The 144,179-nt window shown below is 37.8% G+C and overlaps 1 protein-coding gene and 1 pseudogene across 2 annotated transcripts; both read right to left on the minus strand.

Moving 5' to 3' along the window:
- Positions 1 to 1,539: 1,539 nt before the first annotated feature.
- Positions 1,540 to 111,205, minus strand: LOC131064020 (probable low-specificity L-threonine aldolase 2). 2 transcript variants are annotated; one of them, XM_057998046.2, is made up of 10 exons: positions 110,583 to 111,205; positions 105,142 to 105,362; positions 7,075 to 7,183; positions 6,720 to 6,770; positions 6,373 to 6,444; positions 6,057 to 6,189; positions 3,675 to 3,733; positions 3,388 to 3,488; positions 2,270 to 2,336; positions 1,540 to 1,886 (listed from the first exon to the last, which is right to left on the minus strand). In XM_057998046.2, exons 1-10 carry the CDS (start codon positions 110,859 to 110,861, stop codon positions 1,845 to 1,847), a joined length of 1,134 nt encoding a protein of 377 aa, XP_057854029.2. In that variant the 5' UTR covers positions 110,862 to 111,205; the 3' UTR covers positions 1,540 to 1,844. The 2 variants fall into 2 exon arrangements, with proteins under 2 accessions (XP_057854029.2, XP_057854028.2); XM_057998045.2 differs by having other exon boundaries at positions 7,075 to 7,186; positions 110,583 to 111,204.
- Positions 47,070 to 48,671, minus strand: LOC131037550 (uncharacterized; annotated as a pseudogene).
- Positions 111,206 to 144,179: the final 32,974 nt, after the last annotated feature.

Here is a 144,179-nt window from a genome sequence, read left to right on the forward strand (position 1 = left end):
TATAGGTACTACTTCAATGTCATTCACTATACCCCATAAACTTTTGCTCATCGTTTGCATTTGTATTTTCACCTTCCATGTATGAAAATTATGACCATTATATTTTTCTATAGGTACAGCCATTTTCAGATACTTATATGATGAACAACAACAAAATACCTTTGTGAATATTGCACAGCAGAAAGATTTGTAGTAGCAGCAGATTTATACCCTCACACACTGGCAGCATCTTCTTCTCTAAAGTTTGTGTTATTCTTCTTATATTCTTCACATCGATCTGTGCTCTTGCTTCTGCATTCTCCTCAGCAGAACAAACACGGAGCTTCTTGCTGTTGAAATTCCATCCACACTAAAAAAAATATATAGAAACTTCTTAACGAAACACAGAGAAGACAGAGTAGTACATAGGCTCTAATACCAAATTATAATAAAAACCTGCAGAGAAAAAGATATAAAACAGGAGAATAAAATAGAGGAGACAGCATCGCTTAAGTACTCTGCATTTTTATTGATTAAGTAATTCTTATTTATACAAAGAAGTAGAGAACCAATTTTCCTATAAACCTACTAAACAAGCTGACAACTAACTGCTGAATAATGACAGCTAACTGGAGAAAAGAGGACAACAGACTGAAGGTGTTTGAAATCAAATTGAACACCTCAGCTGTTATTGACAACTATTATAGACATGTCTAGTTTCATTACTCAGTTGGAGCAATATATTCCAACACTAACACCTATGAAAGGAGGAATGCTTGGAAAGTGGCAGAAGCTCTGCCACTCAACTTATGCTATCATTGGGGTTTTATAAATATATAAAATAGGACCACTACACAACTGTCACCTCAAAAAGTAAAAAACAGGACCATTACACTAGTGACTACTGTCATCTCTCATTATAAACATCATTCATCTTCGTGAAGGTTCCCACCAATATAACAAATGGATAGTTTAGCTCTGCAACCCTTGCTTCTAATGTATCCCTTCAGGCTTCATTGGGATCATTGCCAAAGTCTGCATTGGCTGAAAATTAATCTTCAACTTCTGTCCATTTCCTTGCCCTAATTTCAGCTCACCTTGTTTCCACATTCCATTCTGAGTAAACTATAATAATTCACCTTGCAATATAAAATAGGACCATTACAGAATTGTCACCTCTCAACGTGGAACACAATAAATCTTGGTCATTGTTGCAACCAATCTAACAAGGAGTCTTTAACTAACAATATTCTATTATGTGAAAATGCAGATTGCCCTGTATTGACTGGAACAATGACATGATCATAGACACTTAAGACAACATGTGACATAATTTCAGGATATGTGTTGTATAGTAGTTCATTATTTTTCAGATTTCTCAGAATCTTTTGTATGCTGTTCTACAGTGAAAAACAGAAGTCCTATCAACGTTGTTCAAAGTTAGAGAAAAATGCATTATATTCTAGAGTCCAGTCTACTTATTCTAGGTAATTAACAATTGTAGTGATCTTGAATCATCTAACTAAGCATTAGGGATTGCACCTCTTCCAACAACTTGAGTAAAACGGATTTCACATATAAAGATTTTTCCAAAAATGCATTTCAGTAAAATAGCTTAAGACTTTCATCAGACACTTAAGCACCATAATTTTTATTTATAGGGAACCAATCACATTGAAAGTATGCAACTCCATGTTTTATGTCTAACAACAATGTTTTCTACAGGCTATGACAAAGGTACTCATGGTGCCATGAATTTGTCATGTAATTTTGCGTTAACTCCATGTTTTGTCTAAAAACAAGTTTTGTCTAAAAACAAGTTTTGCTACATGCCATCACAAAATACTCATGGTCCCATGAATTTGTCATGTAATCTTGCGTCTTGTTTGTAAGCGTACAGAAATATCCTGTAAAATAAGAAGATTCCAAAGTCACAAGTTATTAGCATTTGTTGCAAAACCAGCTCATAAGTGGAAAAATAAGAGCAATATTAAAGGACCTAAAATTAAGACAATATGTAAGGTTCTACAACAGAATATCTCAGATGGCAGTCTCGAATGTTATAACACTGCATATGTTCTAATCAAATTCAATCAAGATGTAATCCTTGAAATGAAGAGTGTCAACGAATATAATGTGTCATAAATTACTTGATATTCAGCTAGAAAATTTTAGGTAATTAACTCAGCTAGACGTAAAAACAAGCTCAGTGAAAAATATCACTATAAAGTAATGATGCACATATAGATAAATATCAAACTGGGAAAAAAACGATAGCAATAAGAGGTACCCGAAAACATGCTATTGCATATCGAACATCATCCTCTGAGATCTGGTGATGTGTGACAAGTCTGAATCTGCAAGAATGAATCAATGGTAAAAGTCATGCTATTCATCTACTGAGATTGAAATTTTAAGTTGTTCCAAAATTCTGAATGTATCATATGTTGAAATTATATAACAAATGAATTGCCAAAGGCCATCTTTCTACTAAGAACAGAAAAATATGATGAAGGTGAAACTTCAAAAGTTGTTCCTTCAGATTTTTATATAACATTATTTATTTCCAAAAGGCATTCTACAAGCAGAGTTACATGCAATGTTCTTGAGGTTGTCCTTATACATTAGTAGACAAGACAACAATATCCAATTTCACTACCACATATTTATCAAATTTGTCTTGTTCTCTTAGTCTAGTTTCAATCTGAGTGTTGAACTTTCCACTGCAGAAGGATGAAAGAAGATAACAAAATTCAAGGAGCACTTGTGCCATTGTTCATAGGATTACTAAAGGGATAGACTTAATGCCGATGAGAACTATGATGTTAGATTCTTAATTTTAACATGCCCTTTTTGTGGGTACCTACATAACCAACAGTAGGTAACTTCCTAGGCGAAGGCCTGTACCCTAACAGAAGTTGAAAAATCCGAACCTGATTTGTAGGAGGAAAACAGATTTCCTCCAAGAGAGAAAATATATTTAGTTCTTTACAACATGGGAATCACAATGCAGGCAAATTCAAATGCCAATTGAACAACAGAGAGTTTCTGTTAAGGAATATTCCAATCCAAGCAAACATACTGGTTTGGATATCAATCATGACATCTGGTGCTTAGCATGCATCAAGTACTCGATCCCTCTCCTTGCCAATTTGTTCTTATACTTCAAAATAATTTGGAGTAGGAGTAGAAAAAAATTAAGTAATATAATAACAATTAAAATTTGCTACAACACATATTTATCGAAGCTTCTAATTTACCTAAGAGATTGTTTCTCAGAGTATGTCATTATTTCCAAGGAAGCTTAAGTTGCATCAAACTGCTCGCTAGCCATTTTTTCCCCTTTAACTAGAAAAAAATACAGAGCATATGCATAACCTATAATCTCCTAAACAAATTCATACCAACCTCATATGACCCACTGGCATAAAAAGAATGCCTTTCTCCTTCATGGCTTCACAAAGCTCTTCTGCCCCAAAGGCTGAATCTACTGAAAGATCGACAAAAACCTGATTCAAGAAACAAATACTAAGTTATGTCAAAAGCATTTGTAGGAAATACAATCTCTTGCATGGTTTCTTCCTAACAGTAAGAACTGGAAATTGGATGTCAAATAAGACAAAAGAGTAAATGCAAATGAAACAACCACCTTACTTAAAGCCATCAAATATTTTATCAGAATTAAGTATACTTACAATATTTGTCTCAACTGCATCCAATCTTACATGGAAACCATCAATGGCATTTAAACTTTCTGCAAGGGGAAAAACAAATAGGTTCCATAGAGCGTTTTTTGATATATAAAGTTTAACTATAAATTATAAATTATTATTAATTGAAGACAACAATACGTACTTTTAATGCTCACTTCAAATGGTTCATGTAGAATTGCTACATCAAGAAACATAACAAAAAGTGCTTGAAAAATGAAATGCAGAAAACCAGAAACTGAAGAAAAAGCTTTGGAATTAAGATTTTAGTTGTAGAAAAGTTGATTGTATAGATAAATGCGTTGCTGACACAACAGCCATTTATGAAATGCATATGATACAGATTTTTCTTATTCCAAGCAAGTGCATACAAAAACAAATGCTGGCATTTAACCTTTGTAATTAAATGCTATATTTTTATGAAGGTTAAGTTTTATACTACACATTTGTTTGTAATATTTAACCATTGCTGAAAAGGTTTCTGCTGATGACATTAGCTACAAAAGAAACTACACAAAAACCCATCTAAACATTAACAGAGAAACAGGACAGAGATTGACCTATTTAATACTAGATAACATATTGAATGGAACATATTAAATGAACAGCGTCACATAACTAAAAAAAAAAATTATATATAGACCCCATTGATCAAGACTAGGAATTCAAAAGAAACAGATCAGAGAGAGAAATAGTGTCACACTTCTTGAAGCTTCAACATAAAGTGTGATGTATATGAGTGTTAAATTGGGAAACATCAATAGGAATTAATGAAGCCATGCCACTTTATAAAATATAGGATAGCATGATCATTATAAGTTTAATGAATTCTAACGTAAAAAATTAATGTAAGGAAAACAATAGGTTTCCAGCAGAAATGTTTTATATACCATGCAATTCATTTAAGGATTACAAACAAAACTATTTTGCACTAAATTATGGTTTTAACACAAAATAAAAAGAATGAAACCAAACCTACAATAGAATCCGTCATGAAATTATATACGGGACTAACAACAAACCCAGAACAAGCAATACACATATCCATTCATTTATGAAGACATGAACAAATTTTCTGCCAGTGAAAGTATCCAAATCAATTCCTTTATTTCCCAAACCAAAAACATATATGAAGGTTCTGACATGAGATTTCTGACAAAATGAGTACAAATTTCCATAATCAAGTTGGATCCAATTCATGTAGTGAGAATAAAAGAAATTTTAGATAGAAGTACAAGGATGTTATAAATTACTCGATACATTAAAATCTATATGTGAAATGCCATTATGAACCTAGTGCACATCTTCACAATCAGTTCAAATTTTGTACATCGATTTGTCAATCTCAGGAAATAAATTTGGGCTTCAATAACTGGAATTCAATTTAGAGGCTATGAATGCTAGTGGGTGCAAAAGGTGTGTGTCTACTTAGGTGTGATTGGACTGGGACTATTCAAAATGGAAGAACTAAGAATTTTTTTTCATATTTTCTGTGTAAAGAGTAAAGTTAACAATGGATGTTCTATTTTAAAATAATGTTGCATATTTGTAAATATTTTTGGCAAAAACATTAAGTATAAGTTCGTTGGCAAGGAAATAGCTTATCGGCCAATTACTTTGGTGCAACTATACAATAGAGAATATATTGGCAGCAAGCTGATAAGTTAACTTTGACAGATCTCCTCCTCCTTTCATTAAGTTTTCATTGAGTTCTATAAGTTTCCATCAGATGTATCTACATACTTTATGTATACACACAGTTATATATAATTTCACTATCTATGTGCTATATAGATACAAAATTATTATTTACACAATGCACGGATAGTACTCTTCTACATTCAGTTTGAAAATAGCATAACATGATCCTGTGACCCTTGTATTCAAAGAAATGCACAAGGCTACTGCTGGAAAAATGCAGGTTGCGTCTTTGAATCACACCCAATCAAGGAGGTGCCACAGGCAGTCTGTTGAATAGGACGACCTTCCCAAAGGGTGTGTTGCTTATGGTCAGTGATCCAAAAGAAGGAATACAGACAATAAGAAAGGGCCTTCATGAAGGGAAATAAAAGTTTTCATAAATAATCATGGAAGATGTGCTAAGCTAAAACAATTAACTTTTTTTATAAAGAATTCAAACGGCAATGAACAAGGAGATGTGCAACAGTTTTAAATACCTCTTACTAGCCTTAACCAACTTAAGTAATGACCATCAAAATAAAACCTGTAAATTATTTTCTGAATATCTCAAAAAAGTTTAGCTGTTTTTTATTGTGCCAATCAATAACATTTTCATAGAAATTCCAAAGAAGATAGCACAGCCACCATGCATGCAGACCTTAAAAATTAAAGTTATTTCAACATTACCAGCTAAAATTCTACAATTTTTGTGATCCTCTCTTAGCCGACCAACCATATCATTCAATGCAATGAGTCCTGCAGCACATAATACTCCAACCTGTCTCATGCCTCCACCTAAGGTCTTCCTAAGCTTCTTTGCCTGCATATAAGTTTGTTAAAATAAATTTACAATAGTCTTCCCTTGTTATACTAAATGTTAATATTTTGACTTCTAAACTAATTAAGAACAAGAATAACTCCTAGTTGTTCTCATTAAAACAGCCTGCACTAGAAGTCAGTGATGGCTTTTTAAACCTCAATATCTCAAAAAGAAAACGCAAACCTTTGCAATAAATTCATGTGAACCCACAATGACAGTTCCAACTGGAGCTCCCAAACCCTTTGACAAGCAAACCTGCATTCAAACATTGAGAAATCAAATTGTTGAGGTAATTAAGAATCCAAAAATTTCAATGCAACCATAGCATCTTCAAGCATCAAGAAGTTATTACAAAGGACCAAGAGGTTGCATAGGAAAACATAATATATCAAAGGTGACAGATGGTATCTTTACACTAGAGAAAACACATCAATTTATGCCAATTTAATAAACACATCAAAAAGGTTCACAGATCAATTATAAAAATATGAAAATCAATAGACCAAGAAAACTATTTAACCATGGTGTACCGAAACAGAATCAGCAGCTTGAACAAGTCTATCCACAGGTACCCCCAATGCCTGAACATTAGCATCAAACAGTATTAGGAGAAAAGACATTTATGCACATAATGTAAAGGAAATAAATTATTGCTACTGCAGCTATCCAACGTTATCAAGTAGAGAAAACTCACAGACTTTACTTATGACTACACGATTCAGTTTCATGGTGTATGATAACTGATGGATCCGGCAATATGACTTTCAACTTAGAATATGTTAACATCCACTTTGCATTATCTAAACAAGTTACCAATGTCCTAAGATGATCTAGACATTCTAGCTAAAGGATTTATCGTCATGAGGATGAAAATGAAGTTCTTACTGTGGAAGCATTAAATATCCGGGCTCCATCCACATGCAGTTTCAAACCATGGTGTTTTGCTAACTCTCCTATCTTGTCTGTGTATTCTGCAGTAATACATCTACCTCCACTGCTGCATAGTGACAAAATAAATAAACAATCACTATAATGTTAGCAAATCCTTCCATGAAGAATTGATTTTCTTGGTCCTAACGTTAGATTAACCTGATAAATTTTTTAATTTTCCCCAAGGACAAGTTCATTTCAAATTCTACTCGATTAAAAAATTGGTAATAAAGTTCATCTCTGTGGATAGGACTTTTTACTGATAATCTATTCAAAATTTGACTGTCTTCTAGATGAAAGCATAGGTATAGTTCGTTTTGACCATCATCATATCACAAGTGATGAATATAAGCCACAAAAGGGGACAACACTTAAGCTATTTTAAGATATTGTAAAATTTATAAGACATAAGCTAAGTTCGTAACTATGTTACCAGAACAAAAAGTGCAAAGCATTGGCAAGGAAATGTGACAAGAAACTAGTATGTGAAGTTTATGCATAAGAAACACATTTTTCCTTTGTATATTACTTATACAAATTTTAAAGAGTTTCATAGATTTACAAATTAAACAGATTGCTAGTGGCATAGTTTGCAGACTTGGACTTGAAGAGAACTCAGCAAGCCCAAAATTTTCAACTTGGCAAATACTTGCAAACTTATGAAGTACTAAAAATTAAAATTTCTTAAAGAAACATATTTTTTTTCGCAAAATTCAATTACAAATGTACTAAATGAAAAATTGACATCTCAAAAGAGAAAATGCATGGTTTCATAGCAAAAACAATGTGTGAAAAATTTGTTTCAACCAGCATTTTACTCACATTGGCACTTTTACCCGTGTTTTTCCTACATCTGTAAAAACTTGCCTAACAAAAAAAAGACAGAGTACTCGACAACTTGAAGGGTACTCACAGAGTTTGCAAACTATGGCTAGTGGTATAAACATCGACAGTTTTATAAACTTTGATTCTGAAATATGGACAATGTACCCAACAAGTTGTCACATCGCTTGAAGTCACTCGATCTCAACTTGATGTAAATAGGTGCACCGTGCACTAATTAATTCATTGAAGAAAAGGTTCAAGATGATGCAGGTTCAGCCATTTGTTTGGGGAGAGTTCTTAATGCCAACTTCATGTCAAGCTGTTTGAGTGTATATCTGGTCAAAACTAAGGGTTTGACCAATGACTTGTGCATTTATCATGGATTAGATCTAAGTGTTTTCAGTGCCTACATCAAAAATATCTGCAAGAGAATGAGAATTTTCAATGCCTACATCAGAAATATCTGCAACGTTGTTCCTAGAGTTATGTATGCTCCTTCACAATTACTTTCCTATAATAATATTTAATTCTGAACTACCACATGTGCAGCTGAAAAGAATTAATCTAGGTTGTTTTATGCTTATAAGTTATAAATATGAAATATAGGTTCTAACTCAATTTGTCATTCTGCAATACTATAAAAACGAAGGCTGATGCTGTTTCAACTTTTAAGTATGTCCCATCTTGCATGGAAAATTGGTCCTCATGTCTTTTGGAGTTAGTAGTTTCTAGCTAAAAACCCTAACATTTGCACTTACACTAATTATTATTTGAACAAAAATGAAAAAGGAAATTTTGTTCGGTGTTGGTATTGATAGAAAGAGGATGGATGTATATTTAAATTTTAAACATAAGACTCCTAGAAATATTATCTATGTATATGTATATCTATATCTGTTTAAAATCTTTAGATGCATATAAATCAGAGAAATGAAAATCGCCAGAAATCGCCCAAACTTGGCGAGTTCGAGTCCGAGTCACCCCCCACGAGTCCAACAAACTCGGACTCGGACTCGACTGAGTTTGGGGTCCAAACTCGCCTGGACTGGGCCAGACTCGGCTAGACTCGGCTAGACTCGGCCAGACTCAGCCAGACATAGACTCGGGTCCAAAATCTTTAAAAACCTCTAAATTTCTTGAGTTTTTCACTTTCCTGAGTCCAGCCGAGTCTGAAGCCAAGTCTGACTTTGAATCCCAAGTCCGAGTCCGAGTCGGCCTTGCCGAGTCCGAGCCAAGTCCGAGTCCCGTTTCTTTGATATAAATCCTTATCTAATCATACTAAGATTGGGGTTTTCCCACTACTCTTATGCATGCTTTTAATTTTCATTTGAGACATTTTATCATTTAGTTCATTTGCCCTATACAAGCTTATATTTCTTTCAGATTTTGGCTACATAGTTTTTGTACCATGTGCATGCTTCTGTATTTCTTGGGGCATTTTTGTCAAGTAGATCATGTGCCTCAAGTATTTTTACCATTTTGTATACATGCCTACCACAACCACTGTACTATAACTATTGACAGATTTCCTCTATCCATAATACATTAATGAGTGTCCTTAACCTGTTTTGATCTCCCATTCCAATGCAAGCTGAGAGGATGTTGGTTAATGTAATCTTCCCTTTTCCAATACCCTAGGTTTTGCCCTAGATCTTAATCCCAAGTAAAATAAGAACTGAAAAAGAGATATCATTTACCAATTAGATCCTAACTTAGACCGCTCGATCATGTTAGATATAAAATTGATCTTTCCTACTAGGGTTAGGAACATTATCATAATCATCATTACAATTTACATAATGTACATGTGAGATTCCCTTAAGGCTCTTCCCAATAGCCCATCCGCATTATGAAACACCATGGGAGATAATACAAGGCACCTCGAGCCTATCCACCAAGCCTAGGAGCATGGAATTACACTCGCCATTAGGCCTCCCAGCCCCACTCAAGGTTACTCAACTCAAATGAACCCTTATGCTACTTGCATTCCTTATATGCACATTCTCCCCTGCATAATGGAACGACAGATTGGCTGAAGCTTTAAAGGAATATTCATCATCATTAATTCTGCATATATATATTAGAAGCAATAGATTATTTACATATATTCCTACTTGCTATCAAACGGAAGACAAGATAATAGCTCAGTCAGATCAGAATGCACTATGCATCATACCAATGACTAGAACAATTATAAGTCTAGAGTCCAGTTTTATTAATTATGAAACTCAAGGTTTCTTCTTGGTCGATTGCTTTCTTTCTGCTGTTTGATACTCCCCTTGGAGTAATCCAATCTATAGCATATATATCTTCCCATCGACATTGGAGGGTCATGTCTTCCCCGTAATGTCTCTTTCTAAAAGGGATGTCTCTTTTAATAATAACCGTTGCCTCTTGCTGACTAAACAGCTCTTGTTATCTTAATTGAGATCACTCCTTAACGCCTGCACCTCCTCACTAACAATTGGCTTTATGTCAGATATCTCCTTTGCAACTTAGAATTGCATCTCTTCAATATGTGACTTTTCCTTAACAAATCGCATTTTGCTCCTTAGCCCAATTTGCCTTTCTTATTATGCAATCACTGCCTAAACAGATGGAATCCATCTTTTAATGAAATCTTTGTCATGTTAACTGCAAAGCAAATCCATTTGTTAGAAAACAAATTGCTGCAATATATAGAATAGTTGCTAATCACTAGGTTAATCAAGTCGCACTCTTTTAGAAGCCGGCATTTATTAAGATATTTTCTTTAAGTTACTATTACTTATGAATGGAGTTGGCTCATCAAGGATGTAATACTAACACAGGTCTGTTTCTTCTTATTTGATGCCTGGTCAACTAGCATTATTCCCTCAGCATGATTACTTACGAAGTCACGGCATTATCAAGCGGATTACTCTCATCTTGGTAAAGTTCGGGTTAGCATAAGTGATCAAACCTTTGCTAAGTAATCCAATCAACACCCTACTATTCTAGACATGGATTACTTGCTCTATGGTGGATGTAACTTGCTGCTGGCATCTTCTCTTGAGAGAAAATCGTGAAGTCTTATAAATAAGACGATTTTCTGAATTAACTATATCTGAACTCATCCTAAGGATGGTGTGGAAGATGTAACTAAGGCGGGAACGTGACATTTCGCCCTTCCCAAAACTGCTTGTCCTCAAGCAATGTCAATTTTATCCAATCTTTCAATGTGCAGATCAAAAATAACCCTGTCATGTCCTGTCATGAAGAAAAGACATCATAGTAGAGAGAATGGTCTTATTCATAAGACTCCACGATTTTTGCAAAAATGACTATGAGAAGACAAAGACTTCAGAGGCTAGCATTTTACATCGAGGCATAACCCTAATGAATCTTGCAATAAGAGGAAAGGATGCGTATATATTAACTAATGAAAAGGTGCAATTACAACCACAGAAATAGTTAATTGTTAGTTAAGAGGTACGGGTGTTAAAGTGTAATCTTGGTTAAGATAACATGAGCAGTGTAATCAGCAAAAGGCAACGGACATCCTTGAAGAGACATCACTTTGAGGAGATTTTACTGGGAAGAAATGACTCTCCAATATTGATGGATATATATATATATATATATATATATATATATATATATATATATATATTTATGCTGTAGATCAGGTCACTCCAGGGAATGAAGAGGAATTAATCTAAGAGAAGATGAGAACGAGTATATCCAGCTTGTACTTCGAACAAGCCTGAAATCCAATCTATATAGTGGAAATAATAGTTATTGTGGTATACAGCATGGAGTAGATTTCAGTATGATTACTCATATATGTTTGATATGTGTGCCTATGGTATTATGATCTGATAAAGGACACTATCATGTCCCACCATAAGGAAGACCACAATGAGTGAAGAGTGCTTGGGGGTCGGTTTAGAGAAGGCAGCAATACTAGGTTCATACTCATACATGCTTATTAATCAGCAAAAAAGGATGACTACACTTAGACAACAATTTCAATAAGATAAAACAGCATCAGTCTATTAAGTAAAGTCAATAGGCAGATGTGCCTTTTGGAAGGGTTGTTATCAGGTTATAGGCATAGCCCTTTGCTCTGTCTTGAGACATATATAAGTCAAAGCATTGAATCATCAAACAGGAGAATCAACAATCATCGAACATCATCAGCGATCAGAAAACAAATCTTCAGATTCCAGTATCATCAGCAATCAACAAGATATGCCTTCAGAAAATATCAATATCAAACACCCTCATTCATCATCTATCATTCCCAAATACTTCTGCAAAACTATAAGAATCAGATTAACAAAATCAGCTAGCAATAAGCATTCTGATCCCCAAACGGCAGATTGCACTTCCAGCATAGCATCAAACACCAACAGGGATATCAGATCAGTCCATCAATCAATAGCAGTTAAGGGATGGCAATCTAATAGTACATTCAACATCTTGGTAAAATTAATGCTCAAATCATATTTGTCAATTCTTTAGGTGTATATGTATGCATCTTTATATGTGAGATTTATGCTTATGTGTATGCCTCCACATTAGGGAATAGATATGCATACTATCTGAAATACACCTTGTGAGAGGAAGGGCCTGAGGTGTAAGAGAAGGGTGGTGAGCGGGCTCGTAAGTAGGCCGGCCTAGAAGGACCACTGCAGCCTAGGACAAAGAGGGCACTTACAAAGTCAAGTAACCCCTTACAATCTCCACCCAACTCGACAAGATGGCAATTGACCGTAGGGAGACGAGACATGGTTGGGGAAAGCAAGTACAAGCTGCCAAGCAAGAGGGCTGTGGTATACATCCACTCTTAGGCTTGGTCTAGAAATGGCTTTGGGCAGACCCATCATGTCTCTTTTCCCCAATGTGTTTATATCTTATTATGATGCAGCTTGGCTATGTATGTATGTATGTATGTATGTATGTATGTATATTGCATATGTCATTCATGTTGTGATTGCAAGATCGAAATTCAGGATCGTATTATTGAGGAAAGATTTATTTGGTACTATGTAACCCTTACCCTAATTTGTTGCAATTGTGAATTTAGGGAAAATTCTAGGGCAAATTAGGAAGGGGACATTACAAACCCTTGGAGATTTGTCATCCTGAAATCCTTCTTGTAGTATAATTAGCTTCTATAACCTTGATGTTACTTTAAGTTGCAATTTCAAACCTAAACTTGTAACAGCATAATATTGAGGGGGAGATAATTTTCTATCACCCTCATTTCACATCACTATGTAAATAGATGGCACAATATCATAGATATCTCTCTACATTAACATAAGACCTTATATATTAAGATAAGGATTAGAAGCATGGCACACATCTATGACCTTCAATGCAATGTTCTCTCCTAAATAAATTCATAGCTTTTTGGTTCTCTAGCTATCCTCATATTCTAGATCAACCAAAAATAGAAATCTCATGATGATAGGAATATATTTACAATAATCATGACTTATGGAGTAGACATAGGAAACCCATCAGCTATGAAACAAACATGGAGCATACACATAAAAGCGCAAGGAATACACATGGATATATGCACATATACACAAATACACATATTGCTAGATTCCTTCTCATTGACTAGAATAATTCATTGATTCATCTTTACCCTACAGGATGGCAGGATCAAAGCTTTGATACCATTTGTAATCTTCCCCTTTCCAATACCTTAGTTTTTGCCCTAGATCTAAATCCCATGTAAAATAAGTGAAATAGAGATATCACCTACCATTTAGATCCTGATTTAGACCCCTCAATCATGTTATATATAAAATTGATCTTTCCTACTAGGGTTAGGAACATTATCTTAATTATCATTATAATTTACATAATGTACATGTGGGATTTCCTTAAGGCTCTTCCCAATAACCCATCCACATTATGAAGCACCATGGGAGATCATACAAGGTGCCTCGAGCCTATCCATCAAGTCCAAGAGCATGGAATGATACCCAACATTTGGCTTCTCCGCCCCAATCAGGTTTACTCAACTCAAATGGACCCTTATTCTACTTGCATTCCTTACATGCACATTATGCCCTCCATAATGGAATGATAGAATGGCTGAAGCTTTAAAGGAATCTTCATCATCATTAATTATGCATATATATATTAGAAGAATAGATTATCTGCATATATTCCTTCTTCCTATCAAACGGAAGACAAGATAATAAATCAGTTAGATCAGAATGCATTATGCATCATACCAATGACTTAAACAATTTAAAAGTCTGCAGTCTAGTTTTATAAATTATGAAACTCAAGGTTTCTTCTTGATTGAATGCTTTCTTTCTGCTGTTCAATGCTCCCTTGGAGTAACTCGATCTGTAGTATATATATCTTCCCATGGACATTGGAGGGTCATGTCTTCTCCAAAGAGTCTCTTTTTGAAAGGGATGTCTCTTTTAATAATAGTCGTTGCCTCTTGCTGACTAAACAGCTCTTGCTATCTTAATTGAGATCACTCCTTAACACCCACACCTCCTCATTAACAATTGGCTTTATGCCAAATATCTCCTTTGTAACTTAAAATCGCATCTCTTCATTATGTGACTTTTCCTTAACAAATTGTATCTTGCTTCTAAGCCAAATTTGCCTTGCTTATTATGCAATCACTGCCTAAACAGATGGAATCCATCCTTTAAGGAAATTGCTGCCATGTTAATTGGAAAATCAAATCCATCTGCTGGAAAACAAACTGCTGCAATACATAATATAGTTGCTAATCACTAGGTTAATCAAATTGCACTCTTTTAGAAGTTGGCCTTTATTAACATATTTGCTTTAAATTACTATTACTTATGAATGGTGTCAGCTCATCAAGGAGTGTAATACTAAGGCAGGTCTGTTTCTTCTTATTTGATGCCTGGCAACCAGCAGTATTCCCTCAGCATGATTACTTATGAAGTCGCATATTATCAAGCAGATTACTCTCATCTTATTAAGTTCAGGTTAGCATAAGTGATCATATTCTTTGCTAAGGATATCCAGTCAAAACCCTGCTATTCTGGACATGGATTATTGCTCTATGGTGGATGTAACTTGCTGCCGGCATCTTCTCTTGAATGAAAATCGTTAAGTCTTATAAATATGACAATTTTCTAAGTTAACTTTATCCAAACTCATCCTAAGGACAGTGTGGAAGATATAACTAAGGCGGGGACATGACAGTTAGGTATTGTTCTAGCTGTTAATGTTATTTGTGTTGTGGAATGACATTCCTGAATGATAATACTTAGGAGATGTTGATTACATGTTTAGAGGTGGGAATGATCATGACACTTATATACGATAGGGAAAAGATTTTGGAATTATTTATACTTCTTACCCTGAGCAATTTGCAAATTAGGTAGTTGATTCTGCAATTAACTCCTGGTTCATTAAGAGGATGGTGATGCCAACAAGGTGATTGTGATTTTAACCATACATCATGTCAATAAGACTAAATTATAGAAATGTTTATTCTATTACATTACATGAGGGATGAGCTGTAAATTTCACCCTATCTTCTTACCTTCACGTTTGCATTTTATTATTGGAGCACAACATTTCATTAACTTGGTTCCTTGTATTCTGTTTTCCTTTTTAGGCCTTGATAAGACCTTTGTACTATGGTGGATTGCTAGGTCAACCTCGTAACATGCCCAAGGTTGGCATATCCACTACTTTCATGAATATATAAGTGGTGAATCATAGTATTTCAATTGTCAAAGAAAAGTGTAACCCTATGATATTCTTTCTAATAGGAACTGCACTCTTAGGAAAGGTGTCTCAACCTTGCATCCTAATGTTAAGAACACAAAAAAATGCAATTTTTGGGCTACAAAATAGAAAAATTCAGTTTCTAATCTATAGAGGTCATTTTTGGCCCTAAAAAATGTTAAAATATGCCATTAATGGTAAGCTAATTATGGGGACTCAAGATCTAAAATTTAAAATAGATGAGGTCAATTAGCTTCTTGGATCAAAAGTTATGGACTCTAGAAGTTGGGCCTCCAACATCAGAAATGTAAGAACATGTATGACACAAGATATCTGTAAGAAAGAATTGCACTTGTTGACCAACTTATGACACATGTTATGACATGTTTGTCATGTCCCCTTTTCTTTTTGAGGCCAACCTCAGCACCAAAAAGTGTTTTTCAACACTTATTATTATTTTATTTTTAAAACAAAAGGCCGCAGCCTATAATATATTAGATATAATATGAAAAGATTACATAATGTATACAAAAAAGAAAAGCAACTATCCCTTGAATCTTCTATAACCTCCTAGGAACATAATCTAGATGACCAACCTTCATTTTTGGATGACCACATTATCTTGGTAATGAAGGTATACAAAATAATAGTGTGACCAGCTGATATATGTTAATGTATCCTTGCCCACCTAGAACAGAAAATACAAATTTTTACATATGAGCAAGCTAAGCAAAAAAAAATCTATCTTTGTAGTTGACATTCTCACTACTACACTTCTTGTATCGACAAACAAAACAAAGAAAGAACCCGATCCATAGGGGTTCATTTAGCATTTCCTGATTCTTGGGAGGAGGCATCATCCATTGGAAGCGAAAAAGAAGACTGAAACCCATGCAGGTCTACCAAGGCATGACCACAAAGCTCCCATACTGCAGTGAATTTTGCCACTGCTATTGAAACTAGTGGCTCTCCAATTTGAGAAGCATGTTGTTGAACCCATTGGAGAAAGGCTTGAGGAGATGTGTAACCCGGACCATGAATGGAGAGAAAGACCGATCTTGGTGCTGTGTCATACATGAAATAGTCCCTGTTAAAAAAACCACCCCACCAAATGTCGCCTACAAATAGGTCATAGTTGTCCAACTAACTATTCAATTCCTCCCAGGTGAACAAAGCTGAATGCACAAAAGCACCCATTATCATCTTTGTGTAATCCTTTGACTGTGTAAGATCCATCACCATGGATGCTAGCCAAGAGGCAACCATGATTGGGGTAGCCATCGGGTTAGCAACTATCAATTCTTCACCAAGAATTGTCCTCGCTGCCCACTCAATCTCTGCACACAACACTACAATAGCCTCAGACAGTCACAAAGGATGGACATTTGCATTCGGTCCTCAACCATGAAAACCCCCTCTGCAGTTGGATACAAAGAGCCATATTCGCTGCTTGAAGAAAGAGTACTAAAATTTGTGAGAAGAAAACCAAACACAAAACCCTAGGAAAACATTCTTGAAATTGCAAATTTATTAAACCCATTCGGGGAAGGAAAGCAATATCTTTCCTACAACTCGTCTAACACATCTTTGTTAATATGATTTCCATGTCCTATGCCTTCCACGTTAGAACGCCTGCAAGAACCTTTAACAGAGCTCATTTAATACTTGAAATGATTTAAAGTCTGTCAATTGTGCAATTATCCCTGTGGGAAGAGATATACCTTGTGTTTGATATCCTTCGCAAAAACAAGTAGACTAATTTTTGAACAAAGGAAGGCCATGTGGCATATTGTTTCAATCTCAAAATCCTGCGGTACCTCATATTTTCCCAGAAAGATGAATTCTCGGCATTTCCCCATGTGAGAGAATTTTGAAGTTCTATAAGAAGCGTGTGAGCTTTCTGATAAGAGCAGGATGACCTCATTCCCTACTCGCTAACCATCATTTGATTGTGAGGTCTAGGTGTACCCCCTCCCTTCCTACTGGAGTGTCATGACAAGTTGGATGGGATTTCGTAATTCGATCAATGACTTGGCTCACGCTCTACATTTATCTAAATGAATAATTTCATTTCCTGCACTCACAAAATGAAACCATTAATGATACAAAATTTTAAACTCTGGCCCTATCCTCTTCCAGTTGTTTCTTCAACTTTATGTGTTCATATATCTCCCTTGATGATAAAATTATGCTTCCTGACTCATGATCACACCCCATATTAGACAAAATGTCTACCATGGAGTTAGCTTCTCTATAACAGTGATCGATCTGATAAGAGATCAAAAGGGTTAGCAATTCTCTAGCTTCCTGAATGATGTAGTCAATCTGCCAGCTAAGGGTTTGGGGTTTAATTAGAGTAGAGATTATATTTTGTGAATCCCCTTCTATGATAAGATTCTTAACTTTCAACTTAATCGCTAAATTGATATCAAATAAAAGGGCCCTTGCCTCTACCAAATTGTTAGTACCATTTGGGAGCCTTTCATATCCTGCTATCATTGCATGCCCTTCCTGGTCTCAGATTACACTCCCAATCCCTGATATTCCCAGGTTCCCCCGTGCTGCTCCATCAAAATTTAGTTTCAGGAAATTCTCTTTGGGATGTTTCCATCTTATTTCTTTTCTATCAATCCTTTTATCTGCTTTCCACATCAAACTTCACTTAAATGGGAGCTTTATATACTTCCACTTGATTAGTATGTTATCATCCCATGATGAGGAGGAGTTTAATCTTTTTTTCCTTGCTGTATAAGCATTGACTGATTCTGAAATTGTCATCTCTATTATGTTCAAGATGACCATAGACTTACTATGCTCTCTTCTGAAAATGTGTTTGTTCCTTTCCCATCAAATATTCCATATGAGCACTGTTGGAGCCACCTCCCAAATGATTGCAAAAAAGGATTCTTTGAAATTCCTAGTCCAAGCTTCAAATACTTCAGAGATGGAAGACTGAAGGGGCGGTGACCACTCTAGTTTCTGCAATAACCAATGCCAACATTCTTGAGCCACCAAATAGCCTAACAACAGATGATATGAAGTTTCCATTTCTTGGTTCCATAAGATACATTTGAAAGGTTGAGCGATTCTGAGTAGAGCTAGCCTATCATTGGTCAGTATTCTCCCTTTAAGGGCCAGCCATGCAAAAGCACCTGCCTTTTGTAACCCACAGTCTTTCCAGCAGAAGGAGAATTTCCTTGAAGAATAGGAGGAATCCTGGTTAGATAACTCTTTGAATCCTTCCTTAACTATGTAGGCTCCTGATTTTGAGGGATTCCATATGATCCTGTCTTTAGTGTCTTTGTAGTAAAACATTCTTTGCTTTAGTTCTACCTCTAGTTTCTTTATCTGCTGTTGCAGGGCAGGGAGATGTGAAAAGTCCTTCCATTGAGCTTGGCATTTACCATTTATGTGAATGATAGTGAAGTACTCACTGACTGTATAGCCCCAAACAAATTGCATTATAGTTTTTATGTCTTCTAGTCCCGTAATATTATCTAATGGTGGATAGCTATTCCAGGAATCTTCCCAAAATCTTGTTGATCTTCCATCATGTAGGACCCAAGATAATTTTGGTAGCACAAATGCTCTACATCTTATAAGGAAATTTCACGTCTTGGAGCCATTGGGAGGGTCTAACATTGAGAAGATTCTTTAAAGTTCATGTGAATGTAGATACTTATCTCTAATAATGGAATCCTAAACCAAGGATGTGTCCTCGTATAGTTTCCATACCAACTTAGTTCCCAAGGCAATATTTCTATCTTCAAATTTTGGTATACCCTCTCCCCCATACATCTTAGGAAAGCAAACCTTTTCCCAAGCAAGCAGATGAATTTTGTTTTTTGGATCTTTGTTCCCCTTCCAGAGAAATTTCTTAAGATGGGATTCAAGCTCATCTCTAATCTTGAAAGGCATGGGAAGAACCAACATGATATAGTTGGGAATGGAAGTCAATACAGTTTTGATCAACAAGATTCTTCCAGCTAATGACAGCCAATTGTTTTTCCAGGAGTCCATCTTATTTTTTATGATCGAAAGGATTGAATCCCAATATTGACCCCTATTCACCCCAAATAACATAGGGATACCCAAATATTTACAAGGAAGCTTTGCTGATTTGTAACCAAGGGTACTAGTCGGGTTGTTTGAAAGTAATGGAGAAAAATGAAAAAATAAAACTTTTGACTTGACTTCACTCACTTTTTGGCCAAAAACCGTTGTGTAAGATTGCAAGACTCTATTGATTGCCTTTGCTTCTCTAACTGATGCTTCCGCAAATAGAATTGTGTCATCTGCAAACAAGCAATGTGTGACCACTACTTGTGTTTGAGGGATTAGAATCCCCTTCCAAACCAAATCATCCCTCCTTGCAGCTATCAATCTGCTCAAAGCTTCTGCCATAATGATAAAGAGAGATGGAGATAGGGGATCTCCTTGTCTCACCCCCTGAGAAGAAGAAAAAAAACCTATTGAGTTTCCATTCAAAAGGACTGAGAACTTTGCCCCTGAAATGCATGAGAGAATCCAATTACTCCATAGTTTGGAGAATCCAAACCTAATGAGAACTTGTTGTAAGAAATTCCAATTTACCCTATCATATGCCTTCAACATATCAAGTTTAATCATCATTGCTTCAAGTTTGTGAGTCATGATTGAATGTATCACTTCGTGAACCACTAATTCTCCCTCAGTTGTTTCTCTACCTGGGACAAAGCCTCCCTGTTGTTTGGAAATAATCTTTGGAATAATGTGGGCCAGTCTAATTGAAATGGCCTTTGATATTATCTTATAGATTGTGTTACATAATGAGATAGGCCTGAAATCTATAAAAGATAGGGGATTGGACATCTTAGGGATCAAGACAATTAAAGTCCTAAAAAATTGGCTTGCTGTTAGACGAACCCCAATTATCGAACAAAGCCCCTTACCTTATCCTATCAATTTTTCCTTTCAAATTACATTTTCAGATCTGATATTTCCATTTTAACCTAGCACAAGTTATAGGAATCTAATCGTCATTTTGGGATTACTAGGAGATTTTGCTAGTTACTTTTTGACTCAACATTCTAATTCCAAGGTCAAAATCATTGAGTAGAATACATCAAGGTTTGAGCAAGCTTGGAGGTGTAAAAAACCTAGATCGCTATTGTTAGGGTTCTTAATAAACTTCTTGATCTGTTTTTTAGGCACATGCGAACACATAATAAAATACCATAAGTATCTTATCCTCTCTTGAACAAAATCTCTCAAATGCTGAAGATTAGCTTAAGGATCATTTGAGAAGACTCCAAGGTTCATGAATGTAGGATCACTACGTGTGGACAAGCTTTGTTGGTCGTTGTGATTGTTGTTTCATCAAGGGGCATTTATGGTTACGAAATATTTCATGAAGTGTTTATTGAATGATATGAGATGAAGTTCCTTCCTAAAACTACTGAATAATTGACAAAAAAATGGCAAAAGACAAGGGTTTTGAGAAGTTCTAAGCTATCCTAAGAATGAATGGATGAAGAACGACATAAGCGAAACTCAACTAGTTATAGCATCACCATACACGAAAAACTCTACTAGAACTAGTGTGATCTTCTAAGGATGTTTGGAGATTTTCAAATCACTACTAATCATAGACACCATCAGTTGAATGCATATCAATGATTGACCAATAATCGAACTTAAGCAATTTCAAAGGTTCCAATTGACCATACAAGGCACACTTACAATCAGCAAAAGGCTAGTGGTATGGATAATAAGTTTCACAATACATCAAACGCAACATTCTATCATTCAATCCAAATGCTTAAAATAATACCAAAGATTGACTTGAGAAGATAAAGAACCATGCAATAGACTTCAAGAATTGAATAGAAACACCATAACTTCAATGTTTTATTGATCCAATAGCCAAACAATAACAATCCTTCAAGTCTTTCTCTTGTCACTTAAAATCTCTATCTCTATATTCTAGCACTATTATTCTATTCTCTCTTCTATTTTATTCTTATTCCTATTAACCATTACAAATGAAATGAGTGGAGTTTATATAGGACTCCCAAATACAATGAAGGGTCGAGATTGAATGAAGATCAAGGACCAAGATCGAATGAAGATCAAGGGCCAAGATTTCGCCACCTAAACCCTAATTAGGGTTTGATACAAATGAAAACCCTATCTAGATAATCATCATCAAGAAACAATCAATGAGAAAATAACATGTGCTAGCATGAAAATTGAGGAAGCATCCTCTAATAGGAAAATAGAATGCCAAGTGGGATCATAACAAACTATCTTCTAGAATCTAGTTCCCTTTCTCACGTTCCTTTCTGGCATATTCGATGAATCTAGTCACCATGTCATCTATCTCAGTCATCGGGATCTCAGGCAAAGACTTCAACTGCTCCTCCATGTGCATGACTCCTTCGAAAGCTTTGATGATAGCATTATCCCATTCAGGTTTGTTACATCCCACTTGTGCCCTAGTTGATTTTGTGCAGTATTTATGCCCTGATACGTGTTAACCCTAGTGCATATTTGATATACTTGTAGATATTTAATGTGCCCTAGTTTCATGCTTTAATTGATGGATATGTTCAGATGACTATGCATATGTGAATGATGATAATTATGCTTTCTATGATGATTTGATGGACTTTGATTGATCAATTGATGAATTTATAGATGACGATATGATATAATGTTTTATTTTTGTCATGAATTATAATTGTCAAAACTGGGCAAGATTTGGATCTAACTGATTCCGTTGGCCAAGTGTGTGCAGGATACCGTCGTCCTCCACAAAGGGAGGGAAAGTATCATCAAGTCAGGAGGTGAGAGGAAAGAAAGGAACTCAATGTCATTTGAAAACCATAACCTAAGCCAAGTAAACTTATGTTGACCTTGTCAGACCCTATTAGCCAATGCGTCGGGTAACCTAGAGGGTCAGTGCAGAGAATTTAGGGTTCATAACCCTAGGGTTTGTCTCTTCTCGAGGTAATTATTAATTATTATAATTTAATTAATTATTAATCTAGTTAGCTGTGGCTAATGTTATTTTTATTATATAAATATATATTTATGTATATGTATATATATGTTACATATATATCCTATGTGAATACTGGGGTACGGGAGTACGTAAACATGGTCGTATACGTACTTCTGTAGTCAGGTATACATAGGATGTATGGGTCGCATATATATAAGTATGTATATTTAAATCAATTAATAATTTGCATGACAAGGTTTATTTTAATTAAATAAATTAATATTTTTGCCAACTTTAATTGGCAACTCAATTATGCAAGTGAAGGTTATGTGAGGGGGAGATATGAAATTAATCTCTCCTATAGTTGCTAGTTAATTGGCTTGGAATATTTTAATAATGCTAAGAGGGAAATAAGTTTTTAATAAATAATTTTGCATCGCTCCACCTTACCTTATGATTTTATTGGGCATGAAGGAGGTATTAATTAAAAAAAAGTAAAGGAGATTAAAACCATTTTATTTCTGAACCTTGATATACTTTTTATCGAGCATTTTGGGAGGAATATGGATTTAATATATATTTTTCCAAACTTCATAACATAGGGAGGGAAAAGATATTTTATCTTCTTCGGGCATTTTTGGCATGAGGAGTCGAAGCTTCTCTTGGAAGCCAAAATGCAGATCACGTGAGGGAATAAGCATGCCCTGAGTGACTCCTTGGGTGGTTTAAGAATCCCGCCTAGTATTAGGGCATAGGAATGAGGATAAACGTGTTTGGGGGAGGAATACATAGGGATGAGGGAAGAGAAACGATTCATTCTTGCTGGTGGGCAGCCGTAGAAACAAGGATTTTTTTGGCTCTGTGAAATTGGTTTTCTTCTTGCGTTTTCTGATTAAGGGTTTTGAGTAAAGAACGACTTAGGGAGGGCATTCTTCAAGAGTTTTTCTTTTGAAAACATTCAGGCCATGTATTATTTCAAAACCCAGCTGGTAGTTTTTGTTCTACTTCATTTAGAATCAAACGTTTTGATTCGAATTGTGTGCAAGTGCGAAATGATTAAGTCTTAAGCTTTGTCATAGGGTTTGGGGATGTTGGATTCCTATTTTTTTTTTTTTTAAAAAGAAGAAAAGAATACAAATGCGTTTAATTTCTGCTTCCCATATTATGAAAGGAAGAGTAATGTCTGGAAATTCTGTATTACTAGTTAGGGAAGATTATTAAGTCTGAACCAGTTTATATATTTATGAAATTAGACATATCTCTGACTTATATACAAATTTACGTATATACATACAGGTTTATCAATGTACCCACAAGATATAAATGTATGTGTATGTATATGTATGATTGAAGGTCATATGGGTGAATAATTGTATGTATTTAATTGCATTTTTATTAAAAAAAAAGACATGCCAGACGGTTCCAGAATATTGTGGTTTCTCCCAAAATACAGTAGGGTTAAGCTGTAATTATTGTTTAGCTCTCATTTTCTGTTAAGGAAAATATGCCACGTAGCCTTAGCTAAGAGTATGAGAAAGTTTGAAACCACATACCCGCATGTAGCCATACGTGTATGTATATATACATCAGGTTATGTAAGTTCTTATGCATATATTGAAAAATACCTTTCTCCATAAGTATGAGAGAATGGGTTATAGTTGGGAGGAAATTTGAGTGTGGTACCACTCAGAAATAGCGATGAATCATCCAAGATGCATAGCTGTTATAGTAACCTTTAACAAATTGGGTAATAATCCTTCAAGGGACTGCCAAACTGATTTTGAAGTAAAACAAGAACAAAGGGCATGAATAGTCTCGTAGTACTATTATAACACCGTTGTCATATGCAAAACAAATAAACAGTTGGAAGGTTCTTAGACGACTGAAATCTAAAATTGACAAACCTGATATTTATTGCAGCAGAGTCAACTTTAATGCATCATTCGTATTTACATAATCACCCGTATATATATGTATGTATATATGAGGTATATATATATATGTATATATACAGGTGTGATATAAAGATTGGAAGAAAGTTGAGCGCAATTGTTAAATCATGCCGAAAGATAACCCTCAGATTAGACGGGGTGCATAGACTTGTAATAGGATATTTTACCTCTTGAATAAACTATCTCAGATTTGTCGAAGTCTAGAAATCTTAACAGCAGAACCTTGGTTTCTTCATTAAAAAATTTGTAGTCAAAATTATAATTATCTGTGGTCTTTAATAGAACCATTGGTTCTGTGATATATCAATCTCTGGTTATAAGATTTATATTCTCTCTGTTATGAAACCTTAACTGTGGCAGCGACCTTTGTGAAACTTAAGAACTTTATTACAAACCTCTACAAACGATCTGGCAGTTACGTTTGCTTAGGAAAATTGAGCCTAAACCTAAAGAATCTGATAATACTTAAGTGTATGTGAAGTTTTTTGTACTAGTGTGTCCGTGTATACATACTTTATCATGCACTGGTAAGCTTTTATTAGCATAGAGGTGCGGACATATACCACTCAATGAAAGGGTGTTCATACTCGAGTCTGCTTTATGAAGAATTTGACCTCTTATTCAAGTTATTTCAGAACTTTCTAAGACTAGAAAGTCAAGACAGCACTAAGGTAAAATTATCCGATTGGGATTACCTTCTCTAGATTAAGAAATCAACTTATATGCTAGCCTAGGAAGGCAGTGGGTAGAAGAGCACCATTGTACTTCGATGCAGATAGCATCACTATGGAGAGGTTACTCTCAAGAAGCCAAGACAACAGAGACATGTCCGGCAAAGTTATATTCCATACTTAGGAACTGTGCGTACAATCTGGCAGCTCTTATGCTCCCGACTTTCCCATGCCAAGGATTTAATTGAACCATCTCAAATTATTGCAATCTTAATGAGACAAAATTAACATTAACTTTTATGAGTACTAGAGTGGATAACAAATGAATGTTAAGCAATTACGTGACCAATAGTTGCCATGTGAGCGCAAACATGGTCAACTGTAAATTAAAACTCTCTTGTTCTAGACCTATGCCCTAGAACCCTTAAATTGCAGTCATGAGGGAGTAATTATGAATTTGCTCTCAAGTGCAATCACTCATTTTTGGAAATCTTTGGGACAAAGGAGTCCCCATATTAGAGCGTCAATCAAGATAGTGAAGTTATCTTCAGCTTGGTAAGAAAGTCTGACTAGAGTAGTACTTCAAAACTCATTCATGCGGATGGGCATAATAATAATATAATGGGAGCACTTAGACTTTTAGTAAATATCACCTCAGTGAGAAAGGGATTGATAGGCAAGGGAGCTTATAATGCTTTTAAAGCTAATAGTCCTATGTATAGAAATACATAGCTTCTCAGCCCTTAATGCAGTTGACAATCAAGCAAAATAAATATTTTTCTAAACAATATAGTAGCAGCACAGATGCTCCAAATACATGCAAACATAGAAGCTAATGTTGATGGGGGTGATAGCAGTTTGTCGTCTATCTCATCTTTCCCTCACTAAGTTAAGTAATTCAGTTTTAACCATGCTTCAATGAAATTAGAAGGAAGCAAATTTTATCTAAGTAAAATAAGGCCTTTAACCTCAGGATGAGGTAGAGTACAAGCCGATACAATCAAATATGCCAATCTGTGGTGAACTAATGACGATTGAGATTAATGTAACCTTCATGTGTAAAAAAGGCATCGTTTGTTAATCAATTGTAACTTAATGGCGGATGCGAGTTAATAAAGGCCAAGTATGGGCTACCTTCCTTGTGTAGGATTATCTTCAGTTCAGATGGCATTGAGTTCCTTTTTGCCGTTACCTCCCTATGAAGGGTCGGGCCAATCCAGTTGGATATGGCACGGGGGTCTAGATAGTTTGTAGTTGGGCAAAAAAGCGACCTAATGATACTTTCCCTCCTCACCAGTATCATGATAGAGTTTTGAAGTTCAAAACTTAGCATCAGTTGAAAAGTACTCTCTAAACCCTTTCTCTCTTTTATTTCATGCAATGTTATTTAATTCTTTATCTTACATATATGTTTGATTTGAGTTCAATGAAGTTACTTTTAGTAATCATTATCCTTGTTTTAGAAAAAATAATAAAATTCTCTTCCTTTATGTTACTTTGCAATGATTTTGTTAACAGCTATATTTACAACGGTTACATTCGTTTCAGTTAGTTACATTTATGAATAAATGTTTCCTTTAAATTTTTAACATGTTACAAGATTCGAGTTCTTGAGTTTTACTTGCTAGAATCACGGACTCAAACATATCATTCAGCTACTCCTTGGTGACCATTCCATCAGTTCCATGGAAGATGACTCTTATCCTTTCCTCCAAATCTCTAGCTTCTATGATTGTTCCCGTATCAATCTTTCTCTCCAAAACAATCTATGCTACTTCCACTATCTTGTCATGGATTCAGTGCATATCATCTTGAACTTGACTACATCCGTTTCCACTTTCTTCAAAGATGATCTTCTTCGTGCGAAGTAGGCTGCTCCATCGTAGAAAGCTAGATGTAGATCCCTCTTTTGTTATCTTTTCTCTTGACAAAAGTTCCCGGGATGTTTTCCTTATTACTTGAAGCATTGGAATGATGACATCTCTAGCATGAGAAAATGCTTCAAAGGCTTTGATGAGGACATGAGTTCTCGCAAGGACCTTTATAACTGTATCAAGTGTGTTCATTGTGCCCTTCATGAACTTGCTGACTCTAGTATATGAATTCTCTATCCATGTATCCATCAATTGTGCCGAATTCCTCATCTTTTCCATATGATCAATTGATTCTGGGGGAAGCAAAGGTGGTGGCGTAGCTATTGGGCTTTGATGTCCCAATGGCTGTTGAAATTGCTGAACATAGTTCCTCCATGCACTTATTTCCCTTTCTAGTCTTCTATTCTTCTCTACTTCAGCTCTCAACATGTCATTGACTACCTTCAACGAATCAGTCGCATCACCAATAGCTTGCTCGGAGGTGAGTGGACCCAGATCAATGGTCTCCATGTCATACTCATTTGTTGTGGTCTCTCCTTCAAACTTGTCAACCCTCGAAATAGCTATTTGCAATTTCCTTGATCCTGAATCATCTCTAATCACCTTTGACATCTTCGTAGCTTTCCTCTTCTTGGTGACTTCTCAAGTTTGGCTTAGGAGACTCGCTATATCATATGTTTGCTCTTCTTCAACTACTATTACTTCTTGAGCTAGTCTTTCTTTTAGCCAATCCGGAATGGAAGATCTTCCTTCTTGAATTTGTGCTTCCTCATGTATTTGCTCATCTCTCGGTGGTGAGGTAGTCTCATCATTATCCTCTTCTTCACCTCCTTCGATCTCTTGAATGAGATGAGTGAGATCTTCTTGTTCTTGAGATGCCTTTTCCTTGCCTTTATCATTATGGATTGTGGAATCCACTGATTCATTGGCTCCTTGACTTAACTCCTTTTCTACCCTTAGTTTTTCTTGTTTGGAGGAAGGATGACTCGCACTTGCTTTATGCTTCTTCCTCGATGGTTCCTTTTCACCATGATACTCTTTTCTCTTTGATCCCCTTGAATGAGATGGTTGAGGTGTGCTCCCACTTACACTAGCTTCAACTTCATCGTCTTCTTTTTCTTCTAAGTGGAATGTCGGTGCTATATTCTGCTCTTTCAACTTCTGGTGTTGTACATCTATCCATGTGCGAGCGTACTCCAAAACTAGTTTCATTAACTCCTTCAAATCATCAATCTCCATATCTGCCCATTTGAATTTGACCTCTGTGTCTTCCTTAGCGTAAGCTGCTTGGAGATATTTGCTGCTATCTTGAACTTGATCCGCAACATGAAACAACTTGCCTTTCCTGATGAAATCGAGAGATAGCTTGGAATACATCTTCTTTTTCACCTCCACATCATTTTGAACGTTCATCCAATAATCTTCAAGATGCCACCGATGTCTATGCTTTCTTCCCAAAACTTCTTTTACTTTGCCATATGGATCGAAGCAATCTCTAGTTGTGAATGGATTGAGTGAATGTAATGCTAATTCTTGCTCGACATCTTATGTTGCATGAATGGATGGGCATACTTCAATGGAATCTCTAAGTATGATAGGGAAGAAAATAACGGCTCCATGCTTATGCCTATATGCTTTGATATATGCCAATAATTGTCTCACCACCTCAAGTAGCACCACTCTATTTGTTGGGTAGCGCAGCAACATGTAGGGAGGAACTGGAGATCCTTGAACTCTAATATATGTGAACCTCAGAAATTGCATGAACCACGCACCATGCTGTTCTACCAAGGCTTGTGCTTCTGGAAAGAGTCTTTGTTGCAAGCCACCTCGAAGTGTCCTCGTGATGTGCATAGTGAATGCATCATTCACTCTCATGTAATGTTGTTTTGATGGATGCTTAAGTTGTGGATAACAATCATACACCTTAATCTCTCCAAGTCTTCTTCCAACTACGCTCATGTACATGAGTCCATGATACTCGTAGTTTCTTGCAATGGAGTATATGACATAGGAGCTCATATAGAATGTTCCAGTATGCATTAGCCTCTTCAACTGTATATCAATTCTATTGCTAATGAGCCTCGCCCAATTGATTGCCTTTTTGTCATGAGTGATAGTCTCGATGAAGTAGAATATCCAATCCTCAAAGTATGAAGCCTCAGGTGCACCAACCAATCGATGGAGTAAGGTGATGAAGTCTCTAAATTCATCATTGAAATCTATCCTATGCAGTCTATCGGGCCATTTGCTTCTACCACCTCTACTCTTCTTTAACCAAAACTTGTCAATGATTTTTGCACAAGCATCTGGATCATCATCATATGCAGATTTAGCTCCTTCTATGCTTATGTAGATCATGTCTTTGGGCTCGGGTAGATGAAATGTCTCGCATATTGCCGTCTCTGAAAGATATACAAGCATCGTCCCATCCTTTGCCACAATTCTCCTAGAGGAAGAGTCATAGTGTTGAGCAAATTCTACAATGAGCTCGTAGCATTGCACCGCGTGAGGAAAGCTAGCTGCATTTATGATCCCACTTTCGATCTCTTCTTGGTTGTAGTTGTAGGTTCATTGATGTATGATGGGTGGCGGAACTTCTTGGTGTCGAACTTCCCAAGATTAGTGTCTCCTACTTTGCTCCAATGCGACGTGATCCTTCTTTTGAATGCACTTCCCTTCAAATCTTCCTTGATGAGCGTTTGGTGGGAGAGGGTCTTGTTTGGTTTGGAAGCCGCCATCTTTCACCTATGAGAGATATATAAGTTAGAGTAGTGGTGATGCAACGAAGCCTATTTACTTAACTATGAAATGAGTCTTGCACCTTAATTATGAAATCAATTGCTAAATAAGACTGATTTGCTCATTATATGCATTAAGAATGTCTAATTTGCCTTAACAAAATGACTATTAATCCCAAATTATAAATGATATTCCAATTTATGTTCAAATCTAAGTTGTAGGAGTTTAGAAATTCTTTTACTGTTTTATTGATTGTTGCTTCTTATTTGCAGGTTGTTGTAGATGATATTAATTAATTTCGATGATGCTACAGCGTTTCACATGGCATATACTTATATGTAATGCCTACCGATCAAGGCATGCCTTGACTAGACATGTCTCTTGACATGTCCGATCAAGACATGTCTTGATCGGTTCATAGGCATCGCTTCATTAAAGCACTTTACTGATAACTATCGGGTCAAGACAAATGCCATTTAATATTAACAACCGATAACACATCGGGTCAAGTCAAATGCTATTTAATATTAACAACCGATAATAAATCGGTATGATGCGAGATTAATACAATAACTATAGTTATCATAAATCCGATCTGTTCTATTACAACCACAACATATGAAATATGGTCACAGCACGATCGATTACATTTGATAATGATGTCCAAGTGTCGAACTGTGCAATCTGATGTTTGGATTGTGAAATGCATATAAGGATGATTATAACAAGTTTATTCATTCAATCATGAAGTCTACCATTAGCTTGTAGTTACATCGATAAGGTAGATGATTGAATGAGAGATAAATGAAGTCTCTCATTCAATCATTTATCTTACCAAAGCAACACTCCCTCTTAGCTAGGGAAGATAATTGGAGACCTATGCAAACATTGAAATAAGCATCACATTTCTCATAATGGAATGTATTACATGACCTCGTAATACAAAGGATCATATCACATATGCTTGTGACATGATGTATCACATAATAAGTGACACAGGAATATATCACATCATCTCGTGATATAGATACCGCATAACACGTGATATCACTATCGCATAACATGCAATACCTTGGATATAAAATACTTGAGAATGTTGAATTCCCTTATATCCAAGTTATGGTATGTGCACTGACATTACGTCACATAATGTCTACCATAACATATCATGGCACATCCATGAGTCAGAATGATATCAAGTCAGCATGATATCAACATTACAAGATCGTCACCTTGTAATGTTTAATACAAGTGTTCATTGTCTAAAAGATCGTCACCTTTTAGAAATGTACACAGGGGGTGGAGCCCATAAAGTCATAACACGACAAAAAGAAGTTTACACATTAAACATCTCATATATTAGTACAGATTACAAAACTAATTATAACTCAATCATACCAAGACCTTTCCTAAAGTGTTCAACTTTCACTCTGGATAGAGGTTTGGTAAGTATGTCTGTTGTCTGGTCTCCTGTACTGATATACTGTAACTGAATTACATTCCTGTCTACCATATCTCTCACATAGTGATAAGGAATCTCTATGTGTTTGGATCTATCATGAAATACAGGATTCACAGAGAGTTTTATACAACTCTGATTATCACAATGAACTATGGTAGGTTTTAGTGGCTTACTGAATAATCCCACAAGCAGTTTCCGAAGCCATACTGCTTCTCTTGCAGCCATGGAGGCTGTGATATATTCAACTTCTGTAGAACTCTGAGCTACTGATGACTGCTTCCTGCTAATCCAAGATATCATGGTTGAACCCAAACTGAAGTAGCACCCTGAGGTGCTTTTCCTGTTAGTCACACTTCCAGCCCAATCCGAATTAGTGAACCCATGAAGATCCAAATCAACTTTCTCATACTTGAGTCCATAGTTGAGAGCACCTTGAAGGTATCTCATAATGTGTTTCGCAGCCATAAAATGTATCTCCTTAGGTTCACACATGAACTGGCTCAAGGCATTTACTGGATAACACATGTCAGGTCTAGTATTGACTAAGTACATCAACGATCCAATCATCTGTCTGTAGAGAGTAGGATCTACCAATGGGGAGTCTGCTGCTGCCTCCTTTAGTTTGTCAAGATTTGTTTCCATAGGGGAAGTCACGGGTCTGCAGTTCATCATACCAAATCTCTTCAATATGTCTAAGGTGTACTTTCCTTAATTAAGTACAATATTATCAAAGTTTTGCCAAACTTCCAATCCAAGGAAGTAATGTAGAAGGCCTAAATCCTTCATATCAAACTCCTTCTCAAGATCTTTCTTACATTGGCCAATAAGGTGATCTTCTCCTGTAATTATAAGATCATCAACATACAAGATCAATATCAACATATCACCTTTGACTTGCTTGAAGTATAGATTTGGATTTGTATCATTTTTTGAGAATCTCAATCCCATGAGATGACTGTCAATTCTTTCATACTAGGCCTTGGGGGATTGTTTTAGTCCATATAGGGCTTTCTTTAACCTGCACACATGTGATTCTGCATTGTGGATCTCAAACCCTTCTGGTTATACTAAGTAGACTTCCTCCTCAATTTTCCCATTCAGAAAAGCAGTTTTTAGATCCATCTGATGGACTTTCCAACCTTTGGCTGCTGCAGTGGCCAGTACTACTCTGACTGAGGTGTATCTAGCAACTGGAGCAAATGTCTCATCATAGTCTATTCCCTCTTTCTGTGAGAACCCCCTAGCTACAAATCTTGCTTTATGTTTTTCTATGCTACCATCTGCAGCATGTTTGATTTTGAATAGCCACTTGGATGAAACAACGGATTTCCCTTTTGGCCTAGGAACAATTTCCCACACATCATTGTTTAGGATGGATTTATATTCTTCAGACATGGCATCTTTCCAAACTTGATGTTTAAGAGCTTCTAGTACATTAGAGGGTTCTCATTTGGAGAGATCATTCATTAGGGCTACATAGCTAGTGAATCTTCAAGGCCTCTTACTTTCTCTAAAAGTCCTTGAAGGAGCTACAAAGTCCCTTGCATCTTCCATTGTTTTGTGAACCCATAGAGGTCTTTTCTTTGGGATTTCTTGGGGAGGAATTTGTACTTCATTTTCTTCTGAACACTCCCTCTGAATCTCAGGAGTGGGATCCTCTTCTAGGTCTAAAGATGAAGCATAGATTTCTGACTCAATAGAGTATTTAGCCCTTTTGAAGGCTATGACTTCTTCAAATATTACATCTCTACTAAGTTCAATATTGCTATGTCCAGGCACAAATATTTTGTAGGCTTTAGAGGTTTCACTATATCCAACAAAGATTCCTTTTCTTCCAGAGGGTTCTAGTTTTGTTCTTTTCTCTTTAGGTATATGAAAGTAGACAGGGCATCCAAATATCCTAAAGTGAGTAATATCGGGCTTTATCCTTGTGAAAACTTCTTCAGGAGTCTTATCTTCAATGTGGGAGTGAGGACATCTATTTTGTATGTATACAGCAGTGTTGAAGGTTTCTGCCCAAAGATGAGTTTCTAAGTTTTGATCAAGAAGCATGGCTTTGGCTGCTTCTACAATGGTTCTATTTTTCCTCTCAGCAACCCCATTTTGTTGGGGGTTGTAAGGGACAGTGAACTCCCTCTTAATCCCATCTTCTTTACAAAATTCCCTAAAAATGTTTGAGATATATTCCCTCCCATTATCAGTCCTTAGGATTTTTATTTTCTTTCCGAAAGAGTTTTCAGAGAGAGATTTGAATTCCTTAAATCTCTTGAGGATCTCTTCAGATTCTTTACGTTTAAGAAAGTAGGTCAAAGTCTTCCTGGAGAAGTCATCAATGAACATTACATAATAAAGGAACCCTCCTAATGATGGTACAGACATTGGCCCATATAGGTCAGAGTGAACTCTAGTATTTTTGCCTAGGGCACACCCCTTACATGTACTAGAATGGTATTGTTTTAACTTAGGCACCCCAATTACTAATTTTTCCATTGAACATAAAGCACGAAAGTTTAAATGACCTAATCTTCTATTCCAAATTTCATTAGAATCTGCAATCTCATGTAGTAGGGCTAGGTTAGATTCAGTACATACCTCGTACAAATAGCCTTTTCTATTCCCTAGGGTTATAGCCTTCTTGATGGAAGGGTTTTGTGGCCATACTAGAACTTTACCATTCATGAAGGTTATTCTATACCCATCATCTTCAAGTGCAGATACGGAGATTAAGTTCCTCTTGATGCTAGGAACGAATAGGACTCCGATGAGTTGGAGAGACATGCATGTCTTCAGCTTAAAGGTGCAGGTACCGACACCTTTAACTGGATGTGCAGAGTCATCACCAATGGTTACTTCTTCATCAATTTCTTCTAACATGGAATCCAATAATTCTCTATACCCAGTGATGTGTCTTGAAGACCCACTATCAATGATCCAGGTGTTGGATTTATTGGATGCTTGGCTAGAGAGGGCAAAGTAGAATACATGCTTATTGGAGTCATATTCTTCCCTTTTCACTTTTGCAAATGTAGCTTGTTGGTTGATTCTATCAAAACATTTTGCTGCATAGTGTCCATATTGATCACACCTAAAGCATTGAATGTGAGAGTTGTCTTTCTTAGATGACCGTTTCTCATGTCGGTTCTTTCTCTTCTTGAAATGTATCTTCTTGCTTTTCTTGTTGGAGTTGGTATTTAGAACATGGAGATCTTCATCTATGTTCTTTTGCTTGATCCCCTTCTTATTTAACCTTGAGTCATCTTGAAGACAATCTACTCTTAGCCTTTCAAATTTCGGATATTTAGCCCTTGCACTAATGCCTTGAATGAATGTTTCCCATGTACTAGGCAACCCATCTAGAGCAATGAGCGTTAGCTCTTTGCTTTGGATCTCATATCCAAGCGTTGCCAGTTCATCCCTTAGGGCTGATATCCGCATAAAGTATGCATTGATTGACTCTCCTTTGTCCATACTTATATGATTTATTTCCCTTTTTAGAGCCAGGGTTCTACTTGCATTGTTTATCTCGAATGCACTTTCAAGCGCTTTGAACATATCGTAGGCAGTCTCATGCTTTGTTATTATTGGCATAATGTGATTTCTCACTCCATCGACTATGATCTTCATGGCTTTTTCATTTCCTTCAATCCATGTCGATTTGTCAGGTTCATTCTCTGGTTCTTTAGATTCAACTCTTACAAATGATTCAACTTTATTCTCTTTAAGAATCATCTTAATTCTAAATTTCCATGCTGAGAAATTATCGCCTCCTTCAAGTCTATCCTCAAATCTGATAGCATTAGCCATGGAAAATATGATGTTTATATCTTCGATTTGAACTTCTCAAATTTGAATGCCTTAGATTCGATCAACGTGACTCTAATACCATGTAAATGATATTCAAATTTATGTTCAAATCTAAGTTGTAGGAGTTTAGAAATTCTTTTACTGTTTTATTGACTGTTGCTTCTTATTTGCAGGTTGCTGTAGATGACATTAATTAATTTCGATGATGCTACAACATTTCACACGGCATATACTTATATGTAATGCCTACCGATCAAGGCATGCCTTGACCGGACATGTCTCTTGACATGTCCGATCAAGACATGTCTTGATCGGTTCATAGGCATCGCTTCATTAAAGCGCTTTACCGATAACTATCGTCTCAAGACACATGCCATTTAATATTAACAACTGATAACACATCGGGTCAAGTCAAATGCTATTTAATATTAACAACCGATAACAAATTGGTATGATGCAAGATTAATACGATAACTATAGTTATCATAAATCCGATCTGTTCTATTACAACAACAACATATGAAATATGGTCATAGCACGATTGATTACATTTGATAATGATGTCCAAGTGTCGAACTGTGCAATCTGATGTTTGGATTGTGAAATGCATATAAGGATGATTATAACAAGTTTATTCATTCAATCATAAAGTCTACCATTAGCTTGTAGTTACATTGATAAGGTAGATGATTGAATGAGAGATAAATGAAGTCTCTCATTCAATCATTTATCTTACCAAAGCTACTTAGTTTCAACACAAATCAGACCTACTCCTGACTTTACATCATTCTGAATAATGCACTTATTTCTGATTTCTGAACTTTAACTTCAAAATTTAATTAATGATGTGGCTGCTAATGCTCAAGGGTTCGTTGCCTTCTTAATCCTTTGCTGCTGAAGGATGGAATTCGCTCTCCAATCTGCCTAAATTCGCCCTTGTGAGGATGCTGTTGCTGATCTTTTGCTGTTGACAATGTTTGAATTCACCCTTTCCTAATGAGTTTCGCTGATCTGCACTTTGAAATTTGCTGACTGCTGATGAAGTTCGCTACAGATTGCTGGCTGCTGATGAAGTGCATTTTGTGTGAAATTCGCTTCATTTTGTCAACTCATGAAGTTCGTTTTTACATGAAATTCGCTCCATTTCCTTGATTCATGAAGTTCGCTCTCAACCTCTAACTCATGAAATTCATACTTGGATTCGCTTTTCCACCTTTGATCATGAATTTCACTCCAAATTGTTAACTCATGAGGTGATGTTGAAAGTCGTTGATGCAAGCTTAAATATGAAAGTTTCTTTAATGGCGTGTGCTCATGAAGCTTGCTTCTCTTACCTAGCTAATTCGCTTGCCTTTTTTTTAACTCATGAGGTTGGTTTAAGTGAAATTTGCTCCAAATCATTAACTCATGAAGTCGCTTTAATTTCGAAACTCATGAAGTACACTTGTATGAACTTCGCTCCATTTCCTTGATTCATGAAATTCGCTCATAACCTCCAACTCATGAAGTTCATTTTTGCATAAAGTTCGCTCCATTTCATTGATTCATGAAGTATACTTGTAAAGTTCGCTCCAAATGTCTCAAACATGAAATTCACTCCAACTTGTCAACTCATGAAGTTCACTTGAAATCATCAACTCATGAAGTTGGTCTTGATCATCAACTCATGAAGTTCGTTTGAAATTGAATCCATTCAAGGAAAGTGTTATCAATCATCCTTCATTTCCTTTTCAACTTCGCTCATGTAGGCTCACTTATGTATGCTAATTGATGAAGTTCACTCCAAAAGGTGAAGTCATGAAGTTCGCTCCAAGAGGCTAAGTCATGAAGTTCGCTCCAAGATGGCAAGTCATGAAGTTCGCTCCAAGATGGCAAGTCATGAAGTTCACTTCCAAGGTGTCAAGTCATGAAGTTCGCTCCAAGATGTCAAGTCATGAAGTTCGCTCCAAGATGCCAAGTCATGAAGTTCGCTCCAAGAGGCTAAGTCATGAAGTTCGCTCCAAGAGGCTAAGTCATGAAGTTCGCTTGCGAATGCTTGAACGTGAAGTAAGTGGTCCCAAATTTCCTTCATTTCTTTATCTTCCATTTCACTCATGAAGCTTTGAAGGTGAAATTCGCTCCAATATCCGAACTCATGAAGTTCGCTCCAAAAGTGCAATGAAAGATCCCTAAATGGATTCTTTGCTGCCCTGGATAAGTTTTAATTAATAAACTATCTTTCAGAGCCTTTTGGTGTTCTTAGAGACTAGACAGAAGATGCAGAAAGTGTTGTTTATTTTTTGGTGATGGGGATTACAACCATTAACCAATAATAACATAGATTCAACTCAAAATAAGATATCAGCTTCTGATTTTATTTATGACAGCAGATTACATTCAAGTAGGAGTGAAGATACATTCACCAAAACAATTAGAAACATACCACGGATCCAGTGCTGGGGTTTGTTGCTGATTTGCTATCCAGAAATGGATACAGGCATGAGTTGAAGGTACAAGGGCAGTCCAGATGTACCAATACACTTATACTACCTCCAAATGAATTACCAATAACAAATTGGGCCAATAACCCAATTACCAGCTGCCAGGCAAAATTATACAATTTTAGCCTTAAATCCTCACTGTTTTGCTCACCCTGATCTCAATTCAAGCCTGATGACTGTGATTTCTTCTACACAGTCCTTGCTGATCCTAACAATGAAGTTAAGAACAAGAAATGGAGTTAAAACCCTCCATTTTATTTATTATCACTCCACAGCCATCTGTAATTGTACGACCCCCTTGGGAAATAGTACAACTGCCAAAAGAAATAAGTAATGCACTGAAATTGAATGTATTCTTGCTCAGATCTGATGTAATGACCTTTCTGCTAATGATTACTGAGTTTTCTTGTTGAAATGACCCTCAATATGCCTGAAACAAGCTTCTGATGTGTTCCACGTGCCTCTTGTAGAAGGGATTCCGTCCTCCTGAAGACCAAATCTGAGGTTTCCGTCTCAAACCTGCTTGCTGTTGTAAATTGCATACCTGCAACTTCCAAGTTCTTCACAAAATAATATATCATGAATCAAGAATACCTCTAAGGCTGAATACATGCATTCCTTACATTCCACGTGGGATGTACCTGCTGCAAATGGCGGCCCTAAGGCTGCAAGGATCACGCCCAAGCTGAAGAATCAATCTGCCATGCTAAAACCCTTACTCTGCAACCTGAATCCACAATGAAGAATGGCGTACTCAATCTTTGTCAACTATGCACTCTTCCTGAAGAATCCAATGCCAATAATTGCTGAGGGCTACGTCCCAGCCAGTCCAGATCTTGGGGTTTGCGTCCCAGATGAAGAATCACTCACTCAAAGCAAATTCACAAAATAAGTTTGATTGTGTAAAAAGATAATTGATAATTAGGTTACCATCTCCTTATAACTCCTTCCCTCTAGCTCGAACCCTAAAAGTGTATGAAAAGTGCGCTTAGGCTTATAAAGTCTTATTTCTCATTTTTTAGTCGCCAAGTATAGAGAAAATGCCACTTTTTTAATATAAAAGAATTCCGTTCATCAAAAGGGTCCCTGACAAATGGGAAACATTTAGAAAAGTTCAAGACCTTTCCATCGAGCTATAACACATGGGCATATGCATCCAGATGAAGCCAAAAACCCCTTATTACTCCAAAATGGCTATAAACATAGCCTTATTTAATTAATTAAACGCTAACTTAGGAAATATTTAAATATATTAAAAACATAACCCAAATAGTTGTAGAAGGCTCAATGACTCCAAAAGCCTGAAACAAAACCTACCACCTATCTGTGACTGAAGTCGGAAATCATGGATCCACTGGCAGTCTTATCCCTAAAATCTAGGGATGCTCCTAGAAACTAGGAAACATACCCAAATCTTCTGAAACTGAAACCAAGGAATAGTCTCATGGAAACCCAACCCTGGATACTGTCATAACCTCCTAAATAGTAGGAATAGCCTCCACAAATGTAGGAACTGCCTTCTAAAATTAAGGAATTGCTCCAAACTGGTCTACTACTGCCAGAACACCAAATCTCAAACACTGAATATCCTCACTGAGTCTCTATCCACCACTGTCAGCTCCAATATGGAAACTGCCACAACCTCCTAAAAAGTAGGTAATCTCCCTAAAAAGTAGGAAGCTCTCTCCAAACACCTATAACTGCTCAAAAGGATCCTGCTCTACTCCTTGGTCCCCCAGGTGGTCATTCAGTCAACTGCCAGTCCTCCCTAAAAAATAGGAGACCACGTCTGAAGGTCTGAAATGGCTCACAGAACCCCCGCAAAGCTCCGTGACCCTCAGAATGAGTCCCCTAACCATGTCGTTGACCTACGGGAACTCGAATGGTAGGTCAACCCCTGCTCATCTCATGTCACCTAAAAAAAGGGGCCATTACATGCAACTCATGAAGTTCGCTCCAAAAGTGTAACTCATGAAGTTCGAACCTAGAAAAGACTTAGAGATGAAGTGGATCACAAATAAGCTTGTCAAACATTTCATTGCACATGAATTCAACCCTTGGAACAACTCATTCAAACGCTCGACTCATACTTACACCTATTCTCAAAAAATGCATTCAAGAGAGAATTTGCTCATCCACCACTCAACATGAAGTGCAGTTTACTTAGGCTCAATCATGAAGTGATTCGAAATCTAAAATTTCCTATTTGCACATCGCTTTGATTCATTCTCTCTTTTCAAGCTTGCAAGATGAGGCCTCTTTGAAACAACCTCAACCAAAGGTATCTAAAGCAATTGCGGTCTACCTTCAACCTTGAACTCTTGGATTATCACTACTAGCAACTTCTTTAGACTTTTTAGCTAGACTCCTGATTAACTGACATGACATCTAAACCCTATAAACTTACTCATTTCACCTGTGAAAAGGAGAGAGACTAGACAAAAGGCTAGGATGTCTAGGACTAGAAAAAAAGGAGGGTCTCCATTTTGATGGGGTGATGTGTGAAATAGTCACAACAAAACCCAAGTGCCAAGAGTGGGAAGGTTTTATCAACATTCCTAAACATTTTCTGGCATTGTGCCTAGGGTTTTCTAATTTGTACAACATTTTCTAGAGTTATGCCTAGGGTTTGTTTGTCTAGACAACATTTCTGGAGCTGCACCTATGGTTATCTGATTGTCCAAGGAATAGGGCAGTTTCGTTGACTAGAGTTAGTGGTGCCATATTCCTACGAAGAGACCTATACAACTCAACACTGACAACACTCAAATGCCCTTCACAAGAGTTTTTTGCAGGTCATAATAGACCCTCATAGGCCTGAATTAACCCCACTTTAGTTGCCCTTGTCAGTGTAACCATCTAGCAACGATGTCAATCTTCAACAACAAATAAAATGTATCCAATGGCTTGCAAACCTCACAAAATGTTTGTCAGTCCTTCAATGTAATTCAATAAAGAAAAATAATGTTATAAAATTTAAATTGGCAAATTTATTGTGCACTTTTTCTCTAATTTCAGAACTACACACTGTAGAGTTTGTAAATCTAGATTTTTTTATTCACTGGTATCAATTACCAATAACTAGGGGGTGCTTAGTAGAGTAATACACCATAAATAACAATTCATCTGTTTGTTTATAGACCCATACTTCCATTAAAATTGTCATATCCCAATCCAGACACTAAGCAAAAAACCCAAATCGCATAGGAAATTGTCTTACAGAGGTAAGGACCTACTGCAATCGAGTGATGACAACAGTCAGGGTATTATGGGACAAGGGCAATGAAAGCTACTACTTGAACTCAGCGATTTCATCAAATCAATAATGGTGATTCCCTCTAGAACTAAGCGATTTTATCTAATGAATGATTAGTTAGAGAATAATTAAAGGGGCACACAAGTATGAAAAGGCATCAGGTATATACGAGATCATTTCCAACATCCAAGAAAAGGCATCAAATAAGATTTTGGTGTTCATAAGAAATCAAAATATACAACAGTTTGATTCAATATTGTATGTTTGGTATGAGTTTCCTATACTTGGCCTAGTGAATATTATATATATATATATATATATATATATATATATATATATGCACACTGTTGAATAATAATGTATTATTGTTTATGACTGTTAACATAGCATAATGAATATTATTGGTATCTTCTCATTACTAATTAACGATATGCTACTGTTTGTCTGATTATTATATGTAGATTATAGGCATAATATTGAATTCTTTATACGTTGTGACTGATAATTAATTTCAGCCATGGTAGGGCTAATGAGGGGAATACAAGGAGGGGAACGGTGATGGTGTATTCTTCTAGGTACGCCACCTCACGTTGGTGATTGAATGGTCCAATGAGGCCAAGGGGGTACAAGGGGTACTGCCTTTTGGCTTAGAAGAGATGGGTTTCAGGGGCAACCTATTGTGAATACACCTCAGCCATCTATCATGGTGGATTAATACACCAAGAAGTCAAATCATAGGAAGTGAGAAATGGATGTCAAGATGAGGGGGAATGGGTATATGACAACTCACTAGGTACACCACCTCATATGGATGGCACGGGCCACATGAGGCCAAGAGGGAGGGATGGTATATCTGCTCTTGGGCCTAGGGAAGAGGATCTCTAGGACACCTCACTAGGTACACCACCTCATATGGATGGCATGGGCCACATGAGGCCAAGAGGGAGGGATGGTATATCTGCTCCTAGGCCTAGGGTAGAGGATCTCTAGGACACCCTATCGAGTCACCTTGTCCTAGCTCTCCTATGGTTGAGATTCCTCAAACATATTTAAGATATCTTATGATTAAATTGATATTTCTGCTATGTCCTTTAATGGCTCCTAACAAAGAAGATCCATTTTATGAATTATTGTTGTAAATGATTTCTAACTTGTTTTGTAGGGCCTCAGTTAGGTGAAAGATATCTATAAACCTTCTCTTGCTCATTTGAGAGTTGTGATTTAGGGCTAAATTAGGGCATTTGCAAATAGGGGACATTACAAAAATTTAATTACGTTAACTAGAAGCTACATATCCAAGGGAAGAGAACTTTGCATTGGTATCAGAGACAATTTTTTGCCAATATGTAGGGTTGTATGTGATGCAAATTCATGAAAAAAAGTGATCAAAAAATTAGGAACTAATGAAGGGAAAAGAGAAAGGAAGAGGCCTTGCGTAATAGAAATGAGGAAACCGACATCTAAGAAGTCATTAGGAACGAAAAAAAGGAGCTAGCTAGGGAATATAGTCCACCATTAGAGAGTCTATGGCAGAGATTATGAGTTATAGTCCACCATGAGAGAGTCTATGGTAGAGATTATGAGGACTTTGAGAGAAATGAATCAACAATGGAGTGCTAGAAGTTCTAATCCAAATGGTGCAGAAGGAAGTCACTAAGCTACTAATGGAGTCTCAATCAATCCACCAACCAAGACTTTGAAAGCCATATTATTGCAAAGAGAAAAAGAGGAACCATTTGAAGAGTAGCATGTGCCACCAAGACCCAGAGTATAGTGCTCTAAATCTAGCCATCCCGATGACACATGAAGTATTATGATATGAAAACAAGTAATATCACTCACCATACTCACATATGATGGATCCAATGGGGTTACAAGTAGATTTTGGTTTCCAAAATTGAATACCTAGTGCTCCCTGAACCCCATGTATGAGGAGGACACAATCAAGTTTGCAACCCTTGGCCTAGAGAGTGTGGCTCATGAGTGGTTGTACCATGGCATGGTGAGCCAAGAACGTGGCTCAATTACTACCCCAAAGGAGCTCAGCTAGTGATTGATGGAGAGGTTTGATGGAAAGGATCTAGAGATATAATTTAGAAAGCTAGCATAGCTGAAGCAAGAAGGCACAATTGAGCATTATGTGGTAGAATTTTAGAGGCTACCAGTGATGGTTCCAAATGTGATAGAGAGGAGACTCATAGTTCTTTTTGTCTAGGGTCTAACCAAACCACTAAGGATTTGAGTTCCTTGCAAGAGGCCATCAAGAGAGCTTTGAATTTGGAGGAAACAATAAACAAAAACAAATTCTACTCCAAGAATGCATTGATGGTTCAACATAAGAGTTTCTCTCAATCTAAGGAGCTACCACTGAAACCAAACAAGGTTAAGGAATCCAAGAACGAACTTCAAAGGAAAAAGCTATGCTTTACTTGTATAGAGATAGGGTAGCTAGGTCATAAGTTTTTGGGAAAAGGGTAGATACACTATATAGTGGTAGTCATTGATGAGGATTTTGAGGTAGAAGAGTCTAAACTCAAGGATGTTGTCAATGTGGTTGAGCATGAGGAACAGGGAGGAGAGCATTGAAGTGGAACACTTCAGGCACTTTCAAAAGCACCTAGTAATCACCCTCTTCAAGTTAGAGGAGTCTTACAGGCATGTAGGGTGAGAGTTCTGATTGAGAGTGGGGCCATCCACAACTTCATTGATGAGGGCTTAGTAGCTAATATGGGCTTGAGGATAGAATATTTTGAGTGATTTATTGTTACAATGCCTAATGGGCTCACTATTCCATGCAACCAAAGAAATTAGTTCCTTGAGATGAAGTTAGGAGAGCATAAGATATAAGATGATTTCTATGTGATTAGTACTAGTGAGATAGATATGGTTTTGGGAGTTACAATGGTTGCATTCACTTGACTAGTACTCACAAAATTACCAGACTTTGGAGTTCAAATTCAAATACTGATAGGAAGGAGGTAGTTCTTTGTAGCCTATCTAATTGGGGTCACATGATTGTTTCAACTAAGAGAATAAAGAGGGCTTATCACAAAGACTAGGTAGCTTGGGCAGAAACTTGTTTGATTATAGATATAGGTCCATCCAAAGATGGGAGGTCTTATCTTGTTGATATCCAATCCATCCTAGATAAACATGGAAAGGTGTTTAGCGAAATTCCTCTAGGTTTACCATCACATAGGGGCTTTTAGCATGTGATTGAGCTAGAGGAAGGAGAAAAACCCATCATCAATACACATAAGAATAAGTTTTTGAGAATTGACAATGGTGGGAAATCTTGTCCAATAGATTTTGATAGATTTTATAAGGAGAATGAGGTAGACAAACATAAGGCAAATTTGTATACCCCTTAGTAGAATGAGTTGCAGAGAGGATAAGAAAGATACTAATGGAGAGGACTAGGAATATGCTTAGTGGAGTTAGCTTGGAACAAAATTTTTGGACAAAAACAATTGCTACAATTTATCCAATTAATATGTTTCCTACATTAGCTCTTGTAGATAAGACTCTTATGGAGGCTTGGTCAAACAACATCCCTCATTACAACATCTTTGTCTTTTTGGTTGTGAGGCATATGCTCATGTGCTTAAGGAGTGGTAGTTAAAATTGGAGAACAACGAAGTATATCTTCATTGACTATGGTGTTGGTGTGAAATGATGCAAACTTTGGGATCATATGGTTAAGAGAGTTTGATATAACAAAATAATTTTTTTTAAAGAGATTATGCCTTCTCCTATAGCTTTGTAGCCAAAAGTGTTGAAAATAAAGAGCCAGTTCGGATTATACTTGATTAAATTTTAATGTTGCCTAGTGGCAATTAAAATTTAAATATATATTGTAATAACTTAAAGCGATTACAATAATGTAACTGTTATCACTTGGACCTTCACCCCTGTTTGCTAAGCTATCAACTCAGCAGGCCTGTGACACATGGGAACCCTCCTAGGCCTGTGGGTTGCCTAAAAAATGGAGTGAACCTCCAGAGTAAGCTGGTTCTTTTCAGATTCTGCACCTAAACTAACAATTTCTTCAGGGAAAAGAGTGAGGAGGAGATAATACAAAAAAACTAAAACCTGAAACTAAGGTGATTGCACCAGATGGTATTCTTTTTTGGAATCTATCTAAGCAAAAGACACACAGTACAGCAATGATAATGAACCCTTTTTCACACTGACCAACAACTCATAACCCTTGCATCAATGCTTCATAAACAGGCTGGATAATCACAGTCCTAAGAGGGAAAAAATCCTTTTTTCACAACCTAAGACCATTAATCATTAAAACACAGCTTATGACCTGCAAGTAGTACATGTATTTCTGCATAAGGCATCAAAAGGAGATGTAAATTTTAAGGGGGGCAAAAGCCAACCACCAAAGAACTGACTAACCCTGAAGATGCAGTAACAAAGAAGGATGAGAAGTAGAGCAGCAAAACAAGCTATTATCCTTGCCAAACAGGTATCACCAAGCTTCATAAATCCTGAAAATGTGTTACAAAGACATCCATTCTTGCAGAGACAACCAAAAATTACAGTCTGCTCCAAGATGAATGAATCAGAACCCTTACAAAAAGGAAGGCTGTCAGTATATATGTCTTTTTTCAAACATATCAAGAAGACTCCACCTCCTCCTTTTAGGTCGAGCAAACTCAAAAACCCTAACTTTTGGGTCTCAAAAATATCTCAAAAGGGATAAACCTGAGCCAAAAGGCTAAGTCATCCATTCTGCAAACATAAAACCTCATAAATGCAACATAAATGCTTCTGAAATGCCTCTGACAGGCCTGCAAGCCCTCATAAATGCAAAAATATCCCTCCCTTTGCCCAAACAAAAATATCTAATAAAGTGATTTTTTCAAAAAAAAGATTTATTATTTTTTGGTCAGACATTTGTTTGACTTTATTTTTATTTATATTTAAAAAGCTTTAATAATATAAAAGTAATAAAATTGTTTTATTTAAAGCGATAAAATAAATAAATCACTTAAATAATACAATTCTATTATTTTTATTTATTAAATAATAATAAAGTGTAATAAAAAATATATTTAATAAAAGTGTTTTATTAACACTTTAATAAATAAAATTTTTTATTATAATTTATTATTTTTTACAAATTAAATAAGAAATAAAATAAACAAATGTTTAATCAAAAAATAATAAAAATTTTTTAATAAAAAGAAAAACTTTAGAAAAACATTTGCCATAGGCTTGAGGGCGTATTTTTGAGACTTTACAAAAAAAATTGCTAAGGATAATAGCAAGAGGGGACAAAGTGATAAAAATCACTTAGGAAGCCAAATGATTTTACAAAGATTTTAAAGTGATTAGAATCACTTGGAGGCATAAGCGAAACTCAACATGTCCACCATGCGTATCGCGTGGCATAAGAAGGAAAAGAAATGATTTTTTAAATGAAGACGTTTTTAGGGAAACATAACCCTAAAAACCTTCATTCGCCTCTTTACTTTTGCTCTCGATGATTCTGGAAACGGCTCTGCACTGGGCGTCGCTTAGGGTTCGAAGGGAAAAAAGTCATGCATCCTTCATTTCTGGGCGCATCTTTGAGCGCTGGGCCCTGTTTTTGCTACGGCCGGCTCTTCTTTCTTGGTATTTGCTGGTTTTGGGCTCATTTTGGAGCCGCTGTGGAAGACATTTTGCGTTTCTGAATACTTCCTGGGTGTTTGGAGCTCGGCCTCCTTGCTGGGCGCGGTCTTATCGCTTTTGCATCCATTATTCTGCACAGGGCCGCCATTTTTATCGACTCAGGAAGGAAAAATGCACAGGTCCGCCATTTTTTTTTTTGATTCTGGAAAGAAAGAAAAGCTTTTTAATGTAACATGTTGGCTTTCCTCTCTACGTTTTTTGAAAATTTTCAAGTATTTGAACCTGTTCGGCATTTGCTTGCATTTTTGCAAAAATTCATTCATGTCTTTTGCTGTATTTTCTGGAAACTATTTTCCCTGGGCTGTATACAACATCTTCATTAAAAATATAAACCCCACTGTAGAAAACATTCTATGTCTGCTTGTGTCTGCAAAAATTAACTTAAGTGATCTGTCGTTTTTGCTGGAAGCTACTTTCCTTGGTATGCACTTGTTATTTTTCCCTTTCTATATAATAAAAATACAGAAAAACAGTTCGAAAAACTGTGCTTTTTGAAAATTTTCATGCATCTGAACCTGTTCGGCATTTGCATTCAGTCTCCCAACTATTTTCCTTTCTTTGGGTTCATATATCTTCTTTTAGTATAAGCCAGGAAAGTGACGGCATGGCAGTTACTTTATCAATGAATATGAAGCTCTTTTTCCATCAAATTGCAGCCCAAATTCCTGAATACTTTCCCTGTTGCTTATTCATTATGCATACTGCCCAACTGAAGAAGCAAGATGATGTCCTATTATGATATGTATTTCAATACAAGCATGTACTCTTTTTGGATAACTACCTAAAAGTACAAAATATTATCCAGGACTCCAATGGTATGCTTATGACACTTCTTTTTGCTAAAAAGGTTATGACGCGAAGAATCTTGGTGAACTAATTTGGAATGCTCAAATACTATAGTAGTCCACTGTTTCTTCTCTGAGCATTTTGTCTGTACTGGCCCTTATCACTCTTACCTGGTCATCTATAATTTCTAGCACCTCTGAAACTGCACCTAGAACTCCACTTGACATCCCAACATCAATGCGCCATATTCTGCTGTTACATTTACAGTTTGCACTAGTTGTTTGGGGAGTATGACCGACTACCATGCCTGCTTTTCGACGAGCATCTGCTACAGCTTCAGGGACTACCTCATAGCCATAGACATACTTAACCCTTTTGGCTAGTGTAAGACCAATAGTACCAGTTCCACGAAACAAAACCAGAAATATTTCTGAACTGTCACCTCTTATACTTGCTGCTGCTTCTACCAGTGAGTATAGCCCATCTGCCCGTTGAGTATTGGTTTGAAAGAAAGAGTTAGCTGATATTTCAAAAGTAAGCCCTCTTAAAGTCTCCGTTATGCTATTATTACCATGCAATACATATTCCTTTTCACCAATTATGTGTTTCCAACAGAAGTATTAACACTATTTAGAATGCCCACCACTTCTGGAATGGTATCAACAATTTTCTTCACAAAAGGCTGAAGCAATGTGGGCTTGTAACAGGATGTCACTAAATTGACCATGATCTGTAATGATCCTGTGTCATAATCTCTGCCTGTTCTTATAGTGAGATGTTTGAGGAATCCATTGTGTTTATAAACATCATAAGCAGATAGATTTGACATTGGATCCTGCCAACACTCTTGCACAATTGTAAGTACATGATTCGCTACTTTGTGTTGTAACAAACAATTTTTTATAGGGAGAATCTTATCAAAGCACCCTGGCACATGAAGTCCTAAGGCGGGTTTGTTCATTTCTCTGCCATCTTTTCCATTTATTGTACCTTCAGGTAACCAACTTTTCGTTCCAAGTGAAAACTCCATCCTGTTACGGTAGTGAAACTGCAGATCACATGGTACAATAGGCCTCATATAGTCTTTATGTCCTTGGATAGGAAACCTTCCTATATGAACCATTAATTCACGGACCTGCTACTCTTTTGCCTTGACCTGAGCCTCATATGCAAGATTCTGTGTCTTACAGCCTCCACAAACTATTGCATGCTCACAAGGAGCTATCACACAATTGTTATGAGGAGATAGGGTCTTTAGTTTTTTAACCTCCATGACACTTTGGGTGATTCATAACTAATGGCTGCAATCGAAGTGCTATGATGGTATGCTGCCACTGTGAATGTCTTATGATCTTTGAAATCACCTTTATGCTGCTCTGAAATTCCTTCTTTCATCTGATGTCGATCAATCAGCTCTTCATCTTCCTTTATCTCAACCTCATTAATTTTAGCACCCAAATCCTCATCATATTTGGCCCTCCAAACAGGTTTGTTTTCAGAACCTTTCTCCACATTATCTGTATTAGATTGTAGTCTTCTAGTTTAGGTGCAGTGCCATTGGCATCCTCTATTTCAAACTGTTCTGTTTTTTCCTCCATATACATACATTTATCACTTCTGTTCAGCAAGTATTTATGAAAAACAGTTTCATTGTTCTGCATATCAAGTGGGATTGATTTCTTTGAGAGTTCTACTTCATGACTCCCTCTATTATCTAGATTATGCATACATTTGGTTATCTCTCTCCGAAATTTCAAATTCCAATGAATTTGCTGGAATCATATCATCACTAATTGGCATCCTTGACTGTTTGAAATCTGCAATAACCATTGGAAACTCACTTTCTGTACCTTCACTAGACATTTCCATACTGAATCCATCTCCAACCTCTATAGGAATTAGTGAACGCCTATCAATGATACATCTAGTTTAACAGAAAGTCCAAACTCTTCCTGCAAAGCAGCTTTGCATTCAGCCCTGGAAGATCCTCTGTCTACCAATGTATAGTGGCTCGTGCATAATCTCAATGCCTAAACTTCATATTCAAACTTTGTATTTCTCACATGAGTTGGGCTCAACCCTTGTGGGAGCTGCATTCGTCTCCACTCATCTTATTGAATTTCATAAACAGCAAGCTGTTCTTTTTCCTTTTCCTGCACATGAAACAAACCTGTTAGCAAAATTGCATATTTATGGTGGCTTTCCTTTGATCTGATTTTGCCTTTTTGGAGATTCCTTTGTACTTGCGAGCTATATGCATTCGATGTATGTAGGGATCATATATACATATGCGTGCATTAGTACATATGTCAGAAATGCAGCCAGCTATTGCTTAGAACAAAAAGTTCTAACGCATTGTTTGTTTCAACCTTTTTTGCAGATCAGAAGGAAAACATCAACGGACCGGGGGGGAGCAACAAGACAAAGGCTACGACGAGCATCTCCAACTGTTCTAGTCATTCAGGCAATGACTGGTTCCACTTCTGACATGCCTTATTTTTCTTTGTACTTGCATACATATGTGTATATTTCTCTTCTGCATTGAATATACGTAGCTAGTCCCACGGCTCCTGTGTGGGACGCATTTTGAAAATGAATAAAAAAAACTTTTCTTTTGCAAATGAGATGTTTTTTTCTTTGCTGTTACAGAATAAAGTACTTAGAAACATCATTTTTAAAACACAAAATAGAGAAAGAGTATACACTAGCTTTCTTTTGTTCATGCTTAGCATCTCTCAACCTATTTTTCAGCCAGGAGCGAAAAATAGGTAACAGTAACTTGTAATCATATGAGACTGGTCCTATTTGGGTGTAATGTGCTAAGGCAAATGCAACATGTAACTTGTAAAGGCATGATAGGTCAAGACCTATTCATGTAACTTGTAAATAGAATTTGAATTTATTGTATTTTGGTGCCAAGTTCATTATAGCTGACTAAGGCAAACAAGTTACTTGTGTCTCCTATATAAACAAGGCAATGTAATCCATCCTATATACCATTCATGCATTCATCCAATTCAGCGATCTGATCTGCAAGCAATTCAAGACAGCGAATTCTTCCAAGAATCACCAAATATATATTGAAGGCCTGCCATTATACTCTGAGGTCAGTGAACTCACTTTGGAGAATAGCGAATTCATTCTAGCTGAGTGAATCCAGTCAAGGGTGGCGATTATCATCAAATTGAAGGAAAGTCAAATTCTGATCAGAATTCAAGATTCAGATAAGTCAGTTTGTTCATGCCCTAAGTGGGCGAATTTGTACTTGGCTATCCCTTTACATTAATATAATCTGATCTGAATCTTTTTGTTGGGTTTTTCCTCCAAGAGGGAGGTTTTCCCAGAGTACTGTTGTGTTGTTCTTGTGTTGTTTTGTACTGTTATGTGTTGCATTTTCAGTTTTAGTTATTTACCTTCACTCTAATTACTAAAATCAACATGGTATTAGAGCTTGGTTCGTAAATAGTTGTGATCAGATTTATCAATCTTTTATTGTCTGTCAGCCTAACCTACTGTTCAAAGCTTAGACTACATGGCTTCTTCTCTTAGGGCTGAAGACAAGTTGGAAGGTTCGTATGATGATGGCCTTGAATGATCTTGTTGAATACGTTAGCAAGGATGTTGAAGAACCTACTGATGAAAAAGAAAAGGAAGAACAGAAGGACTTTCAAGCTCGAAGGTTGATCATTGATTCTGCCAAAGACAATATTGTGTCATCTAACTCCAAGATGAAGTCCACTAGAGAGATGTCCAACACATTGGAGAAGATGTATTAAGTCAACAACACTAGCCGCATTCTTGCTTAAGGAATCAACTCTCCCACATCCGATTGGAGAAAGGGGAATCTATCACTTCCTACTTCATGAGAATGACTGATTTAAATGATCAATTTTCAACAATAGGGAAGGAAGTTGAAGACAACAATCTTACCTTAACTGCCCTCAATGGTCTTCCTCCAGCTTGGGAACCATTCATTCAACGAATCAGTGCGAGGATTGAGCTTCCCAAGTTTGAACGATTAGGGGAGATTGCATCCAAGAAGAATCTCGGCTGGCTGCTTAGGGGGCAATTAGGAACTCTCATGGAAGAGACCATCACATGCTTGCAGCCCAATCAATCAAGAAGAAAAGTGGAAATTGGAAGAAGGGTAACTTCAAGAGGAATAGAGATTTCAGACCTTCAGCAAGTCATGATTCAAGGAAGAAGCCAAGAGATATCGCACGCATTCGTTGCTTCAAATGTGACAAGTTTGGTCACTATGCAAAGGAATGTCAAAATCAGCTCAAGCAAAGAGAAGCGAATCTCAATGAAGTTGCAGAACATAAGAACAATGAAGACTTCCTCTTCATCTCTGCCTTGTCAAGAAATATACCGACTGACTACAACACATGGCTGATCGACAGCGACACATCTAGACACATCACAGGCTATCGAGAGCATCTTTCAGACTTGATAGAGAAAGAATCCAATCTTCATTTGGTAATTGGTGATGATGCTCGATATTCGGTAAGAGGTTTCGGTACTACTTCATTAAATTTAGATTCTGGTATCTCTCTACATCTCAATGATATTTTATTTGTGACTAGAATTGAAAGGAATCTTATCTCCATTTCTACACTAGAAAATAAGGGTTATCAATTAGCATTTTCTGAGGGTAGAGTACTTGCGTGGCCTAAGAAATCTAATTTTAAATCTGCTCGTGTCATTGGTAATAGATATGATAGCTTATACAAGCTTTTAGCCAAACCTGTTCAAGCTCACATTCATGAGGGTCCTGAGATCAGTGAGCTATGGCACAGGAGGCTTGGTCATTTACACTTCCAAGCACTTCCCTCACTTGAGAAGATGGTCAAAAGTATGCCTAAATTTAGTCAATTTCATGATGATACTTGCAAAGGATGTGCTTTAGGTAAGAACACTAAAAGTCCATTTTATAAAAGTGAAAGTAGAGCTAAAGAAAAATTAGCACTTGTTCATTCTGATATATGTGGACCCATGTTTGTTGCTTCACCTAGTGGATTCCTATACTATGTTATATTCATAGATGATTTCTCTAGAAAGATTGGATTTACTTTCTGAAAACTAAAGAATCTGATGAAGTATTAAGTAGGTTCAAAGAATTTAAGGCTTTAGTTGAAAATCTATCTGGAAAAAGAATTAAAGTGTTAGGATCTGATAATGGAGGTGAATACACCTCAAGTAGCTTTCATGACTTTTGTGTAGAGATAGGAATTAAGAGGGAGTTATGTGTTCCCTACAATCCTTGGCAAAATGGGGTGGCTAAAAGAAAGAATAGATCCATTGTTGAAGCAGCTAAAGCTATGATTCATGATCAAGATCTACAAACCTTCTTGTGGGCTGAGGCATCTAAGACTGTAGTATATGTTCAGAATAGATGCCCTCATTGAGTGTTGAAGAACATGACTCCTGAAGAAGCCTTCACTAGAGTCAAACCTGATATTAGCCACCTAAGGATCTTTGGAAGCCCTGTCTATGTTCATGTACCAAAGGAAAAGAGAACTAAGCTAGAGCCATCCGGAAAGAAGGGCATCCTTGTTGGATACAGTGAATCTTCCAAAGCATTACGAGTCTACATCCCAAGACAAAGGTACATTGAGGTAAGTAGAGATGTAACTTTTGAAGAAAATATTGTTCATAAGAAATCTAAAGGTTCCTTGGTTGATGATAAAGAACTTAATGGAAATCAAGATATGGATGTTGATACCAACCCTAAGATTCAAAGGGAGTCTATTGAGCCTTCAAAATATATTGAGCCTTGTGATCCTTCTAAGCCTCTGGATCCAACTAATGGACCCAGAGACATTGCAGTTAATAAGAAGAGACCACTTTGGGTTAGGAACACCATCCAAGAAGTCGAAAAGTTTGCAGCTACCCAAGGAACATTCAGAGAAAGCAAGAGACCTCAGAAGCTCTCCAACTATGTTGAAATGATGTGCAACATTATTGAGACTAAACCATCAAATGTAGAAGAAGAACTGGCTAAGGGCACTCACTGCATAACAAATATCTGGTCTAGTGTTAACTAGATACATCAAGGATCCAATCAGCTGTCTGTACTTCGATGGATCTACAAAATCAGAGTTAGCTGCATATAAACTCAATTTCTTCAAGTTAGTTTCCATAGGAGTAGACATAGGTTTGTAGTCCATCATTCCAACCTTTTCAATATATCAATAGTATATTTTCCTTGACTAAGGATGATTTCATTAGATCTTTGCCATACTTCTAAACCTAGAAAGTAGTGCATTAGGCCTAGATCCTTCATTTCAAATTTTGCAGCTAATTCTTTCTTACATCTAATGATGAGACTATCTTCATTGGTTAGAAATAAATCATCCACATACAAAATCAAAATTAGCATTTTACCATCAAATACTTCAAAGTAAAGGTTAGAATCAACATCATTCTTACAAAATCCTAAACTAACCAAATACTTATCAATTCTTTCATACCAAGCTTGAGGAGCTTGCTTGAGGTCGTAAAGAGCTTTCTTCAATCTGCACACATGAGATTCTTTATTATGAATCTCATATCCTTCTGGTTGCTCAATATAGGCTTCTTCTTCAATGACACCATTAAGGAAAGCAGTTTTTACATCCATCTAATGTAACTTCCATCCCTTAGCTGCAGCAATAGCTATAATAGTTCTAATAGAAGTATATCTAGCAACATGTGCAAATGTTTCCTCATGATCTATGCCTTCCTTTTGAGAAAAACCACGAGCTACAAATCTATCTTTATATTTCTCAATACTTCCATTAGCAGTATGTTTAATTTTAAAGAACCATTTAAAGGATACAATAGACTTACCTTTAGGTCTAGGCACAATATCCTAGACATCATTCTTGATTATGGATTGATATTTTTCGTCCATGACTAACTTCCACACTTGCTAGTTCATGGGAACAAACCAAAGCATGTTCATCTTGTTGCGGCCAAGCATATTCTGAGATATTTGCGAGGCACAGTTGGTTACGGGTTGAAGTATCCAATCAGCATTATCATCACCTTGGAAGGCTACTCTGATTCTGATTGGGCAGGAAGTGTAACCAATAGAAAGAGCACTTTAAGAATTTGTTTCAGTTTGGGTTTTGTTGTTATCTCCTGGGCCAGCAGGAAACCGTCCTCAGTTGCATTAAGTATTGCAGAAGCTGAGTACATTGCGTCAAGTGTGGCGTCAAGAGAAGCAGTGTGGCTTCACAAGCTTCTTGCTGGGTTGTTCGGACAACCTTGGGAACCCACTATCATTCATTGTGACAATCAGAGTTGTATTAAGATGCCTTCTAATCCTGTGTTTCATGACAGGTCAAAACATGTGAAAACTCATTATCACTATATTCATGATATGGTATAGAGAGGTGTCATTCAGCTGAAATATGTCAACATTGATGAGCAGATTGCAGATGTTCTCACCAAGCCTCTAGCTCGTGTGAAGTTTGAATACTTCAGAGAGAGACTTGGAGTTGTTGAGAACACAGCTTTGGCTGAGAGGGAGTCTCAGTCCCAGTGATGCACTAAGTTGCATCTTCCACTCTTTGCGGGCAATGCAAGGTGGCATTGGATCCTTCTCAGGGAGAAGGTTGAGGTGAAAGACCTCCTCCACCCTCTACGGGCAATGCAAGGTGGATCCATCCTCTACAGGCAATGCAAGATGGATACAATGAAAAGATCCATGATGTGTTATTACAATATGATAATCCTCCCTAACTTAGAGGGAGTGTTGAAAATAAATAGCCAGTTCGGATTATACTTGATTAAATTTAAATGTTGCCTAGTGGCAATTAAAATTTAAATACATATTGTAATAACTTAAAGCGATTACAATAATGTAACTTGTAATCATATGAGACTAGTCCTATTTGGGTGTAACGTGCTAAGGCAAATGCAACATGTAACTTGTGATGACTTGATAGGTCAAGACGTATTCATGTAACTTGTAAATAGAATTCAAATTTATTGTATTTTGGCGCCAAGTTCATTATAGCCGACTAAGGCAAATAAGTTACTTGTATCTCCTATATAAACAAGGCGATGTAATCCATCCTATACACCATTCATAAATTCATCCAATTCAGCGATCTGATCTGCAAGCACTTCAAAACACAATGAATTCTTCCAAGACTCAGCAAATATACATTGAAGGCTTGCCATTATACTCCGAGGTCAGCGAACTCACTTTGGAGAATAGCGAATTCATTCTAGCTGAGTGAATCCAGTCAAGGGTGGCGATTATCATCAGATTGAAGGACAGGTCAAAGTCTGATCAGAATTCAAGATTCTGATAAGTCAGTTTGTTCATTCCCTAAGTGGGTGAATCTGTACTTGGCTATTCCTTGACATTAATATAATCTAATCTCAATCTTGTTGTTGGGTTTTTCCTCCAAGAGGGAGGTTTTCTCAGGGTATTGTTGTGTTGTTCTTGTGTTGTTTTGTACTGTTATGTGTTGCATTTTCAGTTTTAGCTATTTACCTTCAGTCTAATTACTAAAATCAACAAAAAGAGGATAAGAAATATGTGGTTCAACCACTCCCTAAGAGAGAGAAAGTTGAACTAGAATCTTGTGAAGGACTTAAATAAGAGGAGAGCTCAAATACTTTAGATAGTACCAATAAGATGGTAGAACATCCACCTTGGATCTTGAGGTCAACTTGGCATAGATCACAACTAGACAAGTATACTCCTCCTGATTGGAGATGTATTTTTGCTTTCATTATTAATAGAAATGAGCCTAGAAATGTGGAGGTATTAGGTATGGATGATTATAAGTTCTACATGGTGGCTATGGATAAAGGAATAGATGGATTAGAGAAAAATAAAACATAGGACTTAATACCTTTGTGTAATGATCAAAACAAATTTGGTTGTAAATTAGTGTTAAAAATAAAAATTGGTTTTGATGGCATTGTTGAGAAGTACAAGACTAGACTAGTTGGAAAATGGATATTCCTAATTTAAGGGAATTTAGTATGGTGAGATTTTTTCTTTAGTTGCTAACCCAACATATATTCAAACCTTATTATATATTGCAACAACATTTAATCTTGAGATTGAGAAAATGGATGTGAAGACAATTTTCCTACATGGTGATTTGGAGGAAGAGATCCACATGACATAGCCAAAGTGCCATGTAGAAAGTAAAGAATGCTTGGTTTTCTTTGTATGGTCTCAAATAGTCTCATAGGATCTGGTACTACAATGTGATTACATTGAGTTGAATTTGGGATTTTTGAGATCAAATTATATCATTGCATTTATTATAAGATAGATTCAACTTAAACGTTCAATTGGTTCCAGCTTGCTTCCTTTTTTTCGCAAGTCCAACTGACGACCTAGTGATCACCTTCCTTCTCCGTATCACTTCCGTCGAGTGTTTGAGAAAAGGCTTTCCACTGATCTTCCTTGGATTCAAGAGTTCGCATTCGCTGTCAAGCACTCCTAATTCAATTCTGTCAAGCGTGGAGGAGGGTAAAAAGCTCTAGATATTTTTTCTAAATATGAATTGATAAGTTCCACTGATCGCGGCTTGAAAATGATCACCCCTCCCTCTAGCACCAATTCTATTGAGTGCGGGAGGAGGGACAAAAGCCCTGGATAACTCCTTGCAAATTAGGATCTCGATTTCATCTACTCATGGCATGATAATGCTCAGCCCTCCTTCTAGTGCCAATTCTATTGAGCGTGGGAGGAGGGTGAAAAAAAGTCTTTAAGATTACTCCTGCAAAGATAAATTGATAGAATCTGAAGTCTAGCTGCTTAGGCATTCATCGCGATCATGCCCTCCTTCTAGCGCCAATTCTGTTGATGCGTATTTTGTACACGACCAAACACAGAATAAAATACCAAAAGGTACCTTATCCTCTCTTGAATAAAGCTCCCAAATGCTGAAGATATCGCAGAAGGATCAATTGGAGAAGCTTCAAGGTTCCTATTATGTAGGATCTCTACTCGTGGATAAGCTCTTTGTGGTATTATGTGATTTTGCTAGAATCACAAGGGGACTTACACTCAATGACCTGAACGTCTGATTTGCTGGAATCACAAGATTTCACTTGCCTAGATTTTGGAAAAAAAAGAAAAAGGATGAGGGCGAAGAAAGGATCTAATTCTGACACTAAGAATGTAGGAGCAATAAATAACCTTAGGTGAAATTCTAACTAAGTCTTGTTTTAACATCCCAGGACCATCTCCACAAGGTTAGTGCGATCTTCAGAGGAAAGCTTTATGATGTTCAGATCATCGCTATAAGCATAGACACCATCAGGTTGATGCATATCAGTGAAGAAGCGACAATTGAAGTTAAGCTTAAGCTAAATGATTCCAGTTGACTACACAAGGCAAGTTTGCAATCAACAAACTACTAGTAGTATGGATATACAAATTTCACCATCAATCAAACACATTTCTTCCACTCATCTAATAACATGAAATCAAATCTGAGAAGTATAAAGACCATGCAAATTCTTGAATCGACCCATAGATTTCACCATTTCTTCAATGAAGTTTTACAAAGTCTTTTACAACATCTTGGCAACAATCTTTGCCTTCTCTTGCTATTCTACTCTAATTGCTATTCTATCAATTGACTATTCACTATTAGCTAACCATTCACCTACTATCAACTATTGACTAACTATTAGCCTTTAAAAATGAGGAGCCAAGGCTTATATAGCGCCCTCAATACAATTCAATGGCTCGGATCAATTTGAGATCAATGGCCGATATTTTACAATGAAAACCCTAATTAGGGTTTGTTACAACCAACTCAATTCTGGCCAATGAAATAATTACATTATTTGGACACATGTCTTCTCTGGAATATTCGACCAATGGATAACCGAGGTAGGTACATCGAAGTTAGTGCCATCTTTGATGAGTCAGGTACATTGAATCTAGACACGCTGAGGTGGACCAATCCGACTGGAGGAGTGATGACTGGGATGCCACCTTGTCTGACACTTGCAACTTGGTAGATATTCAATTTGATGATGCTAAGAAGCTAACTTTAGTTAACTCTTCTGAAACTGTCTGCTTCTCCAACGGACCCTTGCTCTGACCTCTTTTGTCTTTGATGTGCAGGGTGGATGGTGTACCTTTCCTTGGAATGCTGGACTGGAAGATGTCATCCTTGATGATGCTGGACTGGAGAAGGTTGTCCTTGTTGATGCCGGATTGGAGGAGGTCGTCCTTGTTGATTTTGGATTGGAGGAGGTCGTCCTTGTTGATACCGGATTGGAAAAGGTTGTCCTTGTCCTGGCCTGGTCTTCTTTCATCTGCAAGACAAACCAAAAGATGATTAAGGACACATAATATATTTATTCTAACATAGCATTTTATACCTTAAATCAAGAACAAGAAGACACCAAAATGAAGTTTGTTCAAGATTCTTTCCAGGGACAGGCCCTATAAGAATTTCGCCCTGGACCCTCTGGAAGGGTCAAGAGCGAAATTTGCATTTTAGCCCAAAATTCACACTTTTGATGGTCAAACATCTTTCCAAGGCATTCCAAATAGTTTTTCTCACCCTAGTCTAGGCCTAACTTAGCACAAAATTTGGAGAAAAGGATGGTTTTAGTGTTTTTCGCTCTGGACCCTTTGGAAGGGTCAGGAGCGATTTTCAAGTTTTGAGCATGTTCCTCCATCCTTTCAACTTAAATTCACCTCCAAGACTAAGGACACATTGCCTCACTCCTATCTAGGCTATAGAAATCAAAATTATAACTTGTCTTGCAAAGAAAGTAGGCGATCCTAGGATTTTCGTTCTGGACCCTTTGGAAGGGTCAGGAGCAAAATCCTTGGTTTGGGCTAATTTCCATCATTTTTCAACATCAATTAACTTCAAAAAGGCAAGAACATGCCCCCTCGCACCCATCCAAGCCATGAAAACCTAACATTTGACTAGACTTGCAAGGAAAATAGGTGATTTTAAGATTTTTGCTCTGGATCCTTTGGAAGGGTCAAGAGCGAATTTCTTCCTCTAGCCCAAAATCATCATTTTTGGAGACAAAAATCCATTCAAAGATAATCTCAAGGGCTTCTATCATCTTTGTCTAGGCCTGGCTTGGCACAAATGTGAGAGGAAAAGGTGGATTTTAGAATTTCGCTCTGGACCCTTTGGAAGGGTCAGGAGCGAAATTCTTGATTTGGCTCAATTCCTTCAGTTTCAATGTTTCCTAGCAACTTGAAGTTACTCCTAAAGACTTCTTCCATCCCAATTCACTTTAGTTTGCAATTGTCATGTCACAAATTTGGAAAAAAGGTGGTTTTGGTGAAAATTCACCCTAGACCCTCTGGAAGGGTCAAGAGCGAATTTCTTAATTTAGGCTCATTCTTCCATCATTTCAAGTTGAATTTACATCAAAAGGCTAGAAAACACTTCCCCTCTCACATCCAACCCAAGTTTGACTTGATTTTGCAAGGGAAAATAGGTGGTTGAAGAATTTTCGCCGTGGACCCTTTGGAAGGGTTAGGAGCGATTTTCATCATTTGGCTTAATTCCTTCGAACTTGATAATTATTGACCATTCAAGGGCATGCCTAAAGACACCTCTAATCTTGACCCACACTAGACTTGGCATAAATTTGAGGGAAAAGATAGGTTTTGTAGAATTTCGCTCTGGACCCTTTGGAAGGTTCAGGAGCAAAATTCACTTTTTAGACCAAAATCATCATTCTTTCAAACCCAATCTTCATTGCAAGGTAAAATCTCATCTCTCTTCGCCCTAGGAACAAGGTTTTAAGCTCAAGCAAGGTAAAAAATATAGGCTTGTACGGAATTTCGTTCTAGACCCTTTGGAAGGGTCAGGAGCGAAATTTCCTTCCTTGGCTAAAACACTCATTCCTCAACTCTTTCAAACATCCTTAAGGGTTTCAATATGCCCATTCTCTCTTTCAACATACCTTGGACATCAAAATTTGGCCAAATAAGGAAAGAAATGAGGTCTAGGAGGATTTTCGCTCTGGACCCTTTGGAAGGGTCAGGAGCGAAAATCTCATTCTTGACTTGATCCTTCATCTTTTCAACTCCAATCTTCTCTGGAAGGTAACAAAAATCATTCTTCACCCAAGAGACAAGGTTTGTGGTCTAAGCAAGGTCAAAAAGGTAGGCTTGCAAGGAATTTCGCTCTGGACCCTTTGGAAGGGTCAGGAGCGAAATTCACCTTCTTAGCTAGAATCCTTCATTTTTTCAAGCCTTTCAAACATTTCCAAAGTCCAAACATGTCCACACTTCCCTTCAAGATGTCTTGCAACTCAAAATTTGGTCAAACTAGGGAGGAAATGAGCTTTAGGAAGATTTTCGCTCTGGACCCTTTGGAAGGGTCAGGAGCAAAAATCTCATTCTAGGCTAGATTACTCACTTTTCAAACTTCAAACCACTTCAAGAAGCAAACTTAGATCATTTTCCACCTGAGGAAGAAGGTTTCAAGGTCAACCAAGGTAGTAAATGAAGTTTATGATGAATTTCGCTCTGGACCCTTTGGAAGGGTCAGGAGCGAAAATCATGATTTGACCTTGATTCTTGCTTTTTTCAACTCTAATTTTCTTTGAGAGGCAAACATAGATCCTTTCTCTTGCATCTCCACCAAGATCCTGACTTTGGCTAGAGGGAAAATGAGTGCTTTCAAGAATTTCGCTCTGGACCCTTTGGAAGGGTCAGGAGCGAAATTCACTTTTTAGGCTCAATTCACCTTTAAACTGACTTGACTTTGTCTTAGACTCGATCCTAGATCCATTTCCTTCCATATCCTTGCAAACTTGCTTGACCACTCTTTGACTTAGGCGAGATCTTGAGTCTTTGGTGAATTTTCGCTCTAGACCCTTTGGAAGGGTCAGGAGCGAATTTTGACATTTTAGCCTCCTCGTCAGAATTATTTTATGGAATATAACATTTAAGTATAAGTGACATCTTATACTTTAAGTTATATTCCATATATACTTCCAGGATGTTTGAGAGTGGTTTCGGACCTCCAGGAGTTATATTGCAAAATCTAGTTTTTGGAGGATTCTTCAGTTTTCCAGACTTAGTCAAATTTCAGGATCAGGACATTTAAAGACTAGGATGACATTCCAGACTTTATCACTCACCAACTTGACCTAGCTCGGACCTTCAAGAATGATACTCACTCACCAAGCAAGACACAATTAGTAACAAGAGCAAAACCAGGCCCTAAGGAAGACTCCTAAAGAAACCCTAATTCTGGGGCCCTATGGACTCACCCTGGCTCAAGCAAAGCTTGCAATCCAACGATCCCCTCGATAGCACTCATCCTACAAAGGCTAATAGACAAAACCCTAAAAGACCTAGAAAACAAACCCTAGAAAGCAAAAAGCAGGGGTCCCCATTTGCAATGGGGTGATGTGTGAATACGTCACAACACTAAGCAAGCTTAGGAAATGTTTCTTAAAATGAAGAAAATAAAAAACCTACACTAATACCCCCCTTAAGAATAGCTTAGGTGGGTAAAAACATGGGCCTTGAAAATCGAAGCCATGTTAGTTACCCATGTAAATAGAGATTCATCCCAAAGAAGATGTGATGTCCCCGATATAATTAAATAATAAATTTAAATACTTTATTGTAAGGCCCCAAATTTAATAACAAATCTTTCGGGCCCTTTATTTAATTAGATTAGTCAAGTTTTGGTTTGGTCGTGTCGGCCCATTTGTAACCCTTTGGGAAATTTCCTGGAGCCCATATTTATGGTTGAGTCTTGTTGACATGTTTTTTATGACTGCGTCTAACACAGAATAAAGTCACCAACAGTCATCTTATCCTCTCTTGATCAAGATTAGTCCGTATACTAGGCTTATTTAAAGTTCAAACGGCTAATTTCCAAGGTTCCTTCAGTGCGTGGACATGACTCAGTTGTTTGATGGGTTTGCTGATAACCCAAGGGGCCTTACATATGTCGAAGAAAACTTATGCAAGCTCAAAGATTTTTGTACGGATGATTTGCAATGAAAGCTCCAATTTTGAATCTTTTGGATTTTGAATTATGCAGAAAGTAAATAGGAGTAGGGTAGAGGAAAACTAGGCTAAGGCTAACTTAATCCTAAGAACAGGAGACGGGATTACGTATGCAAAATCAAACCACTCTTCGCTTCGCCAACAGAGCACAACTATACGAAGGCAGTGCAATCTTTAAAGGGTGCGTGGAGGCTTTTCAAATCATCAATACAGACCATCGGATCGAACAATCTTTACTGACAACCGAAGTTAAACACATACACATCAACGAGCTCAGGCTAACTTTGCACGGCGTACAACAATCAGCTGCACACCAAAAGTATGAGCTCAGATTCTACAACAAGTTCTCCTATCAAATCCAGTTCTTCTAACAACATATAAGCAAATCTAATCTAATTGAAGAGAGCAAGACCATGCAGATTGCCAAAGTAGAATGAGAATACACCATCAAATTGAACAATGCATTAAGTTTGCTACTTCACAATCTTGATGCAACAATCTCAAACAAAATAATCTCTCTCCCCCCTTTACAAATGAGGGGGTCACCCCCTTATATAGGGCTCAAGCCATGATTACATGCAAAACCCTAATTAGGGTTTTCCCTAAAGATTCCCCACTCAAGGTGCAACAAGGTGGGAATCGGCAATTAATAACCCATTATGCCCATGTACAATTAATTTAAAGAGCCTAAAATAGTGCCCACTAGCACATTAAATGTGCCCCATGATGTTGATTATGCCCAGAATATAACCTCCACCCTCATAAATGCCCATCATTCTCCAAGTGACGACGACATGCACGAAGAATCTATCATAAAACCATAATGAGAAGGCGACATGCAAGAAGATTCCTTATCTAATGGTGACATGCATTGACTGGACCCACGTCTAGTCAATATTCCTTCAACAATAAGTATGCCACTACTATTCAACCAAAAGACTTTCGTCCAAAAATGGAGGACCATTATCTCGTTCATTTATGGCGTATGCAATGAATCTGCCGACGACAGCTTCCAGTTCTCCGATGGAGAACTTGGCACATTTTCAATGTTAAACTCCATCAAGGCTATTTCTTCTTCGCTCCTAGAAAAGAAGCTTTTCCACTCTATCATGACTTCCTGCGTCTTCTTCATTATACCGGAGAATGAAGAAACATTTGCAAAATGTTCCTTAGGGAACAAACCTACAAAGAAGTCATGCAACTGGGATTTCAGGGAGTTCACCGTTATTCCTCCATCACTGAATTTCCTCACAAACAAAGCTTCCATTGCACTAAGGATTTCTTCCTGTATCCCTCTGATAGATTCCTTCAAAGTGACAGAGTCAGTGCTGAATTTGTCAAAGGTGTTTTTTCTTGAACAGATGGTGTAGAACCATCGAGGAAAGTCATAAGCTTCATTTTCTTGGATCACTTTCCCGTCCACCAGAGTTTGCCTTGGAGTCTTCGTCAAAGCCCTGAGTCGTGAAATGGTTAAGTCTTGGTAAACATCTACACCCTCACATAGTCCTTCTACTATCTCTAATCTGTTTAGGAAAGCCACGAACTTCGAATGAAGCTGAGCTAGATCCTCAATAAATTTTCCTGCCTCAGCATAAACATCCTCTACCCATTCCAGGGAACTTTGCGCCATTGCTCTAATAAGTTCTGCATCATCAATCACTTCCTTGGGAAGGGAGGGAGGAGTGAATGAAGGACCTGCTTCCCTGAGGGGTCTTTTGAAACTCATGACGTATTCACATAGGACTCTATTTTCTTCCCTCAGTCGCTTACATTTTGCCTTTGATTGCAGCACCTTCTACTTTATGGCTAAGGAGGAATCTTCAAAGTCTCCCACTACTTTACCGGTGGAAGCATGGCCAAGATCAACTTGTCTGATGACGTAATCCTCCTGTCTAATCTCACTCCTATCTTTATCCATTGTAGGTTCAACAATGTGCAAAGTCCGGGATCCAGATACTTGCCTGAGCACCTTGGAAAACTTCCGGGGAGCCTTTCTTTCCGTTGGCCGATCCATCCTCTTCAATAATTCTTCTAACTTTTGAGCAGGATTGGTTCCTCCTTCTGCTTCATTCCCCAGCTTTCCTATCAACCAGTCTGGAGCAGGGATGGAATGGCTATGATCTTCTACATGCTCCAATTCTTGAGATTCTTCCTCCATTTCACCAGGGATAGTCTCCATGAAGCTATCCTAGCGAGCCTCTTACTTGTGCTGGAGACTTTCTTGCCTCTGACTTCTCGGTCGACGATGGCCTTGTGAAGCATTGATGCTGAGTATATCGGGTGTGGAACATTCCCTGGAAGTGGACCTGTGGAATGTGGAAACATCTCCACTTCTCGTATGCTCGAGGAACTAACTGGTGAATGCTCCCTTTCTGTCCTTGATTTCTTTTGTGGAGGTTCCTCTTGCTGGGCTTCCTGTTGAACCTCGTGTGGGATTTCCTGCTGGATATCCTTCTTCTTTGTTGCCCTTGGCCTCTTTGGGGCAATTTTCCCTTTGTCCACCTGGGCTTCCCTTCCTGCCTGAACCTGTGAAGAGCTTTCAGTTGCCTCACTGTGGGAACCCAGATTTCCCATTAGCTGGTATGTTAGATAAATGTTCTCTTCCACCAATTTTTTTGTTTGCCTGTCAATCCAGTGCTTAGTGAATTTCAGCACTTGTCTAGCTAGGATATTCAAATCATCTACCTCAGGCTCTGACCAATCTGGCAACTGGATAGGTTGATCCTTTACTTTCTCGAATTCAGGTTGTGTCAAATCTGAATCTTCCTTCACCTGATCTAGCACCTAATAAATTTCACTTATTCTGATGGTGTCGAGGGGCAATCTGGAATGCATTCTTCTTCGGACCTCAAGGTCATCTTCAGCACTTGCCCAGTAATCCTCCAAGTGAAACCTGTGTATGAATTTGACGCCGACAACCTTCCTAATCTGGCTATAAGGACCATATTGGGTCCTGGATGTGTAAAATGGCAAGCGATAGAATGCCAATTCCCCTATTGCACTTTCAACGGCCTCCAAACCTGGGTATATCTCCATGAAGTCCCCCAAGACAACTAGAAATTCAATTGATTGTTTCTTCTTCTTCTTCTGCAGCTGATCATAGGCAGTTAACTGCCTCATGAGCTCAAGCAATAAAAGCTTGTCTGACGGATATCTGGGCAATTTGTATGACTAAAAGGAGAAACCCTGCATCCTGATGTAGGTGAGCTTAGGAAATTGCAAGAACGCAGCTCCATATCTCTGGACCAAGGCACTTGCTTGTGGTGACAACCTCTCGTGCAACTTATTCTGCATAAGCCGTGTCAAGTACATGGTGAAGGTGTCATTCGCCAACCTGTAAGAACTAACATTGGAGAGATGCAGCTGGGAATAACACTCATGCACTTTTAACTGAGCTGGTCCACAGCCCATGATTCCTCTTGCTGGCAGCCCATCGAATCCTCCCCTTCGTGCAAGCATATAAAACAAGTAGGAGCTCATAAAAAAGGACTGGGACCTTTTCTCTTTTAGGTTCTTCAATTGTTCATGCAAGTAGTGACTGATCAATCTAGCCCAGTCGATCAGCATATTAGAATTCATGATCTCGCCTATGTAGAAGAACATCCAGGTCTCAAAGTTCACCGAATGTGGGCATCCCATTACTCTGCTTAGCATCTTTATCAGGTCCACATACTCTTGTTTGAACTCGAAGATTGTGAGAGTTTTGGGCATCTTGGAGCGTGCACTCTTGGCTTTAGCAACCACTGCTTATTGATCAAATCAGCAAACCTGGCAGGGCCTGCTTCATATACTGCCTGAGCTCCACTGCTGGTCCTGTACGTCATGGAATAATGTGAAGGAATTCCAAAAGCCTCACCAATTGACTCCGAAGTCAATGTTGCCAGCAACTTGCCATCTGGCATTGAGATTGTTTTCTGCTCCAGATTGTAATGTGTTGCACATTCCAAGACCAGGTCTGGGCACTGAATAGCAGGAGGAAAACTAGCTGCCGAAACAATTCCACTTTTCACAATTCTAATAGTTGTTGGGGATGGATTGTGCCCTGTTGTTCCGAACATTTGGATCTTGAATGCAAGCAAGTTGAATGTGCCTAAATTAGTATCGTTAATTTCATCCCATCTTGAATTCAACCGAGAATGAGGAAGAAAACTCTTCATCTCCGCCTTGATCAATGCCTGCCTGGAGATAGTAGCTGCCTTGCTTGATTCCACCATCTTGGAAGCACCTCGAAAATGATGATAAAAAAGACTAAGTATGGCTATTCTTCACTCTTCCACTTCTTCTTTCATAAATCTTGCACGTGAGAAATGAAATGCCTTTCCAAACTTATATAGAATTCTTAAGAGGCATTGATTTAGCCATTGCATTCATGATGCGTCATACTTTCTCCAATCACTACGCCATGCAAAGGTAACTTCCCATGCAAATGAGTTCAAATTTAGAATTTTCCTTAAATGCTCCAAGTCATGCATCATACTTGGAAGATTCTCTTTGCCAACTCGTTGATTTTCATTCTTTCCAATTTTGGAGGGAATTCGAAGGATTTTCTCAAGATTTGCTCGATTCCATTCTAACTTGTCGCCTCTTGCTTTTGAAGGAATTTTCACATCTCTTCTCAATATCCCTATTTTTTAGGGATCTTCCTAAAATTTAGGGGTCAGGTTTATTGGATGGGGAATTTCATCCCGAATCCGAATCTATAAAATTTTCCACACTTCGTCGAGATTTGGTGTCTAAAAATAGCAAATTCAAAAATTTGCCCGAGGGGAATTTTGCTTTTTATTCCTCTTTGACTCTTTGAATTCCATGCCTTGGGCAAAATTTCAACCTTTAGCTCGGGCGGAATTTTCACAATGCCAAGGATTCATGGATTTTTCTTTTGTCCTTGCCTTCTCCAGTTTGGCGCCTGACTGCATACTTGGGCGCAATTTTTCTCTGGCCAGGGATTCATGGATTTTTCTTCTGTCCTTGCCTTCTCCAGTTTGGTGCCTGACTGCATACTTGGGGGCAATTTTGCTTTGGCCAAGGATTCATGGATTTTTCCATCTGTCCTTAGCTTCTCCATTCTGGTGCCTGACTGCATACTTTGGCGGAATTTTGCTAATGTGAAGGATTCATGCATTTTATCCATCCATCCCTGACCTCCCCTGTTCAGCGCCCAACTGCATAGTTGGGTAGAATTTTCACCCGGAGAAGGATTCATGGAATTCTTTGTGAATCCCTGGGATCTTCATTTTGGCGCCCAAGCTCATACCTGGGCGCAATTTTGACTAGGAGAAGGATTCATGGAAATTTCCTTCTCTCCTTGCTTCTCCCATTTTGGCGCCCAATTCCACATTTGGGCGGATTTTTGCTTATGCTATGGATTCATGGATTTTTCCATCTTTCCCTGCCTAACCCATTTTGGCGCCCAACTACATCCTTGGGTGCAATTTTCCTCTGGCCATGGATTCATGGATTTTTCATCATTTAATCTCCTAGACTTTGAATATTTTGACCTCCTGTGATTTTGAAGTGTTTTTCCGAGCTTTCCATTTTAGGCATAGATTTCCAGCACTTGACCCATTTCTGGCTTTCTTTGTCTGCTATCTGACTTTCCGAAATTAGAAATGTCTGCGAACGTCTGATCCTCGTTGCCTTGTCTAACTGACCCTGCCAGTAATGATTTTCCAAAAATAGAAACCTTCAAGGTGTCAGCGTTAGATCCCTAGACAGTGTGCAAGAATGACTTACTATAAATAGAAACTTATTAAAAATAGAAATTACTAAAAATAGTAAGTTTGATTTTTGACAAAATGATGACATTCCAAGACTCGGAAAAATCCCTAAAAAATAGGGACTTTCTAAAAATAGAAAATTGTTCCGTTTGGGCTCAAATTTTACTGGGAGGTCCCTTTAAGGGTCCTGATTCCAGTCATATGTTCATTTTTCCCCGAAACCCTAACAGGAACCCCTAAAATCTAGGACAAAAGGCAGAAACCCTAAAAAAGAACAAAATGGGCCTTAGACTTCATAGAATTCGCTCGACAAAGAAGCAGATTAAATCTAGCTGACTTCCGAACATCCGCAAAGCCTGCAAAGCGAAGAGATTGAAGAGATTGCTACCAACACACAAAAAACCAAGACCAAACAACCGAAAGGGCCTAAAAGCTAGGGGGTCCCTATCTGGGATGGGATGGGGGGTCCCTATCTGGGATGGGATCACTCCTTCCTCACACCACCGTACGACCACTCCATCCCCACACCACCGTACAACCAATCCATCCCACTCCACCATACAGCCACTCCATCCTCACACCACCGTACGACCTCTTCACCGTATGGCAACTCCCTCTGCTTCACACCATATGCCCTTGCCATTACACTACCGTATGGTCAGGAACATTTCACACCATGCGAATTTGCCAGTACATTACCATACGGTTTGGGAACATTACAGTGGTGTTGTGATCTAATCACACATCACCCCATCCCAGATAGGGACCCCCTAGCTTTTAGGCCCTTTTGGTCGTTTGGTCTTGGTTTTTTGTGTGTTGGTAGCAATCTCTCCGCTTTGTGGATGTTTGGAGGTCAGTTAGGTTTAATCTGCTTCTTTGTCAAGCGAATTCTATGAAGTCTAGGGCCCGTTTTGTCCTTTTTTAGGGTTTCTTCCTTTTGTCCTAGATTTTAGGGGTTCCTGTTAGGGTTTCAGGAAAACTGAACATACGACTAGTATTAGGACCCTTCAAGGGACCTCCCAATAAAATTTGAGCCCAAACGGAGCAACTTTCTATTTTTAGAAATCCCCTATTTTTTAGGGATTTTTCCAAGTCCCAGAATGTCGTCATTTTGCCAAAAATCAAACTTACTATTTTTAGTAAGTATCTATTTATAGTAAGTCATTCCTGTACCCTGTCTAGGGATCTAACGCTGACACCTTGAAGATTTCTATTTTTGGAAAGTCATTACTGGCAGGGTCAGTCAGACAAGGCGACGAGGATCAGACGTTCGCAGACATTTCTAATTCCGGAAAGTCAAACAATAGACAAAGAGAGCCAGAAATGGGTCAAGTGCTGGAAATCCATTCCTAAAATGGAAAGCTCGGGAAAACACTTCAAAATCTCAGAAGGTCAAAATATTCTAAGTCTGGGAGATTAAATGATGAAGCCAAGGACAGAAGGAAAATCCGTGAATCCATGGCCAAAGCGAAAATCCACCAAAATGCGGAATTGGGTGCCAAAATGGGATTCCCAAGAACAGAAGGAAAATCCGTGAATCCATGGCCAAGGCAAAAATCCGCCCAAATGTGGAATTGGGCGCCAAAATGGGATTCCCAAGGACAGAAGGAAAATCCATGAATCCATGGCATAAGCAAAAGTCTGCCCAAACGTGGAGTCAAGCGCCAAACTGGGAGAAGCAAGGAGAGAAGGAAAATTCCATGAAACCTTCTCCTGGTGAAAATTTTGCCCAAGTAAGGTGAAGGGCGCCAAAACAGGATGTCTAAGGATAACAAAGAAAAAATGAAATTCCTTGGCCAAGTGTGATTTGTGCCAGGACATGCAGTTGGGCACTGAACAGAGGAGGTCAGGGACAGAAGGAAAATCCGTGAATCCTTCACACTAGCAAAATTCCGCCCAGCTATGCAATCAGGTGCCAAACTGGAGGAGGCAAGGACAGATGGAAAAATCCATGAATCCCTAGCATTAGCAAAATTCAGCCCAAGTTTGCAGTCAGGCACCAAACTGGAGGAGGCAGGGACAGAGGGAAAAATCCATGAATCCCTGGCATTAACAAAATTCCACCCAAGTCTGTAGTCAGGCGCCAAAATGAAGAAGCCAAGGACAGAAGAAAAATCCATGAATCCTTGGCATGGTGAAAATTCTGCCCAAGCTAAAAGTTGAAATTTTGCCTAAGGCATGGAATCCAAGGAATCAAGGAGCAATAAAAAGCAAAATTCCCCTCAGGCGAATTTTCAAAATTGCTATTTTTAGACACCAAATCTCGACGAAGTGTGGAAAATTTTATAGATTCAGAATCGGGATGAAATTCCCCATCCAATGAACCTGACTCCTAAATTTTAGGAAGATCCCTAAAAAATAGGGATGTTGAGAAGAGACGTGAAAATTCCTTCGAAAGCAGGAGGCAACAAGTTAGAATGGAATCGAGCAAATCCTGAGAAAATCCTTCGAATTCCCTCCAAAATTGGAAAGAAAGAAAATCAACGAGTTGGCAAAGAGAATCTTCCAAGTATGACGCATGACTTGGAGCATTTAAGGAAAATTCTAAATTTGAACTCATTCGCATGGGAAGTTGCCTTTGCATGGCATAATGATTGGGGAAAGTATGACGCATCATGAATGCAATTGCTAAATCAATGCCTCTTAAGAATTCTATATAAGTTTGGAAAGGCATTTCATTTTTCACGTGCAAGATTCAGGAAAGAAGAAGTGGAAGAGTGAAGAATAGTCATAATTAGTCCTTTTTTTCATCATTTTCGAGGTGCTTCTAGGATGGCGGAATCAAGCAAGGTAGCTACTATCTTCAGGCAGGCATTGATCAAGGCGGAGATGAAGAGTTTTCTTCCTCATTCTCGATTGAATTCAAGATGGGATGAAATCAGCGATACTAATTTAGGCACATTCAACTTGGTTGCATTCAAGATCCGAATGTTCAGAACAGTAGGGCACAATCCATCCTCGACAGCTGTCAGAATTGTGAAAAGTGGAATTGTTGTGGCAGCTGGTTTTCCTCCTGCTATTCAGTGCCCAGACTTGGTCTTGGAATGTGCAACACATTACAATCTGAAGCGGAAAACAATCTCAATGCCAGATGGCAAGCTGCTGGCAACATTGACTCCGGAGTCAATTGGTGAGGCTTTCGGAATACCTTCACATTATTTCATGACGTACAAGACCAGCAGCGGAGCTCAAGCAGTATATGAAGTAGGTCCTGCCAAGTGTGCTGATTTGATTAGTTCGCAGTGGTTGCTGAAGCCTAGAGTGCACGCTTCCAAGATGCCCAAAACTCTCACAATCTTTGAGTTCAAGCAAGAGTATGTGGACCTGATAAAGATGCTAAGCAAAGTAATGGGATGCCCTCATTCGGTGAACTTTGAGACCTGGATGTTCTTCTACATAGGCGAGATCATGAATTCTAATATGCTGATCGACTGGGCTAGATTAATCAGTCACTACTTGCATGAACAATTGAAGAACCTAAAAGAGAAAAGGTCCCAGTCCTTTTTCATGAGCTCCTACCTGTTCTATATGCTTGCACGAAGGGGAGGATTCGATGGGCTGCCAGCAAGAGGAATCATGGAATGCGGACCAGCTCAGTTAAAAGTGCATGAGTGTTATCCCCAGCTACATCCCTCCAATGTTAGTTCTTACAGGTTGGCGAATGACACCTTCACCATGTACTTGACATGGCTTATGCAGAATAAGTTGCACGTGAGGTTGTCACCACAAGCAAGTGCCTTGGTCCAGAGGTATGGAGTTGCATTCTTGCAATTTCCTAAATTCACCTACATCAGGACGCAGGGATTCTCCTTCCAGTCATACAAATTGCCCAGATATTCATCAGACAAGCTTGTATTGCTTGAGCTCATGAGGCAGTTAACTGCCTATGATCAGCTGCAGAAGAAGAAGAAGAAACAATCAATTGGATTTCCAGTTGTCTTGGGAGACTTCATAGAGATATGCCTAGGTTTAGAGGCCGCTAAAAGTGCAGCAGGGGAATTGGCATTCTACCGCCTACCATTTTGCACATCCAAGGCCCAATATGATCCTTATAGCCAAATTAGGAAGGTTGTCGGCATCAAATTCATACACAAGTTTCACTTGGAGGATTACTAGGCAAGTGTCGAGGATCACCTTGAGGTTTGAAGAAGAATGCATTCCAGATTGCCCCTTGACACCATCAGAACAAGTGAAATTTATCAGGTGCCAGATCAGGTGAAGGAAGATTCAGATTTGATACAACCTAAATTCGAGAAAGTAAAGGATCAACCTACCCAGTTGCCAGATTGGTCAGAGCCTGAGGTAGATGATTTGAATATCTTAGCTAGACCAGTGCTGAAATTCACTAAGCACTGGATTGATAGGCAGACAAGGAAATTGATGGAGGAAAACATTCATCTAACATACCAGCTAATGGGAAATCTGGGTTCCCACAGTGAGGCAACTGAAAGCTCTTCACAGGTTCAGGCAGGAAGGGAAGCCCGTGTGGACAAAGGGAAAATTGCCCCAAAGAGGCCAAGGGCAACAAAGAAGAATGATATCTAGCAGGAAATCCCACACGAGGTTCAACAAGAAGCCCAACAAGAGGAACCTCCACAAAAGAAATCAAGGACAGAAAGGGAGTATTCACCAGTTAGTTCCTCGAGCATACGGGAAGTGGAGATGTTTCCACATTCCACAGGTCCACTTCCAGGGAACGTTCCAGCACCCGATATACTCAGCATCAATGCTTCACAAGGCCACCGTCGACCAAGAAGTCAGAGGCAAGAAAGTCCCCGGCACCAGTAAGAGGCTTGCCAGGATAGCTTCGTGGAGACTATCCCTGGTGAAATGGAGGAAGAATCTCAAGAACTGGAGCATGTAGAAGATCATAGCCATTCCATCCCCGCTCCAGACTGGTTGATAGGAAGGCTAGGGAATGAAGCAGAAGGAGGAACCAATCCTGCTCAAAAGTTAGAAGAATCATTGAAGAGGATGGATTGGCCAACGGAAAGAAAGGCTCCCCGGAAGTTTTCCAAGGTGGTCAAGGAAGAATCTAGATCCCGGACCTTGCACATTGTTGAACCTACAGTTGATAAAGATAAGAGTGAGATTAGACAGGAGGATTACGTCATCAGACAAGTTGATCTTGGCCATGCTTCCATCGATCAAGTAGTGGGAGACTTTGAGGATTCCTCCTTAGCCATAAAGGAGAAGTTGCTGAAATCAAAGGCAAAATGTAAGCGGCAGAGGGAAGAAAATAGAGTCCTATGTGAATACGTCAGGAGTTTCAAAAGGCCCCTCAGGGAAGCAGGTCATTCATTCTCTCCTCCTCCCTCTCTTCCCAAGGAAGTGGTTGATGATGCAGAACTTATTAGAGCAATGGAGCAAAATTCCCGGGAATGGGTAGAGGATGTTTATGCTAAGGTGGGAAAATTCATTGAGGATCTAGCTCAGCTTCATTCAAAGTTCATGGCCCTCCTAAACAGATTAGAGACAGCAGAACGACTATGGGAGGATGTAGACATTTACCAAGATTTAACCATTTCATAACTCAGGGCTCTGACGAAGACTCCAAGGCAAACTCTGGTGGACGGGAAAGTGATCCAATAAAATGAAGCTTATGACTTTCCCTGATGGTTCTATGCCATCTGTTTAGGAAAGAACACCTTTGACAAATTCAGCACTGACTCTGTCACCTTGAAGGAGTCTATCAAAGGGATACAGGAAGAAATCCTTAGTGCAATGGAAGCTTTGTTTGGGAGGAAACTCAATGACGGAGGAATAACGGTGAACTCCCTGAAATCCCAGTTGCACGACTTCTTCTTCGTAGGTTCGTTCCCTAAGGAACATTTTGCAAATGTTTCTTCATTCTCCGGTATAATGAAGAAGACGCAGGAGGTCATGGTAGAGTGGGAAAGCTTCTTTTCTAGGAGCGAAGAAGAAATTGCCTTGATGGAGTTTAACATTGAAAATGTGCGAAGTGTCTCCATCGGAGAACTAGAAGCGGTTGTCGGCAGATTCATTGCATACGCCATAAATGAACGAGATAATGGTCGTCCATTTTTGGACGAAAGTCTTTTGGTTGAATAGTAGTGGCGTACTTATTGCTGAAGGAATATTGACTAGGCGTGGGTCCAGTCAATGCATGTCACCATCAGATAGGGAATCTTCTTGCATGTTGCCTTCTCATTATGGTTTTATGACAGATTCTTCGTGCATGTCGCCGTCACTTGGAGAATGATGGGCATTTATAAGGGTGGCGGTTATATTCTGTGCATAATCAACATCATGGGGCACATTTAATGTGCTAGTGGGTGCTATTTTAGGCTCTTTAAATTAATTGTACATGGGCATAATGGGTTATTAATTTCCAATTCCCACCTTGTTGCATCTTGGGTGGGGAATCTTTAGGGCAAACCCTATGTAGGGTTTTGCATGTAATCATGGCTTGAGGCCTATATAAGGGGATGACCCCCTCATTTGTAAAAGAGGAGAGACTATCGTGAGAGATTGTTGCTAAGAGTTTTTTGAAGCAAACACTTAATACATTGTTCCATGGTTGGTGTGTTCTTGTGCTGTTTTGGAGCTCGCATGGTCTCATTCTCTTCAATTAAATTAGATTTGCTTGTATGTTGTTAGAAGAACTAGATTTCATAGGAGAACTTGTTGCAGAATCCAAGCTCGTACTTTTAGTGTGCAGCTGATTGTGTACGTCGTGCAAAGTTAGCCTGAGCCTGTTGATGTGTATGTGTTTAACTTCGGTTGTCAATAAAGATTGTTCGATCTGATGGTTTGTATTGATGATCTGAAAAGCCCCCCCACACACCCTTTGAAGATTGCATCGCCTTTGTGTAGTTGTGCTCTGCTGGCGAAGCGAAGAGTGGTTTGATTTTGCATAAGTAATCTCGTCTCCTGTTCTTAGGATTAAGTTAGCCTTAGCCTAGTTTTCCTCTACCCTATTCTTATTTACTTTCTGCACAATTTAAAATCCAAAAGATTCAAAATTAGAACTTTCACTGCAAAATCATCTGTACAAAGAATCTTTGAGCTTGCATAAGTTTTCTTCAACATACATAAGGCCCCTTGGGTTATCGGAAAACCCATCAAACAACTAAGTCACGTCCACGCACTGAAGGAACCTTGGAAATTAGTCGTTTTAACTTTAAGTAATCCTAGCATACAGACTAATCTTGATCAAGAGAGGATAAGGTGACCGTTGGTGACTTTATTCTATGTTAGAAGTGGTCATAAAAAACACGTCAACAAGTGGTATCAGAGTTGGTGATCTTGTCAGCCTGTCGTGTAGTGGATGCAAGTGTACACTAGAAGGAGGACCATTCAGCCAATCGAATGGGGGAGCCACAGGATCCTGCAAGAGAAGTCATGGCACTATTAAGGGAGCTAACCAAAAGCCAAGCTCAGCTCAACGACACCATAACCAAAGGGGAGCAACGACAACAAATCATGGAGGAAACCTTACGACAATTGGCCTTCGGAAAAACGAATGGAGAATAGAATGGGCAAGGCGATGATTCAGTCACTGGAAGGTCAAACGTCCAACGCTCACATTCACGGCCGCTGATGCCGACTTTGCCTCAGAAATCGGAAGCGCTGCACGGGGAGCAAGAACCCACCTTTAAGGAGATGCAAGCATAGTTGAACCAAGATTGGAGGGATGCAAATCTTGAGGGGGACATATCCTTCAAGGATTATGCTGAGCTCCAAATGAAATACTTGGGCGGCAAAAGTCAGGGCTATTATGGACACTATAACAATGACATCAAGCGGAAGGTTGGTAAGATCTACCTATCATCCTTTGATGGGACTGGAGCAACCTTGGCATGAGCTTGGGTTCAAAAAGTAGATACCTACTTCCAACTCAACCCGATGCCTGGAGATGAAGCTATCAAGTTTGCAGCACTTCATCTGGAAGGAGTCGCTCATGAATGGTGGCATCATGGAATGGTCACTCTCGGCCATGACCAGATAACTTCCTATGCTGACTTCACGGAGAGGCTCATAGATTGATTTGACAGGAAGGATTCAGAACTCAATTTCAAGGAGCTAGCACAACTAAAACAGTCGGGACCTGTGGACAGTTACATCACAGAGTTCCAGAGGCTATCCGTGTTGGTAATAGACATCTCAGAGCGGAGTTTGGTAGTCTTCTTCATGGACGGATTAATGGAACCACTAAAAGGTTGGGTGAAAGGGTTCAACCCCAGCACGCTCACGGAAGCAATCAAAAAGGCCCATAACATGGCAACATCTTCCTATTCCATAAATTTTGCACATACCAAACCACCTTTCATTCCAAAGGAGAAGGATAATAAACCCTTTCCGAAGAGGTCATTGCTCGATGAAGCCACAAAACAGGAACTCAAAAGGAAGAAGCTTTGTTTCACCTACAAGGAGCCATGGGAACTAGGACACCAATGTTTGGGCAAAGGAAAGATTCACTATATTGAGGTGATATCCAATGGAGAAGAAGAGCATGAGGAAAGTGAACCACCAGGGGAAGAATCTACCAAAGAAACCAGCTTGCGGGAGAGAATCTCCACATTGGTATGGAGGGGAGGCGTTATTGTCACACTGGCGAGTACCCCAAGGTGTAGTGTATTTAGGGTACGTGGTACACTTCAAGGGCAACAAGTTCTTGCTATGCTGGACAGTGGAGCCTCGCTCAACTTCATAAACTCATCACTCGTCACCTGAAGGGGTTTGTGTACAAAGGAGCATGAAGGGTTCGATGTCAAGGTGGTAGGAGGCAATCTCCTATCATGCACTCACCCGGTTCCACAACTGAGCATCACCATGGGAAATTACAGGGTGACTGATGATTTCTTTGTAGTAGATCTGGATGACACGGATGTCATATTGGGCATTCAATGGATGGAGACCCTTGACCAATACACGCAGAGCTTCAAAAGGATGGAGTTCTCATTCGAGGTGGATGGCAGGAAGGTGGTTCTCAGAGGAATGTCGAATGGCAGCCTGAGGGAGATTTCCACCAAATGGATGGAAGCCATCTTCAAACATGATGAAGTAGTCTAGGTAGCACATTGCTTGATCTCGACAAAACCTATGAAAGGGGAACCAACTTACTACCAGGATGAGGAACTTCAGGCGGTTTTGGATAAGCATAGTTTGGTCTTCACTGATATTCCACCTAGTATACCCCCACACCGAGGGTTTGAGCACACCATCGAGTTGGAGGAAGGAGCAAAACCTGTTATCACTACACCCTATCGCCACCCAAAGAAGTTCAAAGAAGAGATAGAGAAAACGATCCAGGAACTCCTCGATAAAGGATGGATTCGGCCCAGCTCTAGCCCCTTTGCGTTCTCGGTGGTACTGGTGAAGAAGAAGGACGGAACTCTCAGAATGTGTGTTGACTATCGTGCACTAAATAAGAAGACATCAAGAATAGATACCCCACTCCCAAGATCGATGAGCTGCTGGACGAACTACATGGCACAGTCTATTTCTCCAAAATTGATCTCCGCTTCGGCTACCATCAGATCCGTATGAGGGAGCAAGATGTGGAAAAGACAGCCTTTCGTTGCCATTACGGACATTATGAGTTCTTGGTCATGCTATTTGGATTAACCAATGCTCCGGCCACTTTTTAGTCCTGCATGAACCACATCTTCAACAAACAACTGCATAAGTTCCTACTGGTATTCTTCGATGGCATATTCATCTACAACAAGACCTAGGAGGAACATCTTGGACATTTGGATGAAGTATTGTGGATTATGAAATCGCAATCATTGTATGCCAAAAGGTCCAAATGTGAGTTTGGAATGACTGAGGTCCTATACTTGGGTCACGTCATCAGTGCCCGGGGGGTACAAGTTCACCAGGAGAAGATTCAAGCAATTTTGGATTGGCCTCCACCCAAGACTCTCTTGGAGCTGCCTAGATTTTTTGGATTGTGCAGTTATTATAGAAGGTTTGTGAAAGGATTTTCACAACTTGGTGCACCACTGACAGATCTAACAAAGAAAGGATCATTCCATTGGAATGCGCAGGCACAACACACCTTCGACAAATTAAAATAAGTTATGAGTACGTGTCCAGTTTTAGCACTACCAGACTTCAATCGCCCTTTCATCTTGGAGTGTGATGCCTCAGGAGAAGGCATTTGAGCGGCGTTGATGCAAGACCATCATCCCATTGCATTCAAGAGTCGGAAGCTCTCGGGAGCGGAGCGGTTGTACTCCATCTATGACAAGGAGATGCTCGCCATCATGCACGCACTGACGAAGTTTCGGCAGTACCTCGTCGGGGCAAAGTTTGTCATATGGACAAACCACAACAGCTTGCGATATTTCTTGGAGCAGAGGGATCTAAACAAACGACAACAAAAGTGGGTGAGCAAATTCCAAGCATTTGATTTCGACATTGAGTATGTGAAGGGCAAGAATAACGTGGTAGCCGATGCCCTGTCAAGAAGGCCCGCCATATGTTCTCTATCACAGATTTTGGCGGATTGGAAGGAACATCTATTGGTTGAATATTCCAAGAATACTTTTGCCTGCGAACTGATGGATGGTCAAGTGCAGGATGACCGATACAAGGTGGTTGACGACATCATTTACTACAAGGATAGAATTTATCTGGTACCCAAGTCCAAGATGAAGGAAAAGATTCTGAAGGAAATGCACGATTCTCCCTTGGCCGAACACCTGGGATACTTGAAAACCTACAGACAGATCCGAGAAAGGTTTTCCTAGAAGGGACTTAAGAACGACATCCTACAGTATGTGCGGGAATGCTCCACCTGTCAGTAGAACAAATCTGAGCACACCTTACCAGTCGGACTGCTGCAACCACTGCCAATCCCTGACCAGAAATGGGATAGCATCTCGATGGATTTCATTACTGGGCTCCCCAGAGTGCAAGGAAAGGATTGCATTTTCGTCGTAGTAGACCACCTGACCAAGTATGCCCATTTTTTGGCATCCCCATAGGATACCAAGCAATTCAAGTGGCCAAGTTGTTCTTCCGTGAGGTATTCCACTTACATGGTCTACCGTGAAACATAGTCAGTGACAGGGATAGCCATTTTCTGAGTACCTTCTGGATGGAGTTATTTCGGTTGGCAGGAATCGAGTGGTCGCCTAGTGTTGACGTGTATTTTATACACAATCATACATAGAATAAAATACCAATAGGCATCTTATCCTCTCTTGAGAAAATAGTCTCTAACTGCTGAAGATCTGCAAAAAGGATCAGTTAGGTAGACTCCAAGGTTCTTTTAGTGGGGTCTCCACGTGTGGACAAGCTTTTTTAGTGGTATGATTGGATTTGCTGTTTCCTCCAAGGGGTCTTACGTATTCAAAGCTCGAAGATTTTACTATACTAAAAGGAACTTTCAAAAAAAAAAAAAAAAGCAAAAGGATAGGGTTTAAGAGGTCTAATCTAGCCTAACCCTATGAATGACTTAGCATGGACGAGATTTGGCAAGACTCAACCAACTTCAATTTTGCCATAAGATAACAACTCAATTGAAATTAGTGCGATCTTCTAAGGTAATATAATGATGTTCAATGCATCAAAGACCAAGGACACTACTATGAAGGTACATATCCAAGACACAATGATAATTGAAGATTAAGGACTCAAAGTGTTCTCCAGTCGACCACGCAAGGCGTTCCTACAATCAGCAAGAAGCTAGTGGTTTGGATTGCGAATCCTACCAAATATCAAATCTCACACTTAGTCTTTCAAATTAACAATCTACTTCGATTGAGCATGATTCAAGTACATCAAACAACCATGAAGATAACTCAAGAAATTTGCAACAAAACACCATAACTTCAATATTTTATTGATTTCCAAGTCATCATGTACAACAATTGCTTGAATTTCTCTCTTCAAGACTCAACCTTGCTACAAAAATAAAATTGCTTCTAACTCTAATCTCAACTATTTCCCAAGTTGAGGAGGTGATCAATCCGATCCAGGACAGAGTATTTGAGGTACTTCGTACCATTCTTGGCAGAAGGATCGAGGTCGAGACAGATGTGGATATGCAAGAATTTGAGGATAGAATCAAGATCATCTTTCGCAAGGACGCAGATGTTACAGATGAACAGTATGATCAGATGTATGCCACCATGCTCCTGATTGATAGGTTTGTTACAAATGACCTCCTTTTTACTGAACAATATTAAATACATAGCCAAATATTAAATTCGACACAAAAACCTAGGAGGTATCAACCAATGAGAAATAAGATGTCATGTCATCTGTAACAACCTTTCATCTAGAATCTTATTCCCTTTCCAATTCTCTTTCTTAGCATATGCAATGAATTTTGTCACGATTCCTTCGATTTCTGTGTTTGGAATCTCGGGAAGATTCTTAATACTCTCTTCTAAGTGGATGACCTGATCGAATGCATCCAGAAGAGCTGCGTCCCAAGTAGGTTCAAGTTCCTTCGTTCTATCAATCAGGAGCATGGTGGCATACATCTGATCATACTGTTCATCTGTAACATCTGCGTCCTTGCGAAAGATGATCTTGATTCTATCCTCAAATTCTTGCATATCCACATCTGTCTCGACCTCGATCCTTCTGCCAAGAATGGTACGAAGTACCTCAAATACTCTGTCCTGGATCGGATTGATCACCTCCTCAACTTGGCCACATCTAACACTGATGTCCTCGAAGAGAACACTCTTTATATGGAGTAAGGTTGACCACTGAAACAAACTGTGAGAATCACCTTCTAAGATCCTCTCCTGCGCTAAAATTCTTCTGGATGTGTGTCTTATAACTTTCAAGACAGGGATGGTAACGTCCTTGGTATGGGCAAATGCAGCTACTGTTACCATCAATCTGTGGATTATCTCAAGAATTTGGATAGCCTGATGAGTGATCTTCGACATCCTCCAATCACTCCTCTGTGAGGTAGTCCTGCGTACTCAACGCTCCTGATTAAGGCATAGATGACGTATGAACTCATGTAGAAGGACTTAGTAGCCCTGAGTCTCCTCAACTGTACGTCTAAGCAATGGCTAATTATCCTAGCCCAATGTATTGTACCCTTTCCTTGAACAATCACCTGGATGAAGTAGAACATCCACTTCTCAAAATAGAAGGCATGAGGTGCTCCTGTAACTCTGTTGAGCATGGTAATCAAATCTCTGTACTCCTCCTGGAAATCAATCCTGTGCGGTGTGTTCGGTACCTTGCTTAGACGGGGACGACTCTTAAGTAGCCAGTTCTTATTGATTATGCTTAGGCAAGCATCTGGATCATCATCGTACACTGATCTGGCTCCTTCAATGCTCTTGTATATCATGTCCCTGTGCTCTGGAAGATGGAAGGCTTCACTTATGGCTTCCTCTGAAAGGTACGCCAAAGTGTTTCCCTCATTGGACACAATTGTCCTGGACTGTGGATTGTAGTGACGGGCACACTCGATCATCAACTCGTGGCACTGAATAGCTGGAGGAAAACCGGCCGCCTTGATGATGCCACTCTCTATTATTCTCCGGGCGACAGGTGATGGCTTGCCGATGTAAGGGACCTCTCGGAACTTCTTCGTGCTAAAGTTCCCCAAGTTGGTATCTCCAATGTTGCTCCACTTTGACACGATCTTGGTCTCCACTTCTTCGGTCTTCTGATCTTCTTTCATGAGAGCTGAGCGGCTGGTGGATGCTCCCGCCTTCGGGGTCGCCATACCTACACAACATTTCATTATAAGAACTCGATTTTGCAATGAATAACGTAGATTAGAGAGAGAGTTTTTTAGGAAACGTCATGACAAGTCTCTAGAGTTATCATTTCCTAAAAAACAACGATTGAGCTAAGAGATTCAAAATTCAAAACTTCAAAATTTGAAATATGACGATGAATGAATGAAACAATAAAAATTAAATCGCCATACCTCAATAGAGAGCTAACTCTAGAATGCAAAAAGGAAAAGATCGCCTAGGCAAAATTGAAGTATAAATGATCTTCAATATTATCTCCTCAAAAAATCAATTTAGCCACCTTTGGATCTCAACGTGATCTTCAAGTCCTTAGCAAGTTCGCTCAAATGGATCCTCAAGTTCGTACAAACAAATCTTCCAAGTCTCGCACCTTTGTCGTGGTCTCCAATCTTTGGCAAATTCGCTCCAATGAAGTCTTCAAATATCGCACCACCCTTTAATAGACTTAGCGCCACCTTTGGTTTAAATTCGCACCACACACATGAAACACTTCGCACTATCTTCGCTTTTCCTTAATTCGCATGTAGAGGGCAAAAATGATTATGTGAAAATGATATCTCTCACCCTCCATATATAGCGCTTGTATCCATTTATCCCTTAGGCCGACTTGGAGATAAAACCACCTTTTAAAATGATTTTTAAATTAAAATGACAAGGCCGACCTCCCTTTGTAGCGCTTCAAATTCGATTTTTATTAATTAATTAATTAATTATTAATGCCTTACGTTTTTTTATTTGCAAATTTCGATTTTAATAAAGGCAAAAATAATTAATAAAAGATCAACGCCATATTAAATGCTAATTAAATTAGATTTTCAATTTTATCGAACTTAGCATTTAAGGAAATTTGAATTGTTTATTTGGCGCCAAAACTATGAAAACAAAGGGGGCGTACCTCATCGCTCTGGTCCCTTGGAGAGGGACAGGAGCGATTCATTATTTTGTCTTGATTTTTGCATTTTCTACGTTCAACTCCTTCGTCTCCGTGTTCAACATTGATCATTTTGATGTTCCTTCGAATTTGATTGCCTTGTGTGCGTTCATGGGTCCCTTTTGGATGTTCATCGCCCTGGTCCTTGTCCAAAGGACAGGAGCGATCTTCAAATTTCCACGTTTGATTTGCATCTTTGCTCCTCGATCTTTCATTGTTGGCGAATAACATCCTTTGCTCGTGCCTTTTGCGCTTATTCCATTTGCTCGCATGAAGTGTTTGGTCGTATTAAAGGGATCATCGCCCTTGTCCCTTGGAGAGGGACAGGAGCGATCCAAGTTTTCTCCTTGACCTTGGCAACTTTAAACCTTGATCTTCGTTGTGATGTCCTTCAAACATCGTCCCTTGCCTCGCTTAACCTCGCCTTGTTTCGATTTTGGAGGAATATGAGCGCTTTTGATAGGATCGCCCTGGTCCTTGTCCAAAGGACAGGAGCGATATGAGCTTTTACCTTGATTAGCAATATTTGGACGTTCAAAACTCTTGTATGTTATCTTCAAACGATGCCTTAGACCATGCATTACCTTATGACGTCTTGACTTAGCTTGAACTTAAAGCAAAACGAAGGATCCAAAGCAAATCGCCCTGGTCCCTTGGAGAGGGACAGGAGCGATATGGTCTCCATGCTCAAAATGATGATCATTTTACGTTCACAACCCTTGTGTATCATCTTTTTATCATTCCATGGACCTTCTAAGACGTTGCAAAATCTTGACCTTACGTAAAACTTGCATGAAATGGCCAATATACTTGACATCGCTCTGGTCCCTTCCTGAGGGACAGGAGCGATCTAGGTCTTAGTGTGCAAATCTCCTCATTGTGATAACCTTTAAGCGCTTGTGCTTGATGAAGACGCCTTGAAATGTCCTTCGCCACCTTGTCTTGACTTGGATCGATCTTGAACTTTGGAGGAACGACCTTGAATTTGCACAGGAAGCAACATCACCATTGTATCGCCCTGGTCCTTTGGAGAGGGACAGGAGCGAACTACCTCTTGTGGCTCTTATTTCACTTTGTCAGGTTCCAAGTTTATATTCAACGGACTCGTCATGCTCTACTCCATTCGTCCATGCCTTGACATTGTCTGCAACTTGGCCAGAAAATCATTTATACCAAAAATCGCTCTGGTCCCTTCCTGAGGGACAGGAGCGAACTGGGTCTTAGCACTCTTGTGGACGTCTAAAAAATCTTCAATTTGTATTCAACGCGTTCATCTCATGTTTTCCCTTGCCTTTGTACGTAAACTTGCCTTGATTTTAGCTCGGATCTTGCCTAATGAAGGAAATCGCTCTGGTTCCTAGGAGAGGGACGAGAGCTACAAGGTACCTCGCCCTGGTCCCTTGGAGAGGGACAGGAGCGATTTGGTCATTCTAGGTCATTCTCCTTCATTTTTGCATCTCAAATTATATTCATTTGGTAAAGCATCTTCCTTTGGACCCTTTCAAATTATTAAGTCATCGAAATCTCGCAAGGACAAGGCGAAATTCGATTTATAGCTCCGGTCCTTCACTGAGGGACAGGAGCGATTTTTCTCCTGGAGGCATTTCTGTGCTCATGAAAATCTTCAATTTATATTCAATGGAAAGATATCGCCGTTCTCCATCACTTCCAACTCGAAATTTGTCCGGACTCTGCAGGAGTAGTGAGATATTTGAAAATGAACTCCCGTCCTTCACTGAGGGACAGGAGCGATTTTGCTCCTACAGGCCAAAATAACATGATTTTTCACATTTTATCACTTCACAAGGCGAAAACAAATCAATTCCAATGCCCAGGATCAAAATCAAAAAGGTCAAAATTTGGTCAAAATATTCAATCAGACAAAAAATTCACATTTCACTTTCAATACTTAGACAAATTTAAGCTCTGCATCAACATTCCAATCGAAAATTAGACCATTTTGACGAATTCATTACATTCAAAATTTGCATCCTAGAAAAGGAAGCTCAAAAGCTCTCAAAAACGACTGGATTCTGGCCTGAAAAGACAAAATTTAAAACCCTAAGGCTTGACCCTAAATCCAGACGACTAACTGACTAACAAAATCCTAAAAACGAAAGCGAAAACGAACGAAAGACAAGCAAAAAGAGAGGGCCCCCATTTGCGATGGGACGATGTGTGAAATGGTCACAACACCTAGCACGAGCTACCATCTGCAGGCAGATGGACATACCAAGATTGTGAACAAATGGCCGAAGGGTTATCTCAAGAACTACGTCTCAGCTCAACAGAAGGCTTGGGTTCTTGTTGTTACCTTTTCACACATCGCCCCATTGATAACGGGGACCCCCTCTTTTCTTGCTTTCTACGTTGTTAGGTTAGGGTTTTGGTTGCTTAGTGGGCAATTTTGCGTTTCCCATGCCCGAGTCTCAGAGTTTTGATCATGCCTAGTGCCGTCTAGGGTTTTTGAGGTTATAGGATCAAGTTGCGAATGTTGATATTTTAATGATCCTAAATTTTGTCTAAGTGTTGACCTTTTGAGTGTTAACGTGTTTTTAAACACGCGCATCAGTGATTTTAAAGTGCCAAGGTATTCCCAGACCTTTTGGAGTTGTTTTCTCGCTCCTAAGGTATTATTTAAATTGATTTTGCACTTTATTCCAATAATTTCCTAGCGTTTTGCTCATATTTTTGGAAAATTTTCCTAAGTCCAGTCTAATTTTGAAGTTTTTAAGTGATTTTGAGTGGTTAAAATGATAAATTCCTAAGGGAAATCCATATTCCAAGGGTTAGAGGGTCAAATTCCATGCTAGAGGTGCTTTTCCCCTCACATTCCAGACCACCCACCCTTTTCCCCCACTCAAAATCAAAACTACACATGGGTTTCCCCTGAAATCCATACTGGCTATGATTTTCCACCACTATTTATCCATACCTGGATCGACTTTCCCCTAGAAGTGCTAAAATTTCGCTGTGTCAGGATTTTTCCAGACTGCCATCGATTTTCCACCAAGAGTGCGGACAACATTAAGGATGATTCCATGCCTGGGTCGATTTTCCACCAGGATGTTTGGTGACAAGTTAGTGTGGATTTTTGTGCAGACTCTCAGTCCAGACCCAAGTCGATTTTCCACTGAGAGTATTCTGATGAGTTTTGAGTCCGGATTTTCATCCAGACTGGGGTTGATTTTCCACCAAGGAGTGATTTTTGCAAGTAAAGTGAGTTTGGAGTGTGGATTTTCAATCCAGGCTGCCATCGATTTTCCCCTGGGGTGTTTTTGTGTGCATTTTGATGAATTTGAGCATGGATTTTTATCCAAGCTAAGGTTGATTTTCCCTTATGGGGAAATTTTTGACACTTTAATGATTTTTAAAGGGATTTTTCAATCCCAACCCAAGTCGATTTTCCCCTAGAGGCTTAATTTGGACTTAAATTGCAATATTTAATAAATGAGCCCTATTTTTAATTGCTTTTAAATAATGATTAATGATTATTTAAGATTTTAAAAGCAAAATTAAATAGCTTGCAATAAACACTTAATATTTAAACCTAGAAGCAAGTTAGTTTTTACCAGACAAGTATTTAAGCAAGTGTTTTATCCCACATTGCTTGTGTGGTGAAAGTGAGAGGTAAAAGCAAGTATAAGAGAGGAGCCTTAGCATTATTTTATTATTTAAATCTGCCAAGTGTCTCCATTATAGGCGATTTTTCTCCAAGTTGGGCCGATTTTTCTCCAAGTTGGGCAAATTTTAGCAAAGTTTTGAAGTGAAGTGTTGGGTTGAGGATTTTTTCCAACTTGCTGATCCATTCCCCTTGCTGCCATTGAAGACCATTTCCAGATTTTTGATTTTCCAAGTTTGGCGATTTTTGGTGAAGGGTGGCGATCATGTGTTTGGAGACTTGGGCGATTTTCTCCTCCATTTTTTTGCTTGTTGTTCTAGACCTCCATTGTTGCAGATCCGGGCTGCCATTGATGATATTTTCAGAATTTTAGTTTGGCACCATAGTTCGGAAAATTTCGATTTTGTTTGGAGAGTGATTTGTGCCACATTTTGGTGGATTTCCATGCATGCTTGGTGGCTTCCATCATTCCCAGCTTGTTGATTCGCTTCAGATCTAAGGTTTGCTTCAGATTTGACCTCCATTAATGGCTGCCCATTAATTTTCAGACTTCAATTTTCTTTGCCCAACCAATTCCAACTTAGGCGATTTGCATTTGTAGGTGTTTTGTGGAGTTTTATGTGCATTTTCATATCATCTTATCGCTGTTGCAGGTCTAAAAACTCCATTGTTAGGTGGTTGTCCTCAGAAATTTTCATTTCCCGCCACCTAACCACTTTGGCGATTTTGCTTGGAGCTGATTCCTTAGCTATTTTCCTTTTTTAAACTACTTTGCAAGGTGCTGGTAAGTCTGAAGTAATCAATTTTCAAACTTGTCCTCAGAAATTTATCTTTTACCAGCCAAATTTACATTCCTAAATATGATTGTTTTCATCATTAAAATTGATTTTTATCGAGTTTATGCACATTTTTTAAAATTACAATATGTTTTAAAAGTCTGATTTTCAAGTTGTCTTCAAATTTGTTGACCTCCATTGTTGACTGCGGAAGGTGTCTTCAGACATACTTTGTGTGAAAACACAACCTTTCACACCTTTCCTTAGTCATCATTGATCCGTTATACTCCTTTGCATTTTAGCTTGCATATTTTCTAAGCATAAGGAGGTATTAGTGAATTTTTTAGAGGGTTTCCATGCCCTAGCATTGTCACACTTTGAATCTAATTGTCAAAATTTACCAAGTGTATGGATTATTTTCCTGACTCCATGCTCTAATTAGCTAAAATCTTTAGAAAGTCAGGAATTTTATTAAGAGCATTAATTATTTTCCTAAGTCTAACCTCAATCTTCGTACAAGTGCGATGTCGAAGTCTGGATATAAGGAAAGGAAAGAACTATTGAAGATGTTGGAGATTGGATTCTATCTAGAACTCAAGATTTCATCGAGATGGAAGGAGATCACTGATATAGACATGCATTTCCTAGACTTCGACCAGATGCAGCAGCGGATGTTCGGAGTCGGAGATCAAGTTCCTTCCCCAACATATGCGAACATTATGAAGAGTGGTATTTTCCATGTCACTGGATTTCCACAGTCCATACAGTGCAATGAGATTATCCTGGAGTGTGCACGATGTTATGATCCACTCACGCGAATGATCAAGACTCCTAAGGGTGTTGTCATTGCCTACCTTGTTGAGGATGCTATTGCAGAGGTGTTCGGAATTCCACACGGAACAAACATGAAGGATGTGACCAAGGATGAATTTGAAGAAAGATACACGAAGAAGATGGGTGTATGCAAGAATTTGATTAACAAAGAGTGGATGATTGAGCCTAGGTCTCATCATTCCAAGGCTCACAAGACACTCATGTGCGTAGACTTCAAGGAGGAGTATAGTGATTTGATATTCCTACTCAACAGAGTGATGGGGATTCTGCAGGGAGTAATATTCGATGGATGGGTGTTCTACTTCATCCAAGATTGTCTTAGAGGAACATTAGTAAATTGGTCTAAGATTATAAGTGAAAATCTATACTTTCAGCTGAGGAATGTAGAGCAGTCCAAGTCATTTGCCATGACTTCTTACCTGGTATACTTGCTTGCACGGTTTGTTTCATACAGAGGATTAATATGCAAAGGTGAAGTCGGGAATGGGCAAGGACAATTCAAGAGTCATGAATGCTACCCCCAACTGAGCATGTATAGAATCGAAGACTATAAGAGAGTGAATGATGCATTCACTATGTACATCACACAGATGCTGCAAGGCGGAATCCACAGAAGATTGTCCAAGGAGGCAACAGAGTTAATAGAGAAATATGGTTCGTGGTATATACAGTTTCCCACTTTCACATGCCTTAGGATTCATGGGTTTCAATCTAAACCCTATAGACTTCCTAGGTTTCCAACTGACAGAATGATCTTGTTGGAAGTGGTGAGACAACTTCTAGAGTTAGATGTCATTCAGAGAGAGAAGCACAGGACAGGTATGACATTGCCTATTTCAGTTGGGAAGACTTCAGAGGTTTTCCAGTTTGCCATAGCCGCTAGCACTGCGAGTGAGGAGCTTGCATTCTATCGATTTGCTACATACAAGAAAATAGAAAGATTTGATCCAGACAAGAAGGTCGGAAGGATCAGGGGAGAGAAGTTCATCCACAAAGTTGACATAGAAGATTATTGGACTAACCTGATGGACGAGCAAGCAGTGAAGAGAAGAATGTGGTCCAGAATGTCAGTGGATTTCATGAGGAAGTGTAGACTTTTCCTCATTCCTAATCAGGTGTTAGATAACAGAGATCATACACATCCACAGTATGAGAGTGAAATGAAGAAGGCAATCCTATTGCCAAATTGGTCAGAGTCAAAAGAGATTGACCTGAATATATTGATGAGAGAGGTCTTGAATTTCTCCCGTGCATGGGTAGATATACAGATGAATAAGTTAGTTGATATGGGTGTTCCCTTCATCTATGAAATGATGAAGCTGGAAGAGTCTACTTCTGAGGATGTTCAGAGGACTGTCAGTGATGTCAGGAGTCATGCAGACGAAGAGAGTCAAGCTCCCAAGAGAAGGAAGAACATGCTAGGAGAAGTCAAGGCCAGAGGGAAGAAGATTGAGGAGGTGAAGAAGAAACAAAAAACTATCATTCTTCCACCTATCATTCCTTCACCCCCTCTCATTGTCTCATCAATCGAAGTGATTGAAGTAATAGAACAGAACAAGGAGACCCAGTAGTGTTCCAACACAGTGATACTACCAGAGAATATTTAGGAGTTCCATGCCACAACAACATCTGCACCTCCGAATGAGAATGATGATCAGTCAAGATCCCCTACTGTCCTTTTGGAAATTAGTTTGGGAAATGAGGTATATGATTGGACCAGGAATAATCCTAATGATAATGATGATGTTATCTGGGCATTGAGAGGACTTGATCGAGAAATATGTCTCGATGATGGCATGGAGATGGCCGCTATTCTTGAATGGCTGATGAGAAGTATGGAGAAAAGTAAACAAATGATAGAGGTACAGCCTATTGACGACATTGATGACTACCTAGCTAGGAATCTAAGGAGAAAGAGCCCAAGAGAGCGGAGATTTTGTCCCATATAGCTAGAGATGAGAGAAGAATGTGGATTGCACAGATTGTTGTTCCTATTGTAGGCGTGACAGCGGACATTGCTACTACTATGGATTTCCAAATCACTTCAGTTGCCCTTGGTCGTACATCTAGGAAGCAAGAATTTCAGGAGGTTGGTGAAAACCTCAAGGCAATCGATGCAAGGTTAGACAGAGAGATTGCGGAAAAAGAAAGGTACAGAGAAAAGAATATCAGACTTAGAGAGTATATTGCAGGGTTAAGGCGTGAAAATCCCACCCTTATTTCCCCTATTGCAATTGACCATGGAATGCATTCACACTATGAGGCAGCAAGAGGTACACTCTCGGAGGTGGAAAAGTGGATTGAGAATACAAGAAAGCAGGTAGATGATTTCCTTACTCAGTTTGTCCATGGATATGATAGGACAACAAGGCTCGCATTCAGAATCCAGTATTTGGAGGGAGTTTGGGAAGAATTCCGACCTATTCAAGAGAAGACTATTCCACGCCTCTAGGATTTGAAGAAGATTCCTAATTCCACCTTGGTCAGCAAGAACGTTGTGCACAGTGGAGACATATACGATTTCCATGGCTGGTATTGTTCATTAGCCATGAAGAAATCAACTTATGAGAACGCCCAGTCGATTCGTATGGAGACGGAAGGATTGATTCAGTACATTCAGATGAAGATCCTTGCCTTGATTGAGGAATTATTGGGTGTTGATGTTAGTGATGCTAGTGGTTTACACTTAACCGAATTAAGAGACAAGATGAAATCTATGTATTTTTGCCAGTTGGACTCTTTGAAGGAGAGTCAGATAGACGACTTGGTCTCTTTGTTGATTCATGTTCATAGTTCACAAAAGCTCATGCCAGAATGGGAGAACACTTTGGATGCTTGCTCAGATTCACTAGACATGATTGATTTACAACAGGATACTTTGCCTAGCATTTCCATGGAGGAATTAGATTCAGTATTGGCTAGATTCTTGGAGTATGCTAGGAGAGAGAGAGATGCAGGGAGGAATCTTCTAGAAGATTCCCTATTTGATGACTAGGTATCTTTTCATTGGGCTATATGTTGGTGGCACCATTTTTTATGTAAACCCTAATTAGGGCAATTCTAGGGTTTTGTTGGCATGATCTTGGCCGTTGATCTTAGATCGATCTTGGCCATCCATTTTGTAAGAGACTATATATATGCCTCTTTGTCTCTCATTTGTAAGACAGAGTTTTTGTAGAATTGTTGGTATATGTTGCAGCTATTTGAATCATAATCATTGTTCAATTGTTGGTGATTTTTCTCTTCAAGTGTTGTATTTGCATTCATGGTTCTCAATTCCTCCAAGTTAGATTAGAATTTTAGTTTAGAATTTATTTTCATGTATGTTAGTTTGAGTGGAAGATTTGTTGAATTCATTTGTGTGGAATCCTTAATCCATACCACTAGCCTCTTGCCGCTGGTAAGTGTGCCTTGTGTTGTAAACTGGAATTTAAGTAAGCTTAACTTCAACTATTACGCATCCCTTGACAAGCATCAACTTGGATGGTGTCAACGTTTGATGGTGATAGCCTGAAAATCTTTAAGTATACCTTAGACGATTGCACTAAGCTTGTGTCAATACCTGTTTGTGAGACCTTGCCTAGTTTGGTTCCACTAGATCTATTCATCATTTCCTACATTCCTAGGCTTAGAATAGATTTCTTGAACCCTATTCCTTTTGCCCATTTTTTAGTAAGAAGTAAATCCAAAGCCATATTGATAAATCTTAAGTTGTCAGCACACCTATTCCACATCATTCATGATAATCCAAACATTTGCATAAGTCCCCAAGTTAACATAGCAATTCACATTGACCATTGAGTTACCCACTCGTCAAGACCTGACATGTAGAAACCTTGGAGTCATTTTAGTTGATCTCATTCTTAGCATCTGAGGTGATTTTGTTCAAGAGAGGGTAAATTACCTTGTTATTTTATTCTGAAATGTTTTGTGCATAAAACACACATCAACAGTTCGCTAGCTACATTTGGGTGAACACTATTACAACACCACCTATCACATGTCGATAAGCATGCCACCCTTCAAAGCATTGTATGGTTATGAACCTTCTTCATTTGTTGATCTGGCATTGGGAGACAGTCGTGCACCAAGGGCCAAAGATTGGCTTCAGGAGAGTTTGGACATCCTGACATCTCTCAAAGATAACCTACAGAGGGCTCAAAACCAGCAAAAGATGTATGCTGACCGACACCGGGTTGAGTGAAATTTTGAGGTGGGCGATTTGGTATACCTCTGACTTCAATCGTACAGACAATCCTCCTTGAAGACAAGTGGTAAGGAGAAGTTGAAGGCATGTTTCTATGGACCCTACAGGGTGGTCCGGAGGGTGGGCGAAGTTGCCTACGAGTTGGAGCTTCCTGAGGGGAGTTGGATTCACAATGCTTTTCACGTTTCATGTCTCAAGAAGGCCGTCGGGCAGTGCGTCACAATGTCGAAAGATCTGCCACCCATCGACAAAGAAGGAAAACTAATTCTGCAACCGACGAAGATCATCGATGTCAGAGAAAAGAGGCTGAGATCACACACAGTCAAGGAGTTCCTTGTTCACTAGAAGAATCTACCCATTGAGGATGCCACCTGGGAAGGCAAGCAAATTCTGGAGCATCCAAGTCTACAATTGCTTGAGGGCAAGCAATTTTTGGCTCAGGAGGACTGTGATGTCCACGATATAATTAAATAATAAATTTAAATACTTTATTGTAAGGCCCCAAATTTAATAAAAAATCTTTCGGGCCCTTTATTTAATTAGATTAGTCAACTCTTGGTTTGGTCGTGTTGGCCTGTTTGTAACCCTTCGGGAAATTTCCCGAAGCCCATATTTATGGTCGAGTTTGTCATTTGTGTTGGTAGGCGAATTTGGTATATTTCTCTGTTGTGCGAATTCCTATTGGAGTTTTGTTATCCGCCATTTCGGAGGTGAAAGACCCTCCCTACTTGGTATCCATAGTTTCAATGGGATTCATCCCTAACCCTATTTTGCTTTGTGTACTTGTTCCGGATCTGGCAAATCTGGAACCTCATCATTGTTGAATCAAATTTTACTTCTAGCTTCATATCTGGTATACATGCATGTTAAAGAATTCCTATTACTCAGAGTTCAATACTTGATATGCACGCAGAAGATCAACCCTTGAAACTGAAGGTAGTCCATTGAACCACCGTACCACACGGCAGACCCCTCCCTCCTACCACACGTGGAAGTCCACAATACGGCTTCACCGTACAACCATTCCTTCCTCACACCACCAGATGACTACTCCATCCCCACACCACCGTATGGCCTCTTCACCGTACGGCCACTCCATCCCACTCCACCGTACGACCACTCCATCCTCACACCATCGTACGACCTCTTCACCATACGGCAACTCCCTCTACTTCACACTGTACGCCCTTTCCATTACACTACCATACAGTCAGGGAACATTATAGAAGAATCCCCCCATAAGAGGAATAGACCCCCCTAAATAGACCATCCCACCCAGAGTAGAGAGAAAATTTGGACTAAGAAGACCATCCTGAATTATACACCGTTAGCAAAGATCACAAATGATGGTTCAAAATTTATTTCTATGAAAGGTTTGGTTAAGATGTCCATATTTTTCTCTGATGTAGAACAATACTTGAGATCAATGATACCTTCCTAAATCAGCTCCCAAATCTAGTGGATATGAATCTTAATGTGTTTTGTCCTCTAATGACGAACTAGATTCCTTGAGATTTGAGTGGCACTCTAATTATCACAACATATGATTGTAGGCTTTTTTAATGGAATACCGAACATAGTGAGAATTTTCTAAAGTAGCAGCATTAACTATCCCTTGATACTTAGCATCTATCGATGAAAGAGCAATCGCAAGCTATTTTTTGCTAGACCAACAAATTGGACTAGAATCAAGTGAGAAGCAATACTGAAATTAGACTTGTGATCCTAAGAATCACCTGCACAATTTGAATCTCTGTGTCCACCAAGTCAACATCCATACTCGCTACATGCTGAATCCCATAATTGTGAGTACCCTAAATATAGTGGAAGATCCACTTAGCTAGTTTCTAATGCAACTCATGTGGCTACTGCATGAATTGAGAGACCATGCCCACAACATATGAAATGTCGGGTCTTGTATGAAACAAGTAGATGAGACTCCCGACAAATTGCCAGTGTAAAGTGCCATCAACCAAAGGTGAAGAACACAGCCTCAAGTTTGACCCTTGACAAGGAGTTGTGCATGCTTATAGTCAACCATGAAAAATCTAGAGAGCATCACAAGTGCATACTTGGGTTGTCCGAGCAAGATACCTGAAGATGACTAAGTGATCTCAATCCCTAAGAAGTAATGCAAAAGACCCAAGTCTGACATCATAAATCTATCATATAGAGCAGTTTTCACTGCCTTGATGTTGGATGAGTGACTCTTTGTGACAAGTCATCAACAAAGGAAACCAAAAATGTGAGAATGTCATCTTGTTGTAAAATGTAAATGCTCAAATCAGAATGGCATCGAGTGAACCCAATTTTTAGGAGGAGTCCATCTTGGCATGCCAAGTCCAAGGAGCTTGTTTTTTACCATAGAAATACTTTTGAAGATGACACACAAGTGAAGAACTTTGAGAAAACCCCTATGGCTGCTCCAAGTAGATTTCCTCCTGAAGGTCGCCATGAAGAAAGCCACTCTTCACATTCATCTATGAACTTCCAATGATGGTCTGGAACTATAGAAAGGACAAGTCAAATGGAATTCGTGTTAAAAACTACTGCAAAAGTCTTAGAGTATTCAATCTCAGGAACTGGGGAGAATCCTTTTGCGGCCAAGTGAGACTTATGCTTGTCAACAAACCCATCTATTGCGAATTTTGTCTGATAGATCCACTTGCATCAAACAAGTTTCCTTCTATTAGGAAGAAGGGCTAAATCCCATGTGTGATTCTTCTCTAAGGAAATGAATTCTTCTTGCATTGTAGCATCCCACTCGGGCATACTTGAAGCTTATTGAAATGATTGTGGATCAAAATTTGATGCAACAAAAAGATGTGGAGCTTGCTGAAATTTTGACCTTGTTCTTCTAGTATCTGATGGATAACCAACCCAATCACCTATTGACTCAAATGTTTGATGAGCCCATAGAGGTGTTGTGGCAAGAGAATTTGGGGGATAACCATCAACCTCTAAATGATGACTAGGAGAGGAATGTAAATCCTCATCATCACTATTGCCATCTAAAGTGGAGGAAGAAGATTCCTCATCGAGATTAGGAGGATTAAAATCCTTTGAAAAATTGTCATCATGATGCAATGTCTCCAACATGATGGTAGATAGAGAAGTGGTGGGAGAAGAATAGAAATGGATCTCCTCTAAATGAACACTTCTCTCAATGAACAACTCATGAGCGGTGGGAGTAGAAGCCTATAAATATGCAAGTCTTTCTCTGCAGATCCGTAACCCTATGTTTCTTTGCTAGAATGTGGGCCCATGCAAGAGAACCAAACACTCTAAAGTGCTTAACTATGGGTTTTCAACCTATCCAAGATTGAAATGAGGTTACCCCTTTCAGAGCTTTGTGAGGAACTCAATTTTGGATGTGACACACAATTAATGGCCTATACCTAGTACCAAGGTGCCAAAGATTTGGAGTGAATCATACAATTTTCCATCTCCTTCAAGGAACTATTTTTGCATTCTACAACACCATTATGTTGAGGACTATATGGAACTATGGGCTACATGCTGATCCCTTTTGAAGCATTGTTCAAATTGATTATTAACATTTTCACCCCCATTATCTATTTACAGAATCTTGATGAAATTCCCAGATTATTTCTCTGCAAAAGCTTTGAAATCTTGAAAATGCTCAAAGACCTTAGACTTCTGTTTAAGAAAGTAAACCCAAGTGTATTTGGAAACGTCATCAATAAATGTCATAGGATTGACTCTTTTGACAAAAACATCTTACTTATGACTTAGTTTTTGCAAAATAGATTTAATGCATGCAAGATTTAATAGATACCTAGATAGATTTTCGACCTTGGGAACAAAAGATTTCAAATTTCAACTGCTATTTGTTATTGTATCCTCCAATCTCTGATTTTGGTTAAACAAAAGACAATATTGACTTTCTCAAGTCTTTTAGATGTTATGGAACGGCTGAAAACACCTCTAGAATTATAAAAAAACTGCAATCACCCAGATCTCACAAGACCACAAATATTCAAACTAGAGTATACAAATGTTTATTTTTCCTTTAAATTGTTCTAATTCTCTAAATCATTTGAGGATGCAAGAGAAAAGCATACTAGGTTTTTGAAGAAAATTTTAGCTATCTATTAGTCTCAATTTTCAAATCTCCAAAAAATAAAAAATAAATATAATAGGCTATACTAGAAAAGTCTTTTCTATACCATGTTAGATTCTTTGAGAAGCGAGAATCAAGCTAGGATCTAATGTTAGTCGTAGATCACATGCGTTGTAGTCAACAAATGATTGAAGACCAAAATAGTGGAATGGACAAAGAAATTTGAAATAGAGAAATTAGAGACAAAACAAAAGAAATTTGAGAATACCCTTGATACTCTCACCAAGTTATCACTGAACTAGTGAAGGTGAAAGGAGAGTGTTGTATATCAATGTTACAAGACTTTTCTAGACATGGCTAGACTTGACAAGTCTAGAGGCGAGTCACCTCTGCAAAATATTTGGGACTCTAGACTCGGACTTACCGAGTTTGGTTGAGTTTGAAAGAGTCTTGGTAGACTTGGTAGACTTGTTACGTTTCAAGCCTAGGAATCTGCTACATGGTCAAAGTTATAAGTCACAAACAAAATTAAAAAATGCTCTAAGTCAAAAGTAAAGCACTTATTTGTTGTTTCTATCCGGAAAAGTCATTCTTATTGTTTCGAAGCACAAGGAGAAGAAAAACCAACCCTTTGAAAAATAGTATGCCATTAAAAAGGAAAACCAGTAGATTGATTGAAGACAAAATATTGATTGGAGATCTTTTGGGTAGGTTAGTAGCTTGCATTGACATATTTAGAGGAGCTTAGTAAGGATTTGGAGGAGGCCATAACTGATTTGGAGCTGCATTTCTTCATTTTTGGAGAAAATTTGAAGAGGTAAGTTAATACTTTTTGCTTTTTTTTTTATTTTCAAATTTCTATTGTTGTACATTTTTTATTTTTTTTTTCATTTTAGGTTAATGGAAAAAAAATACCTAGCTATCAAATAATCAAACCTTAGCTATTTTTATTTTTTCCTTAATTCTTTAGCTGCAAACCCTAAATGTTCTTATTTTTTTAATTTTAATTTAAATAGAAAGTGTAAATGCTAATTTTTTATCACTTATAATTTATTGCAGCTTACTATTCATTTTCAAATTGATCCAAAATTTGAAGCATAATGTTTACCCTAGTTAGAAAGGATCCTTGTTGGAAACATGCCATCCCCAAGACAAAAAAAGGTAAAATAACATGTTTGCATTGCAAAACAAAATATAATGGGGGAGGTATTAATCGGTTGAAGAATCATCTTGCACAAATAACATTGCATGATGCTAAACCATGCACATTAACACCCATTGATATTGTACATGAAGTACAAATGCAAATAGAGGCTTTTGAAGAGAAAAAAGAATTAAAAAGGAAGTAAAAGGAAAAAATGACAAATATTGGTGGAGAGAGTTCTTCATTTCTTCCATTTCCTAGATCCATGAGTAGTGGCAGTGGTAGTGCAAGTGTGAGTGTGAGTATTGGACCTTAGATTCATTCAAAATAAATCCCAAGTAAATTCAGTTTTTGCTCCACGCACAACTCCAAGTTCCCAACCATCACTTGAGAGCATGGGTTGGAATAAAGAGAAGCATGGCAATGCAAAAAAGTGCATTTGGAGATTTGTGGTTCTATTGCATCATTCCATTCCATGCAGCCAGGTAATCAATATTATTTTTGTTTTAAAATACATAATTTAATTTATATGTCTATTGATTTTTTTGTTTTTAAGAGTATGTGGCATTGAAGATTTCAATTTTTAAAATTAATAATTATTTGTTTATTTAATTTGTTTTAGGTCTCCTTATTGGCAAAATATGATAGACATCATTATTTTTTGTGGTGCGAGATTCAAAGACCCTAATGATGAGGAGATAAAAAACACTATTTTGTTTCAAAAGGTGGTTGATGTCAAAGCCACAATTTATGAGCAACGTGAGATATGGACATGAAAGGGTTTCCCCATCATGACTGATGGTTGGACTAAAAGAAGTAGTAGAAAATTGCTGAATTTTCTTGTTTCTTTCTTAGGTAATTGTACTTTGTAAAGTCCATTGATTTAGTGATTAAGATTTTTAATTTTTATTTTCCTAAAAAACTATTTTTTTCTTTTCTCTAGTGGCACAATGTTATTGAAGTCAATGGATGCTTCAAGAAAAACAAAAAATATTGGGTTTCTTTGTGAGGCCTTGGAGGAAGTGTTGGTCGAGGTGGGTGAGGAGAATGTGGTACAGATAGTCACAAATAATGCAGCAAATTATGTTGCTGTAAGTAGCCCGATTATAGAGAGGCACCCCACCTTTGTTTTGGACTTTTTGTGTTGCTCACTGCCTTGACCTATAAAGTGCAGACCTAATTTGCAGGCCAGACTAAATTGCAGAACAAACTTAATTGGTTTGCAAGTGAATTGTGTTTGTGTTTGGGTTCTTTGACTATTATTTATACATGGCTAAAGGTACATTATCATCTTAGCCGACCTGAGGATAAGAAATCAAACCAAATTCATTAAGAACCCTAAGCTGACTTCAATCTGTGGAACGCTCCTTAGCATTTGCACCACCATTTGTGCATACAAGGTCATTAAACCTGCTCAGGGGGTAGACAAAAACCTAGGTTGGCCTAGATTAAGAGGAAAAGAATTCTATTTTTTTTTAAAACACAAATTAATAAGTCCAAGCTGGCCGACTTGGTGTGGGTGTAAATGAAAAGGTGTGATGGCTTGTGGATCCTATAAAGGAAGGATCAAATCCCACACCTCTCCATTCAGTCATTCAAATCAAAAACAGAATCAGGAGTAGAATTGAGAAAAGTAGAGCAACCCTGTTTAAAGGGCAGACCTGTAGCTGATTCTGAAGCAAATATCCATCAGACTTAGGTGAATTGAGAGGTTAGGAGGTGCGAACTTGTGGTAAAGGAAGTAGCAGAAATCAGATCTTAAGGCACTAAAATCAGACCTAAGGGCATAAGGATCAGACCTGGAACATGGATAATCATGACCCTAATCAGAAGTGAAACACAGAAATCAGACCTGAAAACTTTGGAATTCAGTCCTACGAATGGGAAGAATGACTCAGACATTAGGCGAATTCCATCAATATTTTTGCAGGGGTTTTTTTATTAAAAGAGGTTTTGTGAGAGGATTGATGTCATTTGAATTTGTTTGTTTTGCAGATTTGGCAGAAGGAAGATGAATCAGACCCAAGAGAGACGGTGGATCAGAACACTTATATGCACCTAAGGACCTGATTGAAAGGGATTCAATATCAAAGACTGAGTTGGAGTTTGATGCAAAGGCAAAAGGATAACATGAAGGCTCAGTTGCAGCATAAAGAGGATATCAAGGCATAGGAAAGGGCAACACCTACAGGAAACCAAGGAAAGTTCAAGAGATTCGATGCAATCACATCAAAAGCATGAACGCAATTGCAAGGGAAGCTTGAATCCTGCCCAAGGTTATGAAGGTCTTCTCACCTACAATTATTACAATGGCTAGTGCACTCCAAGGTTTCAATCACATGAAGTCGAGGATCTTCAAAGACATGTTCCAAGAAAATTGCCTAAGTATGGGCACAATTGCAAGACTATAATGCAATCCCACCAAGATGGGCACTAATCCAACCTTGCCATGCAATCTTAACCTAAGGTTCCAACGAGATGAGCACTATTCCTTCTACTCCTTTGCAATTCCGCTCATAAGCTTCTTCCTCACCTAAAGAATGTGCTCAATAATGTGCAAAACAAAGTAGAAATTCAAGACATCAAAGAGGAAATTTGTGCCCAAGTATGAGTGCTATTGCACCACATCCTTGCAATCCGCCCTAGTCAAGGAAATGTAGCTAAATTCAACGTTCAAGCAAGCATGAAAGGTGAACATCAAAATTTCACAAGGCAGCAAGGAAGGTCAAGATGAGCTATCTCAAGTATGAAGGATGTTACATAGGAGAAAGATCATACGTACACCTCCCACTTTCAACATTGCAAAGCAAAGGTTAATAAGTTCAAAGCAGGCATCGCATAAGGATTCTACAACAAGGTTAAGGGATGAAACTCAACAAGGTGAACAGACATTGCAACATCAAGGTATTTTTAATTAGTCAAATTGGCCCTAGGCAAGCTGTACACCTCCTGGAGCCACACGTGGAAGACTTTCTTGGGTTAAAACTGCTGTTTTGGATACCAAAATACCTTTATTTGGTGTGCTTGGATGATCTAAAATCATTCTGAGTGATTCATAGCAAATTGGAGCTTTGTTTGGTGTTTTGAGAATTTATTAAGAAAAGCAACCTTGTCCTACTAAGCGTCCAGACTGCTGCAGCAAAATTCTGAGTTTTTTATATGAGCTGAATCCGCTTTTCAGGGGATTGGACTTCACTTTTATGGGACTGATTTGGCACAGAGAATTAGAGTTTTGATTTTCAGTTTGGTGAGACGTGGAAACACTAATGCTATTCCCTGAAGGCTTTGTTGAAGACAAGGGAGTTCTTTGAAAAGATTGATGATAATTTCCAATGATCACACTTCCAGGTCTGCACATGATCAGTTTAGTTTCATTTCTGATTTATGTAACATTTATGTTGAAAGTTAGTAGCAAAGGGTTTGATTTAAATTTAATGCAAGTTGCTATATCTATCTACTCTATATGTTCTATCTTGTTATATTCATGGAAGTAATAAATGAAATCTGAAACAAAACCAATCAGCAATCTGTAACTATCCATTTTATGTTGGCATTTAAATTGTAAAAACATCTTTCAAAAAATTGGAGGTATACACTACAAGAGGTGGCACAAAAAGCTGAAAGAGGGTGAGAAATCCAACTACTCCATAACCTACTTAGATAAAGGCAGAGTGGTTATGGGAGGTGGCACAACAAGCCAAAAGAGAGTAACTTAACAATGTGTGGGAGAAAGTGATACATGTAGCTAATATGTTTTGCCACATGTTCTCATGTTAATCACACCTAATAAACCCAAGCAATCTTAAATAATATGTTGTAGGAAAAAAGAAATACCCCTTAACATAAGGAAAATAAAAAACCTACTCTAACAATCTTTGTGATTGGATATTGGATTTTTAACTAGGGATTTGGGTGGCACAATTTGCATGGTTTTAGCCATTGATTCCAAACTTGGCGAGTACTCGCAATTTCCAGGGCTCGTCCAATGACTTGCAGGTCGAACTGTGCTAAAAACTCAATAAAAAAATGCTGAAAACCCACTAGAATCTCGCCAAAACTCAGAGGACTTGCTAAGTAAAACATGCTAGGGAAAATGTCAGCCAAAAAACATCAAAATCCAAGAAAAACGCAAGACAGAGCTGCAACGAGGGAAAAAACACAATTTTGATACGATTTTTTCCCTTTAAAACTTCACACATCAAGTCACAATTCACACATCTATTTCTCATTTGCCATCACATTTGTCAAGTTTTTGCCAAGTCAAAAAATTTGGGCTTGCCAAGTACTCTCTGAGTCTAAGTTTGCAAACTATGGTTTTAGCTCATGGTTTCCTAGTTTCTATTGATGGTTTCATGTATTGATTCTCCTATATATTGGGTGCTTGAGATGGAGGTTTAATGGTGAGTTTTTGTAGGTACTATTATGTTGCCAAAATTGTTCCAAATCTTTTTATAATGATATTCTTGTAAAATCTTAAAAATCTACAAGTGTATTGTAACCATTGATTATTGAATGGTACATTGAGCTTCTTTTGAGTGTGGATCTTTTGATTCTTTTCTTTCTGAAAGGGTGTTCCCCATGTAAATAGTTGTGTTATGGTATATTGTTTTTGTGCTTATTTTCTTTTAACTTTATGATTGATTTAATTTTTTCATATATCTCCTCTCATATACTAGTGTAGGATGCATATTCTACACCTTTGCTTCCTTTTATGCACTTTAGTGGCTCTCCAAGGTTTTCTAGTGTTTCGTAGCCCTGACTAGGTTTTTGTTTTGTTATAGCTATGTGAGAAGTGAGAAAACCCAATGGTTGGATATAGAGGTTCTTATTGTAGTTGGAATAAAATTATGTCCATTCCTAGACCATTAAATTTTGTGCATAGATATATGAAATAGTAATATTATCAAAGGCCATCTAATACTTCATTCTAATAAGAAGGACGAAATTTTCATCTCTTGTGCTAAATTCTAAGTTACATCTTAAGAATGATAAATGAAAAGCTGCTTTAACTGTGCCCAATAGTTGAAGGTGATAGCTTGTAGGAATTTGTAACAACGTTGAGCAAGTTGCTTGTGGAGATAAATGAGATCTATGCGCAATGGTTGACAATTGTGCACGGTGGGGGCATGGGTTGGGGACTGACTATGTTGAATTGTGAACAACAATGGTAATGATGGGTATGGCATATTTGTGTAAAATCATGCTATTGCTGCTTATGTATATATTTAAATGGGGAGTTCAAATATTATGTGTGAATTCCTTGTAGTTTTAAGTTCGTGGCAACTATTGATGTCATATGTTACACCTGCTCATTCCATGGGATAAGTTAGTCTCCATGAAGTGGACATTGCCGGTTATATGCCATGTATCGAATAATGGATGATTCTATTAAAACTATTTTATTGGGAACGCAATTAACCATAAAATGATGTCTTGCATTATGTAATATAAGATTATTCAAGGGCCATGAGTCGATATAATCATTAGTACATACTAACCTAATAATGTAGCATTTTGTAGTCAATATTGTTCATTCAGTTTATGTACAGAAATGAAGTCATGGATTGATCTTGTGTTCTATGGTTTTGTGAAAGATATACTAATCTTCCAAGAAGTTGGAATGTTGTTTGTTATTGTTAACATTGTCTTTTGGGAATGATTAGGAGTCTCTGTTGGGCTAGGTCCTCGAGATGTAAATAATAATTATTTGTTTACTTGACTTCTTAACGTTGCTGGGTGGGGTTGTTTTTTGTGTGAATCCATTCTGAATAACAGGGATGGAAGTTTATGGTGAAAACTATAAAGCGTATGATTCCTTGAAAGGGATATATAGGCAGAGTCATTTTAAATGAACCCTTGAGAAACAGATCTGGGTCTAGGGATATGTCATAATATAGAAGGATTACACTTTCTAGTTTGAGAGAGTAAATTTGTACCATCGAGTTGCTGCCACTGTCGTGGTTTGGTAAAATTACAAAGCTAGCATGTCTAAATTGGAATAAATTGTCAAGTAATAGAAATACTTGGCACTACAATTTAAAGTGGGCAATACATCAATATGAAAGTTAAGGACTAGGAACATATGAATTAGTCAGGTCATTTATTTCACGTTCCCAAAAGTGGAAAGTTTAACAAGTTATGCGAGGTGTTATGCTTAATAATAAAACAATAATCTGTAGAAGAAAATTATTAAAAAAATAGTAACCAAGGTTGGTTGGACCTTCATAACATAAGTTAAACATTTTGATTTAGAACTACAGTACAAAAGGGAGAATGGAGAGGATGAGACTGGGCTTGAATTTTGCTAGCTTAATTATAACACTAATGAACCAAGCATCGTCAGTGAACTGCAACTGCTTCAATTAATTTGCTTTTTCTTTTTTTAGTTTAACTCAGAAAACATAATAGGACTTATAAGACCTAAGGTCTCTTTCAATATCAGAATTTAGAATGGTGGTGAAACCATGAAAGATCATACAATTTTGAAAAAAATTCATAAACAATTTTATCTAATTTGTTGATTTTGAAGCTGCTCAGGATCCAACAATTAAATAGAGTGTGAACAAATATCTTCATGCTGACATTAACAAGTGTGTGGTATCATATGGAGGTTATAACATGCGATCACTTTATTCTTCTACATTTAAAACTCTATATCATATAGAGGTTTAAAAAAAATCCACAAGAAAATCACAATTCTCCTTTAACAGTAATCATTTCCTTGTCATCTTACATGATCTTACTGTTTTGACCTTGCACGCACCCAGCCAATTCTCATGGTTTCCCTCAATCAAAGTGCTATTTTTTCCAAAACAATCCTGCAACAAGCTGCAATGTTGTGGGGTGTGCTGCCTTGGAAGGAAAACTTAACGGAAGGCCTTGAATGATGCAAATGGCATTTAACACTTTAGAATTTAAAGCATGTAATAGAGGCATTCTGGTGCATTTCTGGTAACTAAGATCCATATAATATTGACATAAAAATTAATGTGGATCCAAAATGGTAAGAACTGATAAGGCTAGAATCACACTGTGCTTCTTCACAAGATGTTCTGAGTTAACAATTCTCTAACTGAAAAAACAGTGATGCTGTACTTCACACATTGATGTTACAGTAAGTATTAAAAAAAGGAAAGAATTTGGCTTTTTAACCATAATGGAGAAATTTTGTAACTTCCATAAAGAACTTCCGAACATGAAGAGATATCAAGGTTAGAAATCAATTTGGCTAAGAATCCATATTTGATGGGTTTCTATTTATTTCTAGCGGTGGCTGCATACACAAGAATCATTACCTTTTGGGCTTAAAAGGTTATTGTTATGGCAATTGCTCCATCTTAATATAAACAGGGATTGTGGTCAGAAAAGCTTCAAGCCAAGTCACCACTATTTGCTCCTCTCAAAAATTTTGGATTGTAAGAAATAATATTACTCACCAATATGAGGATGCTTATATTGATAACTTCTAAGAATTTAATACATTAATACTAACTATTATTAACAAAAAGTCAATATCTATATCAGAAATTTTTCAATAACTATGGCTGCGCCAAGAAAGGGTTTCTTCTGGAATTCTAAAATGTGCAAAACCAGACAACACTAACAAAAAAGCATGAAACTGCTGCCCTCATTATACAGAGTTTATATCATTTGTATACCCATGAAATTTGTGAACCAAAGAAATTTCTCCGTTCCATTAAATGTAATGGTTTAATATGGCTAAATTGTGTTTAACAGCAAAGAGATTTCAGAGGGAAGAGCTTTAACTTACTTTGCATGTGTGTTTTCTATGCAAATGAGGCGAGTTGTAGCATAATACATGTCATCACCACCAGAAGGCCGGATTGCAGCTTCGACTTTTTTTATGTCCATTGTACCATCTGTTTCATTCTCAACCAGATGGGGATAGACATGCCCAATTGTTGAAATTCCACCATTTTCATAAACATGTATGTGGCTATTTGACCCAACTATCACTTCACTACCCCGTACCTAATACAAAGGCAAAGTTTTGCTTTCTCAATTCTAGAACTATCAAGCGAAAAGATAAAGACAGCATTCTTAGAATAATCAGGAAAGACAGCACTTCATAAAAAGGGAGTTAAACCAAATTAATTTTAATAGGTACTATATTGGAGAATTAAAAGCAGGACCTTTGAAATCAGAGTATTTTAAGCAGAGCTTTTATTTTACAAAACATACAAAGTGATATGTTGTACATTAAAAATATGTAACGTCCCCTCTTTGAAATTAGACCAAGAAGAACCAAACACCTATCATCCATTTCCTATGGGTCTAGGGAATTTTGTACTAGGGAAATAGGATTATATTAATTACATAGAAGGGTCATAATGTCACAAAAGGGGTGGCTTAAATGATATTATACAATGATATTATAATAAACAGTGTCTCAAATAAAGTTGAAAATATAAAATAAGGAGGTCTCTTATAATTAAAGTTTGTTTTTAATTAATTCCTCTCAAATATCAATCAATTTGAAAAGTTATGTCTTTTGAAGGAAAAATCTTTTTAAGAGAGGCCAAACAAGGAGAAGGAGACATATTGATCAAACATTCTATTTCAGATTTCTACTCCTTGTTGGATCATTGGACTTTGGTTCAACTGACTTGAGGACAAAAACCCTCTAGGTCTGGAATTGGAGGACGAAAAGCCACAATTCCTTGGAGCAATTTCACACAAGAGTCACCATTGCACTGAACCATTGCAATTTTAGATTGATATTAATATTACACTTGTTCTTAAGGGGCTTTGTGATGCTGGAGTAATTCTTTATTCTTTTTGGGAAATATCAAGTTTGTGGCTGCAATCCGCATAAATAAGGAGCGCTAGTAGCTGTGTACCCTCTGCCATATAAGTCACTGCCATTAGAGGATGATAATGGTTTCCTTATGATTTCTAGTTACTGTTGATATATTACATCACAATTGCAGCAGTGAAAAAAGTTTGATACAGCTAGTCACTAGGTTCCACATATACAAATTTACATCATTGTTTCCAGGGTAGTGCTGCAAGTTGGGGTATAACTCAAAGATATTGTGGATCCATATGGTATATACAGCTCTCTTATCACTGTCATAACAACAATCTGAGCTTAGATTATGGTGGACAGTCCTTTAGAATCACTATCACAGTCAGGACATTCATCATTCTGGCAACTTCATTATTGGTCTAGGTATCAAGGATTGTAAGATGAAGATCTATTACTATTGAGGTTTCAGGACTGCTGGGATGAGCACAAGGAAATATTGCATGCTTCATAACAACCCTTTGTTACTGATCGATAGACCAGTTTTCCTTTCAATCAAAGTATTCGATTTATTGCATCAGAATTTTTCATCTATAAATCCTGTCCATATTGCTGTTTATCTGCACCATACTAATCCATGAAATACTTCAATTTATGTAATTAGAAAATGCCAAAGTAGATGGCATAAAATCAGAAAGTTTATAATATTTTTGAATTGGGAACATAACAAAATATCATATTGAAAGAGGTCCTACAGCTGTTATTTTGCACCTGTTGTATTTCAGCAGGGCCTTTGTTTTATCCAGAAAGAAAAAAATTGTTTAATTTGCACTGCAAGTATGTTATGAATGTTGAGACATGGACCAACTAGGACTCGAACCTAGGACCTTCCATATGCTGCTGGAGTGCTCTACCACTGAGCTACTGGCCCCTCTTGGACCAGTCCATTGTCGGTCCAGGTGTGGCTTATTTCCAACACCAACACCCCCCCTTAAGCCACACCTCTCGTGTGCTTGGGGCTCCTAGCCTGGACTTGGCTCTGATACCATGTTGAGACATGGACCAACTAGGACTCGAACCTAGGACCTTCCATATGCTTCTGGAGTGCTCTACCACTGAGCTACTGGCCCCTCTTGGACCAGTCCATCGTCGGTCCAGGTGTGGCTTATTTCCAACACCAACAATGAAAAGAGGTCCGGTTCTCCTTTCGTTTCAACATGAAATATGATTTGCAACAGAGCCATTATGTTTCAGAACAAAAGAAGCTTGCCATCATGATAACTTGTACAATACAAATATTACATGAAAAGAGCTCCAACAATCTTTATTTTTCAAAGAAGATCATTTAAAAGTTTAAAACAAAGATATAACTTTTAAGAACAAAGTGAAACGATTTCTCATAAACAGGCTCCTCTCCTGCAGCACCACCATGAAGACCAATCAAACCAAACTAAAGATAATCATTAATGATGATGATTCTCCTTTAAGCTAATCTTGTTTGTATAATATTTCATAATATATTTATTTATCTTCTGTTTTGACTAAAGGTACTTAGGATTAAGTGAACTTAAGCCTGAACTAACAAGGAGATAGATTTGACTTCCTTTTGAGATCCTATGGTATGGCTTTTTGACTGACCCTTATCGGTTCACTAGAAAATGTACTGTCACCTCCAACCCTCATGTTGCTTCCATTTTGGATACTATCACTTCAACCCCATTCTACATAGGGATTTTATGCCTAATGCTCCTATCATCCCTTGCAAGTCAGGCCTAGAGGTAAAGTAATCCCAATTGTTTTTGATTTGTAAGTTTAATACTTTTGGCCACGCATTCTAGATTCATGAGAAATTTTTCCTGGTGCTCAAGGGTTTTTTATTTTTCTTTGTAAATCACTTGAAGATAGGACTCTAATCTTAGAAAAAGGCCCATGGTTATGAGATAAAAACATTTTAGCGATAAGGTCATGATTTCCAACATGTAATCCATTGACACGATCCTTTCCAGTTTTACTTGTTTGGGTGCAGCTACCTTATTGCTTGCTCCATTTCTAGGCACGTTCATGTTCATAGGGTATTGGTAATACTCTAGGAATGTTTCTTTCTTTACACAAACTAATGGTTTAATCCACTCCAAATTAGCAAGGATTCAAGTGGAATTGAACATTTCCAAACGCCTACTCAATGAAATATGGCTTCAAGTGGAGGATTGTAGTTTAAAATAGGTTACTAAATGTGAAAAAAATAGCTTTTAGATGCAAACATTATTTCTAGGTAGGTCTTGGGGTAATGAATTGCCCTTTTGGTAAACCAAAAATGCTAAAAAGAACTTCTTGGTGGAAGGGCACCTATTTAACACACTTATCTATTAAATTGGCATCACTAGATTCTTAGACAATGTTGAACAATTTCCTGTGTTTGAGCCTCTGAACTATTCACCTATTGATGGTTAAGTGCAAGTTGCTATATTGCGAAAGCAATTTGCGGGTATATCTCCTACTTTGCCTCCTAGTTTGTGCTTCCCCAATAACATGTGTTCTACTTGTGCTTTCTCCTAGTCCAGTAATTAAAAGATGGGTGTGCACATGTCTAGAGAAAAATCTAGAGCTTCTAATACTACTAATTGGCCTCTCCTTCCTGCCCCTTTTAGATATTGATTCTATGACATGGACTTCGAGTTTCCTTTTTGTCGACACACCCCAATCTTGCCACTACACCAAAATCTTGAACTCTTAATAAGTGCACCACCACAAAGGTCAAAGAACTAGGGGAGCACAAATGCAAGGGTTGAGGGTCTCACCACTCAATAGTTTAGCCACCTTGAGGCAAAAGGTTCAACAAACACGACATAGTTGACCAAGAGATGAGTAAAATGCCAAGAGTAAAAGTCAAACCCCTCCCCAAAAGAGTTGCTATAATGTTAACACAACCCAATCTTGCTAGTACATAAACAACTCAAACTATTAGTGAGTGCACCACCAACAAGGTTAGATGGAACTAGGTGAGCCTAAACGTAGGGGTTGAGGGCCTCACCTCTCAGTGAACTTGACATTATCTCAAGCTAAGGAATGGGGCATAGGTGTAAAGTGTAAACAATATTGGGCTTTCCACTAGACATGATCAATCAATCTTTGTCTACATCTACTATTTATTTGGATTATGAGGAGAAGGAGGATACAATGGGTTGGACTATTTTTAACAATAGAAAAGCTGCTCCAAAGAAACAATCTTTCGGACATATGATTCTTCGCTCTCATAGGAAAAAAAAACGTTTGGCCTGATTGGTGTAGATTTTGTTTATGGTTGTAGATTCTTAGCCTGCCTCATCCCTGTTGGTGTTATTTTAACAGGTGTCTTGATTTTATTATTATTATTATTATTATTTTTCCAATTGTAGTTCTCGGGCTAGGTCCCCATAATAAAACCACAAAATTGCATCTTTGGAAAGAGTGAACTTAAGCGTGAAAAATAGCCAACTCCTTATAGATAACCAAACTGGGAAAATAAAAAAATGGTATGAATTTCAAGAATCACATTTAAGCTTTAAGTTTTCTGCTCATAGGACAATTTCCGTCCATCACGTCCAAGCATATTGACAGCACCAAAGAGAACTTAACAAAAGATAAAACTAGCGTCTTTTTCTTTCTTTTTTTTTATTATCACACTTTTTCTTCTCTTTATCATTCTCCTCTTTTTGGTTCAATCAAAAAACAACTCTACTAGGTCCACATAGAAACAGTTTTTAATATATAGAAATCTTTCCTCTTTTTGATCCCACTTCTACAAAAAAAAAATTAAAATTAAAAAACTTCCTTTCAGAGCATGTTTACTTCTATAGTAAGAATTCAGCTTCAGAGATAATTTATCAGGATTCAACTGGTACTCGTTTGGATTCAATCATTAGAAAAAGATACCAAGTTTTTTGGCTGGTAATCTTGAGGATAAAATTTATATATCAGGTTACAATCAGCCAATAGGCTTTTCCTTGTGGTCTTTGAAGCCCAAAAAATCCAGTCCATGAAATATTGTGTCAGCCAGATTATCTCAATTTATGGAAAAAAACTATTCTCCTCAGTACAGTAAAACACTTTCAATTGGCACATGCCCATATTCCCTATCTTCCAACCAACTGCACCTATTAATGGTGCAGGTGCTGCTTGTAAAAATTTGTAAAATGGGCAAAGAAATATATTGCATGACAAACAGCAGCTTCTTAAAATGGGTGAAAAATGCATTGCATGACAAACATCAGATTTTTAAATGGGTAAAGAAATGCAATCTCACTTTACTTCATTCAAGCTAGAAATTTTACAAATACTTATTTACTAAGCAACATTAAATTATCTTAACCAGGTCCATTCATAAGTTTCAGTATATAATGTACAGAGTTGATATAATTTCAAGAGCAATTCTCAGAACAAAGAAAGAAAGAAACCATATTACAAACCTCGCAGTGAACAAGAACGCTAATTAAGTTGCCCATTGTACCAGAGGGCACGAACAGAGCAGCTTCTTTGCCCATGATTTTCGCCATTTGCTGCTGCAAGGTGGCAGCCGTGGGATCAGAACAGAGGACGTCGTCGTCCACCTGGGCCTGCGCCATTGCTACACGCATGGCATCTGTCGGCTTTGTCACTGTGTCAGAGCGAACATCCACCACCCTTTTCATTTCCCCATTTGCTAAAACCAAACCCATCATTTTTTCACTCAATTGCCCAGAATTCATTTCTCAGTAGCGCAGAGAGATAATCAAAAGTGAGATGTACAAGCAGCAATTGAATTTCAAGCCAGAAGTATTCTCGCATGCAAATGCATACTGCATAAATATCTGCGATAAAGATTCAAACCACTGACAATTCGACAGAATTGTGAAGAAAACTCCAATTAAAATGGCGTGTAATGAACGTGGGTGGCGAAGCACGGGAGGAAACTTTCCATTGGGGAGGGTAAGAATTTTATGAGAGTGTGTGTTTGCCACCTCTGCTTGCTTGAGTGGAATCCAATGTGGTGTGACAAAAATTAGAAATCAACCTTCACTCCAGTGGTTCTCTGATGTGGAGAAGAGCTGGATTTTGGGTAAGCGACAAATAATTGAGAGAACAACATTAAATTTGGTGATATACTGGTGTTTGGAAAATCAAAACATTGTCTTATGTTAAAGGATATGTTTTAATTGAAAAGCTATATAATATTAAAATCATGTCCTTGTAGATTTAAAAGAAAATATAATAAATTTAAAGGGATTATTTTTTTGTTTTATATTATTTTTATTTTTGGTGGAGGTTGAATTATTTTGAATGGTTATAGTGTGTGGATTGTTCTCAACATCACAATTTATTTAGGTTAGTTGTGGTTATCTTGTTGGTTTGATAAATGAAGAAAGACAAATAGGGGAATAAAGATAGTCAATTAGATATGAATTATTAATAATTTATTTAAGATGGTTGTAGCTTTTTATTTTTATTTTTAATGGTTACAAAAAGAAAATGAAGATAAATTTGATGATCCACTTCCAACTTTGATGGCACAAAATATAATGATCCATCACCATCATTCATAGTTAGTGGTATATATATTATTTGATTGTATTTTCCAATATTGATTCGCACCTTAATAATTTATGGTGACTACATTGTATGCAAAAACTTTTGCATTAAGGATAATAAGTGGCACTTATCTCCTATAAATTATTATCTACATCAGATAGAATAATCTAACGATAGCAATAAACAAATCATATCTAAATCAAAGAATTGAAAAACTAAGTAGTTGGAGAGGTGATTAAGAGGCTTGTATATATCCAATTTCAACTTGGTAGTTGACTTGTTAGAGTGTTGTAATAGGTAAATTTTAGAATTAGGAATCAAAATATAGACTTGTGATCATAGAGTGTCATAGAACCCCTAAAAAATTATTGTTGTTGTGGATAAATGTCATATTGAACAACTTGATCCCAAACTAGGCCATGCCATGTAGAACAAGATCACTATTGTGTGACCTTGTTGCTATTGATGTGATCTTCAAAATTCACCCATATTCTCCTTGAACCTATTTATATAAAGAATTGTACTATAAAGAACAATAGGGCTAACTTCAAGGAAAAAGGAGAATTCTTAGACTTGTCATGTTAGTAGTCAAATTCCTAGATTAGTGAATAAAAAATCATCATCATGGCACATAAACAATGAAAATGCAAGAAACATAATGAACTAATATCGATGCAAAGATATACCTTTAGGGTGCATGAATAAAATTTATTTATGTATGTGAACCCCACCTACAAAAGTAACTCCAAAAATAGAATGTACCTCTTAATTGTATGACTCAACTCCTATAACCAAGGAATCCATTTAAATCCCAATAACTCCATATAGGTGTAGTTATTACCTCTTACACACACTATAAATAGTTGGTCAAATCTTGTGGCTATAATCTAGAGAGTAGCCCTCAACTTAATGATTTCTTAAAATCATCATAAGGCCAATGTTGCGTGCTAGAGAGTATCATATATAGAATGGACATGTGTACAAAGATGGGGGACCAAAAGTGACCACATTCAATTTAAGTTCATCTAAGACATGATATGGGTGTGTTATAATATTCTCACGTTATGTTTGTCATAAAAAATAAAAAATAGAGCTCAAACTTATTTATACCTAAGCCCCGTTCTCTCCAACAACCAAACATGAGTGAGAAATATCACAATCACATTTTTAAGCCATTCAAGTCAGTTCAAAGAAACATAATGACACCATGACATCCACAAGGTCAAGGAGCTAATATTTTTAGGTTTTCAACAATTTAAATTAAAATGAACATCAATTTCATAATTTAATAAATTCAAAAAAATATTAGTTTTAGGAATCAAAAATATTTTAACACCTTCAAAACCTAATTCACCAAATTGTATGCATAATGAAAATCCTAATGAAGAGAAGGTACAACCTACCCATCAACAAACTCCTTCATGTATTCATTTTATCCTCGTAAAACACAAGAAAACTTATTAGGTAAATCTAAAAACGACAAAAGAGAACTCCAAGTGTTATTTGATACATTAAAATGTCCAAATGCAACTAGTTTTCATTGGAAAACTCTCACCACCTCATTGGAATCTAATATTTCTCATATGTATTTTATGAGTGGCCAAATAAACATGTGGTTTGATAAAAAAAAAAAAAGGGAGGATGAATGGTGATATTATTCAAAAAAATGTCATACAAACAACTAAAAGAGTATAAAAAAAATTAAAATTTGATTTGTATGCATTATTTTTTTAATCTCAGTGCACCCATTCACACAAATTGTAAGATATTACCTATTCAATGGTGCTAACACTAAGGAGCAAGAGATAATTTTTGGGAAAGGTGGTAGATAATTTTTTAGCATCCTTAAAGAAATAATAATGAGTCCCCATAGTATTTTTTGAGGAAAATCTATTGTTAGAAATTTCCTCAATGAGATTTTAAATTATTTTGATGTGTTACTTCTAGGGTAGAGGCAAAGGCTCTACATATGATAGAGACGGGGCACATCTTGCCTAGAGATACACAAATAGACCCCTAGCTAGGATGAACATTAACATGTGATGATCCCTTCTTTATTGATAGAGAGTGTTGGTGTGGAGACTTTATAGTCTATCAATTCCCTCACATAAACTTTGTTACAAAATAGTAGGGCTTTTGCATAGGGTGATGAAGCTAAGGTTATGAGTAACCTCACCTTTTTCCCAATTGTGGAACTTTCTATGGTTATGAGTATAAGGATGCTTAGGATGCAAGAGGATAAGAGTGTAATACATCCATACTAGATGAAATGGTGTTCATAAATGAGTTGTAGGATAAAATATTTGGAACTAATTAATAGGAATTTTTCAATAAGGTTACGTAATTTGTTATGTTTCCTTTTGAGATCTAAGATTAGCTATATTTATATACCTACGGCTCTCAAAATTTCTAGGAGAATCACATGTCTTATGTTTTCCTTCTATTTTCCCTTTAAGGTTACATTAAAAATCTTAACATGACATTTGTTAAAATCCCTAAGGAACCATGTATTTGTGTTGTTATTTTGTTTCATTTCCCTTTGGCTAGTGGTCAAGTTTGCAAATCCTTCATAATGCCAACATGGTCTACCAAGTTTGTTTCAAGTATTCTAAGCTTGTTCACAAACCTTCAAAACTCAATATAATGAAATAATGATTCATTTTTTGTGTGTGTGTGTCAAAAATATGTTTTGTATTATTTTTCTTGGCTTGAAATACAAATGAGAATATCTATTTTATGTGTGTTGGACTTTAGAAGGGTTAAAATACCTGTTCAAGTGTTGATAAAGCAATGGTGTTGGCATAAATGTGTGTGCCAACTTTTCTAATAGTTTATGAACCATTCAAAACCTTGAAAAATAGTTAGATAATATTCAAAGTGTCAATGATAAAATGAGGGAAGTTGGTTTAAGTGTTTGTTATCATTTTGGATAGTTACTAAGCCATTCAAATTGTTGAAAAGTAATTTTTTGACCAAAAATTCTAACAAATAATGTTGTGTAGGTGTTTTCCATCAATTTTAAAGGTTAGAAACCTTTATAAACTATTGAAATATAATAAGACACTTAGGGGTGTGCATCGATATTCTCTCCCTCTCTCTTTTTTATACTTTTTTCATGGTTACTAGCTTTGTCAAGTGCCAATAGGGTGAAAATAAGAGATAATGAGTAAGTGTTTTTCAAAAAGTGCTAATGTTGTTTTGTATCAGTTTGGAAAGTGTTTGAAAGGTTTCTAACCTTCTAAAGGGGATGATGCATGTTGAAGGATTTGTGAGCAATGATTAGTAAGAATTTTATTTTTTTATTGCCTTATTTTGTGTTTTTTAAACCCTTGAAAATATCGATGTATATGGGATGACTCGTGATTATTTTAGATATGATTAGTGAAAAACATATGCAAGCTAATATAAGGATATGCATGGCAAATATAAAAGAGGAGCCAAATCTAAGTAACATGGATGCCACTTAGTTATGGAGATCCATAAGAAAATATCTATAGAGGAATTTTGTGATATGAATCCTATTAGTTAAAGTGTAACTTGTTCAAATAAAAAAAAACGTGTGTCAAATGAATGGTGTGATTCATCTCCTCACCCCATTTAATTGCCATTCTTTTAGGTTATTTATTAGCTAGCACATTTATATTATAAAATCTACTTAGCATCTTGGGTGTCTATTTTGGAGGGAGGGTATTAATATCATTGATTTTAAAGTGCTATAGTGTTATCTTCTAGGGTACATTATAATTGGATAAAAGAAGGTTTTGAGTTTCATTTTAGGACATGGGATAGTACAAGAATAGAGAAGTACATAGAGGGAGGTCAAAGGTTTTTGTTAAAAGGTAAAACATGTTTTAGTCCAACTATATAGAGAGGAAAAGAGAGTTCTAGATTGTTAGAGAGATTATGGGTGTACACAATGTTGGTTTGATTTCTCCATTAATGTATTATTAAATCCATAAATATATTTATTTTGTAGGATATTATTCCTCATCACATTTTTCGTTATGAGTGTAACTTCTATTTTGTGAAGGATATAATATTTTAAACCTATTATAAGTATTTGTAATGGATAATTTGGAATTTAGACATGAATTTGAGCAACTCATGGATGGATAACTATGTGAAATTGGTAGTATTGTATTTTGATGCATTTGGATTCTAGATCAAATAGTATTTTTTACTCTCTCTTGCATTTATCTCTTTATTATCTACAGATGCCACAACCCTTAAGCTGACATCTATCTAACGTACGTTTCCATTTACACAAAATTGAATAAAAATAAACCATTAAAATCATTGTTTCGTGATATTATCATATTAATACAACTCATAGCTCTACAATAAAATAGAGTAAACACTCATATCACTTGTAAATTTACCATTTTACCTCGTCCATGTGGATTTCCACCATCTTGAACTCTTTGTAACGATGTTGCGACAATTCATAGAGTTGAATCAATAGATTGCCCATTTAGTTGTCACCATTTTGGTTGTCCATTTTATTTATCAAACCTCTAGGAACAACCTCTTGAATCTAAGAAAAGAGTAAGAAATAAAATCCACTCTCATAGAGTTAACCTATAACCATCCATGGTCTATGGATGAACAAGTTATTTTTCATGATGAAAACCTTGGCCTTGAAAGTCAAATATGTTCTAGGAAGCACAAATATGTGGTATTGGGACCCAACACATCTATTATGGATGAAAATTAATGTAAAAGAATATGTAAATAAAATTCTAAGGTCAAAGTGTTCATCCTACATTTACCAATCCTTTAGCTACAGATTACATGGCCATGTCGAGTCCATAGCTATGCAATTTGTATAGAGATAGTAAATATAATACATGTAATTTTTTTTCCTTGTATGAACGATAATATTAAATTTAAATTTGATGATGAATAGGTGGATGTTGGACCTTCAACATTGGGACCTCCTAGTGGTAGTGGTCATATGATAAGTTTCATTGAGGCAATCTTTACTATCTTTAATCATTATGTTTGTAAATAATGTGAGCTAACTTTTTTTGCTCTGTAAACCATAATTGAAGTTGGGAAGCTCAATATTTTTAGCCTAGGCCCAAGGGAGGTCATAAGGGGGACTTCCTCCCTAATCAACATAACCAACTAACAAACCACTTATTCAACTTAGAAGCCACATGTAATCAACTCATATCAAATTTGAAGCCACGGTGTAAGTCCAAGAGCCACCACTTGGAATTCCATACAATATGTCACTTTGGGGGTGCATGATCCCACAATAATGGGCTACACTTTTTGGCCAAACTTGACATTGAAATCAACATTTTGCACTAGATCTTTAGTTTGTAACACTTACAATAGTGAAACCATTAACAATTTGAATATATATATATATATAAGAAATAATTATGGGTTATGTGCACCAAGTTGTGGTACCAAAAGGGTGTCTTAAGATGCCACTTTTTATTTTAAATCAGCAAAGTCTGAACTTCAACGACAAATTGAACATAGTTACACTCCAAATTAGAATATGCAACAAGGACAAGGGTTAGAGTGCTTTGAGTCTACTTTCTAAACTACTAATTTGTTTTGAAAATGGTGGAGATTAAGGGCTTCAAAAAGGGGGGCCACAAATGCAAAAAAACATAACATAGCATCTGTTGTGGTCCCCCTAAAATGTTAATTTTTTTATTGAATTTTTAAAATATATTTGGGGATAAATTAGCTAACATCTTGTATTTTATGCCAGATTTTTCGGCTAATTTTTTAATGAGTATATGATTTTTTACTAATTTTTTGAAGTGGACACATCCTGAAAAATAGATTTTTGAGCGTGCTCCCCCCTAAAATAATTGAAAACTAATTGAAAATCAAATTTTATTTTTTAAATTATGTAGAATGGAGTCTACTTTCTAAAACTGTAACTTTCTTCAAAATCCGATGAACATGTAAAAAATTATAGCCAAAATAGTGCATGTTGGTTTTTGACAAAAAACAGACACACTAACAAAAGAAATTATGCATGAAAGCCGTAACGAAATCAAAATGTAAACAAAATTGCATGCTTGGGTAGCTAAGAGAGCTTTAAATCTCTATGGTGTTTTTTTTAGTTTCATTGAAACACATGCAAACCTGATGGAGAGCACGGCCAAAAATATGTGAAAATTTTTAATCTTCTGATAAAAACATGTCTCGGGCCTAAAATGGTCGACCAACCCTTTGGGTTGGATGCCCAAGTACAATACAACCCAAAGGGTTGGTGGTTTCCAAAGCAAACCATTTGTCGAGCACCAAATTTGGCACTCGCCAAATTAAAAAAAATGGTTTTTTCACATTTGGCGCTCGCCAAATGTGAAAAGTCAATTTTTTGCATTTGGCGAGCGTCAAATTTGGCGCACACCAAATGCTCTACATAATCCAATTTTTCATTTTGGGAACATTTTTCAACTTGGACACAAATTATACCCACCCGGTAGGAGAATATATGCATGAAATATAATATTTAAGTATAAGTCATTTCATGTATATATTGGTAGGATGTTTGAGAGTAGTTTCAGCTCTATAGGAGTTATAATGTAGATTCTGGTTTTTAGAGGAACATATAAAATTTCAAACTTAGTCAAGTTCCAATAATCAACATGTCAATTTTCAATAATCACCATGCTCCTATTAGCATTCTTTAGCTCTATATCTTACTCTCTTTATCTTCCCCAAACTCTATACCTATCTCTCTCCCTCTCTTGTCTCTCTCACTTCTCTCTCCCCTCTCCAGGTATATCCCATCCTCTCTACCTTTCATTCCTTCCTTGTACCCCCATTTCTATCCTTGACTCCCTCCCTCTCTCTTCTTCTCTCTCACTTTCTTATTATTTCTCTCCCCTCCCACTCGTTTCCCTTGGTCCCTACCTATCTCTTCAATCCTCTCTCTCCCCATATCTAGGGCTCTCCATCTCTCCCTATTCACTCACTACCTCTCCCTCCCTATATTATTACCCATCTGTCTCTCCCCCTCTAGGTTTCTCACTTATCTAATTGTCCACCCTCTAGTTCTCTCCCTCCCTCTCCACCTTTCTCTCCCTTCCCCTTACCCCTATCTATTTATGAATTCTCTCCCTCTCTTCTCTCTCTCTCCAAACCTATATATCTCCTTGTTCCCTAGGTTTCTCACTCCCTCCATGTCTACCTCTCCATCCATCCCCTCTTACTCATCTCTTTGTTCTTATATCTCTTCTCTTCTCCCTCCTTCCCCTCTCTAAGTCTCTCCCTTCATTTCTTCCCCTATCCCTCTCTATCTCCCTCCCCCACTCTCTCTCTTCTCTCTTCCTCTATTATTCTCTATCTTCATTGTCTAGGTGATTACCTCTCCATCCCACCCTCTAGGTTTCTCCCCCCTTCCTCTCCACCTATCTACCTCTACATATAGGTCTCGTTACCCACCTCTCTTTATCCCCCTCTATCTATCTCACTCCTTTCTCACCATCTAGGTCTCTCACCTATCTATATGTCCCCTCTATAGTTCTCTTCTTCCTCCTTAACTCTATTCCTTTATGAACTCCCTCGTCTTCTCTTCCTCACCTTACCTCTTTATCTCCTTCTTCCATAGATCTCTCACTCCCTCCATGTCTACCTCTACATCCATCCCTTCTTACTCTTCTCTTTTTTATTTTGTCTCCCTTTTCTATCTCCCTCCCCTCTCTAGGTATATCCTTCCCTTCTCCTCTCCCTCTATCTCCTCATATATACATACCCCCATATATATCTCGCTCCCCCACTTTTTTATTCTCTCTTCCTCTTTTATTCTCTCTCTCTCTACATTCTAGGTCATCAACTCTCTCTCCCCTCTCTAGGTTTCTCACTTCCTTCTTCTCCACCTATCTACCTCTGCATCATGTCTCATTACTCACCTCTCTCTCTCCCCCTCTATCTATCTCAATCCTCTCTATTGTCATCTAGAGGTCTCTCATCTCTCCTTCCTCATATAGTTCTCTCACCTATCTATTTATCCCCTCTCTAGTTCTCTCCCTCTCTCTTCCCCTCTATCTCCCTCCCCCTTTACCTCTATTTATTTTTGAACTCTCTCCCCCCACCTCTCTATCTTCTCATTCCCTAGGTCTTACAGTCCCTCCATGACTACCTCTCCCTCAATCCCCTCATACTCATCTCTCTCTTTATTCTTTCATCTCTCCTCTTATCCCTCCCTCCCATTTCTAGGTATCTCCCTTTTTTCTTCCCCTCTCCCTCTCTATCTCCTCTCCCTATTATCCTCATCTCTCTCTCTCTCTCTCTCTCTCTCTCTCTCTCTCTCTCTCTCTCTCTCTCTCTCTCTCTCTCTCTCTCTCTCTCTCTCTCTCTCTCTCTCTCTCTCTCTCTCTCTCTCTCTCTTTCTCTCTATCTCCCCCTTCCCTACTAATTCTCATTCTCTCTTTACCATCTACATCATCAACTTTCCATCACAACCTCACTACCCCTCTCTAGGTTTCTCCATCTTTCCCTCTCCATATCTCATTACCAACCTCTCTCCATACTCCTCCATCTATCTCAACCCCCTCTCTCTCCCCCTCCTATCTAGGTCTCTCACATCTCTATCCCCCTCTAGGTATCTTATATCTCCATCTAAGCCATCTCTATTTTACTCTCCCCTTTCCACTTCTCTCCCTATGTACACTAAACTATGTACCATATTGCCTAAATGTTATATCCTACAACCTATTATCTAAATAATATACAAGGGAGGGAGAGGTGATGACAAAAGAGAGAAGGAAGAGAGAAAAGGAGAGAGGGAAGAATAAAGAGAAAGAGAGAGCTAAGAGGATAGGGAGAGGTGGGCAGGGAGAGACCGAGAGAGGGAAGAGGTAGATAGGTAAGGTAGAGTGAGAAGAAAATAAGAGAGAAAGAGGGGTAAGGAGGTAGAGATGAAAGAATTATAGAGGAGAGAAATGTACATGTGAGAGATATAGAGCCTAGGAAGAAAGAGGTGAGAGACCTAGGGTGGAAAGATAGAGATGAGAGAGATAGAGGGGGAGAGACAAGTAGGTAATACGACAAATATGGAGAGGTAGAGAGGTAAAGAAGGAGGGAAGGAGAAACTTAGGTATGGAGAGAGAGGTTGGGAAGAAGAGGTAGTGATCAAGAGAACACAGAGAAAGTGCAGAGATATAATAGGAGGAGAAGAGAAATGTTAAAATGGGTCATATGGTGTCTTAAGGGGTCCTATGGCCATATGGTGTCTTAAGGAGTCATATAGTGTCCTAAGGGGTCATATGGGGTCCTATGGGGTCATATGGTGTCCCTAGGGTTATATAGTGTCCCAAAGGGTCATATGGTGTCATTAGAGGTCATATGGTGTCATTAGGGATCATTTGGGGTCCTAAGAGGCCACACATGTGTTAGAACACGGTATGACCGTTTAGGACACCATATGACCCATTAAGACATCGTATGGTCCTAAGGGGTCATATGGGGTCCTAAGGGGCTACACATGTGTTAAAACACCATATGACCCCTTATAACACCATATGACCCATTAGGATATCATATGGTCCTAAGGGGTCATATGGTGTCTTAAGGGGTCATATGGTGTCATATGGGTTCCTAAGGGGCCACATGTGTTAGAACACCATATGACCCCTTGGGACACCATATGACCCCTTAGGACATCATTTTATGCTAAGGGGTCATATGGTGTCCTAAGGGGTCATGTTGTGTATTACGATATTATATTGGGTCATAAGGTGGTTTAGGGGGTCCTGTGGTGTCCTAAGGGGTCATATGATGTCTTGAGAGGTCATGTAGGGTCCTAAGGGGTCATATGGTGTCCTGAGGGTCATATAGTGTCCTAAGGGGTCATATGGTGTCATTAGAGGTCATATAGTGTCCTATTTCTTGGGGTCATATGGTGTTGTTAGGGGTCATTTGGGGTCCTAAAGGGCCACACCTATGTTATAACACCATAGGAATCCTTAGGACACCATATGACCCCTTAGGACCAGATATGAATCCCTCTCTTCTCTCTCTTTCTCCTCTCTCTACCCTCTCTAGGTCTCTCCTATGTAATCTCTCTTTCTCTCTCTCACCTTCCCTCCTTATCACCATATCTATCCTTACCTTCCTCCATCTCTATTTGTTCTCTTTATCACTACCTCTCCCTCCCAAATTCTCTCTCCATCCTTATGTTTCTCCTTTCCTCCATCTTTACCTCTCTACCACTCCCTCTTTGTATCATTACCCACCTCTCTCTCCCCCTCTATCTCTCTCATCTCTATATTTCCACCCTTTGTCTCTCACCTCTCTCTTCCTAGGCTCTAGATCTCTCACCTCTATATCTCTTTCCTCTCTAATTCTTTCCTCTCCACCTCCTTACCCATCTTTCTCTCTTTGTGAAAATATCGCTCTTATTTTCTTCTCTCTCCCCCTCACCTATGTACTTCTTCTTTCTCTATCTAAATCACTCCTTTCCCACCTCTCCCTCTCTTCTTAGCTCTCTCTATTTATTCTTCCACATGTGTGGCACATTAGGACCCCATAAGACCCCTAATGACACTATATGACTCCTTAGGACACCATATGACCCCTTAGGACCATATGATATCCTAATGGGTCATATGGTGTCCTAAGGGGTCACATGGTGTTCTAACATGTGTGGCCCCTTAGGACCACAAATTCCCCCAATGACACCATATGACCCCTTAGGATACCATATGACCTCTAATGACACCATATGATCCCTTAGGATACTATAAGACCCTCAAGACACCATATGACCCCTTAAGACACCATATGACCCCTTAGAACACCATATGACCCATTAGGACACCGTATGACCCATTTTAACATTGTAGTACATGACATGATAGTACACGACATGACCCCTTAGGACCCCTTAGGGCCATATGATGTCCTAAGGGGTCATATGGTGTTCTAACACATATGGCCCCTTAGAACCCCATAGGAACCTTAACGACACCATATTACCCTTTACGACCAAATGATGTCCTAATGGGCTATATGGTGTCCCAAGGGGTCATATGGTGTTCTAACCAATTTATGGCCCCTTAGCACCCCATATGACCCTTTAGGACACCATATGATCCTTTAGGACCATATGATGTCCTAATGGGTCATAAGGTTTCCTAAGGGATCATATGGTTTTCTAATAGATGTGTGGTCCCTTAGGATCCCTAACGACATCATATGACCCCTTAGGACACTATATGATCCTCAGAACATGATATGATCCCTTAGGACCCCATATGACCCCTCAAGACACCATGTGACCCCTTAGGACACCATATGACCCCTTAGGACACCATATAACCCCTTAGGACGATATGATGTCCTAAGGGGTCATATGGTGTTTTAACACATGTGTGGCCCCTTAGGACCCCATATGAACCTTAACAACACCATATGACTTCTTAGGATATCATGTGGTCCTAAGGGGTCATACGGTGTCCTAAGGGGTCATGTCATGTACTAGGATGTTAAAATGAGTCATATGGTGTTATGAGGGGTCACATGGGGTCCTAAGAGGTCATATGGTGTTCTGAGGATCGTATAGTGTCCTAAGGGGTCATACAGTGTCGTTAGAGGTCACATGGTCTCCTAAAGGATCATATGGTGTTGTTAGAGGTTGTTTGGGGTCATAAGGGGCCACACGTGTTAGAACACCATATGACCCCTTAGGACACCATATGATTCCATATGACACCAGATGACACCTTAGGACCACATGATGTCTTATGGGGTCATCTAGTGTCCTAAGGGGTCATCTGGTGTCTTGAGGGGTCATAGGAGGTCCTAAGGGGTCATATAGTTCCCTAAGGGTCATATAGTGTCCTAAGGGGTCATATGGTGTTGTTAGGGGTCATTTGGGGTCCCAAGGGGTCACACGTGTTAGAACACCATATGACCCCTTAGGACAACATATTGTCCTAAGGGATCATGTCATGTACTGAGATGATTAAAGGGGCCATATGGTGTCCTAAGGGGTCATGTTGTGTACTAGGATGTTAGAAGGGGTCATGTGGTATCTTGAGGGGTCATATGGTGTCTTAAGGGGTCATATGGTGTTGTTAGGGGATATGGGGTCCTAACGGGCCACACATGTGTTAGAACACCATTTGACCCCTTAGGACATCATGTGGTCCTAAGGATTCATATGGTTTCCTAAGGGGTCATATGGTGTCATAAGGGGCCATGTCATGTAGTAGGATGTTAAAATGGATCATATGGTGTCCTAAGGGGTCATATGGTGTCTTAAGGAGTCATATGGTATCATGAGGGGTCCTATGGGTTCATATGGTGTGCTGAGGGTCATATAGTGTCCTAAGGGGTCATATGGTGTCATTAGAGGTCATATGGTATCCTAAGAGGTCATATGGTGTCGTTAGGGGTCATTTGGGGTCCTAAGGGGGCACACAAATCTTAGAGCACCAAATGACCCCTTAGGATAGATATGGAGATAAGGAGAGGCATGTAGTGATGAAGAGAAAAAAGAGAGAGTGAAGAGAAACAATAGGAGGAGAAGAGAGATGAAGGGACAAAAGGATAGATATGGAGATTGTTGGTTGTGAGCCAGTGTCCCTCACGGGGATTCACGACATGGTTTAACAACCTCATGTGGATTCTACAAGTCTAGTGGTTGTATTAGGCATTAATAGGTTGATCTTTTGGTGCAATGGAAACCCTAGCTTGTAACAAGTGGTATCAGAGATTGGTCATAGGTTCGAATCACGCAGGCCGCAACAACATTGGGAGGGGAATTGTTGGCAGTGAGCTAGCGTCCCTCGCGAGGATTCGCGACATGGTTTAACAACCTCCTGTGGATTCTATAAGTCTAGTGGTTGTATTGGGCATTAATAGGTCGATCTTTTGGTGCAACGACAACACAAGATATGGATAGTTATATGGCAAGGAGCGAATAATGTGATAATCATTTGTGTAGAGGATTTGGTCGATCATAGGTGATTGAGTTGGGTTTATGTAGAGGTTTTAGACCTCTGGTATTGAACTTAATCAAAACTGTAATCTAGCATGTTTGATGCCATCACCGATAGTTCTTCTCTTTGGATTGTAGTCCAAATATCTTGAGGTGGTTGACATCTCTATAGTCAGTGAGACTCCATTGTGATGAGCAGTGTGCTCTGGGCAGTGTGCTTTCCTACATGTGCAAGCCCCTATTGTAATCATATACTTGTTGCAGAAGTATCATCTGACTGTGGGTAGGGTTTCTCATAGTGGTTTTTCCCTTTACCAGGTTTTCTATGTACAAATCATGGTGTTATGTGTTATGGTTGCATGGTATTGATTTTCTAGTTTTCATTTATGCTCTAACGCTTAATCAATTATTCTGGTATAAGGTTTTAAGTGCTTTAATTCACATAATTTGTTAACAACTGATTCACCCCCCCTCTCAGTTGTTCACTGATTATCCTAACAATTGGTATCAAAGCATGGTCCTCTTTTTGCAGAAGATTAACTACTTGAGGAAGATCCTATGGAAACTAATAGTTCAACTCCTATTTTCTGGAAGGACAACCCTAGGCTAGATGGAACAAACTATGGGGTATGGAAGATTCAGATGGAGACTCTTTTAAGATGCATTGGAAAGGAAATTTGGGAAATAACTTAGAATGGTTACACTCCTCATGATCCGACATCTGGAAATCCTACACTGGAAGACTTAGATAAGAACATTGAGAATGCCTGCAGAGCTAGAGAAGCCCTCTTAAGCACCTTATGAAATCAGCAAATCATGGGACTATCAGACAAATCATCGGCAAAAGCTATATGGGACAAGTTTGAGACTTTAAATGAAGGTGACCCCACTATTAAAATTTCAAAACTTGAATGTTATCAGGTAAGATACGAAATCTTGAAGATGGAGGAAGATGAAAGAATTTTTGCATTCATGGAAAGGGTAAATGAAATTGTATTAGGAATTCAATGTTGTGATGGATCTCTGAGGGAGGAAGAGATTGTTTCAAAAGTGTTAAGGGTTTTTCCACTGACATATAAGATGAAGGTAACTACAATTAAGCTAAGAACCATGCCTAATTCTTCTGTCAATAGAGATACTCTTGTTCGGAAGATATCTCTTTTGAGCTTGAGGAATTTGGTCCTCCTGGAGCTACAAAGATTGATATTGCATTTAAGACATCTACATCATCAACTGCCAAGCAAGATTGGAAAGTTTTGTATGCAAAGGAATTGGAAGAGATTAGGAAAGAAGATGAAGAGCTTGAACAAATCAAAGCCATATTTGCTAGAAGGATACCTAAAGGTCCGTCGGGAAGTAAGTATGAAGGAAAATCTCCTTTCAAATGTTTTGCATGTAATAAGATAGGTCATTTTGCATCTAGATGTCCTGAAAGGAATTCAAAATTGGAAGAAAGAGAAAGAAGATATTTTAAGCCTAACCCTGAATATCTAATCATGCATAAGTACATGAGAAACAAAAACAAATCATGCTACTATGCTAATGAGGAAGGAGAAACTGATGTCTCAGAGGAAGAACCAACAGGAGATTCTGCTAGTGGATCCGACAATGGAAAAGACTGGGTATTTTATGCTATGAAGGAAGATGATCCAGAACCAGTTATCAAAAATGAGGAAAATGAAATTGCAACAAAATTTGAAGACACAAATGAATGGGTAATAGACAGTGGATGTTCTCATCATATGATAGGTGACAAAGGAAAGTTTCTAACCCTGCAAGAATTTGATGATGGTTAAGTCAGATTTGGTAATAATAAGGCATGCATGATTAAAGGAAGAGGAACCATTTCATTGGATGGTAAGCATAACATTGATAATGTCTATTATGTTGAAGGTCTGAAGCATAATATTTTGAGTGTAAGACAATTGGTAGACAGAGGATTTCAATCATAATTCAAGGATGGAAAGTGCAAAATCATTAACAAATCAGGATTGGAGATTGCAACCGATACATAGACAAAAAGTAACATCTTTCATTTGAACTCCGATAAAAAGACATGTTTGATTGCACATATTGATGAAAGTTGGCTATGGCATAAGAGGTCGTGTCATGCAAAATTTTGATTCCATTGTAAATATCAGTTCAACTAAAGTGGTTAGAGATTTACCTAAGATTGTGAAGCCTCATAATCAGGTATGTAAGGAATGCCAAATGGGTAAGAAAATCAAAACTTCTTTTTTGAGAATACCAGAAAAATCTAATGATATTATTGATTTGATTCATATAGACCTATGTGGTCCTGCTAATACAAGAAGCTTTCAAGGAGATAGATATTTCATGTTGATCATTGATGACTATTCTTGAATGATGTGGGTTGCTTTTCTAAGGGAGAAATCTGAAGCCTTTGAGAAATTCAAGATCTTTAAAGCTATGGTTGAGACACAGATAGGAATGAAAATCAAGTGTCTAAGATCATATCAAGGTGGCGAATTCACATCCGGTGAGTTCAACAATTATTGTGAGAAAAATGGCATTAGGAGACAATTATCTGCACCCCAGACACCTCAACAGAATGGCATTGTGGAAAGAAAGAACATAACCATTTTGGATGAGCCAAAAGCATAATGATGGAAGCTAATTTTCCTCATATCTACTAGAGAGAAGTGGTAAGTACAAAAGTTTATACATTTAACAGAGTTCATATCAAAGGAGATACCGGTAAGACACCTTATGAATTATGGTTTGGTCATTCTCCTACTCTTAAATATTTTAGAATCTTTGGAAGTAAGTGTTATATCAAAAGAGATGATTCCATTGGAAATTTTGACCCTAGATGTGATGAAGGAATATTTTTTGGTTATTCAACTAAAAGTAAAGAATATAGATGTTATAACAAAAGATTGCAGAGAATTGTGGAGAGCGCTAATGTGAAAGTTGATGAGCAGTACAAAGACCAAGCTAAATATTATGACAGTGAACTGCAGTGGAAATGAACATAACTGAACCGAAAGTGCCTATACTGGAACAAAATACTGAACCACTTACCCCAACATCATCAAAAAACTCAACTGTAACTAAAGAGCAGCATAGAGAACCTGAAAATCAGAAAACACCAAGGTATGTAAGACTAAATCATTCCAAAAATCAAATCATTGGAGGCAAAAACATGGGAGATATGAAAAAGAGAAGATTGGAAAATCAAGAGGTATGTTTCATTTCTCAGATTGAACCGACATCAGTAATTGAAGCTTGTAAAGATGAATGTTGGATGAAAGCTATGGAAGTTGAATTAGATCAAATAGAAAAGAACAATACTTGGAATTTAGTTCCCCGACCTAAAAATAAGAATGTTATTGGAACTAAATGGGTTTTTAGAAATAAAATGAATGAGGATGGACAATTTGTAAGAAACAAGGCTAGGTTGGTCTGCAAAGAATATTCTCAGAAGGAAGGAATTGATTATGGTGAAACTTTTTCACCGGTAGCTAGAATTGAAGTTATTAGACTATTTCTTGCTTATGCAGCCTATAAGAACTACAAGGTCTATTAGATGGATGTTAAGTGTGCATTTCTGAATGGAGAACTTGAAGAGGAAGTCTTTATTGAGCAACTTGATGGATTTTTACTGACAGATGACAAAAATATGGTTTGCAGATTAAGGAAAACTCTATATGGACTAAAACAAGCTCCTAGAACTTGGTATGCAAGGTTGGATAAGTATCTTTTGAAGCTTCATTTTATAAAAGGTAATGCTGATAGTAACCTATATTATAAGATCACTAATGATGATATTCTGATTATTGAAGTATTTATTGATGATATCATTTTTGGAGGTGAAGAAAAATTGTGCATGGAATTTTCTGATAATATGAAGAGTGAATTTGAAATGTCTTTGACTGGAGAAATAAGATTTTTTATAGTTTTGTAGATTACTCAAACTAACAAAGGCATCTTTATCTGTCAAACTAAGTATCTAAGGGAAGTGTTGAAGAAATTTGGTATGGAAAATTCTAAACCGGTTAGTACTCCTATACAAGTGAAAATTTATCAATTAAGGATGTATCCCCTCCAGTAAATTCTACAAGATATAAATCCATGATTGGTGGTTTGCTATATTTAACTCAGACTAGACCATATATAATGAATGCAATCAGTATTGTATCAAGATTTCAAAGTAATCCAAGAGAAAATCATGAAAGTGCAATAAAAAGGATATTCCAGTATTTGCAAGGAACAACTGAATATGATTTATGGTACCCTAAAGATGATGACTTTAATTTATATGCATATACAGATGCAAATTGGGCAGGTGATGTTGATGACCAGAAGAGCACATCCGGTGGAGTATTCTTCCTTGGGAAGAAGTTGGTTTCATGGATCAACAAGAAGCAATCATGCATTTATTTATCTACTACTTAAGCTGAATATGTTGCAAATGCAACCAATTGCACTCAAGTTCTATGGATGAAATAGATGTTGAAGGATATACAAGTGAGTTATAATGATCCGGTTGGTATCCATTGTGATAACTCTACAACTATTGACATATCAAAGAATCTGGTATTTCACTCCAAGACTAAGCACATATCAATTAAGTATAACTTTTTGAAGGAAAAGGTGGAAGAAAAAGAAGTCAGGAAGGTTTATGTGAACACTAAAGAGAAGATAGTAGACATCTTCACTAAACCTTTGTCTTGGGAATCATTTGAGTATTTGAGAGATAGATTGGGGGTTTCTAACCCTCCGGTAGAGACTTAAATGATGCAGATGTGCATTAGTCCAGTATGCATTATCATAGCTATCTTCTGCTCTAGATTGATGAAATATGCTACTACTCAGGGGGAGTAGTCAGCCTTGAGATTTAGAGTTTTCATATTCTGTTTGATTCTTTGGCATTGTTGTCAAAGGAGGAGGAATATATGTGAAAACCATTGCTATTTATTTTTTAGACTCGTTGCACTCCTTAGGGGGAGTTTGGCGGTATTTGGTATTTTGTTTCAAATTTGGTTCAGAGCTTCATTGCTATATCATTTTATGGGAGATTGTTGGTGGTCTTCCATTGGGGGAGACTTGTTTGGCATTTTCTTGGCGCTTGGATGTTTTTCACATCTAGGGTTGCCATCAATGCCAAAGGGGGAGATTGTTGGCAATATGATGGAATTGATTATGTGTTGCATTGATGTTTTTTCATTGATGTCAACACTTGTTGTTATGGTTGTTTACTAGCTTTCGGTAGAAGGATTAGATTGGGAAGATAATCAGTTGATTGTCACCGATATGATTTGGTTGATAGAATAAGTTTGTATGGATGGTTCATATGCTTGTGAAGTATGTTTCAGTTAGCTGGTATTGACTTGATAATCAGATGCTATCTTATGTTCTAGTAAGCCTGCTTTATAGGTCCAATAAGGGTTTCACCAATAGAGCTTTATTGAAGATCTTTGATGTAATACATAAGTGGTGTTGGTGCATCTTCTAGAATGGATTTAGGATGTTGATGGTGACTGTGTTCGTGCCTCGACTGATTAGTGTCATTTCTTTGGCGTGTGTGGATCTAATTTAGGTCTAGTGCTATCTAGGTTATGGACTGGTTTGCATGTAACGTGTTGGTGGATCCTCTAATGTGCTTCTGGGATGTTTTGTTGATTGGATGATATTTGTTTGGCCTTAGGCTGACATGTGTTATGTTTTTATTTCAGGATTATGTAATGGCTCTATTGAATTATCATTTGGGTGGCCGACCTAATTGGTTAGGTCCTAGGTTGGTATAAATATATGTAAGATCTCATTGTAGATCAGATATGGATGGTTATATGACAAGGAGTGAATAATGTGATAATCATTTGTGCAGAGGATTTGGTCAGTCATAGGTGACTGGGTTGGGTTTATGTAAGAGGTTTTAGACCTCCGGTATTAAGCTTAACCAGAACTGTAATTTGGCATGTTTGATGCTATCACCGACAGTTCTTCTCTCTGGATTGTAGTCCAAATATCTTGAGGTGGTTGACATCTCTGTAGTCAGTGAGACTTCATTGTGATGAGAAGTGCGCTCTAGGCAGTGTACCTTCCTACATGTACAAACCCCTATTGTAATCATATACTTGTTGCAGAAGTATCATTTGACTGTGGGTAGGGTTTCCCATCGTGGGTTTTCCCTTTACCGGGTTTTCCATGTACATATCACTGTGTTATGTGTTATGGTTGTATGGTATTGATCATCTAGTTTTTATTTATGCTTTAATGCTTAATCAGTTATTTTAGTATAAAGTTTTAAGTGCTTTAATTCACATAATTTGTTAACAACTGATTCACCCACCCTCTCAATTGTTCATCAGTTATCATAATAGAGATAAGGAGGGAAGGTGAGAGAGAGAGAGGGAGAGAGTATAGGAGAGGCCTAGAGAGGGGAGAGAGAGAAGAAATAGAGAGAAGAGAGGGAGAGTAATAGGTCTAGAGTTTATGGGAGATAAAGAGGTGATGAGAGAGAAGCGAAGGAGAGAGTTCATAAAGGGAGAAGGGTAAGATGCAATGGAGAGAGAGAGAGGTGGAGAGGAAGGGAGAGAATTAGAGAGGGGATAGATAGAGAGATGAGATATCTAGAGGGTGAGAGAGAGGTTAAATACCTAGATGGGAGAGACAGGGGAGAGATAGATAGAGGGCAATATAGATAGGTGCCTAATGAGACATGGATGGAGAGATATAGAGTTGGAGAGGGAATGAAGGAGAAACCTAGAAATTTTAGAGAGGGAGGGAGTGAAAGTAGGAGGGAGAGGTGACAACCTAGACAATGGAGAGAGGGAAAAGATAAAAGAGTAAAGAGATGAGTAAGAGGGCATGGATGGAGAGGTAGACATGGAGGGAGTCAAAGAACTAGGGGACGAGGAGATAGATAGCTATGGAGAGAGAGAGAGAGAGAGAGAGAGAGAGAGAGAGAGAGAGAGAGAGAGAGAGTTCATAAATGGATAGGGGTAAGGAGGGAGGGAGAGAAAGGTGGAGATAGAGGGAGAGAACTAGAGGGTGAAAAATTAGATAGGTGAGAAACCTGGAGGAGGAGAGAGAGGTGGATAATAATATAGGGAGGGAGAGGTATTGAGGTGAATAGGGAGGGAGGGTGAGACCTAGATATGGGGAGAGAGAGGATAGAAGGGATAGGTATTAACCAAGAGAATGGAGAGGGAGGGGAAAATAATATTAAGAGAATGACAGAGAAGAAGAGAAAGGGAAGGAGTCAAGGATAGAAATAGGGTTAGGGAAGGAATGTAAGGTAGAGAGGGTGGGATATATCTAGAGAGAAAAGAGAGAAGTGAGAGAGATAAGAGAGAGAGAGATAGGTATAGAGTTTGGGGAAGATAAAGAGAGTGAGATATAGAGATATAGAATGCTAATAGGAGCATGTTGATTACTGAAATTTGACTAAGTATGAAATTTTATATGATCCTCTAAAAACTAGAATCTACATTATAACTCCTATAGAGCTGAAATCACTCTCAAACATCCTACCAATATATACATGAAATATAACTTAAATTATAAGAAAGGAAAAAGACATATTTAAATGTGACTTATACTTAAATGTTATATTTCAGTATATATTCTCCTGTCGGGTGGGTATAACTTGTGCCCAAGTTGAGAAATGTTCCCAAAATGAAAAATTAGATAATGCAGAGTATTTGGTGCACACCAAATTCGGCGCTTGCCAAATGCAAATAAATTGACTTTTCACATTTGGCGAGTGCAAAATTTGGCGCATGCCAAACATGAAAATTCAAAATTTTGAATTTGGCGAGCGCCATATTTTACACTCGTCAAATAGTTTGCATTGGAGAATACAAACCCTTTGGGTTGGATTTGCCTTGGGCATCCAACCCGAAGGTTTGGACAACCTTTTCATGCCAATGATGCATTTTTATGAAAAGATAAAAAGTGGCACCTTTTTGGTACCACAACTTGGTGCACATACCCTATGCATATTTTTTCATAACTTTTAACAAATTATTTTTTATCAAAAGAATAATTTTTTTTTTAAGAATATAGATTTGTCACATGAATATCTAATGGATGGTATTTTTTCAAAATTTGTTGCATATATTTTCTTTAGTTACTTTTTGAAATTAGGGTAATTATAATTTGGAAAAAGGTGTAATATGTCATGCATAACTTTCTTGAATACATTTGAGTTAACATCTTTTTTTATTGAAATGAGGATACCAATACCTAGGGAAAATATATTTTTTATATTTGTTTTTCTCTATTTTCCTATTATTCCATATGTGTGAAACAAAGACCTAGATGTTCGATGAGAAACCTACATTCATAAGGAATTAAAAATAAATATATTAGTAAAATTAATATATTCAAAATTATAATTTTTGGATAAGAGGCTTTGATCTAACCCTCTTCTATTAATTCCTTCAAATGAGACCTCTCAAGGCTTAAATCATTACATTTTATAAAAAAATATACGATTTCAACAAAAACCAAAATATATCAAAGTTTGTAACCCATTATAGTGGGATTACTTAGATTCAAACATGGATCTACATCTTGAGAACCTTATGGCCTTGCAATTATAGCACAATCCCATGGACTAACATTAGATAATAATATTGTTGTATTTCAATTGAAGAAATCAGTTCAAACTCCTCCTAATATTCACAACACAATAGAGGTGGGTATTGCTACAAAAAAATGTTTTTAATGCCTTTAACAAAGTTATTAGCTAGAATAGTAAAGTTCATTTTCGATGTTTTTTATCCCACATTTACTATTCTAAATTGAAATTATGAAAGTTGTAGAAATACAACCTCACAAAACCTAGGGAACACCTGCATGCAAATAACCTGTCACAACAATGGAAGATTCACAAAACACAAAGATTGCTTTGAAAACCTAGAGCAAAAGAATGCAATAATAATAATCAGATTGGTTGAGGATTACAAAGGGATCAATCCTTGTAAAAGGATATCAAAATATAAAAACATAAACCCTAAAAGAAATTAATAATTAATAATAAATTAATTATTAATATTCCTAAGTTTAGCTTCCTAAATTTATCTTAAGTGAAATAGAGAAACGGTGACTTAATTATTAAATCATTATGGTTTAATTAATTAAGTAAACTAATACTTTTACTCTAACACCCCCCTTAAGATGAAGTTAGGGAGAAACTAAAAAACAACTAAGGACTAAATGCATGAAAGCCAAAATGGGTCCCGACAACAAGGCCTGATGATGTACTCAAGTATAGTGAAATCTCTGTAAAGTGGAGAAAAATGAGAAAACCCATTGGGAACAAAACTCCTCTCCAAGAAGAGATGAAATCTCAAGTGAAGGACTAAGAAGCCTCCAAACAAGAATGTTTCAAAAGATAGGAACAAAAGATGAGCAAGAAGAATCACTGAAGCATTAAGAAGTTGCAAACACTATCATCAAATGACTGCTATGATGTTGAAAAAAGAACCTCCTCTTAAAAAAAACATTATCAAGTAGAGAAGACTGTAATCTACATGAGTGCCTTCAAATAACAATACTCGAATCAGATGGCAAACAAAGACAAACAATTGAACTCGAAGATACATATGACAAAAACACCAAAGTCTGAAGAGCTGATCAATCAAAGATGGAAGGTTGCCTCCAAAAATAGGAATGAAAGAGTGTCCATATGGTAAATGTACCATCTCACCAAAATGCATAGATAACCAACCACTGCATCCGCCTAGTACATAGGAACAAATACTGAATACATAGCTCACTCCAACGAACCAAGGAGGTATTAGAACCAACAACCAAAAAGAGAAACCACCTCATAATGCTGACAAGGGAGAGGTGATAGGTACACTGAAACTGAATGCCAAGAAAAACTGCATGATGAAGAACTAGGAACATCGAGAGTGCAACAAAAAGTACAAACATATATAAAGGCTAGTGTCATGGAAGAAACACTCACTTGACACACATCATGAGGATAATATCATGGAAGGAACACTCACGTGAAAAAGGTAAATGGTAAACAAAGGCAAACATCAAACCCCCCATGACACTTTATAATGGAGTGCGAGTACAGGAAGACATAAGATGTGCAAGATCCCAAGCATGTAAAACATAGAGGCACTTTATCTTAGTGCGATTACAAAATCATAAGTGCTTACAATGAAAGCTCAGAATGTCAAAAAAAGACCTAAGACTTGAAATACATTAAGAACAACAAAAAAAGAGTCATCCCACACAAACTAAAAGTTTCCATGAGCTCATATGTCCAAGTAATTCACCAGAGTGTGAAAACACAAAAAAATTGAATAAAATGTACCCAGAGTAAAATCTAGAAAAAGTGCATGGATGACTATGAATATCTCTAAAACACCGTCCCAACATTGCTGGAATCACAAAAATCAGAGAAAAATGGTGAAAAGTTATGAGCTCGGGACTGAAAAATAGTATCTCTAACTTCCAATGAATTTAGAATACACTAGTATAAAAACCAGGTGATGAAACCTACAAATATGTAAAGTAGATGAAACCATCTTTCCAACGATATCTCATTTGCCAAAAAATAAGATCGTATACCCAAGTTATGGCCAAAACAAAAAAACCCCTCTTTTAGGGCACAAAGAGGGTCACAGGGGGCCATGCAAGCCATCTATACTGTTGATGTCAATATGATGTCATGCTAACATCAGAGCTAATGCAATGTACTTTTGATGCAAAGGGTTGACTTCTTTTTTTAATTAAAAAATATCTTTTAACATGCACCTATTTGATTTTTTAATATTTTTTAACAAAAAAAATTAAAAACCCAGCAATTAGATTTTTTTTTTTACCAGTCAGTTGATTTTTTTTGAAAATATTTTTGACACAGGTGCAGGTAAGGTCGTATGGATTTTCATGCCTCGTAAATTGTGCCAATTAAAGTACTAATTTTTTTTTGAACTCCGATTTTGATGATTTGACAGGCGATTTAAGGGTTTTTGGGCCTTCTGATGTGCGATGGTGACTTTTGTTTTGTGCCAAAGTGCCCAAATTTTTTAGCTACCCCCATATTTTACCTCGATTTGTGTGCCCTCAGCTAAATTGACCCGTACAAGCAAATTTTTTTTTTGCCTCAGAGGTATCTAATGCCCAAATTTGATGAATTATATATAAAAATTCATGGAATCGACCTCTTGAAGCCAACCGTGATGTCCTTTTGGGCCCAAATTTCTCTAAAAATTAAGTGCCCCCTGGATTAGAAAAAAAATGAATCTTCAAAACCTCACAGATCTGGCCTCGTGAATAAAAAATTGACAAACAAAAGGTCAATCTTGACTATTCCCATGTGTCAGATTCAATGGTGAGGCTCAAATCAACTCAAATTGCACATAAGATCTACTATGGTAGAATCTCCCAATTAGAACAACAAGAAAGCCTTAGGTCTGAAGCTTTGATACCATGTGAAAGTTGTATAAATACAACCTCATAGAACCCAGTGAACACCTGTATGCAAATAACTTGTCACAACAATGGAAGATTCACAAAACACAAAGATTTCTTTGAAAACCTAGAGCAAAAGAATGCAATAATAATAATTAGATTGGTTAAGGATTACAAAGGGATCAATCCTTATAAAAAGAGATCAAAACCTAAAAACATAAACCCTGAAAGCAATTAATAATTAATAATGAGTTAATTATTAATATTCCTAAGTTTAGCTTCCTAAATTTAGCTTAAGTGAAATAGAGAAAAGGTGACTTAATTATTAAATCAATATGATTTAATTAATTAAGTAAACTTATACCTTTTACTCTAACATAAATAATATTCATTTTTAGTCTAATTTATTTTTATGCTTGTCACAAGGGATCACAACTCTAGTTCATGCAACCACTCTTCAAATGAATGAAGAGAATCACACATCAACTTAAGTTACTATTCACTTATATCTCATTATGTATTTCATTTTTTTATATTAAATATTTTTTATTGTATTAGGTGGTCATCAAAAAATAATTAGAGAGGAGGTCAATCAATGGGTTCAATAGCAATAGACATACATTACTTCTCCATATTTTTAATAGACAGAGAGTAATGGACTCTTTCATCTCAATTCATAGGACTGACTATATTATGGATTTTTTATATGTCTAGATATGGCTTTCTTGTACATATATTTTGGTTTTACAAACATATAATATTGTATGTCTATATGGCTTTTTTGTATGTCTAAATGAATTTCTCCTAAATACTTTTTTGTTTCACCAACATATAACATTGTATACCTATATGACTTTGTAGTGAATATACATTTATTTTATTGATGTATACCATTGTATGCCTATATGACATTGTTTACTAATTTGTTATATTCATAAAATCATGCATACACTATATGATTATATGGCAAGTTAACAAACAATAATGGGTAAGAAAAAAAAGGTTCATGATGCTACACTTGTTGATCATTATTTACATCTAGACAAATATATACCAAGAGAAACACAAACAATTGAAAAAGAAAACAAAGAAGAGAAAAAAATAGATAAATATATGAAAATAAATTTGTTGCAATGGTAATGACCTACTTGATAAAGATAAGAACCATGATTAAGTTGATGTGAAGGTGGAATATCCCATGTTCATGTAATGATATATGAGCACCACTACAACATATATACACTAAAATACCTTTATATCAAGGAAATTATGTCTTCCCCTTTTGAATACTTCATACATACATCACTCTTAGTACACCATCATTATAACTGGGGGTATCATGTCTTCCCCCACATTAAATTGTTCTTACCCAAACTCATGATTCCCAAGTATCTCTTGTGCCCCCTTGTCCATTGTGTGCTTATCCTACCACCTTAGGGGCACATACCTATCCTATTATCCTCTACACATTGACATTTATGTCCAACCCACATAGAATTTATATGTTTTATCATGATATACTTTCTTATTACATAATAAATTAATAAAATTATTACTTTACATGATTTACATACATACTTATATTTTACATTTTTATTTCATTAACTACTTTTTATTCTCCTAGAATTACTTGCATCTATAAATACTACCAATTATATGAGGCATATATTGGCACTGACATTACTATGTTGAGCTTTTAGGTAGTGTCATGTGCTACACAGAGAATTAGTGTCATGACCACATGGATCATCATATCATGAAAACTTACATCACCAATCATGGTGGAGCATTTACCATTTTCTTAAGCTATTTCCTATTTGCATACTCATGCCATTTTTTATTTAGTTTTTTGTCCATTTAGGAGAATGTCTTAATGCACATACACATTGATAAATGACACAATGCTATGTGAATTTGGGTTCATTCCCCATGCATTCAACCACAAATTATCCATATATGCACAAGTTTCGATGCATTCACATAGACAATGCATTAATAATGTCTATTTATGCACCTATCTCAATAAATCCACTACCCATTTTAATTTAATTATTTTCATGACCAATGTCATTTACATAGAAACGTGTTCAATATCATTATCACATATTTGTCCACTTCAATTTAAATTCAAATATCTTTAGCAAGCTCTTGCCAATTTCACTAGCCATTATATGAGTAAAAACATATTTTTCTAATTTGATGTGCTTGTAATTAAAGGAATTTATTTACATATAATTCATGTTAGAATTATATTTTATTAGCTAATAATTATTTATTTAATTATTAGTCTATTATACTCTATGCTTAAGCTAAACTTAGGAATATTATAATTCTTTAGGGTTTTCTCCTTTAGGGTTTCGAGTATCCTTTTATAAGGATTCTCTCTTTGTACATTTATAACAACTATAATTATTGAATTGCATTCTTGTCGCACAATCAATATGACTCCTCTTTTCTGGATCTCTGAATTTTGGCCTCCATAGCTTTTTTGCTTCTCTCCTTCTGTGACAAGTTTGCATGCAGGTGATCTTTGGGAGCTGTAAAGTTGATTTTTCCTCAACTCCAATATGGTATCAGAGTCCAGATCTGCATGCCCCCATTCTCTTCATGAGAGATTTTGGGTCTTGTTCTTCATATCTATGTATTCAGGGGTTTCTGCAATTGTTTTTTTCCCATTTCTGGGGTTTTGGCACATTTTGGTGCCAAAAGGACCTCTCAGTTGGATTTAGAAAGCCAATTCCATGAATTTTGATATATAATTTGCCTATTTTTCAGTGACAGGGCCATCTAGGGCATGATTTTTTATTGGCACATTTTTTCGAGGCACTGAAATCTGTACGGTTGTACCTCCAAATGCATCAAAAAAAATTCTGTCGATTTTTTTTTTTTTACACCCTCTTTATGCCCTATAAGAGGTTTTTTTTTCTTTTGACTGTAACTTGGTCATACGAATGTGCTTTTTCAAAAACCTTATATCATTGGAAATCTCTTTCTAAGCTCTATCTAGATCTGGAGGTTTTAACTTTTGATTTTTCTTTTTTGATGGCATTCTTTGCTATCAAAGCCAAAGATTCCCTTTTGCACTTTGGGAGACATCACTTGAGCATCTGAACTCCATTTTCAAAAACTTTATATTGTTGGAAAACTTGTTCTGTGTAATTTCCATTCATATGAGTGTTCTTTCCAGATCTTGCTCTAGGTATATTTTATTCAGTTTTTTGCTTTTTAGCACTCTCGTGAATATCTTAGATGTTCCAGGTCCTAGGATCTTTTTCTTTTATAGGAGTTGAGAAAATACAACACCATAGGAGCCTGAAGATCTTCTGCAAGCCAAATAACCTGTTACAAGGAGAAGCAATGAAGCAAAATCTGAAGAATATACAAAACACAGAGAATATGCTCAAAAAGAGAGAGCTCAATATTCACAAAAATATGTAATGTGATTCTTACAATGAAAAGAAAGAACTCAACCTTTAATAGGTCAAGAAACCCTAAAAAAGGGAAAACCTAGGTTTACACATAATAATTAATTAAAACAATTAATTATGTGCACCTAAAGTTAGCTTAAGTGTAAAAGACATAAAGGGAACTTAAATAATTAAACAAATAATGTTTAATTAATCAAGTAAATACCCGAATACTCTAACACCCCCCCTTAAGCTAGACTTAGGGAGAAGCTAAAACCTAGAATAGCTAATGAAAGCAATAAAGATGGGTCCCGGCAACAAGGCCCGATCAGGTACCCAAATACAATGAAATCTCTATGAACTGGAGAAATAGAGAAAACCACGTGGGAACAAAACTCTACTCCAAAAAGAGATGGAAACAAAATATCACTGAAGCATGAAGACCCTGCAAACTCTGTCAAAGAATAACTGTTGATCTGAAGAACATCCACTGAACTAGAACATGACCAGGTAGAGAAGACTGTAATCTGCATGAGTGCCCTCAAATGACACTACTCAAATCAGGAGGCAAACAAGGCAAAACAAATGAAATCGAAGATACAGATGGCATGAGAAACCAAATCCTGAAGAGCTAATCAATCGAACCATGGAAGCATTAGAACCAATAGGATAAACCTCCCCATAATGCGGAAGTGGGAGAGGGACAGGAACACTGAAAAGGATAGCCAAAAACAACTGCATGACGAAGAACCAAGAACATCAAAGGTGCTGAGACACATCATCATGAGGTGAATGTCGTGGAAGGAACACTCACTTGACAAAGGAAGATGGCAAACAACAGGCAAACATCAACCCCCTTACGGCACTTGATCAACAGTGCATGTACAACAAGACACAAGATATGCAAGATTCCAAGTAAACAATGTAGGATGGCACTTTATCTCAGTGCATTTGCATAATTACAAGCTACAATGATAAAAAGACTGGAAATAGAAACGAGAATCAAAATAGAGATACCTTACTCAGAAAAGAGATCCCAGGACCTGAAACAACCACGATATCCACCAGAGTGCTGAAAAGTAAAAAACTGAATAAAATATGCATGGAGAAGAATCTAAAAATAAAACCCATTTTTCTGGAAATTACATAGCACAAGCTTTCCAAAAATATAAAGTTTTTGAAAAATGGAGTTCGGATGCTCATTCTACGTCTCCCGGAGTGCAAAAAAGAGACCTCACTTTGACTGTAAAAAAAAATAGTCAATCAGAAAAATTGGAAAAAAATACCGATACCATGAGGTTGGCCTCGGAACCAGCTTTTCGACGCCTATTTGTTCGCCAAAATCCGACTCCGTATGCCCAAGATAGGGCCAAAAAACCAAACCCCCCCTTGAAAAGGCCAAAAAAGGGGGTCTGGTGGCCAATGGGTGGTTCGGTGGCTAGGGAGCGGAGCTCCGGTGGTGCATTGGTGGTGGCTGGGCAGAGCTCTGGTGGCTGGGTGGCAGCCAGGTGGTGGAGCAGTGGCTGGTCGAAAAAAAAGCTAGGGAGCCGGAGCGGGGGCCGCAGGCGGCGGCGGAAGGCGGCGGGCGCAAGGAGAGGCGGCGGCCGGTGGGGAGAAGCGGTGGCCGGCGAGCGGAGTGGTGGCCAAAGGAGCATGCAGCAGCCGACGTGGAGAAGCGGTGACCGGCGGGAGCGGACAGCGACCGGCGGGGACGGAAGCCGGGGACCTGCAGCGGTCGGCGGCCGGCGGGGACCAGAGACCGAGCCGGCGGTGGCCGAAGAAATAGCAGCGGTGGCCGGAGACAGGAAAAGAATGTCGGAAAGGGCCGCTGGTGGGGGCTGTAGAGGCCGGACTGACAGGTCTGTCAGTTCGGTACCTTGCGGTACCCCCAAACCCCAAAAAAACCTTTCCCAAAAAAAAAAATTTTCTTAAAAAGAAACAACCCTCCCTTTTTTTTTTCACTTTTTTTGAAAGAATTTTTTTTTTAAAAGCAAATTTCGGCCTGCATGCCGTAAAAAGGCAAAATTTTAATTTTTTTGATTTTTTTTCTCGATCTACGTGCCAAGGTAGTACGGCTTGGATCTGAGAAAAAAAATGCTCTGAGAGGCTTAGGAACCAAAATAGGTCAAATTTTATATGACCATAGGGGTTTTCAGGCCTTCTGAGCACGATGGTGAGTTCCGTTTAGGCCCAAAGTGCTCAGAAAAAAATCTCAAACCCTAGGTACATAAAAAAATTCCTGAAACCCCAGATCTACTTCCAAAGCCAAAAAACTCAAAACAAGAACAGGCAGTTGCAGATCCATGCTCTGATACCATATAGGAGTTGAGAAAATACAACACCACAGGAGCCTGAAGATCTTCTGCAAGCCGAATAACCTATTACAAGGAGAAGCAATGAAGCAAAATCTGAAGAACATACAAAACACAGAGAATATGCTCAAAAAGAGAGAGCTCAATATTCACAAAAATATGTAATGTGATTCTTACAATGAAAAGAAAGAACTCAACCTTTAATAGGTCAAGAAACCCTAAAAAAGGGAAAACCTAGGTTTGCACATAATAATTAATTAAAACAATTAATTATATGCACCTAAAGTTAGCTTAAGTGTAAAAGAGATAAAGGGAACTTAAATAATTAAACAAATAATGTTTAATTAATCAAGTAAATACCCGAATACTCTAACATCTTTGAGTAGGATGTCTCATCTTTGGCTTTCTGTTTCCAGTGTTCTATATCTTCTTATCATTGCAGCATTTTATTTATGCAAACACACTAAGATAAAGTGCCACCATGTATTGTATACTTGGGATCTTGCACATCTTGTGATAACTTAATGATGAATGGTGAGTACCAAACCGGTACTGAGAGGGGGGGATGAATCAATACAAGCAAAGAAAAAATTTCCTTCAACTGGATTAGTCAACAGACACCATGCATTAACAGACAAATAGTAATAACGGTCCTCAACAGAGTACAACTAGCAAAACCCAGAATAGTTGGGAAGAGCATAAACTGGTTAGCACTTGTCTTTTCATACAATCCTAGTACTATACTTCCATTTCACCCTTATGAATTAAGAGGAAGTAAGTCATCAGAAATACAATAACTATTTCAACATGATTTACTATCAGACACAGACCACTTAAAGCATCACATGAAATTCATCACATATAACACACAGATTTTTGACGTGGAAACCCAACTGGGAAAAACCACGGTGGGGATGAATACCCACAAGCTGTTTTGAACTCTTTAGAAGTTCGCTCTGTTAGGAGCCTAGTCCGGTTAAAGACTTCTTACAACAGGTTCTGTTAGGAACCGATCCTGCTAGGGTTCACCTGGTTAAGGGATGGCTCAGATACCCGGTTAAGGGTTAAACCCTGTTAAAGGTTACCTTGTTAGAGGATTTAAAGAAATCAATGAATTTGAGTCACCCTATTAAAGGATTTTCAATAAGCTGGTTAGAGCTACCCTGTTAAGGAGTTTTTCCAACTGTTGAGGTGATTAAAGATCAACAGGTTTTACAATGATCTGAGAACAACACTCAATGCTAATGCAGATCCACTTTAGCTCCTCTTCACCTTCTGCACTTACACTTTGCAGATATCACTACTCTTCTTTGGTCTTGCAAGAATCATGTATCACTTCTCATGGATACACACATACAACTTTTGCCAACAACTTCAGAAAGAAACACAACAACGACCTTACAGGAAAGATAGGTCAGTAGCATAAGCCCTAAACCCTAAACCTGTTAGGCTAAGCAATTCAAACAATTCAATCCTGACCGTTGAACATATTGCATTAAATGCAATAGTCTTGGACTGATCTCAAGACATTCACCATCATTCATTTTCTACTGCTTTCCTAGCAGCTGATAACCCATCACACGTTTGCACTGCTTTCAGACTTTGCACATTCCCGAGGTAGAAGAGAACAATTTCCTTCATGTAAGATCCTTCAAGCACACAAGGATGATGTGGCAACACAGTTTTTTCTTCGTTGCAATGGTAACTCATCACACAAAGTCACTGGTTGAGTCACATAGGCTTGAAACTCATCAACCGAAAACCTTGAGACTACCAACCGGAAACCCTGAGACTACCAACTGATAGTCATACAACATGCCGGTTCACCTTGAACAGACACACCACTTTACTTTGGCACATATACTGGTTCACCATGTTATACCGGTTCTCACATATACCGGCTTTTCCCTTTTTCAACATATCGACATCAATGACAACATACAATGTCATGATCATGTTCACATGCAGGTTCGCATAATGCCAACAATCTCCCCCTTTGGCATTGATGGCAATATACAAAGATATCTCGCCACTTTACTTCTTCTCCCCCTTTGACAATAATGCCAAGGTGGAGGCACAAGCTTTCCTGTTCCATTATGTTGCTCCCCCTAAGGAGTAGCATCCTTCAACACATCAATCATGAAGAGAAATTTGACTATGTAATACTTGACTGATGTAGAGCATATACCTTTAGTTTACCTCCTGAAGGGACAACACCCCTAACTCACCTCTCAAGTACATAAATGTAGCCTTTGGGAGAGGTTTGGTGAATATGTCTGCTAACTGCTCCTTGCTAGAAACATGTTCCAGTACAATCTCTTTGTTTTGAACCTTTTCCCTGAAGAAATGAAACTTAAGCTCAAAGTGCTTAGTTCTAGAATGTAAAACCGGATTCTTGGAGATGTTAATTGCACTAGTATTGTCACAAAATATACTTACCAGTTCAGATATAGG

This window comes from Cryptomeria japonica, chromosome 11 (assembly GCF_030272615.1).
Source record: "Cryptomeria japonica chromosome 11, Sugi_1.0, whole genome shotgun sequence".
Lineage (NCBI taxonomy): Eukaryota > Viridiplantae > Streptophyta > Pinopsida > Cupressales > Cupressaceae > Cryptomeria > Cryptomeria japonica.

Excerpts from the sequence above, each read along its gene's own strand:
- LOC131064020 (XM_057998045.2), bottom strand. The coding sequence starts at position 110,861 with ATGAATTCTGGGCAATTGAGTGAAAAAATGATGGGTTTGGTTTTAGCA. Across the intron at positions 6,190-6,372 it reads CACATGAATTTATTGCAAAG|GCAAAGAAGCTTAGGAAGAC; the intron begins GTTTGCGTTTTC and ends ACTTATATGCAG. Across the intron at positions 3,489-3,674 it reads ATGCAGTTGAGACAAATATT|GTTTTTGTCGATCTTTCAGT; the intron begins GTAAGTATACTT and ends TTCTTGAATCAG.